Genomic DNA, 105326 nt, shown 5'->3' with positions numbered 1-105326 from the left:
CCTGGCCACCCCATTTCATAGCCCGAGAGTTTACAGAGCTCCTTCTTTCTTGCTTGGAACCTGGGGGGGGGGGCAGTAAATAATGTATTTAAAATAAAGCAAAGATAATTTCTCAGTCTCCTCTTTCTCTCTTTTGAGGGGGAGGGGGAATGGTACAAGCTTACAAAAACAAAACCATTTGTTTTTTTCTGAGCCCCAGAAGTGCGAGGTGGCAGCGGTTACAAACTTTGTACAAATTAGGCAGGGAAAAGAAGACCCCCCACCCCCCCACCCCATGCTCTGTTCTTACTCTTCTTATTCCAAGGCCACAACCTCTACCCCCCTTTTTAGTATTCTTAAATAATTATGCAGCATATAATGGTATTATTATTATTGTTAATAATTATATCATTCATATACTGTGTTTCAAGTGTTCCTGTTGCTTCATATACATTATCTCTATCTCTTATAACAGCCATGCAAAGTAGGCTAGTATTATTATTTGCTAGAAGGTAGAGACCTTCTAGCAAATTTTGCTGCAGAGATAAGACTTGAGTCGGGGTGGGGTAGAGGTGTTCCCCTCTCTCCCTCTTAGCTCCTCCACTGTTTTGGTTCTCCTCTCAGTCTGTCCACTGCTGCCTTCCAGCATACACCAAAGGCAGGGCTTTCCCTGGGCCTGGTTCCTGCTTTCTTCATCTCTTGCACAAACGTTTCCTTCCTGTTCTGAGAACTTGTCACAATCAAAATTCTCGGAGTATGTTTCTGCCTTCCGGCTTTGTCTGCATGCTCTAGCCTTACCAACTATATTTCTCTGGATGACAACCAAGGTATTTTGCCACCCCAAACAAGGCCAGTGATGACCCCAAACAAGGCCAGTGATGGCCAGTTTTCTACCCAAACCAAAAAGCTTAGCACTGTATTGCCTGTTTGTGGTGTTCCCAGACACAATTCAAAGTGATAAGTTTTCATTATTTAAACCCTTAAATTGCTTAGGACTTGAAGAATAGCTTTATTATTTTATTTTATAAAATACATAAATTAAAATCTCCCACAACAATTTGTTGGTGTTTTTGTATGCATATGTGTATATAATCACAGTAAAAATAAACCATTATAAAAATACATTGTTAATCCAAGTCCATTGACAAAAATCAAAGAAAGGTCTCCAGTATTTAAGCAAGGAAGATTTATTTTGTTTGCTTACAGACCACCTTTCCCAGTGACACTCATGGAAGATAACACATTGTAGATCAGTACGATCAAACATTAAAACTGCAATAGGGTACAGCAGAATGCTAAAGCAAAGCACAAACAATTTAACATGACTTATTAAATGACACAGAAACTACTCAGTAGATACACAGTAGTATAGTCCACTGCTGTCCCTGTTCCTTTACAGCATGTATTTAAACTATTTCCTTACAGTATAACTCTATTACCTGTGTTTAAAAGCCCTCCTAAATAATACAGTTTTGCATAGTTATGGAGAAAGCCAGGGGAGTGGTAGACTTCCTAACCTGATCAGACAGACCATTTCATAAGGTGGAAGCCAAAACAGAGAATGTGCACATATGGGCAGCTGTTGATTTTGCCCATATTCAGAGTGACGTCTGCAGAAGCCTCTGTTCAGATGAGCAAAGTTTCCACGGTGGAGCATAGGAAGAGAGGCAGCCCCATAGATACGAGGGATCAAAGCCATGAAGGGCTTTGCATGTGATAGCCAAAACTTTGAACTGAGCCTGGTAACTGATGAATAACCAATGGAGTGATTGCAGAACAGGAGTAATATGCATGTGCTGCCTAGGTCCTAATAATAAGATATACTTTTGTGCTCGTTTTTATGCGGTGTTATGTTTGTTTTAGCTTGATTTTGTTGCATGCCACTTTAGAGGCTTTGAAAGTGGAAAAGTGTCACATTCTTAAGTCAAATCTTTTGCTCTTGCAAAATTGCTTTCAGTAGTTGGCTGGGTTTTGCATTGAAGCAGCACGTTCCAGAATTCTGCCACCTCAAGCTAGGCTGCTTGTCAAACAGCTCTTGACTGTGTTTTTATTATTTGCATTGATCGAACCTATTTGATGTGATTAAAAAAGGAAACCGAACCACTAAAATCTTACGTTCTGTTAGAAGCAACACTTGGTTGATTTTTGTTTGTTTAAAACATTTTATCTTGTCTTAACACTAAAGGGATCAAGGTGGCTTCTGTGAATCTTAAAAAAACCCCAAAACTTTACGCTGAACAAAATCTGGTGAAACAAAGTATACAAACTCAAATCAAGTAGTAGCACTTAAAAATACCAGTAGCATTCCAGAGAACGTGTGGATGAGCAGTAAAGTGATGGCTCATTTTCAGGAGGAACATGCATGAACGACGAAGCTGAAGTTGGTTCCCAGTTCCTTATTCGCAGTTCCTTATTCCTTATTCGTTATTCGCAAAGCGGCAAAGCCAAAGAAAAATATTGTGGGAAACTGAAAAGCTACAACTTCAAAATGAAGTTTGCAGGGGCACATATTATACACCTCCATATTAATAAGACTCAGCACTCTAAGGGGACCTATACTGGGTCGTCCTACAAAACCCAGATCTTGAGTAAACAGCTTCAAAATAGGATGTCCCCAGAACAGTTCAATAAGAAAAAAGGGGCGGGAGCTGCAGCAGAAAAAAACTTTTGATCACCCCAAATCACACAGATCTGAACTCCAGAGACTGTCCCCTACAAGAGGACATGTGCTGGTGCTGATCCAGTCTCTGGTTCTGGACCTAAGCCCTACTATGTGGCCTGTCTCCAAGCACACTGTATTAGACATGGCTTTGAATAAGCAAGTGGTGAAAATATAAGCCCTCTGAAACCCAAAACAATCTTTGGATCACCCCAAATCACACACCCCTGAAATCCAGAGACTGTCCCCTACAAGAGGACATGTGCTGGTGCTGATCCAGTCTCTGGTTCTGGACCTAAGGCCGCGAGTGAGGCCTCTCTCCAAGCACCCAGTATTAGACATGGCTTTGAATAAGGAAGCGGTGAAAATATAAGTCCTCTGAAACCCAAAACAATCTTTGGATCACCCCAAATCACACACCCCTGAACTCCAGAGACTGTCCCCTACAAGAGGACATGTGCTGGTGCTGATCCAGTCTCTGGTTCTGGACCTAAGACCTCGAATGTGGCCTCTCTCCAAGCACCCAGTATTAGACATGGCTTTGAATAAGGAAGTGGTGAAAATATAAGCCCTCTGAAACCCAAAACAATCTTTGGATCACCCCGAATCACACAACCTTGAACTCCAGAGACTGTCCCCTACAAGAGGACATGTGCTGGTGCTGATCCAGTCTCTGGTTCTGGACCTAAGACCTCGAATGTGGCCTCTCTCCAAGCACCCAGTATTAGACATGGCTTTGAATAAGGAAGTGGTGAAAATATAAGCCCTCTGAAACCCAAAACAATCTTTGGATCACCCCAAATAACACACCCTTGAACTCCAGAGACTGTCCCCTACAAGAGGACCTGTGCTGGTGCTGATCCAGTCTCTGGTTCTGGACCTAAGTCCTCGAATGTGGCCTCCCTCTAAGCACCCTGTATTAGAAATGGCTTTGAATAAGGAAGTGGTGAAAATATAAGTCCTCTGAAACCCAAAACAATCTTTGGATCACCCCAAATCATACACCCCTGAACTCCAGAGACTGTCCCCTACAAGAGGACATGTGCTGGTGCTGATCCAGTCTCTGGTTCTGGACCTAAGGTCTCAAATGTGGCCTCTTTCCAAGCACCCAGTATTAGACATGGCTTTGAATATGGAAGTGGGGAAAATATAAGCCCTCTGAAACCCAAAACAATCTTTGGATCACCCCAAATAACACACCCCTGAACTCCAGAGGCTGTCCCCTAGAAGAAGACATGTGCTGGTACTGATCCAGTCTCTGGTTCTGGACCTAAGTCCTCGAATGTGGCCTCCCTCTAAGCACCCTGTATTAGACATGGCTTTGAATAAGGAATTGATGAAAATATAAGCCCCCTGCAACCCCAAATAATCTTTGGATCACCCCAAATCACACACTCCTGAACTCCAGAGACTGTCCCCTACAAGAGGACATGTGCTGGTGCTGATCCAGTCTCTGGTTCTGCACCTAAGGCCTCGAATGTGGCCCCCCTCCAAGCACCCTGTATTAGACATGGCTTTGAATAAGGAAGTGGTGAAAATATAAGCCCCCCATAACCCCACTTTGGCAACTACTGTAAGGAGGTGCTTCAGACGCCCCAGTTGCCAATACCCAATACCACCATTGTCTCCAATTTAGGTAAAATAGGACATATGGAGTTCAGCTGATCTACTCCTCCTGAGTAGCAGAGATGAGCCAGCTTGGAGAAAGAAGCTTAATGAACCCAGCCTCACCTGTAGGAGAAACTCCCTTTATAAGGCTGCAGCTAGCATGGGGTTAGTTAATTACAATTGTGTTATTCTCGAGTTAGCTGTTGGTGAGCTCTTAGGTTCTGGCTGCCTGAGCCTTGGTGGGTCACAGTCTTTGATTTTGGAATCTGTTACTTGACCATGGAGTTTGACCTGAGAATCTTTGTTGTTGGCCCTGTTGTTGTCAGAACTTGCCTCCAACCTAGTGAGTAGGATACTTTTATTTCTTCTGTTTCTATTTGTTGCTTTCTATTATACTCTTAGATTATGTTGCTGCTGTTTCTGTGGGTTTGTCATGAAAATATGGTTTAGAGCACATTATACTAAGTGATACATGTGTATTCTAATGAACTTTGTTTTAGAATTTTATTAGGCTGTCTTGGCTTGGGGCATAAATTTAGCCAAATGTGTAAGTTTGGTTTTCTGTAGTGCCTTTAATAAATATGAATCTGCATTTCGGATCTCTTAGTGTATCTTTATGTTGGAAGGGTAAATATTTTTATTTTGCCCTTCCAACATAAATCTTAAATTTCAGGCATGGGAGAGACGGAGCTCTTTCAATGTGCTATCATTCTCTTCAACACCGACACCACACCCTCCGCTTTTCTCCATTTCTCAGCTTCTTCTGGTGGTAGCTAGGATAATTCACCCCATGAAGTAGGTTCAGGTATTTCTGCTGTTCTTAGTGCAGAGGTAGTCAAGTCAAGTTTATTATTACAGTCTGTGACCAGTACATATAAAACCATTTGCAAATCAGTTTAAAAACAGTCGACACTGGATACAGGGGAAGAATGATGAATAAATATAAGAGTAAAAAAATAAGATGATCATAAATTAGTTGTTTAAAAGGTTAAAATACATTCAGTCTGCCTTATGCGATTTACGTTGCTTGTAGACCTGGCCACAGAATCTTGCTACTTGATGTGTTGTCTGGTGATTCTGATCAGACAAAAGATAATCAAGTTTGATTTTATTTGAACTTCCAGGGCATCTTTCTACTAATGGAGTGATGGTTTCCGCTCTAATTTTACTATGACTTGGGCAGTTAAAGAAGATGTGCTCCATTGAGTCAATTTCTCTTAGGGGATAGGAGCAAAGCCTAAGAGAGTAATGGACAGCTTTAAACTTTCCTTCCAGAACGGCAGAGGGTAGAGTTGAACTTCTAGCCCTTCTGAAGTTACTGGATTCAAGAAAGTAAAAGTAGGCTGCAGGAGCGGCAATATATTTAGTAGTATCTGAAGAAATAAAACCTGGTGCTCTAAGTAAATCTGTTTGTCTTTCAATGTCTGTCGCTCTCTGCTTAATGAGTGAGTTTGCTCGGTCTAACCCCATGACTAGCAAACTTTGAGGGGAAAGACCCAATTTTCCCAGGGATTTCAGAGTCGCCTTTTGCCAATTAGATTGAAATTTGTCTTGGAATAACAGAGGGAGCAGACCTTGCGGGTTTAGACATCATGACAGCCATTTGAAAATTGAAAGGATGGTGATTCTGGCCTCTACCCTTAACATTCCTGTTTCCAGTCTAACCCATGAGTTAGGCATGCATTTGGGCACTTGTAATAGAGCTCTAAGGAATTTGGACTGCACTCTCTCAAGTTGAGAGAAAGAGGAGGATGGCAGCCCCAAGAATGATCCGTATATTAATTGGGCCAATGGTTTGGCTTTAAACAATCTGAGTGCAGCCGGTACATACTGCCCCCCTTGTGATCGATAGAATTTCAGTATACCGTGTGCTGTTTTTTCTCCCACATCAGCAATGAAGCTGCTATGTGTTATTTTGGTACCTGAGGCTTGCAAAACTACACCCAAATATTTGAAGTTGGTAACTTGTTCTAACTGATGCCTCTGAAGCTCCCATCGTCTGATCTTTGGATTTTTATTGAAAGCCAGGATCTTAGTTTTTTGGTAATTAGTTAGAAGGTGTTCACTATCAGAGAATTGGGAGATTTTCTTTAGGGCTCGTTTCAGCCCTATGGGGGTCCTAGAAAGTAATACAGTATCATCTGCATAGAGCAGTACGTGAATGTGCTTATTTGATAATTTGGGAGGGTGCAATCCAGGGTCATTCAAAAGGTTTACCAAATTGTTGATGTAGAAGATAAACAGAAAGGGGGCTAGAAGGCACACCTGCCTGTAAGTTTGAATGGGGTCAGTCAAATGCCCAATTCGGCTGCACCTTACTCAGGGCAGTTTGCTTGTGCATAGCCCCCAAAAGGAACAGCAGTCGCCTATCAATAGAGGAGGCCTGCAGTTTCCTCCAAAGTCTATTTCTAGAGACTGTGTCAAAAGCTGCTTTTAAATCAACAAATGCCTGGTAAAGTGATGCTTGGTCTCCTGTAGCATATTTCTCTACAAGGTGTTGCATTACTAGGCAGTGATCTATTGTTGACCTGCCAGCTCTAAACCCAGCTTGCTCATCAGCAATTATATCCTCCTGTTCTAGCCAGTCTGAAAATTTCTCCAGCAGATGTTTTGTAGACAACTTGCTTACAATGCTTAGTAAGCCGATTGGTCTATAATTGGATGGATCCTCCTTCTTTCCCTTCTTATGGAAGGGGACTACTATAGCCATTCCCCAATCATTGGGGATGTAGCCGGTTTCATCAATATAAGTAAATAGGGAGGCTAGGAAAGTTGCCCACCAGTCCTTATTTGTTTTTTAGTAATTCTGGAGATATTCCATCAAGCCCAGGGGCTTTTGCATTCTTTAACTGGCTAATATAAGCTTTTACCTCTTCGGCATGAACTGGGGGGCATTTGGCCAGATTTTCTATTGTTAGGGCAGGAGGGGGTTGAATAGGATCATCATACATTTTTTGGAAAAAAGAAGTCCATTTATCTGGGGGGATACAGTAAGCCAAGGAGGAGGCGGCTGTGGAGGCGCGGTTTGACACTAGTTTCCAGAACACCACTGAGTTTTTGCTCATAGCTGCTTCAATTATATTGGCCCACAGTTTTCTGGTATGTTCTTTCTTACAGCGGGCAACCAGTGATTTATATTTCTTTTTAAAAAATGAAAGAGAACGATATGCATCCTGTCTGGTCTTTTCATCAGCTCTCAGTGCTAGCTTATAGGCATAGATTAAAGCATTTTTAGCACAAATACAGCTTTGATCAAACCAAGGTTTAGATGACAAATTGGTCTTGACCAGTTTTCCCTCTCGAGCACCTACCGAAAGTGGCCTTAAGGATTGGACGAGGTCATCATAACTCTTTAAAGGATTTTCAGATTTTGAGGAAACCTTAAAAGCTTGACTATATAGTTGTAGGTTCTAGTGCAGAGGTATGTTTCCCTGCACTTGTTCCTCTGCAGCAAGTATACTCTGCACATTGCTACAGTAGAATTTCCCTACTTTCCTCCCTTTTATTGCAGCCATGAAGCTGACTTTCTGCCCATTTCTTTCCAGACACAGCAGAATAGCTGTGAAGATTTAGTGTTTTCCACTGTGCCGCTTCTCTTGGTGTTGCTGGGATACAGTTTGCTCTATGAAGTGGGGTTTTTTCTTAGCTCTGGAGGCAATTTCCCACCTTTTCCCTTTTGTTTTCCTTCTCACTTCTTGCTTGGCTTCCTCAAGTTGCTGAAAAGTTTCTTTTTGTAGCATTGGAAGCTATTTCCCCACCTTTTTCCTGGCTGGCACAACAGAGTGTCTTCTACTCCCACCCCCTTCTCATGTTTGCTGTGAGACAATGAGAGAATTATGTTGTACTTGAAAAGGAGATACTTTTGTCTGCAGTTACTTTGTTTGTTTGCTTTCTTCTTTTTAGCTGGCTCTCTGGAAAGCTAAAAAGGAGTAGTTTCAGTAAGGATTGTTCCTCTCAAGTTGACTGAGACTTCTGAGATAACTTTGAGTCTCCTAGACTATTTTGAGATGCAGCAATGACTGGCAGTATTATCTGAAAGCAGGATGATATAACTCATAAGGTTTGCCTTTTTTGAGAGTTAATGATCTCATATTGCCTATCCAAAGCCATACCATACTGCTGTTATTCAAAGAACAATATACACGAATCGCTAGCATCTTTTTCACCTTAATAATTACTTCAACTGGTCCACTTGGTTGGGGAAAAAGGTTAAAAAATAGCTTTTCTTCAGAGGTGCAATGGATCTTGAATCAATAGAGAGTCAGCACATGAGTTTAGCTTTTAAAATCATTTACTTCTAAAGGAAAAAGGTTAACAGGATTGCCTACAAAATAACAAATGCCTGGAGATACATTCTCACTACTGGTTACAAACAAAGAGCTGGGATAACTGAATGGAGAATCTTCTTATTCCTCTGTCTTCTTGACCCTGAAAGAAAATCACCTGACCTGTTGACCAATAACAGTTTACAAACACTCTCAAGTTTTCCGGGCTTGCAGATTATTGGCTTTGAGCCAGGTTCCCCTTCCAGGTCAATCTAAACGATAGCATGGTAGGTAAACACATTAACCCCATAATGACTGAATCTCAGACCTTGCAACACACATATATTCCAACACATTTATGGTACAGGTTTCTCATATTTGTTTTACATATTGGGAAATGTCTTGTTGGGGTAGAGGTGCTCATTCGAGAGTCTTTCTCCATCAGGCTGCTCCCCTTGCCAAAGATTGTTGGCATTGGTGTGGGCCTGGTGTGGGATGCCGAGGAGAGTATAGCCATCTGTCTGGCGTACCGATCGCCCAGCGCACCAGCAGATGCTGTGCCAGGCCTGTTAGAGGCGGTGGCTGGCTGGTTCCTTGGAGTACCCCAGGCTTCTGGTCTTAGGGGACATCAGTGTCTATGCTGATGATGCTACCTTCTCACAGGCCATGGACATGATAGCCTCCATGGCAGCATTAGGACTCTCCCAGTTTGTATCAATGCCCACACATCGAGCAGGGCACACACTGGATTTGATCTTTGGGTTCGGGATACAGGTGGATCTGGATGAAGCTATAGCAGTGCCATGGTCAGACCATCTCATCCTGAGGGCTTGTCTGGGCACCATGACCCCCTCCTGCTTGGGCAACGAGCTGATTTATGCTCGCCCGTGGAGTCAAATGGATCCAATTGAATTGCAGAACGCTCTGCAGGATCCGATGCCCCCTGGTGGCTCATTGGATGAGCTGATAGAGGACTGGAATGCCCATTTCTCTGAAGCTATTGATGAGATCGCTCCCCGTCGCTCTCTCCGCCCCCGAACTAGAGTAGCTCCTTGGTATACTGATGAGGTACAACAAATCAAATGGGAGCTGAGACGGCTAGAGCGAGTGTGGTGGCGACTTCATGATGAAATGACAAGAACATTTTATAGGACGTTTATGAAGGCCTATGAGATGGCACTGAAAGCTGCAAAGAGAGACTACTATGCAGCTTCCACTGCATCCACTAGTTCTCACCTGGCACAACTCTTCAGAGTGATTTGGTCTTTAACGTCCCTCACGCATGGGACAAATAAAAATGTAACTTCGGTAATAAGCTGTGAGGCTTTTGGAGACTATTTTGCGGATAAGATCTTGTCACTCCGCCGGGATCTGTCCACCACAGTTGATGCAGTATATGTACTGGAGGCCCCTTGGTTGTCCTCAGGGTTGATATTAGATCAATTCAGGCCACTCTCCCAGGAGGAGGTGGGCAGGGTCCTGCATGGTGTGAAACCTACCATGTGCCCACTGGACCCATGGCCATCATGGCTGGTGAAAAGTGGTGGTGATGGGATTTGGGCACCATTAGCTGACATCATTAATCTTTCTCTGAGTTCTGGTTTTTTTCCAGACTCACTGAAAGAGGCAGTGGTGCAGTCCTTATTAAAGAACCCATCACTGGATCCTGCTGATCCAGCCAATTATCACCCAGTTTCGAATATTCCATTCCTGGGTAAGGTAATTGAGAGGGCAGTAGCGGAACAGCTGCAGGTATACCTGGGTGATGCTTCTATCCTGGATCCATTCCAGTCCAGCTTCAGGCCTGGCCATGGTACAGAGACGGCTCTGCTTGCCCTCACAGATGATCTGCGGCGACACCTGGACCGGAGTGGGTCAGCACTGCTGATACTTTTAGATCTTACAGCAGCATTTGACATGGTCAATCATAATCTTCTGACCCACTGCCTTGCTGATGTGGGGATTCGTGGAACAGCCCTGCAATGGCTGAACTCCTTCCGTCACAATCTAGGACAGAGGGTGGCACTTGGGAAACAGATGTCTGCTTACCATTCTTTGGTATGTGGCATCCCTCAGGGGGCGATTCTTTCCCCGATGCTATTTAACATCTATATGTGCCCCCTTGCCCAGTTAGCCCGCAGCTTTGGGCTAGGTTGTCACCGGTATGCGGATGACACTCAGCTCTATCTGCTGATGGATGGTGTTATGACTTTTACTTTCTTTAGGGTAGATTTTTCTTTTAATCTATCCCTTAACCCTCTGGATAGTCTGCTGCCACCAGGAATATTTTATTCCAAGATATTTTATTTAAATTTTCCCTTTGGTAACGTTCCTAAGCGTCAGGCTCCTTCGTGGTTCTATGTGGCCCTGAAGATAGGAATGGGATATAGCAATAACAGCTACACTGGGATATAACAAAACAAAAATAAACTTTTATTTAGTCAAGAAGCATTTCGGTTTCATAAACGTAGTTCTCGGTTCTTAAAGTTACTTCATTTACTCTCATTCACACAGCTGGCCTCTCTTTCCGTGACTGAGTGCCCTTTCACAAACATGCTCAGTTCAGGTTCCACACAGGTTATATTTCTCTCATAAACACTTCAACATATTCAGGCAGCACACAGCTAGCCTGTTTTCTTCTGACTAAACATTTTCTCTCTACTCTCAGTCTCAAACTGCATTCACTCCGCCCACCCTCTCAGTCCTCAACCAATCATATCACTCACTCATCCATCTCCTTCACCCCCCACTCTTCACCTATCTCATCAAGCATTTAAAGATACATTTACTTGGAATCATTACAGATGGCCAGTCCGATCTTGCTTTGGATTCCTTGGTCAAGGGTCTTGAGGCTGTGACGGTATGGTTACATCAGAGTCACCTGAAATTGAATCCCCTGAAGACAGAGGTTCTGTGTCTGGATCATGGGGCAATCGAGCTGGGAACCGGCTCCCAGCCCTCGATGGGGTAGAATTGAAACCTTCACTGATGGTGAGGAGTCTGGGTGTCACCTTGGATGCCACACTTACTTTTTTTTTTTTTGAAAAATTTTTATTGGGTTAGAATCAATTATTTTCACATTTACATTCAATTTTCCCCAATTTTTTCATCTCTAACCCCCTCCCTTTCCCCCCCTTTTTGTTGACTTCCAACAGCTTTCCAACCCTTTGTCCCCTTTCCCTTACTTTTATTAGCTTCCTCTATCTAAAACAAATATATATTCTCCACTATTCTAAGCAGTACATCCTTAACTATTTTTAACATTGTATGCCCAAACTGTAAGTCTTTGTTTCCATCTTAGATAAACAATTTATCCCATTTTTCAATTTCAAATATTTCTATATATCATAAACCATATAGATCATACATTCGTTTATATCAAACAATTTGACTTATTCTCTATATATTACTCATCCTATCTTTTTATAATAATTCTATATATCTCTCCTCACGTAGTCAATCAATTTGACCCATCTATATCTTCAGACATTCAGTTTGGTACCAGAAAGAAAGAAAATATTGTTAATTAATCAATCCTTATATTTAGTCCTTATAATTAATTATTTTCTCTATGTTCTGTTTGTTAACCTATATATATCTATATATATATCAATCTATTAATCTGACTGCTTATTAATTCGCATTTATCTCTTCTCCCCCCGGTAAAGTCCCCCCCCTCTACTTCAATGCTTCAGTAGTTCTCAAACTGCCACAGTTTTCCTCCCACCTCCCATTTCTTCACCAGGTATTGTTTCAGCTTCTCCCAGTCTGTGTTGAACTGCCCTGAGTCCAGATCTCTCAGTTTTCTTGTCATCTTATCCATTTCAGCCATATACAGCAATTTGTAAATCCAATCTTCAATAGTTGGCACTTCTTGTACTTTCCATTTTTGCGCGTACAAAAGTCTAGCTGCTGCTGTCATATAAAATATCAACGTCCTGTATTGGGCTGGAATTCCCTCCATTCCCAAGTTCAGTAGCAGGAGTTCTGGGTTCTTATTAATTTGAAATTGTAAAATTTCACTCATTTCTCTTATTATTTCCCCCCAGTACTGCCTAGCTACCTCACACGACCACCACATATGATAGAGGGAGCCCTCATGCTTCTTACATTTCCAACATTTATTAGAAGTATTCAAATTCCCTAGCGCAATCTTCTTTGGTGTCATGTACCAACGATAGATCATTTTGTAGATGTTCTCTTTGATATTAGTACATGTCGTTGTCTTCATTGTAGTTTTCCACAAGTATTCCCATGCCTCCATTGTTATTTCTTTATTAAAGTTTATAGCCCATTTCACCATTTGTGTTTTAACTATCTCATCCTCGGTATACCACTTCAACAGTACTTGGTATACCTTGGATATTCTTTTCTTATCTTCTTTAAGAAGGGTCTGCTCTAGTTCCGAATTCTCTATTCGTATACCTCCCTTTACAGAGTCCGAATTATATAAGTCTCTTATCTGTCTATACTGGAACCAGTCGTAGTTAGGTGATAGTTCCTCTTGTGTCTTTATTCTGAGTTTGGATGCTTCAGTTTTAGTTATTTCTTTGTACGTTAAACATTGTTGTTCATTATCAACAGCTCTCGGGTCTATCACCTCATATGGAACCACCCACAAAGGAGTTCCTTCTTGTAGATAAATTCTGTACTTCTTCCAGATTATGTATAGACTTCTCCGAACAAAGTGATGCAGGAACATCGAGTTGACCTTTACTTTGTCATGCCATAAATATGCGTGCCATCCAAATATTTTTTTATATCCCTCTAGGGCTAATAGTTTCTTGTTCCTTAATGTCATCCATTCTTTCAACCAAACTAGGCAGATTGCATCATGATAAAGTCTCAGATTGGGCAGTTGCATTCCGCCTCTTTCCTTTGCATCTTGTAAAACTTTCACTTTCACTCGAGGCTTCTTGCCTGCCCAAACAAAATCTGATATTTTCCTCTGCCGTTTTTCAAATTGTTTGGAGTCTCTGATGATTGGTATTGTCTGTAGCAAAAACATTACTCTTGGTAACACATTCATCTTAACTGCTGCAATCCTGCCCAACCATGACAAATTCAATCTATTCCATTTAATCAAGTCTCTCTCTATCTGAGTCCATAGTTTTTCATAATTGTTTTTGAATAGGTCTATGTTCTTTGCAGTTAATTCGACTCCCAAATATTTCACTTTACTTGTTACTTCACAATCCGTTGTTTCCATTAACAATTGTTGTTTCTGCTTAGTCATGTTTTTGCATAGTATCTTTGACTTCTTTTTGTTAATGAAGAAACCTGCCAAGTCTCCAAACTCCTTGATCTTATCTATCACTCTTGGCATGTTCTCCAATGGGTCCTCTACAATTAACATTATGTCATCCGCAAATGCTCTGACCTTATATGAATAGTCCTTTATTTTTATTCCACGAATTTCCTCATCTTGACGTATTTGTATCATCAGAATCTCCAATACTAAAATGAACAACAATGGAGATAACGGGCAACCTTGTCTTGTTCCTTTACTTATCGTCAATTTCTTGGTCAATTCATCATTCACCACGATTGCTGCAGTCTGGTCTCTGTAAATTTCCTTAATTGCTCTGATGAATCTTTCTCCCAATTGTAGCTTTTCCATAGTGGCAAACATAAAGTCCCAGTTTAAATTGTCAAATGCTTTTTCAGCGTCTACAAAGAAGAAACCAACCTCTTTGTCACAACGCTTGTCATAATATTCAATAGCATTGATCACTGTCCTTAAATTGTCTCTTATTTGTCTGTCTGGCAAAAAGCCTGCTTGTTCCTCCTCTATGACTTCCGAGAGCCACCCCTTCAATCTCTCCGCCAATATCTTCGCAAAAATTTTATAGTCATTATTGAGTAGCGATATAGGTCTATAATTTTTCACGTTAGTCAGGTCTTGGCCCTCTTTTGGGATCAATGATATATTCGCTTCACTCCAAGTGTCTGGAATCCTTTGATCCCTTAAAACCCCATTCATCACCTCTTTTAGGAATGGTGCCAGTTCATTAGCCATTGTCTTATAGAATTTAGCCGTAAGTCCATCTGGCCCTGGCGCCTTTCCTAGATTTGCAGATTGTATTGCCTTACTTATTTCCTCGTCAGTTACTTCACTGTTCAACTTATTTCTCCAAGCTTCCGAGATTTCTGGAAGTTTGGTTTTCTCCAAATATGACGCTATTGATTCTTTGTTTACTTCTTTTTTATTATACAGCTTAGCGTAGAATTTATAAAAGGCTCTACTAATGGTAGTCTGCTCCAAATACGTTTTGTTATCTTCACAAATTTTATTTATTATTTTCTTTTCCCTTTTCTTCTTCAATTGCCATGCCAGGTACTTCCCAGGTTTATTAGCACCCTCAAACGCTTTTTGATTCAGTCTTTTAAGATTCCACTCCAATTCTTTGTTGCTCATTGCTGTTAGCTGTTCTTGAAGTATTTTAATTTCCTGGTATACCTTCTTTTTCCCTGGTCTCTTTTTTAGCTGTATTTCTTTGGCTTTTATTTTCTCCTCAATCTCTTGTCTTTTCTCCTCTTTCTTCTTTCTTGCTCTTCCATTTAAGTCCATTAGTATGCCCCTTACAACCGCCTTGTAAGCATCCCAAACTTTATTGGTTGGTACTTCTTTATTCACGTTGTATTGTATAAAAAACTTTGTCTCTCTTCTCAATATTTCCATATTCTCTCTTTCCTGTAACAAGTCCTCATTTATTCTCCATGCTTTCCTTTTTCTCCTTTTTCCAAATTTCCAGATAATTGGGTTGTGATCTGAGCCTACCATCGGCATTATTTCTACCTCCTTAGTCCATAATGCTAAGTCTTTTGAGGCCCAGATCATATCAATTCTTGATAATGTAAAATGCCTTGCAGAATAGAAAGTAAACTGTCTGCTTTTAGGATATTCTCTCCTCCATACATCTTCAAGAGCCTCTTGTTGAATCAACTCAAAAAAAAGCTTTGGTAATAGTCCTCTTTTCTTTTGTGCCGTTGTAGTCTTTTTGTCTAGTTCCAAGTCTGTCACTCCATTGAAGTCTCCAGCAAGAATTATCTGGTCATATACAAGATCGTCTAAATGCTTCCTTAAATCCTCAAAGAAGCTTTCTTTTGCACCGTTAGGTGCATAAAGTCCGACTACCAACACTCTCTTTAAATTCCAAATGCATTCCACTGCTACAAATCTAGCTTCCACATCTCTCATAACAACTTTTGGCTGTAGCTCCTCTTTTATGTACAACACCACTCCTCTTTTTTTCTTGTTGGAGGCCGCTACAAATTCTTTGCCCAATTTTCCGGATTTTAAATATTTTACCTCCTGTTTTCTAATATGGGTCTCTTGCAAACAAACAATGTCACATTTTTGTTTTAGTAGCCAGTGAAAAATATTTTTCCTCTTATTCGGTGAGTTTAGTCCATTTACATTCCAAGATAATACTTTACACTCCATACTCATGATCTTGTTGGTAAGTCTTTTTCATTGTCCTTAATAAATCGCTCCATCTCTCGCTCAGATCTGATGCGTTTTTTGGCCCCTCCAAACTCAAAGGACACTCCTTCCGGTAACTCCCATCTGTACCTGATTTTCATGTCCTTCAAAATCTGAATTAGCACTTTATATTTTTTCCGGTCCAATAACACTGATCTGGGCAGTTCCTTCATTATAATAATCGTCTTGCCATCAATCTCCAATGGATCTTGAAACTGTTTTGTCACAATCCTCTCTTTCATATTTCGTGTTGTAAACTGCACAATCACATCTCTTGGTAGTTTCCTCTGGGTTGCTATTCTCGAATTCACACGGTATGCCACATCTAGGATAGCCACAACTTCCTCCTCCTCCTTCCCCAGGTATTCAGCCAACACCTCAGTCATCTGTTCTTGCGCTGACTTTCCTTCCACTTCTGGCAAGCCACGAAAACGTAGCTGCTTCTCCATATGTTTAGTTTCTGCAACTGACATTCTCCCCTTCACCAATCTCATCTCTGTTTGTTGCGTGTCTGCTAAATTCTCCATCGCGTCTTCTACTGTTTTAACTCTCTGCTGCGTTCCTTGTAATTCACTTCGTATTGTTTCCATACCTTTTTTCACTTCTGACAGCTCCGATTTTACTGTCTGTGTAACCTCTTTAACCTCTTTTATCAGCTCCAATTTCGTGTCCTTGAGTTCTTTAATCATATCTAAGAGTTTTTTGTCCAAGTTTTTATCCAGGTTTTCTATTGCCGATTGCCACTCTTTTTTTGACATCGTGGGGCTTGCTTTAGCTCGCTCCCACGAATCCGCTCTCTTCCTTAACTCCGTGGCGTAAAATTTAACGTTTTTCTGTTTTAAATGTCCCGGTCTTCTTGTAAAAATTAAATTTTAAAGAGTCCAAAATGTCGGGCGTCTTTTCTCTATGGTTTCTCTATGATTTTGTAATCCAAGATGGCCTACTTCCTCTTCCGCTGAAGCCGCGACCCTTCCCCTTTCAAAAATGGCGATTCCCTACTTCCTGCCCTCCAGCAAGGGCCGCTTCTCTCCAGCCACTCTATTGTTATTACGCACTTCCTGTCTCCCGTCTTCCCACAGCAGATCTCGCGATGGTGTCTTTTTCTCACAGCTCCAAAGCCACAGGTATTCAAAACAATAGTCCAATTTCTTTAATAACTTCTTTAAGCTTAGTCTCTTTTCAAATACAATTCCTGCCGAGTCTTCCCCTCCTTTTCACTAGTCTGTTGCAGTTTAAAGATCTACTTTTTTTCCTCTCTGTTTTTATCAATCTGTCCCGTCTCAGAAGATAATGATCTTTACCTTCTCTTCACTTTTCTCGGGTTGTAATCGCTGTTTCGATTTTAAGTTCTCCTCTCAGCTTCTTCCCCCAATCGAAGCTTGGGTATGTAGGTCTTATGCCAGCCGAATTGGCCCCAAAACTGCCGCAGAGATTATAGCCGACCCGTCGCAAGGTGGGACCTCAAGGATCGGGAGGGGACCCGTGATGCCACACTTTCAATGGAGGCCCAGGTCATGACTGTTGCCAGGTCTGCCTTTTTTCATCTTTGACAGGGCAGGCAACTGGCGCCCTATGTTTCACCCCAGGACCTGGCCACAGTAATTCATGCAATGGTCACCTCCAGGCTAGACTACTGCAACTCACTCTATCCTGGACCGCCCTTGGGCCTGACCCGGAAGTTACAGCTGATCCAGAATGCAGCGGCACGCGTTCTTACCGGAATGCCCATCCAAGCGCACATTCATCATGTGCTGTGCCAGCTGCACTGGCTTCCAGTGGAGTTCCAGATCCAGTTCAAGGTGTTAACCTTGGTATTTAAAGCCCTTCATGGACTGGGACCTCCATACCTGTGGGACCGCCTCCTCCATTACGTCCCCTGCAGGGTGTTGTGCTCTGCAGACAAGCAACTCCTGGTGGTCCCTGGCCCAAAGGACATCCATCTGGCCTCAACCAGGGCGAGGGCTTTTTCTGCCCTGGCCCTGGCCTGGTGGAATGCTCTCCCGCTGGAGATCTGGGCCCTGTGGGACCTGTTACACTTTTGCAGGGCTTGTAAAACGGAGATGTTCTGCTGGGCCTTTGGCTGAGTGCCAGCGAGCTTCTTCTTCCATCTAAGACCACCATTTCTTCCGGAGCTGCCCTCAGCCATCTGCCATGCTTGTATAAGGACTCCCAATATTTGTTTAAATAGCCTGCTCCTGGACTATTTTAATCATTTTAAAAAAATATTATTGATTTTATGTTTCTGTGATTTTAATGTATTTTTTAATGTTAGCCACCCTTAGGCCATCTGTGGGGAGGGGAGGGTATAAAATAAATAAATAAATAAATAAATAAATAAATAAATAAAAATGTTACCGTGAGCTTTTGAGCTGCTTGATGTCTGTGGACAGGACCATTTAGGGGGTGCTCAATAGGTTTTCTCAGCTGCATTTTTTTCAAGGAAGTAATTTGTATAAAACTATGCCCCTCTTGAGGTCTGTGCCCAAGGCGGCTGCCTAGTTGGTCTAATGGTAGCACCGGCCCTGTCTATAGTTATGGCAAAAAGAAATGGGGAAAGGGGACAGCAATGGTTGTTGTGGGTTTTCCGGGCTGTATTGCCGTGGTCTTGGCATTGTAGTTCCTGACGTTTCACCAGCAGCTGTGGCTGGCATCTTCAGAGGTGTAGCACCAAAAGATAGAGATCTCTCAGTGTCACCACTGATCTCTATCCTTTGATGCTACACCTCTGAAGATGCCAGCCACAGCTGTGAAATGTCAGGAACTACAATGCCAAGACCACGGCAATACAGCCCGGAAAACCCACAACCATCATTCTCCGGCCGTGAAAGCCTTCGACAATACAAAGGGGACAGCCTTGTCTAGTTCCCCTTGCTATATGGATATCTATCAAATGTACATTGCTGGTCCTAACTGTAGCTTTTGTAGAAAGATAAAGAGCATTAATGGCATTTTAGAATTGGTCGCCAAAACCCATTTTTGAAGTAAAAGTTTTAGATATGGTATTTCCACTTAATTGAATGCCTTCTCTATATCAAAGGCCAGAAGTAATGCAGGGATTTTGTATGCTTCACAGAAATTAATTATAGTTAAAGTGTTACGTGTATTGTCAATAAGATTCCTTATTGGCAAAAAGCCAGTCTGGTCAAGGTGAATGTAGTTGGTTATTTAAATTTAGACAATGTTTTGGCAAATATGCTTGTAAAGATCTTTTGGTCTTGATTCAGTAAGGGTATTGGTTGAGAAGATTTAGTATTTGTAATATTGTTGTCCTTTTTTGGAGTAACTACTATTTCAGCCTCTGACCAAGATAGAGGGATGCTACCTCCTATCATAACAGAGTTGCATGTGGCAGTTAGTGGAGTTGAAAGTAGGTGAATGTATTTTTTTGTAAAAATTTGGCAGGGAATCCATCCCTGTCTGAAGCTTTGTTATTTTTTTGAAGGATTTGACAGTGACTGTAACATCTTCTGTTGTGACTGGCTGGTCCAGATATTGTTTATGTTCTTGTGAGTTTTTTTCCAAATTTCCTGTGATGATAAAAAAATTAAAATATAATTAGTGTCAGGATTGTCTGATGTACAAATGGTTTGGTAGTATTCAGCAAATACATCGGCTAATTTTACAGAATTAGTTTGAGTTTTTCCTGGGTGCCTTTAATAGCTTGTATAGAATGTGAGGAGGTTTTTCCCTCTAATTTTATGCAAGTAAGTTTATAGATGGAGTGGCCTTTTTTGTGTTCATATTCTAGTTTTCTTATTCTAGATATCATTTCATTTCTAATGTTTTCTTTTTGCTCTTCATGACAGGAGGCAACGGAGATTAATTTCCCTCTAAGTACCACTTCCATAGCATCCTACACGTGGATTTGAGGAATGCCACATCGTTTGTTTCTATTGTTTAATTTCAGGAGAGACTTCAGAAGAAATTTATTTGTTAAATAAAAGTGATTTATTTAGTTTTCAATTTGTTTGATGTCATTTATTCTCAGTGTACATTCTGTCCAAGCATAGTCTGTCCACAACTTGTCACCAATCCTTGATGTAAGAGTTTGACTAATTAATTTAGGAGATAAGAATATGTCATTTAAATATGTAATTTAGAAGATAAGAATATGTAATTAATCCTTGTGTATATATTGTGGATAGAAGAGAAGTATGTATAGTCTGTTACCAGTGGGTTTTGAAGATGTCACTAGATCCATAGATAAAGCCTAAGAGCCATTAATTGATCTTAGCAGCTTAGTAACTGTATTGTTAATTTTAATTGCTTTGACACAATAGGAAGTAAAATTTAAAAGTTCATTCAGAGAGGAGTGATACAAACATTTACTGCTGCTGACACATTGATTTACCCGTGCTGAACGAAAACAGAATTGAAAGCCAAGAGAATCGTGCACTCTGCATGAAGACAGCTCGCCAGGTTGTTTTGATCTACAAGCAGCTCTCCACACTGAAAGCAGTGAAAGCAGCTTTCTCAGTAATCATGCTTTGCGGTTTTATCCAATAAAATTTTTAAAGTTTGTATATGTACACTCACACATTATGCAATGCATTTATATTTTGTATCACTTTCATATTTATCAAAATACTTAATTTCACAGGTCAAGGGATGGCGTCATGGAAATATAAATAATAATAATAACTGTGCTTATATACCGCTCTTCTACACATATTAGTGCCTCACCCAGAGCAGTGAACAAGTTAGTGTTATTCTTATCCCCACAATGGAGCTGGGGCTGAGAGGAGTGGCTGACCCAAGGCCACCTACTGAGCTCATGTCAGTAGTGGGATTCAAACCAGTAGACTGCTGATTATGGTTTAGAACACATACTTAGTGAAACATATGCATTCTAAATAATGCTGTATGAACTTCACTGTAGTTCTTTTTCTAGTACGGTGTATAACTGGTGCTTCTTTATCTTTGACAGCCAATTAAAAATAGTGAACAGTATCAGATAAATGTTCTGTAATTGTTAGCAGAGACCAAGGATGTCCTGGTCATGTAACTTTTCCTGTCATTTTTACTATCCATATCTCTTACCTTGCAGCTGGGCATAGTGGTACTTTTGGCTAGGTAGAATGTCACATGATTGGAAATAGTAAAAAATAATTAAATTATGATTGGTTTGATATTTATCTATGTTATCATATGAAAAGATCTTAGATTTCTGCATAAGATAACATATAAAAATGGTAATCCAAATAGCAGATCAGGGTTTTGGCCAAAAGAAATCTCATGAAGATCTAGGCAGGAAACTTATCCTTGTAATATGTGCTACGGTAACTTGAATGCATTTCATCGTTAATCTGATTGAGTTAGATTTCATTAAAAATGTTAGGAAACTTAATTCTTGTGTTCATCTGTTCTATTTTTCTATGTTTTATTTAAATAATCATTTATATTTTGATACCTCACTTAATGAAAAAGACTAGCGTTTGTTAATGAAAGAAGCCATTAAACTCTTAGGAGAAGTCTGTCTCCTAGTTGGGAGAGTGCAACAAAAACATCCTGTTTATTTTGAACTGACAAATAGTTTCTCTAAAACAGAGAAACGTGTTTTCAGTTCTCACTTGAAGGTTTCAAGCTGCTCAAGATTTAAGATAAAACTACCGAGTATTTAATACTTTTTATTTAATGATTAAAAGTTATGTTTAATATTTATGCCTAATATGATTATAGAAGCAATACTGTTTGAATTATATATATACTTATTTGAGTTGGATTGTTAGTAAAATTACAATTTTATGAAATTTTTACCTTTTTATAACATGACAACATTGTACCACAAAAGTTTTAAGTTTTGCATGAAGAGGTTGCCAAAAATAAACATCCCCATCCCCATCCCGTGGCGGGCGATGGGCGGGAAGGAAGACGAAGACCAAGACCAAGACCAAGACCAAGACCAAGACCAAGACCAAGACCAAGACCAAGACCAAGACCAAGACCAAGACCAAGACCAAGACCAAGACCAAGACAAAAAGACAGCCGGGCCCCCGGGGGTCGCGGCTGCGCCGCTCCCCCCGACGCCCCCCGCCCCGCCTGCGGCGGGCCGGGGGCCCCCGGGGGTCGCGGCTGCGCCGCTCCCCCCGACGCCCCCCGCCCCGCCTGCGGCGGGCCGGGGGCCCCCGGGGGTCGCGGCTGCGCCGCTCCCCCCGACGCCCCCCGCCCCGCCTGCGGCGGGCCGGGGGCCCCCGGGGGTCGCGGCTGCGCCGCTCCCCCCGCCCCGCCTGCGGCGGGCCGGGGGCCCCCGGGGGTCGCGGCTGCGCCGCTCCCCCCGACGCCCCCCGCCCCGCCTGCGGCGGGCCGGGGGCCCCCGGGGGTCGCGGCTGCGCCGCTCCCCCCGACGCCCCCCGCCCCGCCTGCGGCGGGCCGGGGGCCCCCGGGGGTCGCGGCTGCGCCGCTCCCCCCGACGCCCCCCGCCCCGCCTGCGGCGGGCCGGGGGCCCCCGGGGGTCGCGGCTGCGCCGCTCCCCCCCGACGCCCCCCGCCCCGCCTGCGGCGGGCCGGGGGCCCCCGGGGGTCGCGGCTGCGCCGCTCCCCCCGACGCCCCCCGCCCCGCCTGCGGCGGGCCGGGGGCCCCCGGGGGTCGCGGCTGCGCCGCTCCCCCCGACGCCCCCCGCCCCGCCTGCGGCGGGCCGGGGGCCCCCGGGGTTCGCGCACATGTCCTCTTTTGGGGGACAATCTCTGGAGTTCAGGGGTGTGTGATTTGGGGTGATCCAAAGATTATTTGGTGTTGCAGGAGGCTTATATTTTCACCATATGACACTACTTTTTTAATGTCTAAGCAACTGGAGATTTGATGACGGATTGTCCTTGTAACATTCAGTTTCGCCCCAAGATGTAAAGGAAACTAAGCTGATGATGTGTGCCAGGTTAGGAATCACTTCCCTAAGTGAACGAGCAGGTTCCTTTAGCATTCAGAATTGTTCCACAGTCTGTTTTGCTTGACACATTTTCACAGCTCACATGCAGCTCTGGCGAGCGAAGTCCTGATCTAACAGCTCAGCTCTTGCCCAGCTTAGTTTCCTTTACATCTTGGGGCCAAGCTGCATGTTATGAGCACGATCCATCATAAAATCTCCAGCTACTTTGACATTAGAAAGCAACTCCGCTTGGATTGATCTGAGTTAGAACGGGAGAGCAAAGGGAACTGTTATTCCCCAGCTGCTGCCTACCTGACAGAAATTGTCTTCCTTTCTGGAATTATACTGCAATAGAAAAAAAAAACCAAGTACCTAGATTGTGCCTTTTTCCCCTTCTTGCTGTCGCTTGTGGTAGCCTAGGAAGAGGCAATTTTCTACAGGAAGGATGAGGCTGAAAGTCGGGAGAATTACGTCTCCCGGGATGGTGGTCCTACGTTAAACAAATCTAATTGGTCTTTAATCTTGCTCATCAGTAAACCTAATAGACACTTACTAGAACTTTAGATTGCAAGTCAATAAAAGGATAGTTAACAGCGCAATTCTAAAAGGAGTTATGCCCTTCTAAGCCCATTGAGTTCAATGGACATAGAAAGATGCAACTGCTGCTTGCGACTGTGCTGCAAGAATCCCAAATAGCTTGAAAACAGATAATTTCTACTAGTGATAAAACATGTCCCCATAGAGAGATCGGTTTTCCAGATTCACATCTAATCTCCGAAAGTCACATGGCATTTGCATTTGGGTATGCACATAACTAACTACAGGAATTTCATTCTGCAGCTCTACTAATGACCTTGAAATAGTGGTTAACTGGAAAATCCTACTGTCAGTCTTAATATCAGTGAGTTTCAATCACTCGTTAATTCAGTCAATATTTTCAATGTGCCTTGTTTTAAGTAAAGTCCTCTGATGGGATTTTGCTCCCCACCTGCATATTTAACTCGCAGTCAGATTGTGTAATGGATTTTGTAGTATTTATGGTTGTATAAGCAACATCCTTGCATGTGCATATTGTGTTTGTGGGAATGAAGATGGTCAATATCTTAAAGAGGAGATTGAGAACAAATTATTTAATTAGAGCTTCTTTTGAATAAAGAAAAATTTCCTGAGCTATTCCCCCCATCCCAGCATGTTACTGAGGTCTGTTCTGTCCTAGAAACAGAACATGGATGAGAGTATTAAAAATTAAGCTACCGCCAATGTACAAATTCCCAACTTCCATTATTTAAAAGTAAACCAAAGGAAACATTACACACAAAAAACAACAGCAACTCGAAATCAGTTTCCAAAAAAAGGGAAAAAAAGATCTGAGTAAAACTGGTCCCAGAAAACTCAGGGGGAAAAAACAGGGGAAAAGCGAGATGAAAAGTAAAAGCATAAGAAAATGTCTAGAAATCGGGGGATAAACTGAAGCAGTATGGGGCCAGAACTGTTGGAAAAACCCTGTGCATAAAAGCCCTAAGTCTCTAGCCCTCCTGATCTGAGTTACAAGGAAAAAAAATATGCAGCCAATTATTTTCTCTTTATGTCTCCTCAACCAAAGGGACTAGAGACGTACCTTTTTTTGAAAAGCTATAAACAAGTACATTTCAATAGATTGCTATGTTATATAGTGATATCGCTATTGTGTGTGTGTTATGATGTGTCAAGTTGTTTCTGACTTACGATGACCAAAAAAAACCTTTTAAAAGTCCCTCTAGTGGCATGGTGGGACACGGCACCCATGGAACGCCGAAGCAAGGAAAACTTCCCTGTAGGTATGCTCTTGCCAATTGAAACACCTCTACATTCAAAGCTGCCAGCAAAGCCACAGAGAATCATCTGTTTGTGGAGATAGCCTAGGCAAGCCCTTATTATGTGATGTACATTGTGTATTGATAGCAAGATCTGAGTCCAGCGGCACTTTAGAGACCCACTAGATTTCCAGGGGCCGAGCTTCCAAGTTAGAACTTCCTTCTTCAGATAGAGGGAGGTGCTTTGACTCTTGAAAGCTTACACCCTGAAAATCTTGTCGGTCTCTAAAGGGCTACTGGACTCAAGTCTTACTGTTCTACTGAACTCAACTAAAATGTCTGTGAAGTTCCCATCTTGTGAAGAGGCCACCCATTTGCTACTTCTATGGCTAAAAGTCAGTAATGTTCTATCATGGAATAGGAACTTTGTTCCTACAGGGTGCAAGACAGCATGCAGAACATGCAGGGGGTATTACCTTCCAAAGAAGAACTGATATGCTTCATGGAGAGGAGCAGAACAGGAAAGAATGGGTGGGGAGGGATCTGGGAAATGGGGATAGATATTTGGGCAGGATGATATGTGGGAGTCCCTTTGTCATTCCCCTAGAAGATTCTCTGATTTTCTTGATCTTCCCCTCAGGCTTGGAGGAGGCCACCAGAGCCTACTGCTTGCACCCAGAAGCGCAGGGGCAGTACCATGTAACCATGCCACATCAGAATACGAGTTCTCACTAAAAGGATGAATGGGATTATGGGTATATGTGCTGGTTCAGATAGAGTAGGCTAACTATTAGAAAGCCTATTAAATTACACAGATGTCACCAGGACTTCTATTCTCATAGTCCATGAAGGCATTCGACAGCATTGAAAGGACTGCCTTTTCAGAGAGGCATGCCTTTTTAGACCACTTTTAGCGCACACATCAAGATGGGTTACCATGTTAGTCTGTCTGTAGCAGTAGAAAAGAGCAAGAGTCCAGTAGCACCTATAAGACTAACAAAATTTGTGGTAGGGTATGAGCTTTTGTGAGTCACAGCTCACTTCTTTAGATACAGCTAGAATGTGTTCAATGTGATGGACTCACATTCTAGCTGTATCTGAAAAAGTGAGCTGTGACTCACAAAAGCTCATAAACTAACACAAACTTTGTTAGTCTTATCGGTGCTACTGGACTCTTGTTTTTTTCCTACTTTTTGCACACAGATAAGCTTTGATGTATATGCCCCCGCCATTATGGTTTTGGCCAAGATCGACTGAACCCATGTAACCGGTATGTGGAATCAGGCAGGGATTCCCTTTTTTAAAAAAATGGCATTAAAGCATTGAGCTATCACTGTTGTGAGTACTTAATAAAGGCAGCTTCTGCACAGGGACAATTCTCTGTTGTTCTTTCATTGCAGTTGCAATGGCCTTTGCTGCAGCAGCTGAGGTCCCACACGAGGCGATTCTCTGTGGTGTCCCCTTGTGCCCACCATTCCCCCCATCACTGGTGGGCTTTTTGCTGGCTTTTAAAAAAATCAGTACTAGATGCATCACTACAGTGCTATGATAATATAGTGCTGTACCTACTATTGATTCTTAAAAGGTCAGCAAAAAGCTTGCTGGGGGGTGGGGAGAGATCTGTGGGCATGAGGGGATGGGGGTGATGGTGCTAGATGTGGGCATGGAAGTTCCAAAAATCTGCACTTTCCTGTCCAGACTTTGGCCATTTTTGCATGGACAATTTTTGCTGCTTTTGGAACCATCCCTCCTCGGTACTTGCCTACGAGCCCCATGGCACAGAGTAGTAAGCTGCAGTACTACAGCCCAAGCTCTGCTCATGAGTCCATCTGAGTTCGATCCTGGCGGAAGCTGGGTTCAAGTAGCCAGCTCAAGGTTGACTCAGCCTTCCATTCTTCCGAGGTCAGTAAAATGAGCACCCAGTTTCCTTGGGGTAAAGTGTAGATGACTGGGGAAGGCAATGGCAAACCACCCCATAACAACAACAACAACAACAACAACAACAAAAGTCTGCCAAGAAAACATTGTGATGTGATGTCCCCCCATCGGTCAGTAATGACTTGGTGCTTGCACAGGGGACTTACCTTTTCCTTTACCTGGCCCCATCCCTCCTCGGGTTTTCTCCGAATAATTCCCCCTTCAGATTTCAATATGTTGTTTCAAGGATTCTCTTCCGAATTTTCTACTTGCATTTGGATGACACATTGAAACCTGAAGGGGGAGTTAATCATCCGGAATTCAGGAGAAAACCCAAAGAGGTATGGGACCCAAAGTGACAAAAATTGCCTGTGCAAAAAAGGCTTGTGACTAAACCCACCTTAAGTAGTTCTTGAGGAAAGGTTGTTCCAAGGCTGGTTTAGGAAAAACTCGATGGACCTGAAAGAAGTTCAAAGGGGTTGTGCTCCAAGTCCCTTCCCCAGTGTGTCTGCCGACATGCGTGAATCGACAGCACGCTTAGGAGGGGGCCAATGCGGGGTCTCCATCTCAGGGCTCTCAATGCCTCCACTGTTAAGTAAAATCAATGTAATTGACCCTTCTAAATGCAAAAAGTACTGTTACAGGCAGATTTGTATCATATAGTCTGGAAGTATTCATGATTTGCCCTAGATGCAGAGGAGTTAGCCATGTTAGTTTGTAGTTGCAAAATAGTAAATAGTCCAGTAGCACCTTTAAGACCAACCAACTTTATTGTAGCATAAGCTTTCAAGAACCACAGCTCTGTGCTTCTGGATGCATCTGACGAAGAGAGCTGTGGTTCTCGAAAGCTTATGCTACAATAAAGTTGGTTAGTCTTAAAGGTGCTACAGGACTCTCTATGATGTGCTCTGACCTGGATGGCCCAGGCTAGCCTGATCTTTTCAGATCTTGGAAGTTAAGCTGGAGAGGTCCAGACGGGAGACCACTAAAGAAGTCCAGGGTCGCTACACAGAGGCAGGCAATGGCAAATCACCTCTAATCGTCTCTTCCCTTCAACACTCTATGGGGTTGTCATAAGTCAGCTGTGACTTGATGGCACTTCACACACACATATTCATGATTTGGACTCAAGAGGCAAGGCTTTCTCAAATACTTGGGACATGAGATAAAGTAGATTGGTTAACTATGACTCTAAATCATCGCAGTTGTAGATTTCAAGGGGACCACTAAACTGTAGTTACAAAAACTTGCAACAGAAAGTGGCATCAGAGCCAACAATTATGTCTGGGATGTGGGGGAACGGGGATCTCTGAAGCACTGTCAAATTCAGTATGACAGAAGGACAGTTAGGTCGTGGCAGTGGAATCGTTTGAAAAATTGAGTCCTAGTGTCCTGGAATATCCACAATATAAGCTGGGAGAAAGATTTTTTTTTGTAGCGTAAGGATAAAAGAATACCAATAAAATAGCAAATTCTTAACTGATTTCCGTTATAATAGCAGGCGTGATTGGATTAGGTGAGATGCATAGTGGGGTAGTGGATGTGGAGAAATCAGCATTGGTGGTGAGACAGGAAGCCTAAGTCTTGATTTAATCCAGGTGGATGCATTATCTTGAGCTTCATTATCAGTTGCAGTGCCATCACACCTGCTATTATCATTCTTCAACTATTGTCATTTGGCATCTGAAATCGCTCCAGGCTCCAAGATATATGGACAGATGGACTCATGTTCTAGCTGTTTCTGAAGAAGTGAGCTGTGACTCACTAGAGCGCATATCCTACCACAAATTTTGTTAGATTTATAGGTGCCACTGGACCCTTGCTCTTTTCCACATTTTTTTAAGGCAGACTTACTCAGATCTTGCAAACTAAGCGTCTGTTAACGACGGGACGTCGTGGAAGTCTTTCATTCCTGGGGTCGCCATGGATCGGGGGCGACTCGAGGGCACATAAACACGCAACATTTTTTAAAAGGCAAAATGCCCACAATCTGGGCAAGATCATGAAGCTCCCACCGGATGGAAGCGCCCTCCCTTTGCCAGCTCTGCGCCCGAGACGCACGCTGTCGCTGGACACCGCTCCGGCTTCTGCAGCGTGCCCGGCGCTGCACGGAAGCGCAAGAGAGCGCCGAGGCACACTGCCTACATTTGGTGGGCAGGAGGCCCGGGAGAACTTGGAGCGGCCTGGCAAGCCGTCCGGGCGAAAAGGGGCTGACAGGGGCGGCCCTGGAGGGGGCTCGCCAGCGGAGGCGCGGGGGTCCCGGGTCCCTCCCCGGGGCGGGCCGCCGCTTCCCTCTGCCTTCCCCTCCTCTTTCTCGCTGTCACATTCCTGCCGCTTGAGTCAGGCCTGGAGGCGGCGGCAGCAGCGGCGGCGGGCTGCTGGCTGCACCAGGAAGCGCAGGGCCCGCACCATGTAACCGAAGCGCAGGAAGGCGAGCGGCCGAGGGCAAGGAAGGGACGCCGGCCTGGCCATGGGGGACGGCGGAGCCGAGGAGGAGACGGTGGAGCTGCCCCTCACCGACGGTACCAGGGCGCAGGAGGGCGGCGCAGCGGCGGGGTGGCTCCCCTGGTGCGCGCGGGGGTCTTTGGAGACGCCCGGGGCGCATCGGGGTGGCTCCCCCTGGGCCGCCACGGGAAGGGGGCAGGGGCTCTGGTGGGCCCGGATCGGATCCGGGGAGGGGGCCGAGCGGCCGTCCGACCCTCCCGGCGGCGCCTCCGGGAATGACACGATGACCCCGGGGCGCCCCTGCGGCTGGCCGAGCGCCCTGGCGTTTCAGTTCATGACCCGCTTTGGCGGCATGGAGAGGGCGCGCTGGGGGTCCGGCCCGGATTGGGGGGCCGAGCGGGGGCTGCGTCGGCCCGACTTGGGCGCGTGTGGAATCGCGGGGGGGGCGCCCTTGTGTGTGTGTGAGATCGCGGCGTGTAAACAAGATCGGGAGTGCGCGGGATGGGGGGGGGGCAGGTCAAACCTCGAGGGGTCAGATCGGGGTTCCTAACCCGGGTTCGCGATCTTTCGCGGCGGCAGATCGGGTGGCGTAAACTCGAAGGGGGGCGCCCGAGGAACTCTCGGGGCGCAGGAGGAGGTCGAAAGGGCGCTCCTCGCCCGCAAAAACAAGCCGCTTTGCAAGAGCGGATGTCCCGGCTTGCTGCGCCTCGACCTGGAAGCGGGTTCTGCAGAGAAGGTGCAATTGGGCAATGCTTCGGCTCGCTGGGACCGGGCAGAGGGGGGGGGGAGAGGGGGGGGAGAGCTCGGACAGCCCTTCCCTTCCCCGCTGATGGGGCGTGCCGAGCCCGGAAGGGGGTCGTTTCCGAAGTGCCGGAGCCCCCGTCCCCGATGCATGCAGGCCCCTCCTCCTCCTCCTCCCCAGCTGGCGTGGGGGCAGCAGCAGGGGGCGTGGGTGGGTGCTGCTGAATCACTAGCCCACCCCCGCCTCGATTGGCAGGTGGGGGCGAGGAGGGAGCAGCTAAGGAGCTTGGAGGCGTTGGCAGGTGGGCGGTGAGAAGAGGTGTGCGTGTTCGTGTGAACGCAGCTTACTGGTGAGGGCTGTTTGGGGTGTGATACTCCTGGATACCCCTAAGAGGGGGGGGGTCGCTGCATGCTTGGAGGCGCTCAGTAGATATAATGGCTTCCTTACTTTTCCGATTAACAGCATCCAGGCATGATGGATTTTAAGGCAGGGGGATTTTTATTAATACATTGCTACATTGCCGTTCAAAACTTGCCTAACAGTTCCCAGCCTGCCCCCAAAAGTTTGGCCTTCACTTCCAGGAATAGGTGTGTGCCGGTGCATACTTTGCATGTGCTCAGGAAGACTCTGGTAAAAACGCTGCACGTTTCAGGGACGAGCAGCTTTAAACTTGCAGAAATCCAGTCTCCTGCACTCTAGCTGCAAACTGTCGATCTTATTTTCATCTTGATGTTCCTCGGAGGAAGACATGCTTCTCCCTTCTTCCGGTTGAACCTCACAACAACCCTGTGAGGTAGGTCAGCCTGAGACAGAGTGACTGGCCCAAGGTCGCCTAGTGAGCATGACTGAGGGCTTAACTACTTTTCCCTGGGTTCCCCCGCATTCATTCCCTTGCACATGCAGGCCTGATTTTGGATCAACACTGCTGTGTGTGCTGGGAGAGCTTATGCCTCTCCTTGCCACATCATTTTCCTGACCTGAAAGTGCTACAGAGGGATGCTATTTGCCATTTTGGGGGAACCTAGGTGTACTCCATCAGTAAACATTAAGCCCCAAACGGGGCAAAGATTAACCCCCCGGACTGTTTTTGATGGGGGAAATGATGCAGAGGGTGAAGATATTGGCACCGTCTTTCTGCATACAGCAGTCCCAATCTGAATCGGGCCGTTTACACCTGGGAACTGAGTTCCTAGCACAGAATTTGTATCACAAGTCTGATCATGTGGACTAGATCTCAAGACAGATCTTTAGTACTATTCGTTTTGTGGATGAGAAACTGAGGCCAGGAGCAATTGAACATTCTGCCAATGCTCTTTACCGCCTGCTCCCCAACACAACACACACTTGTTACTTTGTCCAGTTGCCTTTTTTGGTAGGAGGAAAAAAAACAAGTGTGTGGAGACCAGGCACACCCTTACTTTGCATGCTGGGCATGACAGGAGCAAAACTCTCCATTTGAGCAAAAGTTAGAAGTTGCCCAATCGTGCCCTCTACAGAGCTGCCCCACACCCTTATTCTGTGAACAACCTGAAATGCCCTCACCCTAATTCCCCTTCTGGTATTCTTGAACATTCTGGGAAGGGTCACATATGCAGCAATGAATTACACACACCTCCTTTTGGGTACAGTGGAGCTGTCTGTCAGCAGTTATTGGCCATGGAGCCTCAAAGTTCAGGTGCAATATACCTTTGAGTACCAGATGCTGGGGCTAGGCAACAGGGGAATGCTTCTGGCTAGTTACTGTTGGAAGCACAGTGCTCGGCTGGTTGGACACTTGCTCACAACCAGCAAATGAATTCTTACGTTCTCATAGCAACCCACTTTTCCTTCAGGAAAGTGTTTAGAGAGTAACATAAAAACTAGGATTGTGCTTTTTTGCAAATCACATGCACATCTTCCCTAGAAACACTGGTTTCAGTTCCCTGTGTGTGTGTGAAGGTGTCGTCACGGATGGCCAGTGCACTCTACACATGCTCAGAGCAACATTTCATTAGTATTTCCTCATATATTTCAAGGTTGGCCCTCTTGGCACTAAATGCAGATGGGGGGGCATTCATTGCTGTTTGAAATTAAGATACTTGTGGGCTACCTTTATTTTGTCATTTATTCAATTTACTGAGGTATTTTTTAGCAACCTTCTCATCCCACAGAAGGACGGGGATTGGAACTATTATTATTTATATTTTTGACCCTGCCTTTCCCCCCTAATGGGGACCTAAGGCAGCTTTCAACATCGTTCTCCTTCATTTTATCCTCACAACGTACCTGTGAGGTAGGTTAGACTGAGAGTGTGTGATTGGCTCAAGGTTCAGCCATCAAGCTTCCAGTACACTGTAGGGATTCAAACCTGGGTCTGCCGGATCCTAGTCTAATACTTACCAGTACACTGCACTTGCTGTCTAACGGTTGTTCATTATATATCCTGTAGTCTGTAATGTTTGTCATGCAACGTTCTTAACCGTGTTCCAGTTTCATTGCATTGTTCATTGTATGTATTATATTGTCCTTATTTGCATTGTTTTAAATGGTACTATACTGTCCTTATTGCACTGTTATGGTGTAATCTGCCTTGAGTCTTAGTGAGAACAGCAGTCCATAAATGACTTAAATTTATTTATTTACTTCATTTATATCTCACCTTTCTTCCCAATTGGGACCCAAAATGGCATATGTAATTCTACTCTCCTGTTTTATCCTCAGAACACCCCTGTGAGGTAGGTTAGATTGAGAGTGTGTGACTGGCCCATCAAGCTTCCATGGCAAAGTGAGGATTTGAACCTGGGTCGCCCCAATCCTACTCTGACACACTAACCACTGCACCATACTGGCTGTTTTAAATATATATTTTTTAAAAAATTATATTTGAATTTATTTTAATATTTTATTTTAAAACACCTATTTAAATATTTATATTTTAAAACGCTTCAAAAAATGTAAAACTGAAGGATAAGATCCTAGAAGATGTTTCTAAATGTTGCTACCTTATCAGAACTGTATAAATATGTAAATAACTAGGAGATACAAAATGTTGTAAGCGAGAAGTCGCCACCGTCTTGTTCCCTGCCCTGGTTTCAAGTGGTTGAGTTAACGTGGTGGGCCCTTCCAGTCGGGTTAGGTATTTGAGAAGGCAGGTGCTGGCCCGTTTTTCTCTCAGAATTGGCCAGGTTGTGAGTCATGTGCCGGAAATGGGGCCTCCTCCCCTTTGCACCCAAGAACTCCGGAGAAGAGGGTGGAGACAGGAGGTGTCCATGAGCAAAGGGAACGTGGCATCAGGAAAGGCAAGGAAAAGTGGGTCACTGTTGGCACTTGTTCCGTTCCTCCTTCCCCTCAGGGCCACAGACCGAAATTTGGTGGTTGGGCCTTGAGCGAAAAGCACAGAATGCGAAAAAGCAAAAATACAAATAAATGTTTTCAAACTAAGGTTCATTAATTCAATCAATTATTGCAAAACAATGAAATAATAAGCGCCGCTTGGATATTCAGTCGTCTCAATGACTTGTTACTGGCTGCTCTAAATCCCATCAGAAGCTTGGGTGAGTCGCAACTCACTCATTGAATTGGTTTCAGTGGGTATCTTGATTAAGATTGCCTGTATTGGGACCTTACTGTTTTACTTCTTTTTTTAAAAAAAATAATGCTGATAATTTAAGAAAGAGGACCAGGGTACCTCTTAAGTGGGTTGGGTCCTGTGGAAATTTTCCACATGTGTGTGTGTGTGTGCGCGCGCGCACGCGCGCATGCATGAGAGAGATTTTTGCTGATTTCTTCTTCCCACTGTGAAGGCATGGTTTCCTTTATGATGTTCCTGGAGGTTCTCTGCCCCCCAGGAACAGTGTTTTATGTGATATTTTGGGCTGTAGGAGGGTGAGGGGGGAAGTCCAGCTTTGCTAATGGAAATCCCTTCTGTCAGCAGATTTAACCCCATTTTCTACACTCACCTGACTGTGGTACTTCCACCTATCCATATTTTTTTATCTTTATCTTGTTCCCTTTGCAGCAAACTTGACAGGCCATGAGGAGAAAGTTGGCATGGAAAACTTTGAATTGCTCAAGGTCTTGGGTACTGGAGGTGAGGAGAAACCTCTCTCATGAGGGCAAGGAAGGTGCATACTTTCCAGTTTCTTTCTTTTTTAAAAATTAAACTCTTAGAGTTGGTTTTTCACAGTATGTCGTGAACAGAATATGTGAGAAAACAAAAGGCAGACAGCAAAAAATTGTACAGTGTAAAGCACAGTAGTGGAAATAGCTACTGCTTTTTTTGCTTTTTATTTATGTACTTGTAAAAATACAAAAATCTAAAATACTGTTATTGTGAACAGAATTATCATTATTATGTTAAGAAACAGATACATTTCCATAACAAGGATACAGAAATAAACCCCACAATTTTGAGATTATAAAACAATTTAAATCATAGAGAATAATGGATGTTTTCTAATGTACTTCTGAAATGTATCGTTGTGAGACATAATGAACACCAACCATTTCTGAACAAATGGATTCTCGTTAATACGTCTTTCTGTGGCTTGTATAAAGGACATTACTTTTGACACCTCACCAATTTTATTAATGGCTTGGATCCTGCAAAAATTAATGGCTTAGATCCTGCAGTGATGGAAGGGATTGCCATCAGCTGAGCAGCTCTTTGTTGCCCCCCCCCCATTACATAGCATAGTGGTTAAGTGGCTGGGCTACTAATCAGCACTCTGTTAGTTCGATTCCCACTACTGCCATGAACTCTGCAGGTGGCCTTGGCTAAGCCACTCCTCTCAGACCCTGCTCCCCAGCTGTATTGCAGGGATAAATAATAACATTGACTTCGTTCACCACTCTGAGTGGGCACTAATCTGTCCAGAAGGGCGGTATATAAACACACTGTTGTTGTTGTTATTATTTTTACAACCCAAAATCCCCTTGAAAAGCTGTTCCTGGGGGACAAGCCCCCCCCCCGGAACAGCATGATGGGAAAGAAAGGTCTACAGTAGGCCACCATTTCCTGCTGGATCCCACCATGTATCAATAACTCTTCAATTTTTCAAATTTCCCTCTGATGGGGGAGTTTGAAATGAAATTTTGTACAGATTCGGAATTTTGATTGAATTTTTCCATATTTGGATCTGAAGTTTTGTATATAGAAGCATTAGATTTGGGGGGCACTTGATATGCCGTAAGGCAATCATGTTTTTACAAGTCTGCTTATCTTTTTTTAATCTTGCCACTTAACCGAGATCTTTAGCAGAGGGTCCCTTTTGATCACCCTAAAGCCTCTGCTGGGGATTATGGGATCTTCATGGACAAAAGCCATGTGGGTTGGGGTGTATGGTAAAAAAGAGAAACAGGTGAGACTGTGTAAAAAAGCTGACTGGATCTAACCCCTGATATCTCTAACACTAGAGATTAGATAGATTGTGGCCAGGTGACATGATCTTTTCAGTGGTGGCATCCTGGCAACAATGTAATTCCCTCCCTAGAGATATTTACCTGGTACCATCATTTTGGTGATATATTAACTTAATAGCCCTTGGATAAATGTGGGGTTTATATTGTACTATGCATGTGTTGAATGTAACATGAGAATTATTCAGTGGATGTATAAAGAAAAATCAAGTGTACACTGTAAACAGATTGTACAAGCGTTCATTGTAACTTGTGAACAGGGCTAATTTTATTAGGTTGAGCCTTTGAGCGGAAAGGTATATAAATATTATCGGCTACTGCTTTACCAGCATTATAGGCTAACCACTTTATTTGGCAGCTTAGTCATTTGATTATCATGCGTTTCTCTCCTTATTACTAGCTACTATTATTGCCACTCTTGGATACTTTTGTAGAAAGACAAAATATAAATATTTCAAACAAAATGAGTCCAGTGTTTTATAGTCTCCTGTAATGGGGAGGGGTTAGGAGCACAGGAGGCATGGCAGTACAGAGTGAAGATTGAATTGAGAGGAAGTTTGGAGGAAAGTGACTCGAGGTATCAGTGTGGTAATCAGTCTGTCATGTCACTCCAGCCTATGGGAAAGTGTTCCTGGTGCGCAAGCTCAGCGGCCACGATGCTGGCAAACTGTACGCAATGAAGGTGCTGCGCAAAGCGGCCATCGTGGCCAAGGCCAAGACAACGGAGCACACGCGCACTGAACGAGCGGTGCTGGAACACGTGCGCCAGTCGCCTTTCCTGGTGACACTCCATTATGCCTTCCAGACTGACTCCAAACTCCACCTTATCCTAGGTATGGGGACACAGGGGCATCAGGATGGGATATGGGAAGGGAGGGGGAAGTGGGACTCCAAAATTATGTTTGGTGTTACAACAATGTTGGTCGTGCATGGATGCTGAAGTTTATGAGGTGCTAAGATCGTGTGGGGAGCCATAGTGGAGGAGAAGGAAGGTATGTGCAGGCTCCATCCCCAGGAAGTTGTGCCTAAGTCAGTTCTGGTTTCTCATAGTTCTCCAGATATTAGCTCGAAGGTGGATTGAGAAATAAAAATGCCTCTGAGCCCACCACATATGGTTGTAGGTTTATCAGGTGTGTTCTTGGAAACCTAAGAGACTTTGGAGGGCAGGGCATAGGGAAAAGAATGTTGACATCACTTCCCGCTGGAACCTGGAAGTGACATCACCATCTCGCTACAATTTTGCCCAATAGAGATTGGGAAATTTCTTAGAGCGTCATCAGTGTTGCTTCTGGGTCCGTGCCAGAAGTGACATCGATGCTTTTCTGATGTCCCTCGCATCACCCCATTTCCCCCCACCTGCTGGGGGCAGCATTATTAGGAAGAGCATTGGTAGGAGTTTGCTCACCAATAGCAGGCAAATGGCAGTGCCTAGGTGGTGGCCCCGTAACCCCTCTTCTTCCTTGCACAGTGGGTGTTCCTGGTACAAGAGCGTGGGCTGCTGCCACCTCCTTCTTGCCAGTCGCCACTCCTTATGAAGAGATAAGGAGGCAGTGGCTGCAGCAGTGACTGCCTTCGTTCGGAGGAAGAAGAAGAGGTGACAGCCACTATCTCCTGAGTGCAAAACAGCAGACCAGATGCACCAGCGGTGGCTGCCTCTCGTCTTCCTCCTCTGCAGACCAGGCTCTCTTCCTCCTTGGACTTGGCCAGCAATGATGACAAAGGTTATAAAGTTGCTCTTATGCGGCCACAGGCAGATCTCCGGGGTGGGAAAATTGGGACGTTAAATGGCCTTTCTGCCCCTGATCGCCCTCCACAGTTTGAAATGTTTTTGATGCAGTCTTGAGGACTAGAAATGTTATGTTTGTGGCACTTTCCCCCCCCTGGTGGACGTTGTTGGAATTCCATGCTCTGTAGAACTGTGGATGCACAAAACACATGCAACTTTAACAGAAGGGGATGCCAAGCATGAACATGGGAGCTCCCCATATTATTATGGCATGGAGGAGCATGCTGGGTGTAAATCAGGCTGAGAATTTGAGAGCTCTGAAAGGGTGTTTGAGAAGTAGAAAAGCAAGCCTGGGCGGGATGCCCCTAAACTGATTCCGTGCCTCCCCTCTCCTAGACTATGTAAGTGGTGGGGAGCTGTTTACCCATTTGTACCAGCGGGACCACTTTTCTGAGGATGAGGTGCGCTTCTACAGCGGGGAGATCATTTTGGCACTTGAACACTTGCACAAGGTAAGAATGGGGAACGGGGATGAACTGGAAAGGGAAGAAACTGTATGAGCCGAGTCCGTGTTAGAAAGAACCAAATGGAGGGAAAGAGTGTCTTAACTCCTTATTCCTCATCCCTGGTTAATGCTGGTGTGTTATCATTGATCCCCCTCTAGATGCAAATGGCATGTATAAAGACAGAGGAATATCCCAAAGAAGACTGTGGCATTCTTTTTAATAATAATATTTGATTTATATACCGCTCTTCTGGACAACTTAACACTCACTCAGAGCGGCTTACAAAATGTGTTGTTATTCTCCTCACAACAATCACCCTGTGAGGTGGGTGGGGCTGAGAGAGCTCTGGAAGAGCTGTGACTGACCCAAGGTCGCCCAGCTGGCTTCAAGCGGAGGAGTCGGGAATCAAATCCGGTTCTCCAGATTAGAGTCCTGCCGCTCTTAACTGCTACACTAGACTGGGGTACACAACACCAAACTGGCTTAATGTATGTTGAAGTAGCATTTTCACCAATTGAACACTCAGATATGCTGCATCTTCACCAGCCAGAGGGGAATGAGACAGCAGCAGCCAGACAGTTGAAAACAAGGGAAGAAGATACCCTGCTGTAGAGCCAAGCAGCTGTCAAGGCACGTCCCTCCAACAGGAGAGGAAGAGGTGGCAGTAACAAAACTGCCTGCTTGCAGTCAGTGCAGCTGTGGCGTATAGGCATTAATAATAATGCTTAGCACTATTTCCAAAATATTTGCAAGTAGAAAGGTGTACTATTGCAAAGGGCTGTTAAGTAAAACGAGAAGCGCAGGTCAGGAAGTCTTTAAGTCTGTAGGTTGCACCGGGGTGGGATCCTTCTCTTCCACTGGTGGTAGCATTGACAGAATGCTTTTTGTGCCAGAGGAAAGTGCCGCAGTTAGGGGAACACATCTGTGGGATCCATCCCGTTGGTCCACTAGTGTACATGAGAGATCACAGGCCACGTGTGTGGCATGAATAAAGGAACATGGCAGCGGGGATATGTGTCTCCAGACCCTAGGAAATGCCTGACTATACTCGCTGTCCATGTCAGCTGTGATAATGTGGTTATTGTTTATGTGCAGGATGAGGATTAATTGCAAAAGGTGTAGATCATGCAAAATGAAAAAAAGACAGTACCCTTGAGAATGGAGATAGAGTTTTGTAATTCAATAACTTTGAATTATTATTAGATAAATTAATGAAGGATGGATCTCTCAACACTACAAGGTGTGGTAGATAAATGGAACCTCCATGTGCAGAGGTGTTATGCCTCTGTGTACTAGAAACTGAGAAAGGAACAATAGGGGAAGGGTTTTGCCAATAAGTCTCACAGGTGAGTTTTCTAGAGGCATCTGGTTGAGAGAGGATGCTGCTCTAGATAGACCTTTGGCCTGATGCAGCAGGACGCTCCCTGTGTTCTTAGCCACGAGGGCTAAATGGAACTTCCATGTGCAGAGGCGGTATATCTCAGAGTACTACTGGTGGGGAGGAATGGCAGTGGACGCCATTTGCTTTCATGTCCTGCCCAAGATATCTGGCATGCTCTATTTTTATTTATTTCTTTATTTCAAATTTCTATTCCACCCTCCCCGCGAGCGGGCTCAGGGCGGATAACATATTAAGTTGGAAACAGAGTCCTAGTCAAGATGGATTTGGGGTCTGATCCAGCAGGGCTTTCCTCACAGTCTTGTAACATGCACATGAGCCAGGGCTTGTTTCTGTGTATAGCTTAGCTTCCAAATCAGAGGATGTGTTTGGAGAGCGCCTTGCCTCGAGCCAGTTTGGTGTAGTGGTTAAAAGTGCGGGACTCTAATCTGGAGAACCAGTTTTGATTCCCCACTCCTCCTCTTGAAGCCTGCTGGGTGACCTTGGGTCAGTCACAGCTCTCCCGAGTGCTCTCAGCCCTACTTACCTCACAGGGTGTTTTGTTGTGGGGATAATAATAGCATACTTTGTAAACCACTCTGAGTGGATGTTAAGTTGTCCTGCAGGGCAGTATATAAATCGAATGTTGTTGTTGTTGTTATTTCCCTCATGGGCTGAAAAAGGGCAGCCCATGCCACCTGCGGAGGTCAAAGGGCAGAACCTCTGGGGTTGGGGGAAGGGGACAGCTTTCAGACAGTATTCCTGTGCTATTGACCCAAGCCCAGCTTTACTCATCTTTATTTCCCTGATGGAATTTCCTTATCCCTTTCCTTCTTTTGAGGTTGGGATGGTGCAGGTGTCCCCCTCTGCGTTGGGTTATCAAACTTCAGATGAGGCCTGGAGATCTCCCAGAATTACAACTGATTCTAGCTTACAGATAATCAGTTTTTGTGGAGAAAATGGCTGCTTTGGAGGGTGGATGTTGTGGCATTAGAGAGACCTAAGGTCCCTCTCATCCTCAAACTGTGCTCTCTCCGGGCTCCCCCCTCAAGATCTCAAGGGATTTCCTAATCCACATTGGGCCATCCTACCACCACCCCGGCAATCATCTGTTGAGATGGAAAGCTAGAAGGAGACAAGCTGGTGCTGCTGGTCTGTTGGTCCCTTGGCTCATCCCAGTAAACTCTTGCTTCCATCTTGCCCCCAGCTTGGCATCATCTACCGCGATGTGAAGCTGGAGAACATCCTCTTGGACAGCGAGGGACATGTGGTGCTCACAGACTTTGGACTGAGCAAGGAGTTTGTGACAGAGGATGTAAGTGTTGTTTCCCACTTCCGCCACCCCTGAGAGTTTCTTTTTCCCACCCCAAGAGATTTATCAGTGCCAAGACACAGGCAACATTGGGAAATTGGATCAATGACAAGCAGCCATTTATCTCACGGCTAGGTCATGGGTCGACAACTTTTTATAATTAAAAGAACAAAACTGCATGAACATTCAGAGCGAGAGATCGACAGGGATCTAGGGTAAGGAATCCCAACTGCATAATTGAAAATGTACAACTGGCTTTATGGGTTAATCATGCATAAAGTTTCTGCAGCCCAAACACTGGTATTTGCAAGTGCTTTATTAGGAAGTGGCCCATGCAGGGCGCAGAGGGCAATCTAAACTCCCCTCTGTCTGGAGATCAGGGGGCGGGGCCACCAGCCATGTGACCATTTTCTCTGAGAGCAACCCACTGAGTTCCACCACCTCTTTTCCCAGAAAAAAAGCCCTGGGCACATGTGAGGTCTCACAAAAGTAAATAAATATACAAAGGATGCTGTGTTAATACACTGGCATAAATCTGTGCATGATACACACTTGTTGCTTGCCATGTTCACATCTACCATTTCCCTTTCTATGAAGCGTCTCTAAGAAACCCTTTTGTGGTGCAGAGTGCCCTCAAGTCATAGCTGACTTATGGTGACCTCTGGTGGGATTTTCATGGCAAGAGACTAACAGAGGTGGTTTGCCATTGCCTGCCTTTGCCACCTTGTTTTCGTTGGTGGTCTCCCATCCAATTACTAACCAAAGCTGCCCCTGCTCAGCTCCTGAGATCTGACAAGGTCAAGTCTTGTAAAAATCCTTGTCCGCTGTTCCCTTCTCATACTGCTTATTCTAACAGCTCACCTGCCCTTCTAATATAACTTTAAGTAAAATATAGCTCTTTAAAAAAAGAAAATGAAATCATTAAGCTTTTTTTAATAGCATTATTTGGTTCCATACTGAGTCCATCGGTTTCAGTCCCTGAACTGGTTGAAGTCAAGGAATTAACAACCCAGAAGGTTAAGCCAGGTGTCAGTGGAGAAAAATAGCATTCAGAAATCTGGAATTGTGTTTGTTGACCGATAATAGGTTTTTGAGGGTGTTAATTTAGAGGCCGTGTTTCTCACAACATTTCTCACAACATGTCTGTCGCCTATTGTTGCTTCTGACCAAGCAGAATTTTGGGCTTTCGAGCCACTACAAAAACCCGTGAACAGATGCAACAGTGAGACGAATAAGCTCACCACAGGGAGCAATGCTCTGTTATGTCGCTTCAGCTGTTGCAAAATAAGCCCCTCTGTCTTTGGCAAGGTCTCTTGAGGTTGGAACTTGGAATAAGGGACAGGACTTGGAATGCTGGTAACAAATATGTACGAAGTAGAGTAGAAGAAAAAGGTAAAAACTGAAAGAATAAAGGTCATGTATTACTCAGGCAAGAGTTTCAGGTGGGTAGCTGTATTGGCCTTCAGTTGAAAAGCAAGATTCGAGTCCAGGTGGCACATTAAAGACAAACAAGATTTCTAGGGTATATTGTTTATTGAATGTCCCAGCTGTTGATCGTATTGAGTTCCACTGTATAATCCGTCTTGAGTCTCAGGGCCAAGCTACACATGACGAATGACACTTGAACAGCAAGTGTATTTCTCCCTGTTCACTTGCCCTCCACTCAATCCACTTGCCGTTCAAGTGTCATTCGTCATGTGTAGCTTGGCCCTATGTAAGAAAGGCAGACTATAAATATCATAAGTAAGTAAATAAATAAATACAAATATCTGCTGTATTGCTCATATACTGACACTGCTGTGATGGCACGGAACATTAAGCCACTCAGGAAACCAAATGGGTCCAGCTTCTTTGAGAAAAGCAGAAGTCATCCATTTGGCTAAGATTAAAAAGTGAAGAATTGGAAGAGGTGCAGGGTGAGGTAGGGGGAGAGGAATGTTAAAAGGTGGGGTGTCCAGAGGCAGGAAAGCTGAAGGAAGGACTAGGAGGGAACAAACAAAGAAAGAAAAAGGAAGAAGAAAGTAGAAAGTGAGGCTTTTAAAAAAGGACTGAGGGAGACAGGAAATTGAGATAAGAGACTAATGAAAGAGGGGTTCTGAAAAAGCACTGCAGCATTTAAGGTCCAGAAGGGCTGAGAGCCAAGCTACAAGTGACACCTGACACAGGTTGGACACTTGTCAGCTTCCCTCAAGTTTTGATGGGAAATGTAGGCATCCTGATCTTGCAGCTGTAAAGGAGAGCCAAGCTGTAAAACCAGGATGCCTACATTTCCCATCAAAACTTGAAGGAAGCTGACAAGTGTCCAGCCTGGGTCAGGCGTCACTTGTAGCTTGGGGGCTAGTGAAGTAAAGGTAGCTACAGAAAATGGGGTTTGGGTGGCTTGAAAAACAGTAACTTGAAGAAACAACAGAGGGTGGAAGGAGACAGAGCTGAGGAAACGCAGAACCAAGGCAGAGCTTTGGGGGCAGGCTGAGCCTGGACAAAAGGGGGGTACCCTGCTGGTTGAGGCCTAAGTTGTTTTTCGCTTTGTGTTTTATAATATGAAGTTTTAATGTTTATTCTATTAAATTGTTTTGTGTTGTTTTTACACTGTTGTTACCTGCCTTGGGTCCTGGGAGGTCTGGGAGAAAGGCATATATATAAATATTTTATATAAATGAATAAGAAGAAAGCAGCAATGGGACGGTGAACTTTTGACAGAAACGAAATAGATAGAAAATGGGTGATGGAAAGTTGCCGAATGTGGATCAGGAACACAGTTGGTAGGCCTAGACCTGAAACTTTGGTAGGGATAAATTGGCCCGTGGCATCTTTTTACTGCGTCTGTGTAACTTTGTGATCTGGCAACCTTAAGGGAGAAAACGAGCTAGAAAAGCAACAGGGGACGTGGGGAGATGTGCTAAATGTCACATACTGACTTGAAGTAACCAGCTGGTTTTCTGGCTCCTAATCATTTAACAATGTGCTGCTTTTCCACATTTTTAACTCTGAATGTATGCAAAAGCCCAGCTTTGGAGTTCATTGAGTTCCACATTCCCCCCCAACCCCTCACTTTACATGTCCCCGTGGCACAAAGACGCGTAGCCCAACATTCTGTTGTTGGGGTGGCTTTCAGGGTATAGTGGCACCAGTAAGCATTGCGAAACATTAAAAAAACCACAGAGGGAACATTCCATCATTTATCATGCATGCACTTTCCCATCTGCAGTTGGAAGTTCTTATGTTTTAAGAACATATATTGTGATTGTCCTTAATTTTGCTTCTTAGGAAAAGTTTAGAAAAAATGTGATTAAAGAATCATAGAATTATGGAGTCGGATGGGACCTCCAGGGTCATCTAGTCCAACCTCCTGCACCATGCAGCGGGGACATGATAGAAGTTTCTATAATTATGCACAGAGTGGAGAAAGTAGCTACATGGAAGAACTTTTTCCTGCCTCTTCGACAATAGTAGAACTGTAGAGCAGATAATTAAATTGATGGGCAATAGATTCAGGACAGACAAAAGGAAGTACTTCTTTACTCAAAGAGTAACTAACTGGTGGAACTCACTGCCACAGGATGCAGTGATGGCTGCTCGTTTAGTTGGCGAAAGGGGATTAGATAGATTCATGGGGGAGAGGCCTGTCAACAGCTATTTGCTAAATGGAACTTCCATATTCAGAGGCATTAACCCTCTCGCTACAGTTGTGGAGGGGAAGCCTTGTGCCTCTGCTGCCTACTTGTAGGCCTTTCAGGGGCATCTCGTTGGCCACTGTGTGGAACAGGTTGCTGAACTAGATGGAGCGCTGGTGAAATTGAGCACAAATGCTCTTACCTTGTTAAAGTGACAGTGTGGCTTGGTAATGTAGACATTCTTCATGGTTCAGCTTTCTCCACAGAGCACTTTAGAATGTGAATCGCTTGGGGGGAGAGAGAGATTGAGGCACTTTGTCTGTTCACAGACATCCATGCCAATACATGTTCACAAATAGTTAAGACACCATGCAGCACGCAGCCTGCCAGTTCACACCCTGAAGCTTTGGAAGTATATTGTGTACTGTCGTAACATATTTCAGAACAATTACATTCTTTTCCCCCCTCTACTGTATCTTTACTGCAAGAACCTTGTAAAACATCTGAGGGCAGACTATGGCCATTTCCACACGGCTTACCTTCCCTCGGAACGACCCGGAACATCGTGCAAAAAACGCGGAAGATCGCGTTTTCTCACGTGAGATATCGTGCGAGAAAACGCAATCTTCCGCGTTTTTTGCGCGATGTTCCGGGTCGTTCCGAGGGAAGGTAAGCCGTGTGGAAACGGCCTATTTCCATTGCTGTGCGTAGCCTGGCAACCAAGAGTCTTTATTATCTGTAATGGAGGGGGAAGGGGGGCTTGTAGCGTTATCCTCGGAATGAGAATAAAGGTGTTAGAAGGATGTCCTTACTGTCATTATTGAACCAACTGGAAATTATGTAGGTCTGGGCTGATCTCTCGGGCATGTTTGAGAATAGCTTTGCCACAGCTGCTGTCTGCGTAGACCACCCTACCTGGAAGGGTTGCCACCTGACCAGGAAAAAAATAATACTTTTGCCTGCTCTTGAAGCATTGGTAGCTATTTGAATGGCAGACATCCTCAGATAAAGGTATGGAAGTTTTCATGAGCAGCGATCAACATGCTCATCTGTTCTCTTCCACCAATAAAGGTACAGGAAAAGCAGCCAGAAAAATAAAGTGGTTATGCTAGAGGTGTGTGTGTGGAGTGGGAGTGTTTTTGTTCTAACTTGAAGTGGGGCATATTTTCTCTGTCTTCTCCTTTCATCCCATGTCTTCTGTACCCTTCCACACAGAAAGAACGGACTTTCTCCTTTTGCGGCACCATTGAATACATGGCCCCAGAAATTGTACGGAGTAAAAGCGGACATGGCAAGGTAGGAGCATGGTGTGGATGGTGTTGATGTTGGGGAAGCAGATGGTAGAAACCTGGTGGGAAGAAGGAATTGGTAGAGAGCGTTGATTTATGTGGTAGTACGAGAGGTGCTAACTTTTTATGTCAAAAAATATTCCCCCTCCCCTCGTCATGGCAGGATCTAGTGGTGAGGACCCACAACAGATAAAACCAAAACAATATGGTGGGTTAGGGGTGGAGCCAAGATGGAACCTGCTTGGTTATAGGTGGAGCCAGGACAGAATCTGGCAATTGATGGGCAGAGCCCAGATGAAACCTGGTGTATTCCAGATGGAGAGGGGAAGGGGTTTATATCTGTAAATGAATAATCGATAGTGGGTTTTACATTAGAATATGTGTATTTCTTATTGACAAAAGGCAGCATTAATAAGCTTATTCTGTGAAACAGTTAATGAGGTTTGCAGTTTCAAATAGCATGTCACATGGATGTTAGAGGTAGCTTCATTTTAGATGCATTAATTTCAGAAGAGAGTGAGGGAAAAACTAGTTTAGACCGGGAAGCTGATAATTATCAGATTTAACAGGAAGAAATACTGCTGACACATTTTATATTTTAGTAATAGTTTTGTAGTGAATGAAACAATAGGCTGTAGATGTCAGTAAACAGAAATTGAAAATTAATGTCAGATCTAGTGTACTCTTTGTTCAAATGAGGTAGCAAAGTAGCTCACTAAAAAAAAAAGATGGGGAATTCCTAGATTCAGAAACATTTCAGTTTCCATTTGAGCTAAATAGACTGTTTATTTCTTTGGGGCTATCTGTCTGAAGTGCAACTCAAGCAACCAAACTTAATGAGTACCATTAATCAGCCCATAGGTTTTCATGCATACTATGTGCAAAGGTGGGAGACTACTTGACCTAATTCATCTGTGTTTTTCAGAGTTCATAAGGATAGTAAAAAGAGCCTTAGATAACATTTTGTATTAGACATTACAGTATTTATTTATTAATTTAGAGTATTTATTCTACCATCTTTATGAAGCACTCAGAGCAGCTAACTAAAATCATGACAGATACAATCAATACTAGAAATTTACAGCAGGCAGTTACCATTTGTAAAAATAGCAGAGTTGCTACACTAACAAGCTGAATTTTAAAAGGCAAGGTTTATTTGATCTGTGTCACCTTCTGGGTTCAGTGAAATAATGAGAGTAGACATGGTGGTCCTTTACAGCCCCTGATGAAGTCCAAGTGACAAAATTTTCCATTCAGCCGGCCTCAGCTAGGGCTACCATCTTGAAGAATCTCCAATTTGAAAAATAGGAAGATTCCTACAACAACAAGGAAGAGAAATATATTTGGAACCTTTACATTATAGACTTACCTCATTTGAACTCGGAGCTTTCCCCCCTGTTCCTAGGGTTGTCAGAACAGGGCTGTTAGTCCTCTGGCACAGTTTTGAGAGACATTATTGTATGAACTACGTTTTTGTAAATTGTATTTAATGTATTGTGAGCATTACTGAATATGTTTACATAGAGCACTGTCACTTTAAACACCATTTAGTATCTTCAGTGAATACACTTTCATATTGTTCTGTTAACCCCGGGTGGTCTTTCCATTCTGTCTTCCAGAATTTAAAAAGGCAGCAATTAGGTGTATTTTATTTATCTATTATTTTATTTTATTTATGTTATTTATAGTCTGCTTTTCTCATTCCCAAATGCCCTCAGGAAAAAGTTAACTAGACATCATAAAGCAAGGAGGAAGGGGACAAGGGGACAGCATTGCCATCTTCAAGATGGGAAATTCCTAGAGATTTGGGAGGTGGAGTCTGGGGAGGGTTGAATTTGAGAAGGGGAGGGGCCTCAACAGGGACGTGATGCCATAGTGTCCATCCTTTAAACCTGTTGTTTTGTCCAGGGGATTCTGTCGTCTGGAGATGAATTGTAATTTGAGACCACCAGTCCCCACCTGCAGGTTGGCAACCCTATGAGGCAGGTCTCCCAAGGCAGGGAGATTCCACCATTTGAGTGCTGTGGCTGAGTAACCCCTCTTTCACAGAACAGACACATGTAGTCAATGAGCAAGAGAAAGGTTATGTTCTTGCTTGGATCTATTTAGAAGGGGAAATGTAGACATTTGTGTCTCATGGGAACACAATAAGCCGCCTTATACTGAGTTAGAAGATTGGTCTATCAAGGCCTGTTTTGTCTGCTGTGACTGACAGCAGCTTTTCAGGGTCTCAGGTTGGAGTTTCTACCAATCACCAGTCCTAGCCAATCCTTTTAACTGGAGATGCCAGGAATTGAACCTGGGACCTTCTGTACACAAAGCACTGAGCCACAGTCCCACCCCCCTTCTTTCTTGTCTGATGTGTAACGTGCATATTTTTATATCCTACTATTGGCACTCAAGTACAAAAACATTGGTTTGTTTGATGGGAATATTTCATACCCTGCCAACTAACCCAAAGGATACTAACAGAAGCTTGCAACTAAAACCAACCACCAAGATTCAATAATTCATTAAATTCCTATCAAATAATCAATAACAACAAGTATTAGTCGGAGATTGCTTAGTGAAAAATCCATGTGCAGAGGCCCACTGACTTGAATTTCTGAGGGGGAGTTGTCACATACTTATGAACATAAGCAGAGCATGAAAGGAATCAGCCTACAACCCACCTTTTAAGGATTAAAAATGTTCTAGGTAGATAGATGATCTCACCTCGATAGACAAAGGCAAGAAAATATATCCAAGGTACTGATTTTCAATTAGTGGGGTCAGACATAGAGATCAGTATTATAGTCTGCTTATGTTTATAGACCAGGCTAGTGTCAAAGGCATAGGAGCAGCAGCTGTTCTAAAAGCTGGCCTCCCCAGCTGTGGGCAGAGCAAGAGTTGATAGAGATTACTTAGGGTTGCCAGCCTCCAGCTGCTGGCTGGAGATCGCCCAGAATTACAACAGATCTCCAGGCAAGAGAGATCAGTTCCCCTGGAGAAAATGGCTGCTCCAGAAAGTAGATTCTACGGCATTATACCCCACTGAGGTCCCGCCCCTCCCCAAACCCCACCCTCTTCAGTCTCCACCCCCCAAATCTCAAGGAATATCCCGACCTGGGCCGTTTCCAAATGGCTTACCTTCTGCCGCTCCGTGCCGCAATGTCGTGGCTCGTTCTGGGGCGAACGCGAAATATCGCGCGAGTTTTGTGCGACGCGCAAAACTTGCGCGAGAAAACGCGATATTTCGCGTTTTCCCCGGCACGAGCTGCGATGTTGCGGCATGGAGTGGCAGAAGGTCAGCTGTCTGGAAACGGCCCTGGACCTGACAACCCTAAAATTACTGGCTTTTCAGAGCTCACTAGATAGAGCGCAGTTTGGGTAGCTGGATCAGTGGAACGGTACCTCTGCAGGGCACCATTGGGATAGTTTCGCAGAGGATAAAGGATGAGACAGCCTGGGAATGTCTGTTAGCGGAGGGAGTGATTGAGATTTTCATATCAGCTACTCTGAGCCTTTTTCTTGCAGTCTGTGGACTGGTGGAGTTTGGGCATCTTAATGTTTGAGCTGCTGACAGGTGCCTCGCCCTTCACGCTGGAGGGAGAAAAGAACTCGCAGGCTGAAGTGTCCAGGTGAGAGGGAGACTGGGTGAGACCCAGAATTAGAGGTGAGCATGGGGTTGGCTGACCAAGAAAGACCAGGCCTTGGTGGGCTGAGTGAACCCACTTTATGGGAGAGACAAAAGCTGTTGGGTAATGCAGAGGGGTTTCAGTGCGAGGTGGCTGAGGCAGTAGGGAGTTCGGCAGGAGAAATAAGGGTTGATGGGTAATGTAACGGTTGTTGTGGTCAGAGGTGGATGGGTAACAGGGAGGAGTTTGGAAGGAGAAGCAAAGGTTGGTGGGTAATGAGAGAGGGTTGGCATTAGTAGACAGCAGAAAATGGAATGAGAAGCAAAGGTTGATGGGTAATACCAGAGGGTTGGCAGTGGGAGGCTGCAGAAGCTGAAGGGTATCCAGAGGATAATAGCAACAGGTTCAAGAACTGATGGGGAGAAGAAAATGTGGTTGGCGATGCATAACACAAAAAGGAGGTCAGGGCTTGGTAGACAGAGGGCAAGGCCTCTTACATGACAAAGCTGCATCTGATTTCCAGGCGGATCCTAAAATGCAACCCTCCCTTCCCGTCACTTATTGGCTCTGTGGCCCGTGACCTGCTCCAGAAGCTGTTGTGCAAGGACCCCAAGAAGCGCCTGGGCTCGGGGCCCACAGGAGCACAGGAGATCAAGGAGCACCCCTTTTTCAAGGTGAGGCCTTGGATCCTCCTGGGCAGCATTGCAGTGCACACCAGTGAAACCACCCACCAGCTCCCTCCTCTTCCACCGGACAGGCACATTCTCCCTCTGCCCCACGCAGAGCCCCTGTGATGGGCAGAGCAAGGCATGATGCACGTTACTTAGCCTACAGCGCCTTTTTTTCTGTGGTCCCCAAGTAAGGCTAAAGTGTTGTTTCACACATCTCTTCTCTGAATTGTAGGTGGTAACCTTTTAAGGGTCAGAGTGTGTTTTGGAGAAAAACATAACTGGTTCTCTACCCAATACACAGATTGAGGCTGTAAGAAGCAAGTAGGCAAATGAGCAGAAAGTGCTAATTTCAGCATAACGTCAGTCCCCTAGAAACAGCAGCAGATTCTGGCTGTCCCCTAAGACAGTTCTTCAGAAGCTGTTTCCAAAACTCTGACTTTGTTTCTCTTTTTCTGGGCAGAAATTGAGAAATGGATAGCTGTTGATATTCAGTCCCCCTTGTCGTGCTAGATTTTTCTCCCACCCAGGAGTGACCTACATCCCAGGAAATAACAGCTGACCATCAATGCCTTTTAAGTGTTTAATTGACCAAGCTCTATAGAAACCTAGAAGTAAGGCCATTGTTCCTCTTTGCACAACTGAAGGACTATAATAGTATGCAGGCAAGGGGAAATTACCCATCCTTACCCAATGGGTTATTCTTCAACATTTCTACTCCCACATCACCAGTACAAACCAAACACAACGTTTTGCATTAACTTGGCATGGTTTCCTGCAAGGAACTGCTGGAATTGTTGGTATAGCAATGAGTAGTGTGGTTGCATATAGGTATGCATTGAAGAGGAGTATACAGTTGCTAAGACTGCATTTTGAGTACTATTTGGGACACGTGTGACCATAGCAATAATAACAACAACACCAGGATTTGATTTATATACCGCCCTACAGGACACCTTAATGCCACACTCAGAGTGGTTTGCAACGTGTGTTGTTACTATCCCCACAACAATCACCCTGGGAGGTGGGTGGGGCTGAGAGAGCTCTGAGAAGCTGTGACTGACCCGAGGTCACCCAGCTGACTTCAAGCGGAGGAGTGGAGCATCAAACCTGGCTCTCCAGATTAGAGTCCTGCCGCTCTTAACCACTACACCAAACTGGCATAAGATCAAGTTCAACACTGGTATTGGTTACAGCCACTGGCTACTCCATTGCTGCCATTTCATCCCATTCCCTTGGTGGGGAAAATCAGATGCCTTCCCCCCCCCCAGCTGTGGTCCGAGATGGGTGGCTTCAGTCTCAGGCCCTGTGGATGTGGGATGCTTCCATTCTCAGATGTGATAGAGGCATAGAGGGAGACAGTGAGTCGGCAGCAAAAGCAAGTGCTTGGACATATGTCAAGATTTATTTTTAAATGCTTCTACTTTCCTTTTCTCCTGCCAAGTCGGAGGTCCTGAGGCTTCTTTAAGTCATACTGAATGGTGCAATACACTGGAAACAACCATTTTAAAAAAAACTTTCAGAGATACCACATCTCAGTCAGGATGGATCTCGGTCCTTTCTCCAGGCAGAGATAATCCCATAGTAAGAGAAGGGCAGGGCTGGGCCGGGCCCTTGCCCTGGCTCCCCATAAGCAGTAAAATCCTAGGCTGGAGGACTCTTGCCCCAGGCAAGGCAAAGGCAGTGCTGATACCTTGTTTCCAGCAGAGGAAGAGGCGGCAGTAACCGAACAGACAGTGGCTGTACCTTATTCTAGCACTTGATACACTCATATGCTAGAATAGAATGTACATAAACAAGAAAAAGAGCCCAAAGCTCATTTGCAGCAATGTGTGCGTCTTTTTACGGCATCTTCAAGGCCCACAGCCCCGCAAGTCTCTGGACTCAATGGAAGGAAGCCATGACCGTAAGGCACTTTGTGTCGGTAGTATAAGCATAACAACATCTTCTCCCCAGGGTCTGGATTGGACAGAGCTAGCGGCCCGTGTGGTGAAGCCCCCCTTCAAGCCCCTCATCCGCAGTGAGCTGGATGTGCGAAACTTTGCCGAGGAATTCACCAGCTTGGAGCCCATCTACTCCCCCGCCGGGACTCCACCCAGCCTCGACCGCGTCTTCCAGGTGAGTGGCATGTTTGGAACACCTGCCACGGTACCAGCCTTCTCCTTCCAAAGGGTTTGTGTTTGATAGGAAACAGCAACCAAAAGGTGAACCTCCCAAGTAGGAGAGGCGACGAGAGCATTTGTGGTTTTGAAGTCTAGGAAAAGGTGCATCACCAAGGGTTAGCGGGAAGGAGGCATAATATGGAGAGTGAGGACACACCATCTCTTCCTGATATTACTAGACCTGGAAGACCTCAGGGTGCTGCTGATGGGCTTGCCGTGGCTCTCTTTCTCATTTCTGCCTGCCAGCAAAGGGAGGAAGCCAGTTCTGCCTCTCATCTAGATGTGAAACTAGTGCTGAGTGTGACTGGCTACAAGCACAGGGTGGTATCTAGAGCGCAGTATCCATTGCCAGCATCTTTTGCTTGCCTGGGAGCAACTCCTGCTCACCCCAGGCGAGTAGACAAGCAGCAAATGCTTTACTGATTTTTTTTCAAAATGTTTTTGTGTCAACTTAATTATAGAGCATATTACAGATTAGAATATCCTGTAATCTTCCTTTCGAGTTCAAACGCAGAGTTGTTTTTTTTTCCCTTGCATGTGAAGCTATTGGAGGGGATTTCAGGAAGTATCTTCCGCTCACTTCCTCATATTTAGAATGTGGAGTCAGAATGAAAGTGCTTTTTGGTTCTTCTGTAATTTTGCCAGCTGCACATTATCTTGGCTGTGGTTTTAGAGCATCTTCTTAGGGCTTCCTCAATTCCTTTCTTCACTCTGTAGTTTCTAAGGGCCAAACATATTTATCCTGACACTATGACTAAACAGTTTTCCACAGGGCAAATAGCAATTCCCAGCGAGGTTAGGCAAATGGCACAAGCAGAAAAGGTTCAACTTTTCCTCTCCACTGTGCAGAAACTCCAGTACAAACCAGGACCTCAACTGGCTATTTACACTTTTTTTTAAAAAAATCTCAACTTTTTTGACCATGTATATTTAGTAGAATCCATCTAGGACTGTACTACTGTAGACTGCAGGTGCATAGAACATATTGTGTCCCCCATTAAGAAAAACAAACTCTTTGGACTTAGAACACTAGCAAGTTAGAAAGACAGGCTAGAATATTTCTCCTTGGTGTACTGATCTTTTACATAAGGGTATATTACAGGGCTGTGTGTATTTATTAGTGTATCAGTAGAATGATGAGATTTAAATGTTCATGAGATTTAAATGTTCATAAACCAAAGTCAGTAATGGTTGTTGTGGATTTTCCGGGCTGTATAGCCATGGTCTTGGCATTGTAGTTCCTGACGTTTCGCCAGCAGCTGTGACTGGCATCTTCAGAGGTGTAGCACCAAAAGATAGAGATCTCTCAGTGTCACAATGTCACAGTGTCACAGTGACACTGAGAGATCTCTGTCTTTTGGTGCTACACCTCTGAAGATGCCAGTCACAGCTGCTGGTGAAACGTCAGGAACTACAATGCCAAGACCACGGCTATTCAGCCTGGAAAATCCACAACAACCATCGTTCTCCGGCCGTGAAAGCCTTCGACAATATATCAAAGTCAGTAATGTCTGATTTGGATTCATAATATATTTTAGTCAAGAGTTCAGTAGCACCTTTAAGACTAACCAACTTTATTGTAGCATAAGCTTTCGAGAACCACAGCTCTCGTCAGATGCATGTAACAAATTAATATATTTTGTTACTGAGGACCAGCCACCATTTAGATTTTTGATACATCATTAATTTTACTCTCAAAATCAACTTCCATACTTAGGTAAAACCAAAGTAAAATTTCCCAGACATAATGTTTTTTTAATAAAATGAAACAAGAAGTATTTAGGATCGAAGACCTAAAAGACCTAAGATTATGTCTTTTTCTATTATTCAGATTTTGATGTGTGGATTTTATTGACATATAATCATGTAGGGCTGTAATGGGATTCAGTTTTTATCAGTGGAGCTTCAAGAGTATCATTTATTTCTTTTGATGCTTTTTTTGGTTCTGATGAAAAATGAGAGAGAAAACATTGAAAATGGCCTTTTCCTTTGAACAAGGGCTGTTTCTTTTTGTTTATTAAATTGTAAGTTACCTTCTACCTCCTTCAATGTATCAAAAAGACAACCATGTTGACATTTTGGCCACATAACAAAGCTAATTTATTAACCCTATATTTAATGGGTTGTGTATGCATATGTGTAAAGTGCCGTCAGGTCACTGACGGTGACCCTGGTGGGGCTTTCAAGGCAAGCGAGAAGCAGAGGTGGTTTGCCAGTGCCTTTCTCTGCAGAGTTTTCCTTGGTGGTCTCCCATCCAAGTACTGACCCTGCATAGCTTTTGAGATCTGACAAGATCGGGCTATGCTATGCTGCCTTCCCTCTCATTTAATGGGTTAAAAGGGAGGTCATTAAGCACGTAAAATGTATGTCATTCGTTAACAGTAAGAAGTTGTTGTTAGCCACGCTGGACTAAAAGAACAATCCGATACCCAGAACACAGTCCACATAATGCCTTTCATTAGGACCAACCAAATGACGCATAACGGTGTGCAAAGAATTCTGTCAGGCCGGTTGCGATTAAAAAAAATAAAACATAGGAAAAAGAAGAAGCGTCAGGACATGATGTAACAATTGTGGTATAATCTGCCTTGTGCTTTCGATGTTCACTGCAGAGCTATTGCAGGTGTCCAGTGACCTACTTTTTTTTACTTGGGAAATGCATGAACCCGTACCTGAAAGGGAAGGATTCTGTCATAGGATTTTGCTGAATGCTTGAAGGTGCACGAATCACTCTGCCTCACGACAACAACAACGCAGGGACTCCTCTGATCTCCAAACCAATTTCTTTTTAGGGATATTCCTTCATTGCTCCCTCCATCCTTTTCAACCGCAACGCTGTGACAGCTGACGTGCTTGGTGCGGCGCTGGACGGGGAGCGCCCAGGAAGCGCTGCTGTGGCCCGCAGTGCCATGATGAAGGTAACGATGCCCCTTGAAGAGGAAAATGGGGAACTTTTACACACGGGAGGAGGCAGTCCTCACAGCTTTAAATGGGCCGCCTTGGGGCAGTTGCCAACGGAAATCTCCAGATCCCTCTTGGAGCGAGTTTCAATTGGCAGAGCCTCTGTCATCCAGAGCTTGTCCCAGATGATAAGTTCAAAGAATGTACCTACTCTGTGCGTGATGTGCCGTCAAGTCACTTCCAACTTGTAGCAACCCTATGAATTAACATCTTCCAAAGTGTCGTATCGTTGACAGCCGTGCTCAGGTCTTGCAAACTGAAGGCCGTGGTTTCCTTTATTGAGTCGAGCCGTCCCATTTTTGGTCTTCTTTTCCTATTGCCTTCCCCTTTTCCTAGCGTTATTGTCTTTTCTAGAGAGTTGTAATGCTGTTAGAAGTGTTTAACCCAGGAAGATATCTCCGGATAAACACCTCTCTCTTCACACTGCTGTTAGACTGAGCCTTTCTTGTTTCCCTGGGCCCAGGCTGAAGGGCTTGCATTTCCCACCGTCTGAATCCAGCCGCATAATTACCCTAGGAACATGCCACAGGGGCCCTTCCAGGAACTATGAATTGCTTTTGATTATTTTTTTTATTGAAATGTGGTCTGAATGCTGGGGTGTGTTTTTTTTTAAATCCTAGTTTTAAATAAATCAGCTATATGTTTTTGCACACGCACACACAACCAGTGGGCTTTTCTGTACAACTTGCCTTCACTACTTGCGGCGAGGTAGATTTATACACCGAACAGCTTGGACCCTAGTATTTATTTAGATACTTATCACCCTACTTTTTCTCCCCAGTGGAGATCCAAAGAAGCTTACGACATTGTTCTCCCTTTCTCCATTTTATCTTAACAACAACAACCCTGTGAGGTAGATTAGATTGAGAGAGAATGACAGGCCCAAAGTTACCATTGAGCTTACATGGCAGAATAGGGATTCGAACCCCAGTCTCCCAGATCCTAGTCCATCACTCTAACCACTATACAACACTGACCTTCTTTCTGGTTGGGCCCTTCTTCATCGGGTACAGTGTTGGTCCTTCACTGTAGCTGCATTCCTCTAGCAGTAGGCTTTTCTGCTCTTTGAAAGACATTGATCTTGAATGAGCAGAAGTGCCTAACACTGGAGGAATGTGCTGCACAAGCTGAAACAAGGCCTTGAATCCAAGCCAGTAAAACTAGGGGTTGCCAGTTTTCCCCACCCGCCCTCTTTCCTGTGCTTTTAACAGCAACCTGAGAAATTTAGTAAGCAAAGCTTTTCTAGGCGTGGAGATAATGCAGTGGAGAAAGGCTTCACTCATATCATTTCTGCATGTCAGGCTACTGTTAAGAGATACAGGAGCGAGACCAGCAAAAAAAAAAAAGAGGGTTGGCAAACTTTAAATAAAATTAATTAATTCTAACGTCCGGAAAGCACAATTGTGGGTTCTTTGCAGTGTATTCAGGAGGCATCCTCTCTGTGTGGAGCCACATTACGACTTCTGTTCCAATTCCTCCTCCTTTTGCCCAGGATTCTTCGTTCTTCCAACAGTACGAGATGGACTTGAAGGAGTCGCCCCTGGGCGAAGGCAGCTTCTCCTTGTGCCGCCGATGCCGCCAGCGCCAAAACGGAGCTGAATTTGCTGTCAAGATCATCAGTAAAAGGTGCTTGCCCGCCATTCCGTTCCCTCCCCCCACAAGGAGGTTTTTGTTTTATGCTCAGAACCACCGAGGATGTTCGTGTTTAGTAGAACTTTTCCCCACCCTTCCCTTGCCGGTTTAGGGGTGAAGGAGTAGACTGGGAGACCAGAAAGCAGGCATGGTCTGCGGTACTTGGCAGGAGGCCCCTGGCAGAGGGAAAGCTTATATAAGTACCCACAGCCAAGAAGAGGACAGGGTTGGGAGCCAATTTGAACTCCAGACAAGGCAGAAGAGTGGCAGGGCCCCAGCCCTTTCTGGCTCATTAGCACTTTAAAGAAAGTGCCATGTTTGAACCACGTGGAAATGGTGTGCATAATATTTTGTATGTGGTTATTCATTTCCCTGGGATTTTGCACAAGGAGCAGCTGTCAGCGGTTGAAGCCTCTTGGTTGAAAGGTTCCTGGTTCCTGGTTCAGTTTTCTGTCAGTGGAATGGGACTCTCCCCCGCCCCCCGCAGCTCATTAATTGCCACAGATTATTGCTCCCGGGGGATAAAGAACCCAGAAGAATGACATCAGGGGGTCTGCAGCAAGAAGGGAGGTGGAACTGGTGGAAAACTGGTGCCATCTTGCAGGGCCGTATTATTCATACGGCTGACTAGGCTGAAGCCTAGGGGCCCCGCAGGGACTAAAGGCCCATCTATTTTTTTTTTTTTTGCTAAGCGCTGTTACCTGCGCCCTATAAAGAGCCCCATGGCGCAGAGTGGTAAAGCTGCAGTACTGCAGTCCAAGCTCTGATCATGACCTGCATTCGATCCTGGAGGAAGCCGGGTTCAGGTAACCGGCTCAAGGTTGACTCAGCCTTCCATCCTTCCGAGGTCTGTAAAATGAGTACCCATTTTTCTGGGGGTAAAGTGTAGATGACTGGGGAAGGCAATGGCAAACCACCCCGTGAAAAGTCTGCCAAGAAAACGTTGTGATGTGACATCCCCTCATGGGTCAGTAATGACTTGGTGCTTGCACAGGGGACTTACCTTTACCTTTAGGGCTCCAATGGTTAAAGGCACTTTACACTCAGCGCTGTCGCAATACTCTCATAAGTATATATGAATAGAATTCTTCAGGAGACCCTCAAAATGGATATAGGGCTATGTACTGTGTTCTAGTACCTACTGCACCAGGGTCATGCTGTCAGCTGTAGTGGGGTGAAACATTGGAGTGCCAAAGGGGTCCTAAAATACCTGAAAGCCATGGGTTAATACGGCCCTGCCACCTTGGGCTGCTTTCACACATGTGAGCTAATGCAGTTTCAATGCGTTTTAGCAGTCATTTGCAAACTGTTTCATACAAGAAAATCACTTGCAAAAGATTGCTAAAGTGCATTCAAAGTGCATTATCCAACGTATGTGAAAGCCATGTTGATCTAAAGCCAGCCTGATGTATTTGAATGTGGGCTGGTCCTTTGCATTCCATTAACCCCCTCTCCCACCTCAACCCCAATCCAGGATGGAAGTGAATACGCAGCGGGAAGTGGCTGCCCTGCAAATCTGTGAAGCTCATCCGAACATTGTCAAGTTGCATGATGTCCATCATGACCAGGTAACGTGTTTGCTTTCTTATTTCCTGAGGGATATTGCATTTTGCAGTTGTGTGATGTATCAAACTATTGGGGCAGATATCTTTTCCAACCCAAGGTCTCTACTGTCAACTTCTAGAGATGGTTTTGTGTAGTGGTTAAGAATGGCAGGACTCTAATCTAGAGAGCCGAGTTTGATTCCGCACTCCTCCACTTGAAGCCAGCTGGGTGATCTTGGGTCAGTCACAGCTCAGAGCTCTCTCAGCCCCACCCACCTCACAGGGTGATTGTTGTAAGGATAATAACAACACACTTTGTAAACAGCTCTGAGTGGGTGTTAAGTTGTCCTGAAGGGCAGTGTATAAATTGAATGTTATTATTAGGTTTCAGGTGGAAGCAGGCAGGCAGAAGATACTGCTTAGTTGACTGGGCAGGGGCTCCCTCCTACCTGGCATTGGCAAGGACGAGTATTGCATACTGCTGACCCTTACTGTGTCTGGTGGTGTAACCTGAGGCTATAGAGTCCCATCGGGTTAAGTCTCAGCCTTGGCCCATGAATTTTTTTTGTTTTGCTGTTCTCAGTTATTTGCATCTTTCCTCGCAGTATCACACGTATCTGGTGATGGAATTGCTCCGGGGTGGGGAACTACTTGACCGCATCAAGAAGAAGCAACACTTCAGCGAATCAGAAGCCAGCCAGATCATGCGCAGCCTCGTTTCTGCCGTCAGCTTCATGCATGATGCCGGCGTGGTGCACCGTGACCTCAAGCCTGAGGTACCAGGGAAGTGCAAGGAGGGAGGGCTTGAGGTGGGGAGGGCAAGCAGACAACTAGATGTCCCAAATGCCTGTTAAGAATGTGATGAGGCATCAGAGTCAGTTCCAGATTTGGAGGGGGGCTGGGCAGGAAGTGTCTAGGAGCACCAGCCAAGCAGCGCTTAGACCTCCCCCCTGCCCACCACTGTGCCCATTGCTTGTAGCCCCTCTTCCTGCTCCGCCACCCACATGCCCCTCCCCGACCAGCCTTCCCAATGTCTTTCTCTGCTAGATCACTCACTTGCAAGCCCTCCTAGCCACACGCATCCCATAACATGCCCTTACACTGAATACTGTGTACATTAGAGACTATGGGTGGCAGGAGGACTTGCCGGCGGGCAAGCAGAAGGGTGCACGGGAAGTGGGGAGGGTCAGGCAGGGGGTGGCAGCAATAGGCCCTGCTGGAAGCCCTGGGAGTTGCCCCACTTGGAAGTATGATGATGCTAGCCCTGTAGGACAATGCTACCCATAACCCCCTGCGGTGGGTTACCGTGGCAGGTCTGATGGATAAAGACAGGTACTACACAGTTTTAGGTGAGCAGCCACGTTGGTCTGCAGTAGAACAGCAGGCTTTGAGTCCAGTGGCCCCTTAGAGACCAGCAAGATTCTCAGAGTGTAAGCCTTCGAGAGTCAGAGCTCCCTTCTTCAGATACCCAAAGGAGCTCTGACTGTCCAAAGCTCAGACCCTGAAAATCTTGTTTGTCTCTGAGGTGCCACTGGACTCCAAACCTGTCAAGATACGACACAGTGACGGGTGTGACCTCATGGAACAGAGGAGATGCCATAGTTTTGTGGTGTTAAGGCAGAAGCTCTATGGCCTCAAGGAATGGGGGAAGGGCCACCAATCAGGCCAGGCCTCCAGAGGTCTTGTGCCCTTATTGGTACAAGGAGAAGCCCTGCCACTATCTCAGCCTCGGGGATGAACATGTGGATCCGCCTTATGTTGAGTCAGACCAGTTGGTCTGTCAAGGTCAGTACTGTCTGTTCTGACGGGCAGCAGGGTCTCAGGTAGAAAGGTCTTTTACATCGCCTATTTCTCGGTCCTTGTAGCTGGAGATGCTGGAGTTTGAACTTGGGCCCATCCGCATACAATTAGATGCTGTCCCAACCCCGATGGGGTTGGCTGATTTATATACCACATGTGCACCCTGTCCTCAGGCCAGAATATTCAGGGTAGTTCACACGGAGAGATCCCATTTTAATCTCAGCACAATTCTTACTTCCTTTTCTTATACCCGCCCTTCCTCTCCAACGGGGACCCAGAGCAGCTTGCATCCTTCTCTTCTCCGTTTTGTTTGTGAGACGGGATGGCAACTTGTCCAGGGGAACTTTGTAGCTGAATAAAGATTTGAATTTGGGTCTTTTCTGCTCCAGTTACTACAGGGCAACTGCATTTGGAATACTGGGCACAATCCTGGATGTCCTTGATAACCAAAATTATTATGAGGTTGGAGCTCACTTTTCCTGTGAGGAAAGGCTAAAGCTTTGGGGGGTTTTCAGTTCAGAAAAATCTTTACCAACGAGGGATATGAGAGAGGTTATAAAATTATACATGGCTTGGAGAAAGTAGAAACAGAGAACATCCTTTTCCATAGAACTAGAATGCAGGTTCATCCAGTGAAGCGGATGGCAGTATATTCAGGACAGGACTGAATGTACTTTTTCATACAATGTGTAATAATTCTACGCAATTCACTGCCACACAATGTGGGCTACTAGGTCAGCAGGCTTTGAAAGGAGATAAGAAAAGTTCGTGGGGGAGGAAAAGTCGATCAATGGCTATTAGCCCAGATGAATAGATGAACCTCCCTATTCAGAGGCTGTTTACCTCTGAAAACAAGTTGTTTCAAGAGACAACAACAGTGGGGGAGTTTGGATTCCGTGCCCTGCTTGTAGGCTTTCTGGGGACATCAGTGAGAAACAGGGCTTAGGTGGACCTTTGGTCTGATCCAGGAGAGCTGTTACAACACTCCAGACACTGATTGATTTTGGCTCTTACATTTTGGCTCTCGCTTTGACTAATTGTGAAAAATTAGGGAGAATCAAGACAGTCAGGGCACAGGAGAATCAGCAGGAGTGGGTAGGGTAGGGAGCGATGGGGGTTAAGATGATGTATCTAGTCACAACATGCTAACTCGGCGTGCAACTGCTTTTGCCTGTGTCCACTCCTAGAACATTCTGTACGCAGACGAGTCAGAGGGCGCCCCCGTAAAAGTGATCGACTTCGGCTTTGCTCGACTGCGACCCCAGAACTCACAGCCCATGCAGACGCCCTGCTTTACCTTGCAGTATGCCGCGCCCGAGCTCTTGCAAGATGGGGGTTACGATGAGTCATGTGACCTTTGGAGCCTGGGCGTTATCTTGGTAGGTGTCTGTGGGAGACAATTACCCTCCTTCCTTCCCTCTGCTCTTTCTGGGGCCTTCTGCATCACTCTTCTTGTCTCTCACTAAATGGGACTCCGACTTCCTTCCCTGCCCACATTCCAGGCCTACGGCAGTTGCTCCACCACTTGCAAAATGACATTTCCAGTCATTTTGTGCCAGAACATGAGGGCTAGCACCTTGCTTAATCTTTTTCTGATGTCAGCAATGAGATTCCTTTCCAGTTTTGTTATGTTTGTTATTTTGATTCCTCTGTCTTTAGAGTCCTGAAGCACTTTCCAATTACAGTATGCCATTTTGTGTGGGAAGGTGACATGTATACATCAATCATGTCAGATCTTGGAAACTAAGCAGGGTCAGCCCCAGCTGGTACTAGGATGGGAAACCACAAAGGAGGACTGGGGTTGCTAGGTGGCAATCCACATCAGCTCCTCACTTGCCTTGCAAACTCCTTGATGGGGTCACCCTAAGTCAGTTGTGACTTGACATCGCACACACATAAGAAAAGAGCTTTCCTCTAATAGTTCCTTATAAAGAACCCCCAAATAATCAACTGGGCTTTGCCCTCCTGATAAGATTGTTTTTGTTTGCATCTGCCAACAGAGTCAGAGCTTTACAATAATCCTATGAGGTCAGGCAAGATTGAAATGAAGCGGCTTGAGATAACTACACAGTTTTGGAGCCTTAGAACGGCAGTTTCAGGAAACACGGGGAACCATCTTGGCTAGGTGAAAATGTTGCATGTGCCCTCCCCCCCAGCTTAATTTTTTTGCTTCTGTTTTTCTCCTCCGCTCCAGTACACCATGCTATCTGGGCAGGTCCCCTTCCACAGCAACCAGGAAGGGAGTGCAGCGAACCACGCAGCTGAGATCATGCGCAAGATCAAGGAAGGGCAATTCTCCCTGGAGGGCGAGGCCTGGAAGAACGTATCTGAGGAAGCAAAGGAGCTGGTTAGAGGTGAAGGGGGTGCACTTTGGCAGGGGGGATATAACAAGACCTGGGGTAAGCTGTGGGTAAAGGTGGGAAGCTGGAGGTTATTTATTATTATTTATTTAGTACCTTTTTTTATACTGCTCAGAGCTCAAGGAGGACAGGTATACATCATTCTCCCCTCCTTTGCTTTATCATAACAACCACCTTGTGAGGCACATTATGCTGCGAGGGAGTGACTGCCCCCTGAGGTCACCCGGGGATCTTCATGGCACAACAGGATTTGATCCTGGGCCGCCAAGATTCTAGTCCAGTCTTATAACCACTGCACCAAGCTGACTGTCCACTTGGTTTCAACAGGGATTGGGAAAACGTCCCCACAGAAAGGGCTCAGTGTTTTGTTGTCCGGATTTCTGGGAGGCTGGAAGGTCCCAACTTAGGGCTGAGAAGACACCCGTGTGGTCACGGACGCATAACCTTAGGTGCTGAGCAGGGCCATCTTGCGGCTTGAAGATGGTCCATAAGCAGAGTACTTTAAAAGGGGCCAGTAAGAATTGTGCAGCAAGAAAATGTGACAGGGAGGGACATCGTAGCTCAGTGATAGAATACTTGACTTTGATAGCAGAAAGTTACAGATTCACTACTTGGCATCTCCTGAGGATCTTAGATTGGGAGGGTGATCAGGGGTCTGGGAGATGCTCTGGAGAGTTATCTCTAGTCAGGGTAAAAAATATCGAGCAAGATAGATCGGTGGCCTGATTTGGTGTAAGGCAGCTGCATCTCTTCATAAGAATTTTGCAACCTGCGTATATTAAAGAAAATCTACACCTATTTTCTTCATTCCAGGCCCATTTTTAGAACTCACTTTTTGATATATCAAAGCCTGGCCTCCAGTTGCTTTGCTTTCAGGTGCACAGGGGAAAAGAGAGGCAGTTTTCTACCCAACCTTTGAAAAAGAAAAAAAACTGCAAAGACAGGAGGAGCATTGACAAGCATTTAACTTAATAAAATAAAACTTCAATTAAAAAACAATTTCATACCTTAACCTCCCATCTAACATGTCACGGATGCCTACCGGGACATGTTTGTCCTTGTTCTCATACCAAAGATTGCTGCTCCAGCCCCCTGTTGCTGAAGACTCTAATCTATGGCTTCATGCTGTGTTCATTTCCACTGCAGCCGTATGCCCTCTGCTGCTTTGAAAGCCAAACACAACTGTGCTTGTTGTTAAAAATATTACAAGGAAAATGTAATTGCCCGCTAGGATGTTCACAGTTCAAATATATTTAATCCGCTGCAGGGTGGGAATTGGTGGGCTGTGCACTGCATGGTGCCTTAGCGTTCATGCACGTGTATTGACAGGGACGTGTGCCAAAGCTGCGTTCACCCTCCCACTCAGAGATCTAACTTCCTGGGAGCTTGGGGGGAAGGAACTGAAGTCTGAAGATGCCCGTGCTGGAGACTCACAAAATGTTAACGAGTCTTCGTCAAGAGGCAAAAATAGGAAAAGTGATTTCCCAGGGACAAGGACCAGAAATGGAGATGGTGTCTAGCATATGTCCTTATAATGATTACTGGTATTCGTGCTTTTACTGTTGTATGTTGACTTCTGATTCTCCCTTGCTCCTTCACCGTCACCCCGGGTTCATCAGCACCACTGATGCCTCCTCATTTTATTTAAGAAAGTTTGATTCCACTGCTTCTGTACTCAGGATGAGCTCACAGTAAAGAGAAATCTAATAAAGAACAATTAAAATCACAACCTGCAGAAAGAGAGCGAGAGAAAAAAATCCAACATTCAAATTAAAAATAACACAGCCTGACATTAAAGCTGTAATCAATGCAATCCTCCGCCCACTCATCAAAGATTAAAAGCCTGTTTTAAAAGCTTGTGTTTTGCAACCTGTGCGGAATATACTCACTTATCAAGTTTGCTTTCCTCACTTGTTCAAGCAGACTGTGCGGGAGTTGCTACAGAGAAGGTTTGCTTCCTTAGCTCAGGTTTAGGATTACTTTTAGGCTTGTAATGCTGGTGATGCAAACTCAGTTCTTCGTAGGACTTTGCAGGTGAAATACACAGAGCTGCTGTGCACAAGTAGCAACCCAGTTTAAACAAGACGCCGCACCCAGGAAAAGGTCCCGCAGGCAAATTCTTGCCCACATGCTACCATGTAGCACTCAAGAAGATGTGTACGCTAGACACGTGTCTGTGTGAATAGGGCCTGTATCTTATTTGGATCTCAATGTACCCTAGGGAAATCAAATAAAAGAGAGAACCCTCCTTTTCACCACCTCTCACTGCCGGTTTGGGGTGAAAACCCCAAGGAGAACAATGTGCGTACTTGTGGGATCTTTAAAATATAGAGCTGAAGCTGTCAGACTTCCAGGAAAGGAAAACGGGAAGAAATTTAGCTAAATAATCAGGGATAGTTTACTGAGAGGGAAGAAGGTTACAAGCGTGTAGTAAATGTAATATTCAAGTTTTTTAAAGCACAGACTACTAAAATTCCTGTAATACCTGAACGGTGTCTCCAAAGCCCATGTGCAATATAACAACAACAACAACATTCAATTTATATACCACCCTTCAGGACAACTTAATGCCCACTCAGAGCAGTTGACAAAGTATGTCATTATTATCGCCACAACAAAATACCCTGTGAGGTGGGTGGGGCTGAGAGAGCTCCAGAGAGCCGTGACTAGCCCAAGGTCACCCAGCTGGCTTCAAGCGGAGGAGTGGGGAATCAAACCCGGCTCTCCAGATTAGAGTCCTGCGCTCTTAACCACTACACCAAACTGGCTCTCATATCCCTTCATATATATCCATATATATCCCTTCAAAGGATGGAGGATTGAAGAAGGAGAAAGGAAAAAAAGGGAAGAATAAGGCGAGTGGTGGGAAAATATTACCCATCTTTTTCTGTGTGGAAGTGTTATCTGGGGGAGCTGATGAGTATTAAGGAATCCAGTGATCCAAGCAGACCTCAGATCTACAGAAATAGAGATTTAGAGTTCCGGGAAAGATTGCTTAGTGCAAAAACCCAAGCCAGAATCTAGGCGATGATTCAGGCAGTAATACAAAGGAGGTCCAGAGAATGATGTTTGGCAAGTGACTCAAAACCCAGGGTGTGCAGTCAAGATCCAAGCTGAGCACAAGCGGCAATAATTATAGCAGCTCTTGATTTAGGAACCGAAGAGTGAAAGGAACAAAGGTTTGGTTGTCCTGGGCTTAAAGAGATGCAGGGGGAAGTCAGGTATAAGCTTTCCAATTGGTGCATGGGGCAGTTTGAGGTGGGGAGGAGGCATGCCCAGGAGGGGTTTTCTAAATAAGGATAGAGGTGTCAACTTCTGGAGTAAAATTCTTTAAGTTACAGGGTGAGAGCACCGTGGGGAGGGGAGGTCTTTCGTTTGGCACAACGGGCTAAGGCAAGGGAACAGATCTTTATGTCTAAGAGATCCTTGGTTAGATTGAAATGCTTAGAATAATAGTTGTGGAGCTGTCAATGCGTGATTGGGTTACTTGTCTCCGGGCTTTTGCTTTGTGGCAGGTTTCTTGGTAAACTACCCATTGTCTTGAAATGGCCTGCCTCTTCCTATTCTTCTGGCTGAAACCTTCTCCTTTGTTCTGCAAACAGGTCTTGGCAAACCGCTCTTAGACAAGGTCTTTCCAGACCTTTCTGAGTTTAGCAGAGCAGGTGGCCTGGTCAGAGTCCAAGGGGTAGATATTTATGGCAACAAAATGTAAGCTGTTATCATATTATTTAAATCAGACCCTGACTGAGCGATTAGCATCTTTAGCACTGAAAATAGAACCTGTTATTGAGACATCAGTAGGTAGGTGGGAACATATGGGGGGAAGGCAGTCTTCCAGACATGCGTGTCCCAGGCCGTGGCAGGCTTTAAAGGATAAGGTCCTCTCCTTGAGTTTAATCTGGAAGCAAATCGATGATCAGCACAGCTGCTATAAAACTGGTAAAGCATCCTGGTGCCTTGCTCCAGCCAAACATAGGCAGCTTCCCTTCTCCAGCTAAAGCTGCCAAATAGTTTTAAAGATAGCTGTCACATAAAATGTATTATAGTAGTCAGACCCGGAGGTTAGAGTTGTGTGGGTTAACATGCCATAGTCACACCTATCCAGACAATACAAGAGCTTCTGTACCCATTAGAAATGAAAACAGCCATCTGCTCCATTGCCAGAAATAATAAACCCCCCACTAGGGACTTTAAACACACTGAGATAGAAGCAATTCAATAAACCAGATTCTTGCTGTGTAACATTAGCATGAGATTTGCATTTGTGAAATTATCATTTCAACTTGTCTTTGTTAAGAATTTGGTTTATTGAACTGCTTTTATCTCAGTGTGATTAATGTCCCCACTTAGATAGTTATGGGGGTGGGGGGCAGGGGGTTCTCCATTATTTCTGGTTACTTATTCCATAATTCTTTTTTCCTGCCGTATCGGTTCCATTGCAGCAACTTGCTTTTCAAAAAGAGGCCCAGCTCAAGAAGAACACCAGGACATGCTTTGCTTGCACAAATAAGGAATTAGGTCTTAAAAGTGCCCGTCTACTCCACGGCAAATGAAATACACCCTGTGGCATGACCGTCTTACCTTGTCTGGATTTTCAGTTTCAGTATGTTCACTCTCATCCACTGAACCATTGCTTTGAGATGCTGGTTCGGAACAGAGATCACAGTTGCTGGGAGATTTAGTTAATCCCTCCACACACAATCCATTCACACATTTAATACACACACGGAGTGGGAGAGAGGGTCTTGCCTCCGACGGCTTGTCAGCCTACGGATGGAGTGTTACCGAATACATTCCCTCCCCCAGGATGCTTTCCAAATGGCCCTGACCACAGGGAAGGCACATGCACGCATACACATGCTCACATAAGCACCAGGCTCACAAGCCAGTGATGACACGGAAGTAGAGCCAGCATCCTTCTGCCCACTCTTCTTCTGTGTACATTGAATGCGCAGTGGCATCTTATGCGCGGGGCTAGAAAGAGATGTACAATTGGGTATCACTCAGCGTATGGATGACAGCCCACTCCAAACTGCTTGCTAATCCTATTCCAGGGTTGCAAGAAAAACCCGCTGAGGCATCCAATAAAGTGCATCCCAGGGCAATAACTCGGTCTCCCTGAGATCTGCCGCAGAGGTCGGTATTGTCACTTCCCTGATCAGCTTGTTAATTATGTTTCCCCCGCCCCCCTTCTGCCCAGGTCTCCTCACAGTGAACCCTGCCAAGCGGCTTAAGATGTCAAGTTTGCGATATAGTGAGTGGCTCCAAGATGGAAGCGCCCTCTCTTCCACGCCTCTTATGACTCCAGACATCCTGGAGAGCTCAGGGCCCGCCGTGCGAACTGGCGTCAATGCTGCCTTTATGGTGAGAGACTCGATTCCTGAGCTGGGAGAGGGACTTCATTGGAAGCGGTGGTTGGAATGTGTGGTGAGGTTTGCATAAAGAATTGTGGTCACAGAGCAGGTGCATCTTGACAGCCCCGTGACTTCGAAAGGAGCAGGGAGAGCTCATAGTAACCTAGCGCAGAGTCGTTTTTCTAGTCCTTCATCCAAAGCAACTTCAGATAGCAAGCCCCATTTGGAGATTCTTTGCAACTGAAAACAAATTTGGCCTCTCTTGGGTGCAGAGAGAGGGGAAAGCTTGCAAATGAGCTAGAAGTCTGTTGGAAAATGCTGGCTAGCTTGCTGATGAGCTACACACTGCTGCAAGATGCAGATCAGCATAGAGAAGAGCAGAACCAAAAGCTCCTAAAACAAGGGCTTTGCTTTCAACTAGAATGAGGCATATTTGTTCAACGGGTTTAATTGCCACGAATGTTGGTTGGGAAATTTCAGCAACAAGTTCAAGAGCAAAAGCAATATTTGGGGAAAGGAGTTGGAATCATATGAGCAAGGGTAGAAAAATCAGCCACAAAGAGAGTTGACAGGGGATGAGTATCAGACACAACTGTGGTTTTGAGGCAGGAGAAATTGGAAGTGTGTGGGGGCGGGCAGGGGGGGGGAGTCTTTGCTCTTTACTTTCCCTTCTCCTCTGTCCCGGCTAGGCCTTTAACAAGGGCAAGCGTGAAGGCTTTTTTCTGAAGAGTGTCGAAAACGCCCCCCTGGCCAAACGCCGCAAGCTCAAGATGTCAAGTACAGGTGCCGAAGCCCGCCGCAGCAGCAGCTCTTCCTCTTCCTCCTCGGGCTCCTCTTCTGCAGCCTCTTCCCGCCCTCACAAAGCCAAGGTTCCCGTGTGTCGCCACGACCCGCCCTCGTAGCACCTCCTGGAGGAGGGGGTGCGTGCAGAAGGGCAGGAGAGGGAGTGGGTATTTATTGTCTGTGTTGCTGTTGGGGGAGGAAGCCTCCTCCACCCCTCATTTCCCACCCCCATGTGATGTGGTATCTTCATTCATGACAGGGTCTGTTCTGTTGTTAAAAACGGCAAAGGCCTGTTTGGAGGAAAACACTGTGTCTGTAAGGGAGAGCTCCTTAAGGCTCCACAGGGGAGCCCCACTTGTGTGGGGAAAACAGGGACGCTGTGGGGCAGTCCGGAGCGACACGTCCCACTTTTAAAAATGCCAAATCAAGATCCATTTCTGATGGTGGTTCAGGGTCTGCTGCCCCAGTGCTAGGATGTGGCCAGGAAAAGATTTTCTGTCAGCCAATTCAAGGCAACGTGGGGTACTGCCTCTCTGTCCTCCCAAAGGGCAAGAGGGCAGGTCCCTTTTTCCAAGCCCTGGGAATGGATTCAGAGAGCAAAGGGTGAGGATGATCAATTAGCTATGAAGAATTGCCCAGCCACCCCAAAAATTACTGGATAGGGGAGGGGGATGTTTTAATAGGAATGACATTTTTATAAGAAGAAGGAAGGAAGTCTGCTCATCTTAAACCCAAAGCCAGACCTTTGGGGTGTGGGGGCTGGATCTTTTTTCCTGTGGAATCTCAGTAGAGTCGTACCCTTACCCCCATGCCCTGCTCTGGTGCCTTTCTAACTTAACACAAACTGAACAGGTAAAGATTTTCCTAGCATGAGGATGAAAAAGTTTGGGAAAGCTTTACCTACTTCATTTCTGCATCTTGGACTGTTGTTAAAGGCACAGAACTGGTCTAGATAAGAAAAATCCCGTCCTGAGGAGGGTGGGCAAGAATAAGGGGTATCACAGGAAGGAAAAATAACCCACATTGCTCCTCACTATATTTGATATAAGATGTGACTCCTAGCACCTCTGTTTAAGGACGGGGAGGGCTAAGGAGCCAAACAGGAACCTTGGCAGGAATGGGAGGAAGTCTGCCAAGAGATGCCCCTGAATCCTTGCCAGTGTGGGGCAAAGGATCTTCAGTTTTCTGCCTTATATGTCTCAGTAGAATCTACTGTACTGGGAGAATCTAAGCTCAGGCACTTCAGGAAAAAAAGGGTTGAGGGGGAGGGAATGTCAAGGGGGAGGGAGAGAGTATATTTTTAGAAAGAGAAATGTCTGTATTTTTATTTTAAATGCTGAAGGTGAGCATGGGATAGAAGTTTCTAAGACGGCACACTTGAATTTGGAATGGGAGAGGGAGAATCACTCATTCGTTACCCCAAGCAGGAGCTGCTCTGTTAAATAATTCCTATTACAGACTTTTAATTGCGTCACAATAAGAGGTTTTACCTAAAACTGGTATTTCGCACATTTTTTAAAAAATCTGGGGTTTTGGATTTTTTAAATGCTTCTGTACTCTACTAAACTCTCATGGGAGCAACAGGATTCCAGTTTCACTAACTCGGAATCAGTCACTGAAACGCCATACAAAGTTCACAATAAAACTGATTTTGCTCATCAAAATTTGACGTTAGGAATTCCATTTGCAAAGTTAAGCTATTTTTTTAAAAAAAATTGAGATCTAGACTATTGGTGACTGAAGGGGCTTTTTTGCATCTTTTATGACATTTATTCCAGTGTTAATATTTCAAATCACATTTTGCTGACAGTGTCATAAGAAAGGCAAAAGTATGCTTACAGTCAACCCAAAATTGGCCTTCAAAAGAATATCAGGCAAACACTCTAGAAATTCTAATTACTAAGACATGGTTTGGACAGAACAACCAACCGTGGTTTGTGAGTACAGGGAGTGAGTCTTGGGGGCTCCTTGGATTTACATGCTTCCTCCTCTCCCTTTGTGCAGGGGCAGTTAGAATTCCAGAGTCATGGCAAACCACAATTTGTTCAATTTAAACCTCAGGCTATGGTTTGCACGCTTCCTTACAAGTCAGGAAGGATGTAAACCAGGGTAGGCAAGAAGTCTTTTTGACACAAAAAGATAGTCTATCCCTGCTCTATGTTCTTCCATTCCCCAGGCTTGTTCACATATTAGCCAAACCACTGCTTGGTTATCAACACGAAGTATTCCTTCAGTTAGTGATTTCAGGCCAATTAAAATCGAATACAGTCCAGCTTCGCAAGATCAGTTCTCAAACATAAAAAATCCTACTGCTGTAGGGGATAGCTATTCTTTAGCTCATTGTCTGAAATGTTAAAAAGGGACATTTAGGGGTAAATCGGTGTTGAGTGATTTTGAGATACTGCCCTCCCTACCTAATGAAGGCTGATACTTTCATCTGTGTGCAAGACCGGAAGAGTGTGCGCATTTATATTCAGGATTATTTAACCCAATTTTTTTTTTAAAAGGTCTCATGTGAAGAACATGAACAAGCTCTGAAAGGGGCTGAGAAAGGAGAGGGGAGGGATTGGCACTTTTAAAGGGGAGTGCAATTAGACATCTGAACTACCTGGAAAATTTGAAGGGGGGGGCAGAAGGGATGTTCTCACCTCCCCCCCCCCAATAGAAATGTTAGAAATAGTTGATCTATTTAATAGATTGGTTTAATTGACTGCCAGTGTCCACTTTAAATGTGTAGTGGAGACATCCTCTTGAATTGCTTTCAATGACAACTATCTCCCACTGTGAGCAGCAGCAGACCGCAGTCTAACCCACTTAGCTGTTACAATATTTAGGTCTTCATTACAAGAAAAACTCATTTAGCCAGTTTCTTTAGCATAAAATTTCAATTTATTTGCTTGGGGGGTGGGGGGTGGGTGGGGAGAACAGACATACATAATTTCCTCACCAAAAATCTAGGGTCACCCGCACCCAAGATATAACAAGATTAGTTTGGGAAGGTTTAATGGATATGGTTCCTAGAAGAGGTGAGGGAGATATATAGATATACTGCCAAGTTAAGGGATGGTCAGCTAGGAGACAAAGAATTAAGTTTTGGTTACACAGATTGTGGAATAAGATCTAGTTGTGACAGATCTCTGTTCCCTCCTGTACCGGAGGCAGTATGCCTCTTTCTATCAGTAGCTGGGGAGCATGGAAATGGGGGAAGTGAAGGAAACTCTGGACATGTCTACACTACTCATTTAAACTGGTGTCAAACCAGTTTCAAAAGAGGCAACTCCACCCCCAAGAAACACTAGGATCCGACAGGGTCTCTGTCAACAAATTCTCAGCACCCTCACCAACCCCCCCTACATTTCCCCCTTTAGAGATGCTACACAAGAGTTAATCCAGTTTCAAACCAGTTTGAATCTGTAGCAGAGATGTTAGCCTCTTGAAGTCTTGCCAGCTGCTCCCCCTCATTCACAATTTTTTTTGCACTTGGCAGCTGTTTTATTTGGGGAGCGAGGGGGACTCCCTTCCTTGGGGTAACTGGGTATTTGTATGTGTGTGTATGTAATACGTGTGCGTATGTCTTAACTGCCATGTCTGCCCTCTCCGTTGAAGAGATGGTGGAGAGGTTGGGTGGAGTGTCTTCTTAAGTCTTTCTCTAAGCAGCACAAAAGGCCAAGAACCAGCCATCAGGGGCATCTCGTCCATGCAACCAAACCATGTGTATTTTTTATTTCAAAATAAAAATTGCCTCTGAAGCCAATGTGTTTGCCTCTTCCTTGGCAGCCAGAACTCGCCTCCCATCTGATTTGTGACATAAGTCTAGTAAATACAGAGACTACATAAAGATTTCCAACCTTTGGCTAAACTCACATGGTGTAACCTTGACACTTCGTTGGTCTCCTGAACTCTGGATAATACAGACTGTACCAAAACAACATCAAAATTGGCGCTTACAGTAAACACATCCCAGATGTTTAGGATCCACATCCAAGAAAAAAGGGTTGCGCAGCTAATAGATGGCGGCAGAAACAGCTGTAAATGCAGAACTCAAAATGAGACAGTGGTTAGCCCTACATTCATTTTTCAGTGCCTTCAAGAAGTTGGCGTGGAGGTCTACCACTGGACTGCAGAGTAAAAAACTCCAGTGTGGCAGACACTCATGACCAGAGATGTTTAATTTTTTGCATTCTTATAGTTCTGCTTTTACACTGTTGTTCTATAGTTGTTTTAAGGATCTAGTTTTGGGATGTTCCTGTTGGTTTTAAAAAACATAAATTGTTGCAGCAGATTCTGACAAAAAATTCTAGCAAGTATTTAACAGTTCAGAGTATGTGAGGGTTTTAAGTATTTTTTAAAAAACACAGGTTTGGTTTGGATGGGATTATCTAATTTGACATTGGTTCTATTGGGGGTACTCATTCTATTTGCATTAGAAGACCTTTGGCTGATGCTCTTGCGAATTTGACTATTGGCTTCTTTGACTTCCCCCCAAAGGAGACAATGGAGTCAAGTAGGATGGCCGGAGGCACATTGTTCATGACCCCGCAGAACTGGACTTCTAGGTCCAATTCACTTGAAACTTGGGAGATCTTTAGTGGACAGGCAGCACTAGGTCCCCTGCAAGTTGTCATGTGGTTGAGAAACGGACACTCCTGCACCACCACCACCACTACAGGGAATAGTAGATCCTAAAAAATTCTGGAATCCTAACCCCCACCAAAATCTCAACCCTGAAAATGGTATCAAGAAACCAAAATACTTCCAAAACACCCCTTCAGGTTTGAGACATAAGTATGATTTGGAGAGGCTCACAGCACCAAACTGGGGCATTCTTCACGGATAATTTGTCTTTTCCTCTGCCTAGTCTGAACTCTTCCCAGATCCCCTTCTATTGTAGCCAAAAAAGCCTGAGACTCATCCCTCAACTCTTGCTTTGAGGACATCTTTTTAAAAAAAAATTTTTTTTTTATTTTTAATTTCTAACATAAAAACTACAAAAAACTACAGAAATATATAGGGAAAAAAGGGGACTGGGGAAAAGGGAAGAGCAACATATAAACAGAAAACACACACTACGTCTACATGTCTTGTATTCCCTTCATGCTGCAATTTTTCTTTAAAGTTAACTTTCTAACATGCTATCAGATTGGTAGATCTTATAAAATACAGACTACATTCAGGATCAGGTCTTCTCCCCCCCACCCCCTGCGTCTCGGTCTCAGTTCTCTCTGCGCAGCTACAATAGCTGCGCTCGTTCCCTCCTCCCCCCACCACTCTCCCCTTCAGACTTTGGACTTTCTTCTTGCTGAAACTCCTGATGGTTAGACAAAAAGTCTCTCAGCTGTACTTCCGATATTATCTTGTAGGTTTGATCCTTGTATCTGAACCAGATGCCTTCCAGAAACAACCATTTGTATTTTACATCACATTTCCTCAGGAAAGCCGCAAGTCTTTTATACTTAAATCTTCTTTTACGAGCCAAAAATGGAACATCCTTCAATATCTTAACCTTATTGCCCAGATAGTCCAAGTCCACATTATACGAATTATATATTGCTTTGAGGACATCATAAGGTGTGTGAGGCTGCTTAATGCCCCCCTCCTTCCCAAATCCTAAGTTGTAATTCTGGCTCCCGCCCCCCTACCAAGACAAGCCATGATCTGGAGGGATTTAAAGGAAAACAGAAATGGTTTCTGCGGCGGCTTGCGTGAAGCAGCTATGAGAAAACCCTGCTCCTCTTGCTGGGTGATGTGATTGAAAACTGGCTGAGAGCTGATTTCCCCCCCCGGAAAAGGATTGTTACCAGCCTTGTTTCCTAGCTGGTGGCAGAAACCACCCACACTATCACTAAATGAGCACACTGGCCCCACAATTTTGAAACACACAGACTTTATTGGAAAAAAAAGAGAAAAGAAACCTTACACCACCTGGAATGGAACAGAAGCATTCCCTGAAGCCGTTAGGAAGGAAGAGAGAAGGAAGCGTGGCGTGGCAATTATTAGGAAGTTAACAGTTACAATATACCCAAGATATGCAGATACTCCCAGGAAGACAACTGCAGTCAGCCGCACATGACACTCCATGGGATGCAAAGGTTACGCACTTGCTGAGATGTGGCCTTTGGACAGATGAGCAGGTGCAAGACAGGGATGGAGCCAATAAGGCGGGAGGAAAACCCCCACTGCTCCCACCCTCCAGCTTCTCAACGCAAGGAGCTTAGCACCGCTTTACCACTCCCTAACCAGCTCTCCCGTGTCCCAGCAGCACCCTGCACGGGCACTAGCGTGTAAACATGGTGGGGAAGGGGCGGGGCGGGGCGGGGCAAAGGTTCACATAGTCCTGTGGGGGGGGGGAGAATAAGGGGGAGACGGCAAAGAATGGCCACAAACCGCTAAAGCGTTGATGGAGCATGAGTGCCACACAGACAGGAGGGGCTGGGTGAGATCTCTATGATAAGCAGTCCTTCCGTTCTGTACAGGGAAGGGGAGGGGCGACAGTCGCTCTTCCTATTTGGCAGTCATCATCTGTACAAACTCTGCAGGACCAAAGAAACAGGAAGGGGAAGGAAATCAGGAAATTCAAAGGCAGGACAACCCCAGTTAAAGCCCCATCTCTGCAACACTAGTCATGAAGTAGCCCTTGTTTAGACAAGCACTGATCGCAGGAAGACATGAGCCCTGGAGTCCTCAGAACCTCCATTTTGTTAAAATACATGCACGTTCCTAGTCCTCATTGTTTGAGAGTGATCTACAAAATAACGTGGGCAATTTCTTGCTAACAGAATTTGCATAAAAATATGGGGGGTTCACAGATCCGCCACCTCCGCAGGCTTCAAGAAGCTGCGACAGTCCACCACCACAGATTCCCAGCTCCCAAAGGGCCTCTACCCTACCCTTACCTTCGTAATTGACTTGTCCATCCCCATCTATGTCAGCTTCTCGGATCATCTCATCAACTTCCTCATCCGTCAGCTTCTCACCCAGGTTGGTCATGACATGACGCAGCTCTGCAGCGCTGATATAGCCATTGCCATCCTTTAGGGCAGACGAAAGAACTGGTAGGTTAGAGGAAGAGGGATCCCTTAGCTCAAAGGACAAGAAGCACTCAATACTTGTACCATCAGACCAGCAGTCCGTCTAGCTTGATGTGATGTACTGTGACTGGCAAGTCTCTAAACATCTGCTATTCCTTTTAACTGGAGATAAAAAGAGACTGAACCTGGGATCTCCCGCACTCAAGGCAGATACTCTACCATGTAAAGTCATAGACAGTCAGTCAGTGAGAACAGCCAAGCATCTTATTACTTACAGTACCCTTGAGAACATGTCTTTTATAGGTCTCACACAGCAAGCTGGTTCCTATAACTGCATGAGCAAAAGAAAATCAGGGCAGGGGGCGGGGAGTGAGCCTTCCCTCACCCTGCCCACAGAAGCCCTCTGCAACTACAAAACGGCACCCCCAAGGGCTGCAAGGCTTCTGAAGACAAAAAGTAATTCATGGGAGCAGGAACTGCAGTGTGAGTGTGTGTGTGTGTGGGGGGGGTGTAATTGGGAAAAATCACCACCTTACCCTTGCACCAAAGGACAGGGAAGGCACCCATCACAAGTACCCTCTGCTCAAGCAACCAGAGGACCAAACTCAAGAGGTTGATGGGCTTGGATTTACACCAAGCCTCAGCAAAAATACAGAAGCAGAAGATGGAGCTATTCTATCAAGTTTTAACAAGGTCAGACAAAGTTGTAGAACCTTTTAAGTGGAGAATCAAATTCATTTGCCTCAAAGTAATGAGCAGCCTTAAAATCTCCTGCCTTCAGAGGTGCCTGAGAAATTCCTCCCAAGTTGCAGTGTGTGTTTTTCACAAAATGAGGCACCCCTACCTTGTCAAAGACCCGGAAGGCCTCGCGGATCTCTTCCTCACTGTCTGTGTCCTTCATTTTCCGGGCCATCATAGTCAGGAATTCTGGGAAGTCAATAGTGCCATTCCCTGGGGGAAAGGAGAGCTCTTTAGTGTAGTTCCCAAATCATACACTGAGCCCACTCACAAAGCAACAGAGAGATCTTGCCAGTCTGCCTGCTATTTAACAGGAGAAGCACTTCTCGAGACAATAGCAATGACTCAAATTAACTTCTGTTCTTCACAGCACTGGAAGAGAGCACCCCAGGAAGGGCCACTGAAGCAACCCACAGAAGTGACTTTGGCTGAATGGCACTACTCTCTTTAGGGTATCCAAACCGTTCAGAGATGTGGTGAAGGCAGGTTACCATACAACAGCCTGCTGCCCCACAGCTGATACCAAAGCTAATGGAGATCACCCTGATAAAATGATAAAACAGGAGCACAGGGGCAGGAGGAATCAGTCCGTGAACTGTCCGCAGAACTTTTAGTAACCCTTGCAACCCAAGCAAGGTTCTCCTCCTGCTGGATCCTGATTGAAGAGGAGCGGTCTGATTCTGGACGAGAGACTACACTGCTGCCCTGGCTTCAACAACTACAGAGAGGAAACTCTGACCTTGCTTTCAATTGTAAGCTCACTGCTTTGGGAAGACTGGGAGTTACCAAATGCCCTCCCATTCTTGCTCATCTGTGGCTTAGGTTAAAGATTCCAAGCCCTGGAGCCAAATCCATCTGTTTACATGCAATGACTGTTACTTCCCCAGGACACTTTAATAGGTTGGGCCCACCAACATAAAATGCATCGGATGTTCTGTTACCCAAATTCACCCAGGAAACAAGTCAGTCTTGCCAAATCCAGGATCTCAAGTCACCATCCTGTCACCTCTTACCCTAAAAAAGGGCAAGGGGCCCTAAAAAAGCCCCTCGCCCAAACACCCCAGGAACTGCCCTGCTCACCATCAGCATCCACTTCATTGATCATGTCTTGTAATTCAGCCTCTGTGGGGTTCTGCCCCAGGGAGCGCATGACAGTGCCAAGCTCCTTGGTGGTGATAGTGCCATCACCATCCTTGTCGAAGAGGGAGAAGGCCTCCTTGAATTCTGAGCGGCAAGAGGAGACAACAGAGGAGAACTGGTTATCCCTGGGACATTCCTCCACCACGCCCGTCCAGTTAGTATAAGCTGCCCTTCCACATAACCCCTGGAAGTTCCCAGGCCCCAATTTAAAAGCATTTTAAGGACACAACCACCATCTTAGTGGTGCCTTAGGGGGCAATCCCCTCTGTTCTATGCAGAATATTTCAGTCTTGGCAGTCTTTGAGACGCTGCAAAACTAACAGGAGGGTAGGCAATACTGATAATATGAACCAGGGGAAAGGACTGATTGGTGAAGGCAGGCTTATTGCATTCAGAAGCATGTCTAATCAATTATAGTGTCCTTCACCCGCAAATTATTATAGAGCTGTATCACAAGAAATAATAATAATATTTGATTTATATACTGCCCTTCAGGACGACTTAACATCCACTCAGAGCCGTTTACAAATTATGCTATTATTATCCCCACAACAACAATCACCCTGTGACGTGGGTGGGGCTGAGAGAGCTCTGAGAGAGCTGTGACTGACCCAAGGTCACGCAGCTGGCTTCATGTGGCGGAGTGGGGAATCAAAGCTGGTTCTCCAGATTAGAGTCCTGTGCTCTTAACCACTACACCAAAATAGCTCAGAGAGATGCCTTGATAGGGACAGGGACTATAGATGTCACTGGGTACTGTCTGCTGATGTAGATATGCTCCTACTAGGGAGTTGCCATGTTGCTAAACATGCCAGGTCAACTAGTTACACTTTGTTTCAGAAAGATTTCCACCCTGTCCTTGGCTTTATGTTTGTTTCAAATGTTCTCATAACTTTCCCTTTTGTATCTGCTCATTGAATGTCCAGTTGATCATTCTTGTACTTTAATCAGTGGAAGTCCTAGCTGTCGATTATACTGTATTTCCCTTGCACTGTGTAACCTGCTATGGGTCTCAGTGAGAAAGGTGGACTAAAACAAAATTATACTAGACAATGTGGTACACATGAAACTATTTTATACTGCATCAGACCGTATTGACTACTGTGACTGGCATACTGATCCTTTGAACTGGCCTTGCCAGGGATTGTCTGTATACAAAGCAGATGTTCTATCACTGAGCCACGGTCCCTCCCCTCTTTCACGTACTATGGAACAGTGCCGTACTCATGTCCCTTTCAAGAGAAGACAGTATTGTCTAGCAGTTAGACTGCTGGGGATTGGAAGACATGGGTTCATATCCTTGCTTGAACTATGAAACTTACTTGACTCAGACGTTTTCTCAGCAGTATATAAATCCACGGAGCAAACTGGAAAAAGCCAGTGCAACCCCACAGGTTCTAAATCCTATTTCAACAGCATAGGGACATATATTTCCATGTTATGGAGAAAGGGACCTGACACTGAGGGCAAGAGCACACGCGCACACACACAGCTTCGGTCAGGATCTTCAAAATGGGCTTTAAATCAAGACTTGCAGTTTTGATGCCAGCCCATTTGTCTCCCCCACTCTTTAGATTCTGACTGATTCTGCCATCATTTCTATCCCCAGGAGACAATGGAAATTCTCACCTGCAATCTGCTCCTCTGTCAGCTGGTCAGCCTGCAGGGAAAAGGAGGACAGCAAGAAAAGGAGGGTTACAGCTGCAGCCTCTCCAACTTCCTGGCACACACAGTCGGTATCTTCAGACACCCAGTTGTTTCCACAGGTCACCAAACCCTCTCTCAGTAACACTGACATCACCCATCCCAAGATCCCATGCCAATAACCTCCTTTATTTGCCTTAGCATTGTGCTATTTATATCCACAACGTTTTATAATTTAATAGTTCTCTGCCCCAAGAACTCTACAAAATAAATTGTGGCATTGGTAGGAAGCTACACAGAAAAGGCAATGCAGAAGATAGGGTCCCTAGAAACCCGTTTTGCCAGCTTCCCCATTAATGGGTAGTTGTCATCATCAACACCCACCACCTACACTATACACCCCCTTTGAATGCTCTTTTGTCAATGCACACAAGGACTTCCTAGTTTTCTCCCAAAGACTTTTCTCTTCCCCACTTACCTGTACCTTTCCTTCTATTGCCACATAACAGAAGGGCAGAAAAAAACAGCCCCTGACCCCCACCCTCTCCCATATTTTAATCTTCTGCTCCCTAAGAGGGCCTATACACAGATGCCTCTATTATTTCACTCCCCTCTACACTCTAAATTATCAGTTTCAAACGATGCACCCCTCATCTCCAAGACCGGCCTGCTGGCTTATACCATACTCCATTACCCACAACAATGTCTGAGCCGGCACCGAATGGAGGGTGGGGGACAGACATATAAATAAAGTCTTAAGCAGAATCCCCAGTCACATAATTTCCACCCAGGCCCCATATACACAGCCCATAAGGGTAACATCCGCCACCGCAACACAGACCCCTTTCCTCTCTTCGCAGCTTTCTTTTCTCATGGCCCAAGTTTTCTTACACCCTCCCCACAAGACTAACCGAGGTGTTTGTCATCTTCCTGCTCTAACACAACTGCACCCCAATTTGTGCCCCCTTCCTCAACCACTTTTGTAGAGAATCCTCCCTTCCATTTCAACCTCCAGATCTCCCACTTCCTCACCCTTCCTCCTCCTGTTTTTAATAACAATAACACCAACTGCACTTATATACCACTCTTCTAGACAGATTAGAGCTCTCTCAGAGAGGTGAACACAGTCAGTGTTATTATTATCCCTTCCATACAGCTGAGAAGCTGGGGCTGAGAGGAGGGGCTGACCCAAGGCCAGGGTCATAGATTTTCCTCCTGGCACCCAATTTTTATCAGCTCTGCTTTCTGGCCCAAGTCCTTCTCCCCACTTGCATGGCAATTTGAGGTTTCCCTCCCACTTCATAACTCCCCCACTTGGAGCCATTTCCCATCCACGCTGTGTAGCTCCTGGAGGGCGGGGGGGGGGAGGCGTCTTAAGCTCTGGTTCCACCCCACCCCCCGCTTTTATCATGAGCCTCCCAATTCCAGACCTCCCCTCCTCCCTTTCAGGAAGGCTTGAAGCTCCCCCAGCCCCTCTTCATCACCAGCTCCCCCCTTTTCAAGGCTCCCCATTCCAATCCCCCACTTATATGAGGACTTCTTCCACCCTCTTTCTCCCATCTTTATCCCTTCAGGGAAAGATCCAAGGGGGCTCCTTAGCCCCTCCCACTTTTGCATCTTCCCCAGCACATCCATCCTATAAGACCCCTTGTTTTGGGAACCGCCTCCCCACAGATGCCCCCAATGGGGCAGAGGGGAATGCAGCCCCCTCCTCATATCACCCCCCAGGGAGATGGAGGCTTCTGGCCCCCGCCCCATTCAAGACCCCTCCCCCATACCAACTCAACCCTTTCTGGGGGGTGAGGTCCCAACTCTTCCCCTCCCCCCCCCCCGAGTGCTCACCATGGTGACGGGGGGGAGGGGACCTGGTGTTGCGACCTTTCAGCTCTCGGCTGGTGTCCGTCTCCTTCCGCCCCGGGCTGAGTCGCCGCCCCCTCCCCGCTCCTCTCTTGCCCAACGGCAGGAGGCGAACCTTCGTCGCCCTCACGCCCTCGCGCGCGTATCCCTCCGCCCCCGCAAACGAGTCCCGACGCCCGGCCGCAGCATTAAAATGAAATGGGGTGGGGAGGGGGAGCGGCAATCTCCAGGAGCAGCCGTAGTAGCGGGTCGTGGCCGCCGCGCCCTTTAAATAACGTCCGGTTCCGCCCCTTCCTCCCTCACGTGGCTGACCAGCCGCCGCCCCATTGGCCTAGCCTCACCTGCATTGCGTCAGGGGAGGCTGCTTAAAGGGGAAGGCGCGAGAAACGGGGAGGGGAAGCGATGGGCCGACTGAAAAATGGAAGTAGGTTAAGAATATGGAGTGTGGGGAGGAAGGAGCGGAGAGTGAACAAGCTTGTTTGCTTTTTTTTCACATTTAAAGGGGATGTTGGAATTAAAGGGGAAACAGCGGGGGTGCGTGGGGGGAAACGACCCATTAAAGGGGATGATCAGGCGTGAAAATTTAAAGGTAGAATTTTAACTACTCGAAGTGATTTGTATTTAATAAAAGGGAAGAAGAATACAAGGTTCATAGAAGTGTTGCTTGTTATAATACATCTGAAAATAATTCACGTGTTTTAATAGCTACTTCATCCTGATAATTTAGGAGTCTGTTCCGTATGAGGGCAAAGAGGACAGGCCAAGTCACAGGAAGGCACTGAGGCAGAGAGATCTTGGATGTCATTTAGATCACCAAAGGAAAATATAGGTAGCTATATAGGTCACAGAATCATATGGTTGGAAGGGATCTCAAGAATCATCTAGTCCAAGCCCCTGCACAATACAGGAAATTCACAATTACCTCACCACAACACCCCCAGTGACCCCTGCTCCATGTCCAGAAGACAGCAAAAAACCTCCAGGACCACTGGCCTGGAGAAAATTGCTTCCTGACCCCAAAGTGGTGATCAGGCATTACCCCGGGCATGTAAGTCCACACAACTCTTGATCATAAGAGTATTACAACAGACACAAACAGTGTGTTGTTAGTAAGCTAGAAGTCATAAAGGACTTACTTCTGAGTACAATAACCTAGAAGCCCTATTAGAATAAAGGACTTACTTCTGAGTAAAAACAGGTTCATGATTGCATGGTGAATTGTTTGAAGGGTAAGGACCCAGGGATGAAGGCCTTAAAAAGAAGAGTAAGCCACATGCTGGAGCAAAGTACTGAAACCTCAGAAGTACTCAAATTTGGCATCTGTAAGTGTCACTGAGTAGGGTAGTGCATACATACTTGATTGCTTTGCAGAAGAAACAACACTAAAAACAACACACAGCTTCTGCTAGTCATAGAGCAAGGAATTAAACAGGTAGTCCAGTAAATGCCTGTGGAACTTCCTAATGTTTCCCCTATTAATATCCTTATACTTTGACCTACTAATGTTGGTACATCTCCATATGTTAAAAGAACAGAGATTCTCAGGCTGTGCAAATTCTTTCCTGCATCTCAAATTCCACACTGGTGCAGCATGATCATAGAATACACAGAGATTTGGGATCAGCTCTTAATTCAGACATCAATTCAGCCTTCTTCAGAAGTAGCTCTCAAAATAACTCACACCTATTTCTAGTTAGAAATGTCCATCCCCATCCTATTTAGGAGACAGATACTGGGCAGGCAGCCCAATCCAGCTACAATATCAAAACAAAGGGGAAGAAGAAAGCCAGGTGAAGGCCAAAATGTCTGTGTGTTTGTTTTAAAAAGACCACCAGAAGTCAGAAAAGCAAAGATAAAAGTTTATTAAGTTACTCCATGTCACTCTCCAACAGTTTTGGGGAAGAGGGGAATACACACATACAGACAGCAAAACCTATTCCATAAATTTCCAGAACTGGAGGGGCAGCCCGAAAACTGAACAAACACCAAGCTGCTATCATCACTCTCCCTGGGCTGGGGACAAAAATACACACCAAAATCACCAAGGAATTGATCCCCAAATGACCTCCACTGACCTCCCTAACCTCTCTCAATCACACACACACACAAGCACATATCAGCAGGAGTTTTAGCGTGACACATTAGAGAGCCTCTTTCCCCACATACTAGCCATTCAAGGAATGTACAAAACAGAGATGGATGGGGGGAGAAAAGTTCAGACAGAGAGAATGTTGCCAAAGCAATATCCTTTTAAGGTCTCAGTAATGCCCTGTCAAGGATAACAGCCTGAACCCCCTTCTGTTCCCCTCCCCCAGAACAGGAGGTGTTTGAAGCCAAACTAGGCCACATAAGGGAAGCTGAGCAACAGCCCTTCCGAGGGAGCCAAAGTGAACTTCGATAAGCTGAGCTGCTGTTTCAGCTCACGATGTGGAACGGTGCTGAGCTCCACTGTCACTTCTGAGGGCAACAAAGGGTGTGTGAGGGAGACCGTGGAGGGTTGGAGGTCAAAATTGAGCACCACGAGGTAGCGCCTGTTCTGATCCCAGACACGTAGGTAAGCAAACACTCTTGGGTCAGGGGTGCTGACCAGCCAAAAATCACCATGAAGAAGGGAGCGCTCTTTCCCACGCAGCTCGCTCAAGTCCCGGAACAACTTCAAGACTGAAGACTTGTCTCCAGTCTGTGACTGTGGGCAGAGAAATAAGCGGGGGGGGGGGGGGGAGGAGGGGAAAAGAATCGGTCATTCATAAGAAGTATTTCTAGAACATTTCAACAGAGCATGCATTAGGACTAGCAGGAAAGTGCCACGATGAAGCCACCTCAAAGCAGCTAAACAGATCTGGATCTGGTTAGCTCTCAGCTGAGACACTGCCCAAGGTCCATCAAGTATGCCTCCATTAGGGTTACCAGGTCCCCTTACCTTCCTGGCGGAAGACGGAGAACTGGCACTTACTGTTTTGGCTTTCCCATGATGCTCCTTGCACACGCCCTGCACCTGTGCAAAAACATCGCTTCCAGGAAGTGACATCATCGTGCAGGTGCAGTTGGAGGGCGCGCACACTTTGCAGCAGGCCAATTTTGGTGTCAAACTAGTTTGTGGCCAAAACTGGCCGCTGTGAAGCATGCAAGCACTCGGGGCAATGAGATGACGTCACTCCTGACGTCGCACCACCCTGGGAGTGTGCCCGGGAGACCCATTCATGCCCCTCCCCCCAGCCAGGTGAGGGGGGGGGATGTGAAAGCAGGGGATCCCCCACCCGGGGAATGAAATTCCAAGCCCCCATGAGTACCACAGTCAAAAGGTGGGGTATTAATGTAATAAAGAGATTTATACCAGCTGTTGGGCACAAACCAGAAATGGCTCTCCAAGCGCAGGCAGGCAAGGGTCCCCAAGAATGGCATTTGCAAGTACATCATACCCCGTTTGTGAGATTCCAAGAGATACTTGGGCTGACTTCTCTTAGAGGCAGACTACCCAGTCATAACAGATCTCTGGTCAGCATCGTAATTCTGAGGAGCAGAGAGCTGTTCCCGCTTCCCCTCCCCTCCAGTAGTAAAGTCTAGTAAATCCAGCAGGCTACCATAGCCCAGTCACTCACTTTCATGTTTTGAGCAAGTACTAAATGTTTCCAAAGTAACCAAGAAACTTTTTTTAAACAGTGTTAAAACTGAAAGCACTTTTTGCCAACGCTTATGAAGTTTACTTTTAAAGTGTGCCTGCTCTGCCTGCATTTTTCACAAAACCACTCTTCTGGGTGTAAATTTTTGACTGGAAAGAGCCAAACCCAGAGCAACACATCATGCAGAGATGCAACAGGCAGCCTCCCAACCTATGTGGTACATTCCCCTCTCAGCTTACATTGTTCTCCCTCCTCTATTTTTTCTTCACAACAACCCTGTAAGTTGCATTAGGCTGAGAGAGAGGTACTGGCCTAAGGTTACATAGTGAATTTCATGGCAGGGTGGGAATGTTAACCTGGTCTTCCAGATACTCCTCTCCAATTTCAGCAGCTCAGTCATCTCCCTTTCCCCCCCACCCCCGCACAACTCACAGCTCCGACCCTTTCTTACCTGCACAGTGACATTGCTGTCTGCGGCACTCTGCTGTTGCTCTCTTCTACTTAACTGTGGATCTTTGGAGAACCCAAAGTTTACAGAGTTGTCCCACTGCATGCGAACGAGTGTGGACTCTGCAGGCTGGAGAGAAGAAGCCACCAGTTATAGCGTGCAACATGCAAGCACAAACAAAGTTCAAAAATGAACAAACCACAAACACCCCCTGCCCACCTCAGATTAGCACATCATAGTAAGAAAACTCACGCCCTCCCCCCAGACAAAATCTAGGATGTAAATTAAATAACATTTCATCAGTCTGCTATTCAGATTCCATCCCATCCTGTGATGTTTGGGGTATTCCTTACCCAAAAAGTTTGAGATTTTACAATTTCATAAGAAATGGCAGGAAGGAAGAAGACGAGGCTCTTTGAACACGTCCCCAAAATGATGCATTCAAAAGGCAATGCTCCTTCAGCGCTCCTGCCCCAACCTGAGCTTTTGCCAGGGGCAGCTGGCACTCCAATCATAAAGTTTGCAACAACCACAACTGCTTGTGGTTTTGCATTGTTTGTATCGCCAAGGTTTAGGAGGTCAGGACAAAAAAAAACAGGAATCTTCTGAGAAGAACCAGGATTGCATTCAAAGAAAAGAGGAGGGTAACAGAAATAGTAAAGGAGGAAGACTGCAGTTACACTCTTTGGCCATCCTCTATGCCTTTCTTTATTTACACCCTTGTTCTCCTCTCCTCTAGTTTATCCTCACAACAGCCCTGTGAAGTAGGCTAAGCTGAGAGGGTGTGACTAGCCCCAGATCACTCAGCAAGCATCCATGGTGGAGCGGGGAACTGAACCTGGGCCTCCCAGATCCTAGTCTGATACTCTAACCACTACACCGCACCGGTTCTCATCTTTACAAGGAGCCAAAGTTTTCCCGCTGCAATGATGACTAAAATTCCCACCTCCCATGCTGCCTCTGGTTTGTCAAATCATTCAGCATCCTAAAGCTTACCAACGATTATCCCATCTTTTAATTTAATTGATCTAAAACACTGTCTTGTTTTGCTTCTTGGATTTTTAAAAATTATTACAATTTTTTTATTGTATTTTGAGTATTTTTATTTCTATACCGACTTGGGAAGTAGGTGCTGAAAAGAATATATTTTTAAAAATTAAATTTTAAAGTCTGTCTTTACTAAAGAGGGTCCATTAAATGGGTACCCAATCCTGCACATCTCTGGATTGGCCAGCGGTTGGAGGTCAAACTTCTCTGGAAGCCAGCCATGCCATCTGGACTAGAAACAAATGTCCAAACACAAGTTATGGGAGCCAGTTTTGGCTACTTGAATGTATGCCCTGTGCATAGTCAGAGGCACTCTGGTTACATATACTCTAGGGCTATGTCTTGGCGACATTCCAAGAATGAAACAGGGCTTTTGTGTATTTTCTCCCACACCCAACTTGGTTCACTGAAAATTCACTGAGAATTGTGGCTTTCATTTCAGAAGAGCATGTTTGCATTCCTCATGGCCACAGCAAGAAACTCTTAATCTGGAGAGCTGAGTTTGATTCCCCACTCCTCCACTTGAAGCCAGCTGGGTGACCTTGGGTCAGTCACAGCCCTATCAGAGCTGTCTCAGCCTCACCCTCCTCACAGGGTGATTGTTGTGGGGATAATAATAACACACTTTGTAAACTGCTCTGAGTGGCTGTTAAGTTGTCCTAAAGGGTGGTATATAAATAGAATGTTATTATTATATTATTATTTTTTTAAAATGGGGGCACAAAAATGCCGAGCCAGGGCAAAACTACTTCTGTCTGCCTTCCTGGACTGCCCCCAATCCATTTTCTCATCTGCCCCCTTACCTGCCCTGGCAGGTCTCGCAGCCCGATCTCATCACCAAAATCAGTGAAGGGTGTCCCCGGAAGCGTGTAGATGAGCATGTGGTATAGGCGAAGAAGGTGTTCTCCCACAAACCCAAAGTCAGGTCTCCCCACCTGCAAAATGACAGATGCAGAGTTTAAAAACAAAAACAGGAAAGCAGATAAAGATTTCTGCTGGGGCCAGAGTCAGAGGTGGGCAGCGCTGAAGGCCCTCTGCCAGTCCTCAAACCACAGTTACTTGCTGCCACCCCACCCCCAGGCAGTGGCAGTTCTCCTCCTTCCCATCTGCTGCACAGAGTGAAATCTGGAAGAGGCAGCTGTTCCTCTTCTTCAGCAATGGAAATGGGCACAATCCCACCCACCTCACTTCTCATCCCCTGGCCTGTGACTCACGCTCCAGCTGGGCCACTTCTCCCCAGAAGCTTGGATGTAGGTGTCGATCAAGCGGGCCGAGGTGTCGCCATGCTCGTCTTGGCCCAGCCCCAGCAAATACTGGCTGGTTAGCAGGTCCACTGCATCCGTCTCGTTGATCAGGGAGAAAATGCTACGGGGGTCCCATTTGTGCGTTGTTGCGATCAGCACCCTGCAGGATAAGAACACACGGTGGTGGGCTGTTGAACTGCGGCAGGCTTCATGGTGGTAGGCAGTTCTGGAATAAGCCCGGTGACAACCTGACAGACGCAGGAGGGTTGTGTAATTTGGTTGCCTAACTAAGCCTTCTGAGAATCACAGCCATCATTTAAGAGAGCCATTGCTTACGTTGTGTTTACAAGCACAGCAGACAACAGGGCTGTGTTGGGAGCTCTGGGCCTTCCAGGCATGCAGTGGCCATATTCTGATTGCAGCATGCATGGAGCAGGCCAGCCTTCCTCACCCACCATTAGATGGCTCTGGGGAGCTGCTATTTACAGAGCAAACAGCAGTTTCTCAAGGTTGTTTCAATTCATATAAATGATAAGGGGAGGAAGAAGACAAAACCCTTCTGCACACATGCCACAACTAGAATCTAGCCCTTGCAAGGTGGGATACATGGAACCTCTGGTGCAAGTTTAATACAAAATTCTTGTAGTGGGCACAAGGTCTTTGTCACTAGTGAATCATCTCAAAGTCTGTCCAAGAGGCAAAATGTTATGGGATGGGTTCCTACCTGGAATTGTCATCAACTCCATATTTCTCTGTCAGGTTCTTCCACTCAATCAGGAGCTGTGTCTCCTGTGAGGAATCCAGGTTTCAGAAAACACACATCCAACAACACAACCGCCGCCGCCACACCCGATACCCGCTTACAACCTTTAACTCACCCCGCGACCCACACACACCACCACAAGAACCACCACGGAGGTATCGTACCATTACCACCACAAGAAAGACAAGCACATTTTGGTCCTTGTTTGGTACTTGTCCACCACCCCCAAGTCCATAAAAGATCACTGAAGGAACAGAGATGCAGAAGCAAGCCTGTCCCAGGGGCTGGCTCCCCACGTACATTGAGTACATGCTCGATGCTTCCAATCTGGATCCCAGACACGCCTTCCTTCAGCCAAAAGTCTATCGCTGCCTGGAAACAGAGAGAAAAGCAGGACCACACAAGATGTTAGTCCACAACATGCCACCAGGAATTCTCATTCCATTTATACACGGTGATTGCTCCCTACCAGCCACAATGCGACCCTTTGGTTAATTATTTTTATTTATGTTCAAAAGAATACAAACCTGTTATATTGTGGCAAGTCGTGAATTTGGCGAGGTGCCCTTATTGAACTGTTTAGTTATTTTCCCCTGATTCCATAGGGACAAAAGCCTGTGCTGTAGTTTTAGTTTCACTTTCCCTTCTGGTTGTTGGGTGTTTGTTTCTACTCAGCAGAGGCCTGGAAAGGCCCTGGCTTTGTTCCAACAAAACTTTCAGTCCTTCTGGCACGGTGTGCTTATGGAATTATTACAAAACCAGAGTGTTACAAGGAATAGTGCCAGCTCAGAACCAGAGAGCTGCTGATTCAAATCTTGCTCGGCTATGAACCTCACTGTGTGGGCTTGAGCAAGACGATCACAGCTAACCTCGGCTACCCCACAGAGTTATTATGAGGACAGAGGCAGAGCGGGGCGGGGGGGCGGGAATAAGGAAAACATTTATGCCACCATCTGCCTTTTTGGGCGTATGCATATAAGTAAAGAGCATTTAGAATTCTGTTTTCAAATTTAAGAAATAGATTTCTATTTAATACGTTACAGAGATGTTATTTCTTGTTGGGTAGGTTGAGTATACTTCTGGCTATGTTTATGAAGGTATTTACCTCACTTTTCTCCCCAACGTGAACCCAAAGATGCTCAATTTTACTTTAACAACAATCCTGCAAGGCAGGTTAGGTGGGCAGAGCGAAAGACTGGATCCAAAGTCACCCTTCCATAGCAGAATGGGGGTTCGAACCTGGGTCTCTCACATCCTAGTCTGACACTCTAACCACTACACTACACTAGTTCTCCAAGAAGCACACAAGGTTGGCTGCTTTTGGTATACATGAAATATCTGTCCCTGTTCGTAGGACTTTAGCAACCATTGGATACACAGAAATTGAATCAGAAGCTTTTCCTGGTACAGAGTTCTAGAGGTGGGAGTGGGGAAAAAAATTACCTGCCTCATTTCAAAGAGCTGCCATAGCATAGTGGTTAAGAGATTGGGATGCAAATTAGCCATCTGCTGGTTCGAATCCCACTGCTGCCATGAGCACAGCAGGTAGGGCCTTGGGTCAGCCACTCCTCTCAGCCCCAGCTCCCCAGCTGTATTGTGGGGATAAATAATAACACTGATTTTGTTCACCGCTCTGAGTGGGCCCTAATCTGTCTAGAAGAATGGTAGATATGTGCAGTTATATTTCTTTATTTCCATGAAGTGAGCAGCTTCTAAAGGTAGAGGAGATCTTACCTAAATTGTTTTCCTCCTGCTCAAAGCCTCCCTCCCCCTTCACTCACCTTCATTTTGTCCTGGAAGTTACTGCTCGTAAAGATCTCTGGACTGAACCAAGGGGATTGGCTTTTATAGTTGGGTGTCAGGTCCAAGATTACTTTGAGGCCTGAAAAGAGGTGAAGCGCACCCAGTGTCAGAATGCTGGCTCCTGGAAGTGCTGCTTTGTGGCAGCTGTCATAATAAGGAGCCTCCCTCCACCCCATGCTACCTAGCACTAGATCCTTACTCTTTTTCTTTGCAGCCTGAAGAACTTCCTGGAACTCTGCCGCTGTGCCAAATTTGGCATCAATGGCTTGAAGGTTCGTCCCAGCCAGGTCATCTTTGAGGTTGACGTGGAGTGGCCCGATCACCAACCCTTTCACCTTGAGAGAGTTTAAATAATCCATCCGCTGCTTCAGACCTGCAGGGCAAGACACAGAAAATAAGCGGTTATGACAGGTTGTGCTTGTATGTTGATTCCAAAGGGTAGAAAGGAGGCCTAGAATCTGGGACAGCTGAACCAAAATCCTAACTGCTGCCAGTAACTGATTATGTAGCCTCGTCCTTATCTTTAACAGTGGAGTGCATAACAGCTTAGCTTGCCAGGTTATTGTGCAAGAGAACACAATAAAGACTGTAAATTAGAAGTGCTGCTTGAATGATAAGGTGAGTGATTCAGTGTCTTTCTCTTCTAAATCAGGCCAAATCTGTTTGCTCAGTAGTAGTACACAGCATGAAGTCAGCAAATCAGGGATATCCACAAGCAGTAATTATGAAAAAGCCATCTTTGGGTTTAAGAGTTTTTAATACGTCATAGCAGGTACTATCTTCCCTGCTTTCCCACATCAGAAGTATTCCCTTCTCTTCAACACAGGAGGAATGCTTCTTCTAATATCATGTCCCCTCATGTAACAGAAATCACTATCTAAGAAGAGTCATTCCTTCTTTCTGTCATATAAGAAGGGATGCTTCTTCCAGTATAATGCTTGCTGTGATGCATGACGGCATTATTTAAAAAGAAGCATTCTATCCTTTTTTGAGAGGATAATGCCTCTTTTTAGAGACATGGGTCCAATTCAGCTAGAAGAAAGGGTGTAAGCACTTTAGTAAATAAAGCACACATGTATTACAACAGACACCATCCTAGAAGAGGCATTTCTTCTTGTAGGAAGAAGGGGAGGGTGCCTCTAAGATGGTGCTTGTTGTGTGAATTTAGCAAGTGCACTTCACAATATCAAATTATTAGTAGGCATACAATTCCAACAACCTGCACCTCACACTTCTCCAGACCTTGGAACTCCTCATGTTCAAACCTCACTACTGACATGCTTAACAAGCCTCCATTTTCTAGCATCTGAACCACGCATACCCACCATCTGCAAATAATAATGCTGCCCTACCTTATAGGGTTGTTGTGATGCATGGTCATATGGAGTCATTCAAAATAGACTTGATATTATGAACAGCAGCTCAATTATTATCCGGAGCTAGGTGGAGCACGCACATTACTCCCATTCTGCAGTCACTCCATTGGCTCCCCATCAGTTACGAATACAAAGCCCTTCAGGGTCTTGGTCTCTCATATCTATGAGATTGCCTCTCTCCCTATGCTCTGCCATGACAGTTTTGGTCATCTGAACAGTGCTTTCTGCAGGTGCTACCCTGGGCAAAATCAGCAGCTGCATTCTCTGTGGTGCACCCCCCCGTATGGAATGAGGATGAGGTCAGGAAAGCTAGTATGCTCCTACTAGGTAATTTTTTCATCATTTAACATGTAATGTTTACATTGCTTACGCTTCATTTCAATATCGGTTAGTTCTGGATCAGATTCCGCTTGCTCATGCTTTGTTTAAGCACTGTTTTAGCTGGGTATCAAATTCCTGCCTGTTTTCAAATTTCCTGCTTACCAGTGCCCTATTGAATGTCACAGCAGTAGACCATATTGACTTATGCTATGTAGTTCACCTGGAGTCTCAGAGAGGAAGGTGGGCTATAAATAACGTAAATAAATAAGAAGCAACCCAAGACTTGGCTCAGGGCTCCCCAACTTTTAAAGTCTGCAGGCACCTTTGGAATTCTGACTCAGGGTGGTGGGCGCAACCACAAAATGGCTGCAGAAAACGGTGCCAACCACAAAATGTTATGGAGTAAGGTTATATATGACTTTAATAGTAACTTTTCAACATTTCAGGCAGAAGCTCTGCTTAATCTGTATAGCCAATCAGAAGCCCCGCTGGGCAAAAGTCCACCCTGGCTCTGCCCACTTTCTAAAAACACTTAGCTGGCACTAGGGCACCCATGGGCACCACACTGGGGAACTCTGGCTTAGATCATTAGCCTCACTTGTGTTTGCACCCCTCTTCGTCCACTGTGGAGGCTGTCCTGTGCTGTGCCTTGCTTTTCTCCAGCGCTAGCAGCCTTTTGGCTCATTGAAAGACCCTGGGGGGTTGTACAAGCAGAAGCTCCTACTGCAAAGGAAGGGGTCTGCAGCAGAGATCTGCCTTGGCAACTGAGGGCAAGAAATGCTAAATATCCAAGCCCACGTTTCTAGCCCTTAAAGCTGCATAAACTGCTGCTATGTCTTTGTGAACTTTTATCTATTTACACTATGGCATTCCTTATGGAAAAGTTCTTGATACTGACTGAACTGATCTCACACTGGATAATCTGCCTTGAGACTCAGAGAAAGGCGGACTATACATGACATAAGCAAACAAACAGATTTGAAACTTGGATCACAATATTTCAGAATAAAGAACAAGCGGGCTGCACAGGACAAAAGCACATTATTTTAGTCCCACTTCTCATTTTAGTGCCCCCCCCTTCTGGGTTTGGTGAGGTTTTAAGCTTCCTGTTCTAACTTCCAAGAGTCCAGGGACTTAACAGCCCATGGAAAACCTATGATGGTCTTCACAATTTCAAGAAATTCACTCTGCTTCATGCCCTGTTCTTAGAAACCCTCCCAAGATTCTTGGTTTCTGAGCCTAAATCTAGCCATGATAAATGCTTGGTCAGGACACTGTTCCACGGGAGAGGATGTGAACAAGCAGCAGAGCACACAAAGTCAGCCCTTTTGGCCTCCTCACCATGTGGGGGATTGAGAAAGAATGTGGCGGGGGGGGGGGGGAAAGGGACAGATAGATCTGACTATGAGAGAGGAAGGAACGGAAACTTTTACCCAGCAGCCTCCGAGCTGAGTCAGCTTTCTGCTGACGTCAGGGACTGATGAAACAAAGGCCAGCCCTTGCACTGAGAAGGAAGAGAGAAAGCTGGATAGAACCGGCTGGATGCCTGGCATGGGGAAATCTGGCTGGCAAGGACTGCTGCCAATGACTAGGTAGCATTTCCTTTGCACCATGCAGAGTGTGGGGGGGGGAGGCAGCTGCTAATCACATGCGCTCAAAGCACTGCTGAGTATAGAGGAAATATAGCCAAGGATGGGGGTGCTCTTGATCTGACCCAGAGAGGCCACATTATACCCACGACCCCTTCCTTTCTGCCTAATTTATCAAAACACAATGAACTTGGCCAGCTCTCCGAGGGTTTACATTTAAAAAGAGGGGTGGGTGGGTGGGAATTGAGTGGGTTAAGGAAGCAAGATCTTCAAGGCAGCTAATCAAGTTTCAGTTAAAGCTGAGCAGTTACTTCTCAGATACAGCCTTTGACCAGCGTGTGTGCATGTGGATCTCCCGTGATACACACCACCAGTTCAAGGCAAAGGGCATGGCGGCAGGGGAGATTCTTGAGCTACATTCAGAGTTGCGAGTAATGGATGGGAGGGAGCAATTACTCCGGGTTAATTAATTAACCCAAAAGAAAAGGGTGGATGCATTATACCCATCCGGAATTTATTACCACTTCGGGGAATGATGATGAGAAAAAGGGATCGTGTTAGGAAGAAATCAGAAATCTCATTGCCAGTTCAGGGAAGGCTGGTTGAGCGTAGTTGTTAACCCCAGAGACAAGATCCGGGACCAGTGACCCTCTCAAAGAAGCAAGCCTGCTGGGCTGTGTCACCAGCTCACCCATCCCTCCCTCTGCCTCCCGCTCAGGGCGCTCACCTAGTAGATCCCCCTCGCCATCTGCGTTGGAGTCTTGGAAGCTTTCCACCGACTGGATGCGATAGATGCCCCCTTTCTGCCACCACTTCTGCTGGGGCAGTTCCTTGCAGCGGGGGGCTTGGACGATGATGACGATGGCGCCCGCCAGCATGCCCAGCCACCCCAGCCAGAAGAGGATCAGGAGCACCCAGCGGGTGCGCACCCAGCCGGGGGTGCCCGCCACCTGCAGCAGCTCTTCCTTGGACAGGCCCGTGAACTTGGCCACCAACTCCCCCTCTTCCTCCTCCTCGGCCACCTTCACCTTCACCACCCCGTTCTTCTCGCCCATGCTGCCTGGGGAGCTGGCCAGGGCAGAGTTTATGGGCTGTTTCTCGGTGTCCAAGTCGCTCAGCTCAACATCTTTCAGGTCCAGTTCTGTGTCCTGCGTTACGCCCGGGGAACTCATGAGGCCACCTGGGAGAGAGAGGCGCAGGATGTTACCCAAAGTCTGAGAAGGAAGGGGGCAGCCCATGTATCCAGTGTTCCTTCCCTCTGGGCCCGCTTCCCAGGGCTCAGTTTGAAAGCATTTCTCGAGGCTAGTTCAGAACATGTTGAAGCCATCTTTCCCTGGCTACTGAGTAAGCACAAGCAGGCTCAAAAATCTGAAGTCAAGATGTTCAAAGAGCCATGATGTGGGTCCCAGATCTCAGTGGGTTAAGAGCCCACTCCAAAGAAGCCATTTTCTCCAGGGGAACTGATCTCCATAGTCTGGAGATTCCAGGAGATCTCCAGTCTACACCTAAAGGTTGGCAACCCAACCAGAACCTTTCATTGTAAAGCCAAATGTTTTAATCCACAGGGCACAGCCGCTCATTTTTGTAACACCTGAACCAAGAGCTACTGACCTGGATACAAAACTTCCCCGAAAATTGTAAGAAGCTTTTACCCAACTTGCTTACAGGATCACCCCATCTTTGTAAGCCAAATGCCAATTCTGGCCCCTTATCATAAAAAGCCACCAAGCCCACACCACCAATTATTATACTACTTTGCGAGAATCCCCACATTCTCAATTTACACGTTACCCAAAACCAGCTTTCAATACGGAAGATGGGTAGAACTGGGCACGTGTATTAACTAGGTCGTTTTACCTAGTTAATACACCGCCCATTCCCAAGGGTCACAAGTCCACCCACATCAAGCCCTGCAACCCCTTACCCTCTTTTCTTTACACTCTTCGGTGCGAGTTGAGCAAAAGGGCAGTAGTATGCTCAGAACGTATACAGTGCGTGTGAAAGAGGAGGCGGGGGGTCCCACGTGTATTCACAGCGCCGTGCTGTCTTCAGCCAGTACCGAGTACGTTCCGGCTCTGCGCTCCTTTCGCTTCTATTCACTTGTAATCCGGTTCGATCCGATTTGACCAGAGCTCGCCGGCCGGCAGCTCATGTAGGGCAGCTTGCTCCGCCCCGCTCCGCCCCTCCGGCTCCCTTCAGTTCCCGGCTTAAGGTGGAATGGAACAAATTACCTCGCGTCACCCTGCCGGGTGCTGAATTTGTTTGCTCGACCGGACCAAAAATCCATCTAGTTTCCTGTCTGCAATAGCCAGAGTGCTTCTTTCCACCCTATCCCTGGGAAGCCGAGGATAGCCCTCCCTTGCTTGTCCCCAAAATCTGGTATTGGCGGTAGACCACCTCTGCACATGGAGGTTCTATGTTTTCCAGTTGATGAGAACTCCTAAGAACTGATGTATTGGATCAGCCATCTGCGTCTACCAGCAAACATCCTGGAACACCGGAAAACTCATAAACATGCCAAAAGGTGCTAACAACCGCACTTATGTACCACTCTTCTAGACAGATTAGTGCCAGACTCAGAGCAGTTAACAAATTCAGTGTTATATTACTATAATCCCCACAACACAACTGGGGCTGAGAGGAGTGGCTGGCTCAAGATGCAAATCAGCAGACTGCCCATTCACAGCCCAACCACTTAACCACTTTTCAACAGCAGCTCACTCTTTCTCTGCTGTTCCATTCCCCATTGTCTAGTGGTCAGAGGTAGACTGCCTCTGGACATTGAGGCTGCATAGCAGTTGACAGACCTGCGTATTTATTTGCCTGTTCCTTTTCTAAAGCTGTCTAAGAAAGTAGTTACACCATCCCTTCTTGTGGGCAGCGAATCCCATAAGTTATGAAATACTCCACACATCCCCAAAATTCTGCTGCTATGGATAGAGACATTTTTGATGCCAGAGGCAGAAAATCCAAATGGCAATATCAGGGGACATGGTCCAGAGCTTTGCTTTCTGATCTCCACTGGTTAGCATGCATCCTAAGAGGAAATGACGACTCTTATCTTGATGATTGTACTGTTACGTTGTTCAGCATACAAATGGTTGGGCAGCAAAATTTTAATTTACCTAGTGTGCACACACGTACACACACGCATGCACACACCCGCAAAATTAGGCCAGGCCAGCCACCCTGGTGAAAGTGGAAATGATGCCTCTCTTTTCTCACCATGTGTGAGTTTATTATTTATCGCTCATTTAGTATTTATTTTTATTTATATATTGAAAGCATTTATACGCCACCTTTCCACCCAAATAGGGTCCCCAAGGTGGTATTTATTTATGTAAAAGTTTATAATTTATAATATAATTTATTACAATTATTTTTATTCTCTTTCCCAAAGAGAATTTTTCCTTGAAGTGGCTTACAATTCAGAAGCTGCATTAGGGAAAATTAAGAACAAGGAATAAAATTACGTTAAGATGCATCTGAACATCCAGCATCAAAAAAGCCTAACAGACCAAAATTGAATGCAAAAATCCAGGTACGAGGTATGATATGCCACGAATGAAGACACTTGACAGAACTCTTGGGGGGGGGGGTTAGAATATTCAATGAACACGTTAATACATGAAGCTGCCGTATAATAAATCAGACCTGCAGTCTTTCAAGGTCAGCCTTGTCTACTTAGACTAAGTTAAGAAGTTCCAAGTTGGGAAATTCCTAGTGATTTGGGGGTGGAGCCTGGTTTGGGGAGGGGAGGCACCACAGCAGGGTTTAGTGCTATACCATTCACATCCCTCCCCCCAAAGCAGCCATTTTCTTCAGGGGAACTGATCTCTGTAGTCTGAAGATCAGTGATTCCAGGAGATCTCTAGGTCCCGGATGGGGCCTGGAGATCTCCGAGAATTACCACTGATCTCCAGTCAACATTGATCAGTTCCCCTGGAGAAAAAGGATGCTTTGGAGAATGGACTCTGTGGCATCTACACCTGGATGAGCTCCCTCCCCTTACGAAACTCTGCCCTCCCCTGCCTCCAGCTCCAAATCTCCATGAATTTCCCAACCTGGAGCGGGCAACCCTATCAACCCTCGCACAGGTTCCATCATTTCCCTCTCCCCACTTACCCTAACTATATTTTGCTTTTAATTAAAACATCTCGGATTCATTTGGCCTTCCTTACAAATAAGAAGCTCTGCCCCTTGATCTTTTCTCTTGCTTCTTTTCTTATCCAGTTTCAGGTCCCTGAGAGAGCTGTTATCAGAAAGGTGAGGGTTGCCCCCGCCCCCTGTAGGGAGATCAAAGAGAACAGACATCCGTCTTGGACAATGATAAGAAGCAGTGGATTGTTCAGGACCTTAAATCAGTCCCTTTCATGTTCAAACAATGCAGCTTTGATGGGGAGGGAGATGGAATTGTGTATGGTGCCTAAAGAATGTTGGATGGGAGCCTCATGCAGTAAAACCCGGAATGGAATCCATCTTGGAATGATGCCATCTGCTCTACCACCTCCATTTTGTTTCAGGCGGAGCGACGTATTGGTCTGCGGTAGAAGAACGAGATTCAGGTCCAGTAGCACCTTAACCAACTAGATTTCCAGAATAGGAGCTTTCAAGAGTCAGAACTCCCTTTGGACCCAAATCTTGCTCCTTTTTGTTGTCTCTATAAATCTAATTTTGGAGGAGGAAATCCAAAATTCGGGAGGAAATCCAAAATTCAAAATCCTGCTCAGCCATGATCAAAGCCCTGAGGGGTTGCTTTGATGGACTTAGGTGGCAACCCTGCCTGTTTCTTTATTTATATATTTATTTAATTTTACATTATTTATAGTCTGCCTTTCTCATTGAGACTCAAGGAAGATTACACAGTGTAAGTACGACCAACAGCTGGGACATTCAATGAATAGTACAATATGGTATGGATTGCAGAAATTTGGGTGAGGGGGAAGAAATCTGATACAGAGCTGGAAAAAAATTCACAAGCAATTTAACATGACATATTAAACAACGCAGTAACTACCCGGTAGGAGCATACTTGAAGCAACAGATGGTACACAGTAGTATAGTCTACAGTCCCTATCCCTTCATCAGTTTGGTGTAGTGGTTAAGAGAGCGGGACTCGAATCTGGAGAGCTCGGTTTGATTCCCCACTCCTCCACTTGAAGCCAGCTGGGTGACCTTGGGTCAGTCACAGCTCTCTTAGAGCTCTCTCAGCCCCACCCACCTCACAGGGTATTTTGTTGTAGGGATAATAGTAACATACTTTGTAAACCACTCTGAGTGGGCATTAAATTGTCCTGAAGGGCAGTATATAAATCGAATGTTGTTGTTATTATTATTCTCTCTGAACGATTTCCTTACAGCATAGCTTATTAGCTGTGTAAGAAATCCCTTCTGAATAATTAATTCCCTTGTCCATCACAACACTAGGACCGGATGAATCTATCCTTCCTTCCACCAGCCATATATGAACACAAAGCATAGGGCAGGTGGGAGGTAGATGAAGACTTGAGAAAGGCTTGATCCGATTATTAAATTTAGTCTTACTTCTCCACGAAACAATACACCTATTTGCAGCTGTATTCCTTCCGATTGCAGGTGGGGTGTAGAAAAAGAAACATTCTTTCAAAAGAATTCCCTCCACATAGGAAACTAGCACCTCAAGATAAAGGGTTCTCATTATGCTTGCTCCCTAACACTCAGGGCTTTTTTTCTGGGAAAAGAGGTGGTGGAACTCAGTGGGTTGCCCTTGGAGAAAATGGTCACATGGCTGGTGGCCCCGCCCCCTGATCTCCAGACAGAGGGGAGTTTAGATTGCCCTCCACATCATCTTGCATTAGGCAGTGAGTTGGACAAGGTGGGCTGTAAGGCCCCTTCCAACTCTATGATTCTATGAAACAGAATTACATCTTTTTGTCTTTTGAAGGCAATGGTCTTAAAGGGTGTAACTATGCTTAGGATGGCAGCATTGTAGATGTGGCCCCACTACCAGTGATCTACAAAATCAAACGCAGCCCGTCAACAGCTTTGGCCTGCCCAATGTGTGACAGGCCCCTGTGTTTACAGTCCAGGCAGGGAGCAGAACCAAAAAGCTGATCCAGTTGACCAGATCACTAACACATATTTAGCAGGGGCTGCATTTGACTTGGCAGGTCACCAAATGCACACACTAAGTTTAATCGGCCTGCCTGGCCCAAGTGGATGTTGATTCCCCTCTGCAGACAAAAAGGAAACAAGTCTGGCTCCTCCACCTTAAGCTTCATCGCCTGACTCAGCAAACTTTGCCCAGCTCCAAGCCCTAGATGGCCTTCCCCGCCCCCCCTCTCAATTTTCACTGCAAGGCTGTAAACAACTCTCAGACAAGCAAAGGCTAAAGCTAGACTTCCACGCCACTCCTGCCCCTTGCCTAAGTGGATTTTGCCCTTCCTGCCAAAATAACCTCTAAATGGATCTGCCTAAGGGCATGCAGCTCCCCCCTCCCCGTATCTGTACCCCCACCCTCCAGGCTGGGGAATTTGGACATTTGTGGAGGGTTAGGGGCACAGACTGGGGAAGAAGAGAGGAGTTTTCCCACGCCTCCAGCTGTCTTGTTTTTAAAACCGAAGCTGACAATCCTTGTTTAATGCATCGGAAAACAATTTCCAGGCAGAACAATGTTGTCGTGCCCTGTGATGTTTTTGAACAATTCAGAACATATCAGATGTTGAGCAATCTCCGTTTCCCCCCCCAAAAGAAATCCAACATTCAGACTAAGACCCCCGTGCTAAACAAATTTACTTGTGAGTAAATGGTTGATTTTAATGAGAGTGACACATTACAGCTGTCCCCAGTAGTTTTCCACACTCTGGCATGCAGGCCATGGCATGCAGTTCTATACCCTAGACTGTCTGAAATGTAGGACTGCTTCCACAACAAGATGATTTCCCATTGTGAACTCATTGCCCCTGTGAATGCAGGGATATTCACAGTGGCAATGGAGCTTCCACACTGGAAGATTCACTGTTCCTTCCTCACACCTGCCATTTCCCTCCCCCCTCCTCCATGCTATTGGAAGGCTATTTGTCCATTTAAAAAAAGTTGTTGATGTATCAACTGTAGACTAACTATCTTGATACCCGTGCTTCACTACGGCATTTAACTACTCCACAGCTGACCAATCAGAGAGGGGGGGGGGGGTTCAAGCAGCCAGGAGCTTGCCAGCCACACAGGAAAGCCAGGCCCCACAGTGAGATTGGCAACCCAGTGAACTTGAGGAGACTGGGAGGGGCATTTTACCTCAGGACACATTCAGTGACTCCCAATAGCAACTGCAGACTGTTTAGAATGTGAGGGGTGAGGACCAATCAGCCCATATATGCAAATGACTTCTGTGTTCCAACTGACTCAGAGAGGGGTTGAGGTGTGGAATGTTGTGAGCCCCAATCAGCCCACATATGCAAATGACCTTGAAAGGCTGACCCAATCAGGGAAGAGTGGCCAAGCTGGCAGTGGGAGGGGTGCAAGCAAGCAGCAGTCTGCCAGTCACACCAGGAAGCTGTATCCTTTCGGGAAAACACATTTTACCCCCTTTTACCCTCTTAGGGGACTAATTTCTTAAAATCCCTTCTTAGTGGGTGTTTACATCGTGAAAGGAATGTTCTCCCCAAATTTCATGTCCAGGGGTTTGGGCTGGGCGTTGATGAGTCAGTGAGGACACTTGTCTTTATAGATGACAGTAGAGAGACATTACTATTGATGGGGGGAAAACCCCTCAGCAAAAAGTCTGCTGGTGGGGCGTGTGAGGGTAATGGCAAGCCTGAAGGAAAATGGCACCAACGTGGGCAAGGAGGTACAGAAATCCATCCCCATGGTGGGCAAACCTGAGTATGGCCTTTCAGGGAAGGTTGTACCAAAGCTGGTTTTTGAAACAATGGACCAAAGGAGGGGAAACCATGGAAGCCTACAGTCAGAGGGTGACTGAGAGACAAAGTCATGTGGAAGCTCTAGGGGTGGGTGGGAAACGCCATGGTTTTAGACCCAATCTGAAGCAAAACACACGTAGACCAACACCCTCCACATATACACCCAGTGTCCAAATCTATATCTTCCGTCACACCCGCCCCCCCAACCAACTCTTCTCATCCATCTCTTCTGTTACCCTCATTCTTCTTCTTCTTCCACTATCTACCTTTCCACCCATTCAGTTCCCACTTGTTTTCTCTCCTCACTTTTATGCTTTTAGCAGCGGCCTGGCTCACAGAAATTAAGCTGATTAAGTGTGCCCCACCCCACTGTTGGGGCTTTTCTCTCCATGCCAGGAAAAGCTTTCCCAGCTAACTAGCTGGCCAGGCCAGCATAAAAAAAGGGGGGCCCTATTCCAAGGCTTTTCGGTTGTAGCAGAACTCAGACACACCTGGTTGCCATGCCAACTCTCATCTCTGGGACCTCTGGAATTACTTGATTTGTTTCCAGCAATGTATGCTTCTTTTTCAAATTCAGTGTCCCGGCTGGCGATCGTATTGACTTACACTGTGTAATCTGCCTTGAGAATCTCAGTGAGAAAGGTGGACTATACATTTAAATAAATAAATAGATAAAATAAGTACCCCAGGGCAGGTGCAGAATGCATGTCATTCACTGCAGAATAATGAGAGAATCCCACCACATGAGGGTGGGGGGGGGGCGGGGGCGGAAGACTTCCAGATCAGAGTGTACTATTTTTAAAGCCAGCCCTGGCAGCACAAATGAGGTAAAAGTGGTGGTAAAGCTTATGCTTTGCATCCATAGAGAGCATATACTTTGTATTTAGAAAATCCCACCCTCAGTTCCTGGCATCTCCAGCTAAAGGATCTTGGGAAGCGAGTACTGGGAATGGCCCCTTTCAGTCTGAAATCAAGAGATCTGTCAGGATTGAGAACACTGATCAAAAGCAACTGATGGGTGACATGGTATTAAGGCAGCTTTGTATGCTCAAGTCCATGTCAATGTGCGTGCATAAGCACTAAGGCGCCAGCAGTGCTCAGCCTGAGAGGTCACATCCTGCAGCTGCTGAGGTATGTTTTGCACCAAAAGAACAACACCTTCTTGTCTCTTAAATCTACATAGAACAGACTATTGCAAAATAAATTAAAACATCAAGCAGAGAGGAATCTTCAAGAACGAATAATAATTGAAGGGAAGATATGTAGGGGGCACAATCAGTGATCCTTGTTCCAAGAGTGGGTCAAAAATTTTGTAAGTCAAGATGTTGTAGGGTAGGTCATTCCTCCTCCAAGGTTGCTGAGTGCTTTTCTTTGAACAGCTTTCAAACCAAGCTTTGGGGCAGGTTTCTGCATACTCCCCAAGTTGAGGCTTGTGTTCTGCCCAGGCCCGGGGGAGGACAATCAGGAGGAAGCGTCACTGGGTGTGATGCTGCCCTTGAGCCTGGTAACAGCTACACGTGCCCCTCACCCCACGTTGTCTACTAGCTAGATGTGGGCCAAGTCTGCAAGCAATATCTTGCAGCTACCTTTATAGGTTCTGAGCCAGCTAGATTCACAAATCGGAAATAATACTGTAACACTGAGATGCCTCATGGCCAGGATCAGCATAGGGTACACAGAATGGTGGCAGATTCCCAAGTGCCACAAGGCTGCTGTTATGTTTTTGCAACAAAGATTGTGTTATCAGTTGTGAAGGGTCACTGTATTTACCTTGTGTAGATTTCAGCTTTGACTCCAAAAGTTAGACTGGATTTCTTTCATTCTTACTGCCTTTCCAGGCTTAAGTAGCACTATATAAAGTGACTCTTCCCCTGGCCAGTCAGGAAAGCCACAAAACCAGGCCACGCACAGACAAGGACGTCTTCCAGATGGGCTTTACTGCTGCCGTTTGGATCCCTCTCGTAACCACATTTTTTTCCTAAGCTTCCTCACAGCTTTGTTTCATATCCCTTGCTACCCTGGATTTTCCGTGATGTCTTCTCTAAGCTGCTTATCCTCTGATATGCATTGTCTTTACATATTCAGGGAACTCTTGGGTAGACAGAAAAATATGAATACATAAACTGACCAAAGAAAAAGAAACCTTTTAAAAGCTAGCCTGGCGAAGGCCTAACATGATTCAGGAACGCAGCCTCTCGAGTCTGTCAAAGGAATAAGTGTGTAGGGAGGAGAATTAGCCTGCTCAAGTCTCTGAGAGCTACCAGAATTCTGCAAGGGGGAGATTTGGGAGAGTGGGCTTTGCAAATTGTTCCCCCTTCTCTGTATTCTTTTGCGGGGGGGGGCATCTTGAGTGAGCTGTATATATCTGCTAAGAATAGCACCTCATCTAGATGGAGTACAATCCAAGAAAACTCCAGGCACAATAAATCTGTCAACCTTTACAGTACCACAGGATTCCTCAAAGTTTTTGCTGAAACAGAGGACTGGAGCAGCTCCTCTGGAAAATGGCTGCTGCTTCTGCCTGTTGTTTTAGTTCAAAAGCCCTCTAACCTGCCAAGTCTGAGGGCACTAGTGGGTTTGATGAAGGGACAGCAGTGCCACCACAAAATGGCTTCCACACCACTTAAAAAGGCCGATTCTGCACGGCTTACCTGAAACCGGGATATTGTGGAACATGCCGGCAAAAACGCAAAAGATCACGTTTTCTCGCGAGAGTTTTGCGCGACATCACGCAAAACTCGTGCGAAAAAACGCGATCTTTCGCGTTTTTGCTGGCATGTTCCACAATGTCCCGGCTTCAGGTAAGCCGTGCGGAATCGGCCAAAATGTTGAGATGTTCTCAACCATGCATTGTCCTATAAAGAGCCAGTTTGGTGTAGTGGTTAAGAGCGCGGGACTCTAATCTGGAGAGCTGGATTTGATTCCCCACTCCTCCGCTTGAAGCCAGCTGGGTGACCTTGGGCTAGCCACGGCTCTCTGGAGCTCTCTCAGCCCCACCCACCTCACAGGGTGTTTTGTTGTGGGGATAATGACATACTTTGTAAACCGCTCTGAGTGGGCATTAAGTTGTCCTGAAGGGCAGTATATAAATCTATTATTATTATTATTATTATTATTATTATTAAAGAGGTCAGATTTTCCCCAATGGGTGCTGCCTACAGACCAAAAGGTGATGGCCCCCAGCTCCAGTAAGGTGCAAGATCTGTTTCTTTGCTTTGGGAAGAAATAAGTGGGTGCTAGGAAATGGGGACTATGGTGCTCACTGGCTCCACGCTTGGGATCAATGTTTTAGGAAGCTGCAGCCATCAGGGCTGATGCTATGTACTATATGCAGACCTTGGTTTCAGCCAATGTGAGGACAGAGGGATGTAGAAGTTACTGTGATTTAACTTTCTGGCATTTCTTGCCTGTACTCATCCAAACCTTTTAAAAATTCACAAATGTTAAAAATTCACAAAACTGTGCAGGTCCACAGAGTGGAAATGAAGCTGTGAGAAGTACTTATATCTCCTGCAGAGGAAAAAGCTTAATATCTTAATGGGGGGGGGGGGGATTTACTGACACAGGAACAGGGTCTGTGAACAGAGATAGCCACCCATCCAGGCCTCTCCAAGTCCTGCTGTTCCCTGACATTCAATCGCAGGATGTTTACAGCTTGCGCTGTCCTCCCCAGTTCCCAGAATTCCCTCCCCTGTTGTTGTGCAGCTAAGTGGAGCTGCCTGATGTTATCCGTAAAGACAAGTCTGGGTCTTTGCCAGGCCTGGTTCTGCTGGGAAAACAAAGCTGCATGTTACCACTGTGTGTTTCTCTGCCTCCAGCAGTGGAGGACAAGACTCAGAGTGGCATAAGCCCACCAAAGAGAGTGACGTGCCGGGGCTCACTCAAACAAAGATGCCCCTAATCAGGGACAGACAGTAATCTCCTCTTTCTCCCCTCCCCTCAGTTCAACATGAACAGAAAGCTTTGTCAACATGCCACTATCTGAAGGGTTTTTTAAAATCCTTGCAATTGTAAACACCCTTTGAACATTATCTCTGTCAGAGGTTTACTCTTCCCTTCAGTTTTTGCCCCCGAAAGGCTTCGAAGCTAAGCCAATCAGCTGGGTTGCTTTTGCAATAACAACAGATTCTGGTGTCCAGCAAAACAGAATTGCTGTTCCTATTGTGCAACAACTGGTTGTTCCAGCAAGATCACCTACACTGGGTTCTAGGCTGTAGGATCTGGACATTTCTTGTAAGCATACCAGGATTCTGCAAGCACATGGCACAATTACAGAAGTCAGCATAGGAAGGAAGGAAAGAAGGAAGGAACCATATTTACTTGAAAGGAAGATGACCCTGAATATAAGACTACCCCCCCCAAATGTTATATGCAAAAACATTTTTATTACTGGATGTAACTGGAACTTGTATGCAAATGTAAGATAGCCCCCTTTTTGATGGCATACTTGGCAAAAAACATCGCCTCGCATTTGTGTAAGTATTGTACTAGCCCCTAAGATAGTCAATGTAGTACCCTAACAAGTGTAGAGGGTCTGCTGAATGAAGTGTCTGTCAGCGAAGATGGCCTGTGGAAGACCAGCATAACTTTTTGCCCCTCTTCATGAGTAGCTGAGGCACAATTGTTAAAAACAGACATGGGACATTAGTTGCTTTGGCACAAAATGTAGTGCTGTGCACACAAAACTCTACCGATCTCTTCTGTTTCAGAACTGGTATGGAGGTAGGGTTGCCAACCTTCAGGTGGAGGTTGGAGATCTCCCAGAATTACAACTGCTCTCCAGGCAACAGAGATCAGTTCCCCTGGAGAAAATGGCTGCTGTTGGGGGTGATCTCTATGGCATTATACCTTGCAAAGTTCCCTCTCTCCTCAAACCCTGCCCTTTCCAGGCTCCACCCCCCAAATCTCCAGGAATTTCACAATCTGGAGCTGGCAACTCTAGAGGGCGTTT

At 45.5% G+C, this 105326-nt stretch overlaps 3 protein-coding genes across 4 annotated transcripts; 1 reads left to right on the top strand and 2 right to left on the bottom strand.

Annotated features, from left to right (window-relative positions):
- Positions 1-28878: 28878 nt before the first annotated feature.
- On the top strand, positions 28879-71631 carry RPS6KA4 (ribosomal protein S6 kinase A4). 2 transcript variants are annotated; one of them, XM_054993109.1, is made up of 17 exons: positions 28879-29091; positions 33754-33825; positions 35768-35986; positions 37276-37391; positions 39971-40078; positions 44905-44985; positions 48495-48598; positions 49119-49269; positions 51220-51381; positions 54218-54343; positions 55879-56012; positions 57493-57586; positions 58168-58338; positions 60550-60741; positions 61557-61716; positions 66923-67086; positions 67766-71631. In XM_054993109.1, exons 1-17 carry the CDS (start codon positions 29040-29042, stop codon positions 67976-67978), a joined length of 2319 nt encoding a protein of 772 aa, XP_054849084.1. In that variant the 5' UTR covers positions 28879-29039; the 3' UTR covers positions 67979-71631. The 2 variants fall into 2 exon arrangements, with proteins under 2 accessions (XP_054849084.1, XP_054849094.1); XM_054993119.1 differs by having other exon boundaries at positions 28880-29091; positions 33754-33859.
- Positions 71632-73726: 2095 nt separating this feature from the next.
- LOC129338701 (calmodulin-1) lies at positions 73727-80503 on the bottom strand. Its single transcript, XM_054993131.1, has 6 exons — positions 80252-80503; positions 78395-78425; positions 76706-76849; positions 75732-75838; positions 74753-74888; positions 73727-74389 (listed from the first exon to the last, which is right to left on the bottom strand). Exons 1-6 carry the CDS (start codon positions 80252-80254, stop codon positions 74361-74363), a joined length of 450 nt encoding a protein of 149 aa, XP_054849106.1. The 5' UTR covers positions 80255-80503; the 3' UTR covers positions 73727-74360.
- Positions 80504-82104: 1601 nt separating this feature from the next.
- On the bottom strand, positions 82105-94592 carry SLC3A2 (solute carrier family 3 member 2). The gene is made up of 10 exons (XM_054993083.1): positions 94402-94592; positions 93205-93657; positions 89391-89564; positions 89170-89270; positions 87689-87760; positions 87350-87414; positions 86596-86785; positions 86185-86316; positions 84338-84463; positions 82105-82952 (listed from the first exon to the last, which is right to left on the bottom strand). Exons 2-10 carry the CDS (start codon positions 93647-93649, stop codon positions 82605-82607), a joined length of 1653 nt encoding a protein of 550 aa, XP_054849058.1. The 5' UTR covers positions 93650-93657; positions 94402-94592; the 3' UTR covers positions 82105-82604.
- Between the last annotated feature and the right edge of the window lie 10734 nt (positions 94593-105326).

Source organism: Eublepharis macularius, chromosome 1 (assembly GCF_028583425.1).
Source record: "Eublepharis macularius isolate TG4126 chromosome 1, MPM_Emac_v1.0, whole genome shotgun sequence".
Lineage (NCBI taxonomy): Eukaryota > Metazoa > Chordata > Lepidosauria > Squamata > Eublepharidae > Eublepharis > Eublepharis macularius.
This window is presented reverse-complemented; position numbering and strand designations above follow the sequence as displayed.

Excerpts from the sequence above, each read along its gene's own strand:
- RPS6KA4 (XM_054993109.1), top strand. The coding sequence starts at position 29,040 with ATGGGGGACGGCGGAGCCGAGGAGGAGACGGTGGAGCTGCCCCTCACC. Across the intron at positions 54,344-55,878 it reads CCCGCAGTGCCATGATGAAG|GATTCTTCGTTCTTCCAACA; the intron begins GTAACGATGCCC and ends CCTTTTGCCCAG. Across the intron at positions 67,087-67,765 it reads GCGTCAATGCTGCCTTTATG|GCCTTTAACAAGGGCAAGCG; the intron begins GTGAGAGACTCG and ends TGTCCCGGCTAG.
- LOC129338701 (XM_054993131.1), bottom strand. Across the intron at positions 75,839-76,705 it reads CAATGAAGTGGATGCTGATG|GGAATGGCACTATTGACTTC; the intron begins GTGAGCAGGGCA and ends CCTTTCCCCCAG. Across the intron at positions 74,889-75,731 it reads CCTTCCGGGTCTTTGACAAG|GATGGCAATGGCTATATCAG; the intron begins GTAGGGGTGCCT and ends TCTGCCCTAAAG.
- SLC3A2 (XM_054993083.1), bottom strand. The coding sequence starts at position 93,649 with ATGAGTTCCCCGGGCGTAACGCAGGACACAGAACTGGACCTGAAAGAT. Across the intron at positions 86,317-86,595 it reads AGAAGTGGCCCAGCTGGAGC|GTGGGGAGACCTGACTTTGG; the intron begins GTGAGTCACAGG and ends GTCATTTTGCAG. Across the intron at positions 84,464-86,184 it reads TGCGAGACCTGCCAGGGCAG|CCTGCAGAGTCCACACTCGT; the intron begins GTAAGGGGGCAG and ends TCTTCTCTCCAG.